Source organism: Gymnogyps californianus, chromosome 17 (genome assembly GCF_018139145.2).
Source record: "Gymnogyps californianus isolate 813 chromosome 17, ASM1813914v2, whole genome shotgun sequence".
NCBI lineage: Eukaryota > Metazoa > Chordata > Aves > Accipitriformes > Cathartidae > Gymnogyps > Gymnogyps californianus.
In genome coordinates, this window is record NC_059487.1 from 6,442,346 (window position 1) to 6,567,226 (window position 124,881).

At 50.2% G+C, this 124,881-nt stretch overlaps 4 protein-coding genes across 4 annotated transcripts; 1 reads left to right on the forward strand and 3 right to left on the reverse strand.

Moving 5' to 3' along the window:
• The first annotated feature begins 6,885 nt into the window (after positions 1-6,885).
• Positions 6,886-60,826, forward strand: RIMS4 (regulating synaptic membrane exocytosis 4). The gene is made up of 6 exons (XM_050907376.1): positions 6,886-6,986; positions 44,074-44,215; positions 57,275-57,387; positions 58,046-58,147; positions 58,403-58,542; positions 60,463-60,826. The coding sequence occupies exons 1-6, from the start codon at positions 6,890-6,892 to the stop codon at positions 60,679-60,681; spliced, it is 813 nt and encodes a 270-aa protein (XP_050763333.1). The 5' UTR covers positions 6,886-6,889; the 3' UTR covers positions 60,682-60,826.
• An 11,936-nt stretch (positions 60,827-72,762) lies between these two features.
• Positions 72,763-77,572, reverse strand: KCNK15 (potassium two pore domain channel subfamily K member 15). The gene is made up of 2 exons (XM_050907345.1): positions 77,290-77,572; positions 72,763-73,898 (listed from the first exon to the last, which is right to left on the reverse strand). The coding sequence occupies exons 1-2, from the start codon at positions 77,570-77,572 to the stop codon at positions 72,985-72,987; spliced, it is 1,197 nt and encodes a 398-aa protein (XP_050763302.1). The 3' UTR covers positions 72,763-72,984.
• Positions 77,573-91,125: 13,553 nt separating this feature from the next.
• LOC127023114 (P2Y purinoceptor 1-like) lies at positions 91,126-92,181 on the reverse strand. The gene has a single exon (XM_050907036.1). It carries the CDS (start codon positions 92,179-92,181, stop codon positions 91,126-91,128), a length of 1,056 nt encoding a protein of 351 aa, XP_050762993.1.
• A 4,414-nt stretch (positions 92,182-96,595) lies between these two features.
• Positions 96,596-102,338, reverse strand: CCN5 (cellular communication network factor 5). Its single transcript, XM_050907369.1, has 5 exons — positions 102,279-102,338; positions 99,600-99,816; positions 98,727-98,978; positions 98,331-98,524; positions 96,596-97,785 (listed from the first exon to the last, which is right to left on the reverse strand). The coding sequence occupies exons 1-5, from the start codon at positions 102,336-102,338 to the stop codon at positions 97,762-97,764; spliced, it is 747 nt and encodes a 248-aa protein (XP_050763326.1). The 3' UTR covers positions 96,596-97,761.
• Between the last annotated feature and the right edge of the window lie 22,543 nt (positions 102,339-124,881).

Below are 124,881 nucleotides of genomic sequence, written 5' to 3' on the forward strand. Positions count from 1 at the left end.
GTGTGTGTGCACAGGGGAATCAGGTGGAGACACAGTCCTTTTAATGTCAGTGAGAGAAGTAAGCCTGAATCTTTCTAAGCATGGCCTGGGATGGGTGCCATACTATTGCTATGTAATTTGGCTGGATAATTCTGATCCATCTTAATTCTCCAGCCATCATTACTTTGCTTGGTTATCATTCATACATTTCTATATGCTAGTTTGCTTGGAGGAAGGAGGCTGGAAATTTACAGCTAGAGAGGATGAGTCTATATTTTTGGAATTGGAGCTAAATTACCCACCAGTTGAAGCATTATTGTGTTTTACAATAATTGCTGATTAAAATTCAAATGCACTAAATTCCACCTGTCATTCCCAGCATCGCCTCCGCTTGTGACAATGCCAACGACATGAGCGGGTATGAATGAAAGGACTGAAGGAAGTGGTTTGTCTGCACAATTCCTTGCTTTCATTCTGCCACAATCTGCCCACCTCCCTCTCCCAAACCCTCGGGATATTTTCCACAAAATGTCTGCTCTACAGGATGCTTTGTAGAATGAAGACACCGTGGTTCAGGTTTTCAAAAGCAGCCTCTTCGTCTTCATACCCATGCAGGAGAGATACCCACCTGCCTGAGCTGCAGCCCTCTATCATTTGTGGCCAGTCAACCTGCTGCTTTAATACACAGATGCTTATGACTATTGATCAAGTTTCCAGGTGGGCTTTTCTCTTATGAAGCTTTTTAGAGGAGCTAGATGGGCTGTTCATGTACATGAGCTCCTACTTAGTGTCTCATTTTTGCTCCTGGCCGTAGGATGTGCCCCAAGTCCATTTCTCTAGCTCTCTTGAACTTGCCTGTGGCTGCAAAATTTCTTTTGACTGATTAAACTCCCCAGTCCTTTCCTTCTCCTCTTGTGCCTCCTCCGGTTCAGCATTTTTGGCCTCCTTCTTGCTTTTGCTCTTCCATCGTCTTTTTCCCAGGTCTCTCAAGCTTTTCCTCACTGTGCCTAGCATTTCCCAGCCTGGAGAGCTGGGGAATAGCACAGCCCCTGGGGAGGTGGTGTGTTTATGATAAATCAGGGAAGTGGATAAGCAAATACCTGCTCTTAACAGCATTTTCTACATGCAGGTGTTTCCTCTTCCCTTTTGCTTGTGGCTGAATATTGCAACAGACAACACACGTCTGCAAATTACTGCTGCCCTGCACTTCATCAGTCTGGGTCCACAATTTAGTAATCAGACAAGAATCAGCCCGATTTAACATCCATTTACCCATCCTGGTTGTCTGAACCGAAAAAAAACCCAACCAAACCCCCAACATTTTGGAAGGCACAGTGAAGCAGAAGTCAGTCTGCTGAGTTATACCCCATGGCAGTGCCCAACCCATTCCCACACTCCTGCTCCCAGGGGTTGGAAGCCACTGAATGGGCTGAACCCATCCAGATTTAGTAAATGCCAACAGAAAAAACAGCGTGCGGCATGTGCCGTGAAGCCTTGAGTTCTCTTAACTCTTGGGAACAGGCTGGCTAGACAAATGTGAGAAGAAAGCAGGGCTAGCAAGGGACCCAAGGCTGACGGCTCAGCATCTCATTACTCATCCTCTCGGCTCTGTCTCACTAGTGGTTTAGCACCTTTGCAGGCTTGTTTTTTATAGCTAAAGAGGGAGAGAGAGATGTGACTCTAAGATAACAGGATATTAGGAGAGAAGGGTGGAAGAACAGCAAGACTGAAAACAAATCTCCTTCTAGATGGGGTTTCGGGTTTAAATAAGTGCAGTGTATTTTGAACTACACTGTGCACACAGCATAGCGTTCTGGCTAGCTCTTTAGGGCAGCACTTGCTACGCCACAGCAGGGCATGTATGTGGTTGGGCTATCCATGAACCAGAGCAATCCTGGCTTGCCTGGATCCCAAGCAGCAAAGGATGTTGTAAAAGCCCGTCTGGCTTACAATGTAATTTTGCTAAGGTTAGAATATTGCTTGTATTAGTGAAAAGCAAAAGGTAGTCTTGAGATTAAGGCAGGAAATCTGCATTCAATTCCTAGCTCCAACAGACACTTTCCTTATGTGGTTTTGGGCAAGCCAAGTAAAACTCCCATGCTTCGTACCCTGAACTTGTATAAGAAAAATTAGCCTTCTGTTCTTTGTCTTGACTACTTGGACAGTGAGCACTTGGGGAAGAGAAAGGCTTTCACTCTGTGTTTACACTGTGCCTGGTTCTTCAGGGCATCAGTCTGCAATATTCCGTCAACGCAAGTAACAAGAAATAATAAATAAGTTAAAATGCGTATTGTTATACAAGTGTACAACAACCAAGCCCAGTGAAACTGTGGTACTTGGTGTAGTTGAGCACGTGAGCCAGTATCTCTCAGCATCATCCCGTATTGATGCAATGCCACAAGACGGGAGGTGGCAATGCCAGGCCATTCTGCGGTGTTTATTCACTGGTTATGTGTATCCATGCTCAGCACATCTCACCTCCTGCCCTCCAGCCTGCCCAGAAAGACCAAGAGGAACTCAAATCAAGTAAGGGAATCAATTAAAGCCCTGGAGAGCAGGGATGATCAGGTTTGCATTTGCTTTTGGGAGCTGGAAAACATCGCGTACTACCAACAATGAACTGCCTGGCTCCAGCATCAGCTTCGCCCTGGGGAAGGAAGGGAGATGTCTCCTCCCTGAGACAGGGAGGAGCTCAACTCTCCTTACCCTTAGGGATGCTGTATTTACACTGAGTAGATTTATGCACGAGATGTGTTCTCACTAGCAGGGTTTGTTTCTCCGCTGCATTTGAGCTCCCAGCACGTGGACTTTTTTGAGCAAGCAGTGGGCAGACAGGGCAGAGAGAACAATATACACAAACCAGGGAGTTTGGTTTCATTTCCAAACAGGCATACACAGAACCGTAGGGGAGTACAAGAGGGAGAGGGCAGCATATCCTCTCACTCCAGTATATAAAAACTAACTTCCTAGGCTGACCCAGACACCTAAGACTGAAGGCAAAAATATAAGCTATGTGACTAGTGGGAAGAGAAAGAGCCAGCAGGAAAAATCTATCAGTGATTTCCATGGTTCAATCAGTCAGAGCCTACTTCACTGGGGAAACAATCAATTAACCACTTCCACTACAGCAGCCACAGACGTGCTATTCTGGAGGTAGTAAATCTTTGAGTTTATTTGTTCTTGGTTGCACTCTCAGCTTATTTAGAACATCACAGGCATCTTCCTCCTTGCTTATCCTCACTTCTCTAAGTTTCTCCCAAGGATCTTTCTGTCCGTAATGATCAGTGAAGAAGAACACTTATGGACTAACAGTTTCCAGCTTCACTGCAAATCCTTATTTCCCTTAAACAGGCAGCCAAAACAAACTGTTTCCTCCAGGCATCTGGAGGGCATTACGCCTTTAACTGTCCATCTGATTTCCAGCTGTCAATGCATTTTGTCTCACTTTAAGGCAGATGGTTTTGCTTTAGGATGTTTTGGCCCAACCAGTAATCAAAGAGCCCTGCAGTACACGAATTAGGCAGGTCCCTACCCTGAGGAGCAAAATGTAGCAGGCAAATGAGAGGCAGATGACACCAAAGCTAAGGGATGATGCTGAGAGCACTCAGCCCAAGCCCCTCTGTAGCAGAAGGGTGCAGGAAAGGACTCGAGCATGGCCTGTCCCACAGGTACGGTAAAGAGGGAGGTGTGAGACAGCTTGGAAAAAAATGCACAAAAGGAGCATTGAGAAGATGTGACCAAGTGGTGCTGAGAAGCTATGCAGACGCAAGGGGTTCAAACTGCACCTGCAGAAGGAGAGGAAGCTGGCAGATGGATGGAGTATGGAGAAAGACGCACAACAGTGATATGGGTGATGCTGATGGTTTTCCTCAGCACTTCATAGGTAGATCTCAAAGCACACAAAGCAGAAGGGTCTTCAGTCCCGGTGCACCGGTGAAGAAAGCAAAGGACAGAGAAGAGTGTTGGGGATAGAGATCAGCTATCCAAACCACAGGCCTGTGCTGTCCATTAAGCACTGGTACCTCTGCCATCACCATGCTTTCAAGATGTAGTGAAACAAGAGACATTTAGATGACCACAGCGCAAAGCTGAGATTAAATTTCTATTCCCCATTTAAATGTTTCCTCGCATGCTTTAAATAAATAGAAAGCAGCTCTCAGTGCTTCTAGGTAGCTCCTGTGCCTGGGAACCTGGAAGCAGATTTTGATTCACAGATGCCTCTTGCTCCTCCGATCAAATGTGCTGCCAGGACTGGTAGACAGGAGCTGTCTTAACAGCTTTAATGCACTTGGATTTGTCCCTATAGCTGCTGCTAATGCCTTGATTGGTGCTATTGAAATCTCTTCTTAAACATATGGTAATACATTCCTCACTGATGTCCCTGCCTTTCAAAACTCAAACCTGGAGTCATCATTGTCTGTAATAAGTTCATTCTGTTCCTTCTGCTTTACTGCCTGCCCAGCCTAGCTTTGATGAAGGAATTCATGTAAAACTCACTAACTCTAGAGCAAATTTTGATTAGTTTTTGAATTAAAAACCATATTTTCTATTGGGAAGCTCTGCAAACTCAGCTTGGCATCTGATATTCAAATGACCTCTGCTATTCTGGATGCATCCCCAGTAATGAAGACTCTGGATGTCAGGGCTGGGAGTGCACTAATAGGCCTTAATTGCCCAGGCGAGCCTCATCTGGGGCTCCATTCACCCTCTCTGCCAGGAGCTCCATTTAACCTCCAACCCCGGGGATCCTCAGTTCTTGCCTGGGCCATGTTGTAGGTGAGCCTGTCTCAGACTTAGTTCTTGAACTGGTGTTTGGCTTTCCTTGGTTGACCTTGGAGCTGGTGTGTTGATAGGACCCATTGCCATCACCACCCTGCTCTACCTCTTGTGGCACGGGACTGTGCCTGGTCGGTGGGATTGTTCCTGCTCTGTGCTGGGGCTGCTCCTGGCTCCCCTTCCCTGGGAGCAGCCCTGCTCTTGCTGCTTCCTGACACTGGCAGCCACAAACACACTACAGCTCTGGTAGGGTTTTCAGTAGATGGAAGACTCTTAATGGATTGATTTATTAACTGTTTGAGAGAAGAGTACAGGTAATATTATTGGCTATAATTCTTATGTTGCTTACTGTGCATGGAAATAAAACCAAAAGCAGTATTTGTAAGTATGAGGTCTTTAGCTCTATTACCACTTTGAAGCTCAAGTGAGGTTGAGCTGAGTGCCGGGAATGACTGACCCCAGGATGCCCAGTCTGGTCATCTTCTGGTTGCCTGCAGCTGGGCTCCAGCACTGGAGGAGGAAAACACTTTTTCACTTCAGGCTGTTGTCCCACAGCACTCAGCACATCATAGTAGTTTTAGCCACACTTTTTCTTACGGAGATGTTGAGCTCTAACCTGCATTTTTGGAATAGCACAGACAGGCCTGTCACTTCATGTGTTCAGTGGGATGGCATTTGGTTATCATGATGGGTGGACAGACTGAGTGCATGAGGAACAACGTCCTTTGTGCCCTGAGGGGACAGCATCCTTGCTGGGGAGACCAAGTTGCTCTCAGAAAACATGCTCTGTCTCATCCCATCCCAGGTTTTGGTGCACTGAATAAACGAGGATATGCTGGGTTTCCTTCCCCAAAGCAGGAATGGGTGATACTGTGATGTCTATGCCATAGACGACACCTGCGGACAGCTGGTACTTTCGAGCCAGTAATTCTCCATAAGGCTTGTCAGAAAAGAAATACAAGAAGCTAGCCTTTGGGAAGGATCTCAAATTCACTCTCTTCTTGGAGCACCCCAAGTTCCCACCAGCACCTAGCCAACAGTGTGCTGCAGAACTGGTTTGTGTGCTGAGCCAGAACAGGCAGCAGCCTTCAAATTGAATTTAACCCTCCAATCAACCACCAAGGAAAACCTCTTGGTTTATATGCTTTCTGCCTGGGAGCGTGTATACTTCCAGCGAGTGGCTTTTGGTTTGGGTGTTTTTTTTTTTTTTTTTTTTTTTTGGTGCCTTAAGAGAGTTACCTGGGGAAAGAAGACTGTTCTGCTGGTGGGTGGTGATGACAATGACCCTTGGGATGCAGGTGGAGGAAAGGGGAGAAAGTTTAATGCATGGAATTAAATGCTAACGTGGCCTGGCTGCGAACAGCCTTCTCTGAGGAGACAGAGGGCCTTCCGATCTGCGCAACGGCTGAAACATCCCTTCAGAAGCAGGAGGGATGGATCTCCCCATTGCTGCCGGCCTGCAGGCTCCCCGGGAGTCTGAGGACCTCCTTACCCCGCGTCTGCCTCAGGGGAGCAGCTGCCCCCCGAGATGACTGTTTGTGGGGCTGGGGAGCCGGACAGCTCCTTAAATTACACCAGTGCCGTTTACCTCCCCGCCCCCCCCCGGCCTTTTTGCAAGAAACCTCCCGCAAATCTCAGGATTATTTCTGGGGACACACACGGGGCCAGGGGGGGCGTGAGGAGCCGCCGGGCCCCGTGCAGGGCGCGGGAAGGCCCGTCCCGCTTCCCCGGGGCCTCCTCCGCCTCCGCGGCCCCCCTCAGGAAGATGGCCGCGGGGGCGAGGAGCCCCCCGGCCACCCCTCCGCCCCCCTCCCGCCGCCGGGCCCCGCCGCGGCCCGGCCCGGCCCGTCCGTCCCTCCCCTCCGGGCGGCGATTGGCGGCGGCGCTGCCGGGCGTGAGGCGGGGCGGCGGGGCGGGGCGGCGCCCAGAGCGCCGGGCGGCAGCAGGTGGCTCCGCTCCGCACCGCGCCGCTCCGCGCTCCCGCCTCGCCTCGCCCCGCCGCCTCACCGCGGCCCCCGCCGCAGCCAAGACGCCGCGGGCCGTGCTCCGAGTGAAGAATGGGGCGGCGAAGCTGGCCAAGCCGCCGGCGGCGGCGGGCGAGGCCCCCGGCGGCGCCCCCGGACCCGGGCTCTTCATGGAGCGGTCGCAGAGCCGCCTCAGCCTCTCCGCCTCCTTCGAGGCCCTGGCCATCTACTTCCCCTGCATGAACAGCTTCGACGAGGAGGACGCGGGTACGGGGGGGGCGGTGGGGCTGCGGCCAGGCCGGTGGGTCTCGGTCGGGAGTGGGGCTGGGGGCGCGTGGCGGTAGGGGTGTAGAAGGGGGGGCGGGGGTGTGCGTGGGGTGGGGAGGGCGCCCAAAGCGGGGGGAGACCCGGGGGTGTCGGTGGGGCCGGGGGCAGGGTGTGGGGCCGGTTTCCTCTGTGTGTGTGTCCACCCACGGGTGCCGTGGGAGCGGGGGGGGGGGCGGCGTGGCGGGTGTGGGCAGGAGAGGGTGGGTTTGCAGTGTGTCGGTGCTAGCCCCGACCCTGCCGTGGGTTTGGGGTGTAAGGGGTCCCCCCCCTCTGCTGCCCGGCGGGTTTTCAGCGTGGGGTTTGTGTGCAGCAGGGTGCCCAGGGCTGGGGTGCTGAAGGGTTTGTGCAGGGAAGCGCGTACCTCCGGAGATTAAAGGAGAGAATTTATGCATGACGATGAAACACGCTCCCGCTTCTAATCGATAGCAAAACCAGGGTATTTGCAAATGGAGCAGCTTATGCTCCAGTCCTCCTCCTGTGCCGAGCTGTGTAAGGTGGTGAAGGGCAGCGCTCGGGGAGAATGCATCCGTTCTTCTGGATGTTGTGTCCAGTCTGCCCCTGATTTATACACGATCAACTCTCAGGCTAATTATTCTGAGGGGTCATTAGCACCGTACACCGTGCTGCTTTTGGAGAGGGGAATAAAAGGGATTCTGTTTAAATGAAGGCAAGGTAGATCACAAAACACATACAAAAATCTTTCAGAATGGATGCAGTGATTTTTGCCTGCTTCGTAAAGACCTTTCTGGCCTCAAAGAGTTGGCAGTGGTCATAAAATAAGACCAAGGTTTAAAAAGAGGGCAATTGGTAAGGAAAAGTAGGAAAGAAATTGGGTTGAATGGGAAAGGAAGGATGCTGGGTGCTGGAGAAGGTGCTGGGAGTAGAGGGCAGCACAGCGGCTGTGTGGGTAGGGAGGACATACGAGGGAGAGGATGGAGAGCAGTGTATAAGCACTTTATCCGTTCCCAGCGGCTCATTTATAAACGACGGATGTTTTTCGCAGTACACAATGTACCAGAGACTGAACCTATAAGTGAATCTTCTGAGCGGCAAATAATGAAAGTTGGTAACTAAGGCGTATTTTAACACTGACTGTCATGGTTGCATCCCTCAAAATGCCAGCATGCTCCTTTGTCTAGCGGCTCATCCCAAGATGTGCAGATGCCAGCAGGAATACATGGGCAAGTCAGCCAGCTAGCTGCTACACCTGCAACGTTGTTGTTTTTAAAGGAGTTGACGTAAGAATAAATTCATCATCTGTGTGATTAACCTAGGATTGTCATCGGCATCATGCAGGGGTGTCAGGCAGAGGATTGTATCCTCCAACGGATGTATTTTTTTAAATTTTGTTCTCAAAATTATGCTGATGATTTATTTGCACTTCATATTTGGTTCGAATACCGTGGAACGTACATGGCAATAACGGGAGCTTTGGGGAGTCTCGGCGCTGTTGCTTCAGAAATGATTGATAGCGAGACACGCTCGAGTACGAGAACCTGACACAGTGCCTTGAACAGTGTTTCATTCCCTGGTGTCCGACCCCTCTTGCTCTGAGCAGGGTGACAGTTTAAGTGAATGCTTCCTCTTCCAATGCTTAGAAAAATGGTTTTGCAGTAAATTGTATTTATTCACACTTACTGAATGCTCATGCATGAATGTTAATAGGCTGCTCTTAATACAACACAAGTACTTGTCTCTGAATTAAATAAATCTACAATTAAGACCTCATTCTCCAGCAGCTTATTAGTGGATCTCGCCCGCCTGAGTTAGTCTCGTTAGTAAAGCTGCTTGGGGTAACATTCAGTACAGTGGGGACATTGCAGTATTGCTCCTGTATTTTGTGCCTATGAGTGTGTATTCAGACACGTATGAGCAAACAGCAAGAAAGAATGTGTGCTGCTTTGTATTTTTTGCATTAAAACTACAGGAGTATAATTTGCTCGAGAAAATAAATGTCATGAAAGAGAAATGATAAAAGAAATGCTGAAATTGTGCCAGACAAGATTCTGTATTATTCATACCCATGCACGCTTCTGAAATTGAGAGAGATTCTGACCAGTTTGGGTTGCAGTGTGATTTCTGTCAAAAAAATAGATCTTGATAGCTCATTCAGGGAGATGAATACTGCACTTGGCAAGACGTTCTCCATAGGAGATGGCAGAAAAAAAAAAAAAATTGATCCCATGAGCATTGACAAAGTAAACAATCCTATTTCAAACAGACACATCATCCATTTTGTCTGAAGCTGAGAACCACATCTTTAAGAGAATAGTCATCCTACGGAAAAAGGAGAGGAGCTGATAAAATGGCCAAGCTTAAAGGAAGCTTGAAGTTTTCCTCTGAAAAGGGAAAACAGCCTAATGAGAGCTCAAATCTACAAACAAGAAGAATTCTTGAGGTGTTTCATTTAAGTTACTACGGGTGGGTCATATTAAAGGAGTGTAAAAGGAAATTTGCGGGAGTGCCTATGCTGAGAGCCATGGTGACGTGGGAACATAGCTAGGCACATCTCGCCAATGCTAACGATACCTCTGGGTTCCAGTATTTCCCACTTTTAGTCTTGAAACATGGCTCTGCTTTTGAAAAATGCTTTTACTTACAGAATACTTCCTTTCCTGCCATGGCCCTTTTGTTCTTCTTTGCTGTCCACCTTCTGGACGTTAGGTGAGAAGACTATTCTCATCTTCCTCGACTATTCTCATCTTCCTCAACTCTTCTGCCTGCCACACCACCAGTGTGTCTGGACTGAGTTCTCAGCAAAGAAGTGGATGCAGATGATACCTGCTTATATCTTAGTGCGCAGAAGCAGGCAGCCAGCGTAGGCAGGGTAGCAATAGGACTTGGAGCAAGAAGCTGGATCCTCTGAATGTTCCCAGAGCATGAGGGTGATTGAGTTTCAGATGTGTCCTATCTCTCCAAAGAGGTGGATGCAGACTTGCACTCCTATGTTGTAATACCTTTTCATTCCTCAGCTGCGTATACAAAGAGGATGCTCTGAGCAAACACTGAGCTCTGTTCACCAGTAAGCTGCAGTGGGCCTTTGAAATAACAGAAGTTACTGTCTGTGCTCAGTAGCGTAAGGACTCTAGGTTAATAACTCTTTTGATCTCGGCACGGTAATGTTGCTGTCCTTCCTGCTGGCTGAGTGCCACTATCTTCGATCCATTGAGGTCCCCAGCAATGTCAGTGACGTTAAGGATTTTGAAACTGCAGTTATTATCATCATAATTGTTGGTTTAACTTATGCAAATGTCTGTCCTGAGCTCTGATAATTTTTCAGTTATGGAGTAGTAGGCTAAAAAGAGGTAAAAATAATTCCTGCACTCTTTGTGTGCGCATTTCTAGAAATGTGAGCCTTAAACTGGTGCCTATTTCTAACAGTCTTAGCTGTCCTGAGGATCTGCAATATGCTTGGTCTTGGTCTTGGCTGGAATCAGCCATTTGGTATGCTGGTATTCGTGTGGCGACATGTTGGAAGGGACCAAACTGCCAAGGAGCAAGTGCATGTGCATTAATAATAGGGTGTTGAGGATCCATGATGACTGTGGGGACCTGCTTTGTAGGCAGCCTGTGAGTCCTGGGTGCAGTTCGCAGTTAGAAGTGCAGGATTGTGGAAGGGGGGTGTATGAAATCCACCTTTGACAGTGGCCTTAGCACAGCCCTGCCCAGGCCAGGATGAGGGATGTCCTTAAGGTTAAAGGGGTGTGTTTACTGGCATGGAGGCGAACCAGTTTGCTCCGTGTACGGAGCATGGAGTTTGGAAAACTGGCTAAAGCAGAACAGAAAGTGAGGTTTTGGTAGAGAGCAACAGCAACTGATTTGGAGCTGCACATGCAAAACCCAGTGAGCTTTGGGCAGGAGAGAGGAGGTGGTTTTAGTAGCAGGGACAGTCAGTGTAATGGTGGTGGATCTGCTGGGAGTCAGGGAGCCGGAAGCAGTCCTCGGCTCTGAAGACATGAGAGCTTCCAGACGAGGACCCTGTGTACTGCAGAGGTCAAGGACTACACCTAAAGAAACGAAGGTAGGGAAATGCCAAAAATCACTAAAGGGGATGGGGTTTCCTTAAGCAACTGTGCCTGAACTGCAGGATCCAGGAGCACTTCTCAGGCCTGGGTGTGTGCTCCAGCTGTGCTGTGGCTTAAGTGGGTGAGATGCAGTAATGCACCAGCTTCTTTCCCTTTCATCATATGTCCTGGTTTCCTTGGGAAGGACACCCGCTTGCACTGGCAGAAGGCATCTGAGGCATACCCTGGCAGGGACACAGATTTGAATGTTTGGGAGATTGTAGCCATGGGTCATATTGCAAATGCAGCTACCCTGAAGTCCAGATACAACTTGAGCATCTGCACAAGGGGAAACGCATGTTTTCCTTGCAGGCATCTTGTACCCGTCAACGTGTGAAGAGCAGAGGGGCTTTGATCAGGAAGCAGGGGAAGGTACAGAATAGCTGCGAGGGATGTGTAAGCGTCCCACAGGTCAGGACCCCGGCACAGGGACTGTCCAGCTTGGCAGACCTCTGCCCTGGCTACGAGACACCAGAATCAAATCATGTCTCAGCCAGCTGGAACCAAGTGTCTGGCAGAGAGAAAATGGTTTCCAAAGTCAAAATGTCTCCTAGATACTGACGGTAAGCCTTCCTCGTGTCAGCTGCTCGTTCAGAAAAGAGTTGAGTTAGAGATAAAATTCAGCCTAGGCTGCTGCTTTCACACGCTATCAAGTACTGGCAGATGCACTGTGTTACGATCAATTGCTTTGAAGAGAAGCTATGTGAAATATTAATTTAATGGATTGATAAAAACATTTAAAATGGGGTGGAAGAATGTGCTATGGACATGTAGTTTAGTTCAGAATACTCTCTTGTCTGGGTTTTATCTGTTGAACTTCTCTATAATTTTAAACATTAAAGCATCACAAAGTTATTAAATAGAGAGAGCCCCAGGTGTGTTTTCACGTTGCCATGGATACTTCTCACTTGCAGCACTGTATTGGATTGGGGTACCTTTGATTTTTAAAGAAAATTATGATTCAAGTCTTTTAACCAGTCCATTTGTATATATTTTTAATGTATGTGTATCAAGTGTGTGAAGTCCTTTTGGTGTTTAGTCTGTTTTTGCTTCATCCGAAGTTACCTTTGAAGTTTTGTAAGCCTCTAACCAGTTTTGTTAGTTGTTTGTTAGGTAGGTAGCCATGTTCACATGGCAAACATATAAGGGACAAGGGAAATAATTCACACATCTGGAATGTTAACTATTTTTCTTATTAATCTTTTACAAATGAAATGATAGGTCATTCCTGTAACCCTGCAAAGACAGACTGTAGGGCTCATCTGGCAATACATTACCCCAGGGATGCTGCAGGACAAATCTGAATCAGTCTTGGAATATACAAGTATGGAGAGAGTTTGCTTGTGGCTTAATCCCTGCTGCACGCCTAGCGAGCTCTCTTGGCTGGTGTAGGAGGCAGGAGAAGCCATGGCTTTTCCCTCTTCTTGCACAGTAAGCGGTGTATCCTTGGCCGTAGCTTATCCTAGTGATGGTAAGAAATGCTTCTCTCCCTGCTGGGCACATTCTAGCTCTAGGTAAGCAGATGTTTATTTCATAAATGGATTAAAATGAAATAAAAAATGAGAACAATTTTAGAAGGGCTGCTGTCAAATCAGTCTTTCATCGGAGGAAAGTGTATGAAACAGACCAACAGCCTAGAAGAAGATGCTGTGGATAATACTTGCAGAGGTTGGTGATCTCACACCCAGTCATGAGTTAATCCAGATCATAAATGCAACAACTGACTCTTACACAGCGGATGCGCCTAGTTGGGGCAGAGCTGAACAAGCCGTGCTGTTCCTTACATCCCCTGTGCACTAAAGGCAACTTTCTGCTTTCTGGATCTGATGCCTGCGTATGTGATGGGTAGACTGCAATTACAGAGGATGGGTTTTGTCTTCTCCTGTGGCCGTGCGAGACCAGAGCAGAGCAGGAGCCCTGCGAATGAGTCAGCACTAGGAACAAGTGATTCGAAACCTCGTCCTCATTTGTGTTGCTCTTGGTGTTGTGGCCACGCGCGAGAGCCGTAGTCCTCAGCCAAGTTCATGCTATGCCTGTAGAAATGCAAAGCAAAATGACAGTCTCTGTCCCAAAGAGCTTTGCAGTCTGTGGCAAAACCCAACAGATGGGTACGGTTAGACAGACGGGAGAGCGCAGGGGAAGGGCGATGTGGTGTTGGTGAGCGCTCAGCATGGCGGGCAGCATTCCCGGGGCACCAGCTGCCGCCCGCTCCCGTCTCCCATGGGGCACCCTGGCAGAGTTGTCCAGCATGCCCCAACCTGGAGCATCCACCTGTGCCTCATGCTGGTGCTGGCTGTAGGCTGAGGAATTGTTTTAAACAATGATCTAGGATGGGGGAGAAGAGACGTAGCGGCTAGCCCTGGGATCTCAAGCATTGTGCCACGATGTGCTGCGTAGGCATTTCCTTGGTGGTCATCTGGGTGTGGATTTACAGGGGAGAGGGGACGTGGGTGAGGTCGTGGGCCTCCTGACGGTGACACTGTGCTGTCCCCTTAGCACTGCTGATTGCAGCACACACTTGCAGTCATGGGAAAGCACAATATTGTCTCCTTCCCTCGAAGGTGACTGCATCTGGCCTGACGTACATTATAGGCGTTCGGAGGATGATGTTACGTTCGGCCATGTGTGCAGGACTTGTAGAGGGCTGGTTATAGGTGACCCCTGCCAGCCACAGGGGAAGGATATCTCTTTCTCTTATTTTGCTGTCAATTGACTTCCAAATAGAAGAGTCTGTCCCTGGAAAGCTTTCTGTCTAGGAGAGACTGTTTCCTTACTGCTTCTATTTTATGTGAAGTTAATTCTAATGCAACATTTATTAATTCAAAAGCACTCTGTTCTCCAGGCTAAAAAAATTATCTTTACTCTGTCAGATTCCTACATCAGGACAAGTTGTGAAATGCTGTAACTACTTTGCTTCAACATTTCTGTTTGACAGGATGTATGTATCTGCTTTGTGTAGGGAAGAATTAAGTTTGATTGGAGTAGTTGTTTTGAGGAATAATTTATCTGTGCAATTATTTTCTGAAGCACTATCTGCTCATATTTGAGTGCCTTCAGTTAGATTAGAAATGTGAACATTTTAATTTAGGAAACGGTCTGCAAGTTGCTAATATGTTTTAGCAGGGCAGTGAGACGTGGCTCATGCAGGCTTCTCAGCCCTGCGATCTTCTCCTCTTCCCCAGACATGTGTTGTGAAGCACCGTTAGCATAGTTGAATAAGGATTTCTGGTCTTCTGCAGAACTGTTCAATGCAATTTGAATATCTGTCTATCCAAATGATGTTCCTTTGAGGTTTGGTTTTATTTTCTGGGAGAGGGTGTGAAAACCATGCTATACTGTATGGGAACATGTGTCATGATAGGGATCCTGCAACACAAATGATGCCTCAGTAAGTGCCATTGCTTAAATCATCTGCTGATGACATGCACAAATTAGGTATGCTCTGCTTTTGCTTTCAAACTGTGCTTGCCTTGGGATCTGCATTTAAGTTATATCTTTGGCTTTGCTTTTGCAAAACAGCACGCATGTAAAGGCTGGGAAGCCCTGGTGCAGCCTAATTTCATGTAGGAATACAGCAAAGCTCAGCAACCCTATCTTTTAACCAAATCCAGCCACAGTTAAATCACTGTGGCGGATAATGTTTCAGGTTCATGCCATTAGAGTGTTGTATCACCTTTGTCCAATACACAAAGAACTCGTACAGCCTTGCAGAAGCCAGTCTAAAATGTTTGAGTGCTCAACAATTTGGAGAGTACAGTGTGTACAGAGATAAATGTCACGTCTCTCAAAACTGTTTTATGACTAAGAGGAACTCGTGTTAATATCTGTGTGTCCTTATGAATGTAGAGGTAGAAGGGGTCCTGAGGAGTCACTTGTGTCTGCTCCGCAAGTAACTAACCTATTCCTCATTAGAAGGACAATTTACCCTAAAATTTAGCTTAAATCTCCATGGAAATTAAGCGGATTACTATTGTCTTGCTCCCAGCAACATGGGAAACAATTGATCACTGCTGTCTTCAGAGCAACTCTTCACATTGCAAAACTGTTCTTCCCCATGCCGATAATCCCAAGCCAGGAAATGGCCGTAATCACAACCGTCGCTGCCTGACATCCCTCTCCCTCCTTTTGCTTTTTGGACCAAAGAAGTCTGATTGAATTTTTTGCATAGAGCAGTTTTCCAAGCGTCATGTTGGCCTTGTTGCTGGACTTGGGATCTTGCAGGAGGAGCAGTGTGGACAGTGCTCTGGCTGCTGTCTGGCTCCTAGCAGGAAGGAATAACTGTCTCCCACACTTCGTGTGCAATATTTCTATAAATACACATAGTGCTTTGCAAGAGTGTCCCCACTCCTGACTCACATTCGGGATATGATCCATGCCACTTCCCAGGTCATTCTCTGCAGGACTGCTCCCTGGCTACTCATTCCCTTTCTGGCATTTGTGCATTTAATTTTTTCAACGTTCTGAAGTTGCTACTTTTTACATGTGCCTTTATTGAATTTCCTTGTATTGATTTGGAGGGTGAGCTATTTTATCCCATCAGTATCAGTCTGAATTCTGTATCTGTTGTTTAGCAAGACCCATGCTGCTGTGATGTTTATGGGATTGGGAGGTGGGGTAGATGGCTGTGATAAGGTGCTTTATTCTCCAGGCTCCAGGAATACTGCACCATTTTGTGGATGATTTTGGCAGCTGGAGGAGATCGTCTGTAACTGAGGATCCATGGGTGAAGCGCAGCATCCTTGAAGACCTTTGAAGAAGTGCATCTGGAGTGGCCTGTTTTTTCAGGCACCTTCTCATCGCCTCATTTTGCAATGCTCGGTTCAAGAGACTGTTGAGGTGTCATTCACAGTTAGTAGCTAGAATCGAGATAATTGTGGTTAATGGTACTTCACATTGGTGACAGATCTGATTTAAGAGGTTATAGTCTCCCTCCCCCAAGGAACATGTGATTGTGTCCCTCTCTGGAGTTGACCATCCTCTTAGGTGCAACAGCCTAGCTGTTGGTGGGGTCAGACCTGCAGAATGACCCACCTTGGCAAGGAAATGGCAGCGTCACCAGTAGACAGGAGTGTGTGGGCACAGCCTGCCCCTCGCTCAGCTCCATGGGCAGTATGGATGAGGCTCACGTTCCCCAGTGGTGACAGTTCCCCAGTGGTGACAGTTCCCCAGTGGTGACAGTTCCCCAGTGGTGTGGGACTTTTGCCAGCTGCCCACCAGCAGTATGCGCATTTACAGTTAGCAGGGAATGTATCCTGCCACATGGAAGGAAAACATGTTAATTGTGTTGCAGCCAAGATGTCTAAGAAGATTAAGATTTTTTTTTTTTGTTGGAAATCCGGCTCCCTGTTTAGCACTTCTCAGCGTCCTGGAAGGATTGTGTGGGTGGGTGTTTTTTTCTTTTGTTTTTACTATTTACCTTTCCTTTCTTGTATTTGATGCATGATATCACAGCACTAGTGAAAAGTTAGGAAAATTTGATTCAAGATTTTAAGGTTGCTGCTTTATATCCATATTGGGGTTTTAATCAGATTGTCAGGAAAATAAATGAGAAGGCTTTTCCTCTTTCCAGTGCCTATTAGACTTCCAGCTGTTGTAGTCGGTTCACTTCTGGGTGGCGGTATCATGACAAATCAGACCCAGTAGCTTTTTTGGTCTCTTACGTTCAGTTCATGCTGCCGTCCCTATGGCTGAAGCCCTGGTACCTGCCATGAAATCTCACCAGTGGCCCATGGGATTAGAGCAATTGCTCTGCAGCAGCTCTACAGAGCCCTTTCACCTTTATAGTAGTTTTAATTAAATTTATGATAAAGGTAGATAGTGGTCCAGACTAACTTTTGAGGCTTGTCAGTATTCTGTGTTCCCCCAAAACCAGAAGAAATTGCAGTCACAACCCAGTGTTACATTTCGATGGTGATTTTGGTACATTTGTCAAAAACCCATACATTTTTGTGTGGGTTGATCCCCGTACATCTGCATTTATGAATCACATAGACCACAGCTGCATCCCCTCCAGATTTGGGATTTTTGTTTCAATGTAAGTAGACAGGAAAAGGTTAGGTAGTACTTCTTGATGTGCCTTGAGATAAAAGCAAGCTTTCTGCAATGAACATAGTTTTGACAAGAGTCTGTGCTTGTTTTAAATATTAAATATGCAAAGCTGGGCATTTTCAAAAAAGCCTGGGAGTTTTGATCTCTAGTATTGAAAGTGAATGGGATTTGGGGCTGTACCTGCCTTCAGCAGTTCAGAAAATCTCCCCGCAGCCCTGCAAGCGTGGGGTGAGACTCTGCCGCTCTGGTCATGCAAAGCCAGCTCGAGCAGAGGAGCAGACTCTCCCTTGGATTCTGCAATTCAGATAAGTTGATGAAGGAACATTGGAAACGCTGGTCTGGAAAGCAGGGCAAGCAATGCTGAAAGTAGGCGTGCAGGCCAGTGCTCAGCCTGGCAGACAGTGCATATTAGATCAGAGTGATTTATGGAACTGTTTCTGTTAAAAGCTTCCTCGTGCACTTTAGAAAGCGGAGCTGCCAGATTGGTCAAAATCCAATACCCAGACAGTTTGAATTGGCTGCCAGCTGCAGTAATAACCGTGGCGAAACTTAACAGCCGTTTCATGCAGGCTTTGCAGGCTGCCACATCGTTGCTGCTTCTCAGAAAACAGACAGTGTCAAAATGTTACGTGGTATGAGGACATTTCCATGGTAACGTTAGCATCCCATGACACCCATTTTCGTGCTGCGGTGTCAGTGCATGCTGTCATCGTTGTACTTTCTTCCTCCATCTGAGGCCTTTAGGAATGCCGTGGTACTGATCATATGGATTTCTTCAGTGACTGCTCGTAGTTACGGGGCTGAGAGTGGAAGAGATGCTCTCTGTGGGCTTTCGGGTGTCTTAAATAAGGCAAGTATTCATTCTTTTAGCATAGCAACTCTCACATAATTCAGCTTAAAAGCACCTGGGTTTGCTTTCTGCTGCACTAAAAAAGCAGCTTTCCCTCTGTGATCAGACAGCTCACTGCAATAGCTGTTTCGTAGCCGGCATCAGAGGCACCCGCACTACTATCGCGCAGCTTTTTGTCAGGCGGCTCCGAGATCGCTCAATTCGTGAAGACACTACAGTCTTGTTTCGGGTCTGATCCTTTCAGCCTGGAGAAGGCTTATTGCTGATGTCTATCTGCAGCCTGACAGCGGTCTGCTCCCTCCTCCCCTTCCTTTGCAGGAGCCATCAGCTGCTCCGGACACTGCTGACCATGGGGCTGGTTTTGAACTGCAGCCTGAGGTCTTTGGGTAGAGTTTCATCCATGGCTAGTTCCTGGCTTTATTTGTGTCTCAATCAATAGTTTTGGTCTGCCTATAAATATTTCAGTTCCTGCTGCTACCTCTGCAGTAACAACGTCCCGTTAGGATTTTCAGTATTCCCCCTGTGGTTTTTTTTTCCCTTTTCTTTCTGTATTTCCACCAGGTGATGTATTCCAAAATTAGCATCATGGGTTTTTTTTCACTGTGCAGGCAACACATGTTTATTGGCTCTTTTCCCTTAACATAGAGAAAGCTGTTCTCAATATTTTATTGATAAGCTAAAGTGTTGGCAAGAAATAATAAAGGTAAAGATGTTTTCTGTATGGCAGCCCATGGACCTTCTACCAGCGCACATTTTTCACTTCTGCTTGGTACTTTGCAAGAGCAGTAGAAGGATCTTGGTTTGGTTGTTGTGTGTGCATAGGTTCTGAAAATTGCACGGGTAAAGAGACAGTCATTTAACTAATGATTTGCCTATCCAATATGTATAAGCTATGGATGTGCAATATAGGTATGTGGGTGCACAGCAAGGTTATTTCTCACACAATGGTGCTGTAGCATAAAGGGATCATGTATGATAAAACCCAGTGCTTGTGATTGTAACATCTGGTCTAAAGTATTTCACTTGAAGGGACTGAGAGGATAAATGTGAGACTTGAGAAAGTACAGGTTGAGACTAGGGGAAGGAGCAGAACTTGACTTTCAATCATATCTGTTCCTTAGGACCCACTTCTGGACTGTTTCACAACAATAATTCTCAGCTTTCCTGTTTTGCCCAGGGCTCCGCTTTGAGTCATGCCAGAGTCCCAAGTTATCTTTCTATAAGCTTGCTTTTCATCTGTTTCCACTGAATTCCTAGCTTCTGCCTAGTAACAGGAGTAGGTTGTTCCCGTGACCTATCTGCTCTGTGTCTGCAGAAACACTCTTATTGCTCCTGGACAGGAGGCAGCTACTATGTCCTAAACTCAGTTTTTCCCAAGACCCAACCCAAGCCAAGTGCCTCTAAACCTGGCATTGTGTCGGCCCTATTTCAATATTTTTCTATTTCTGTCTCAGTACTGCCTGGCTTACCTACTAGAGAGCTCTATGAAATATTGCATGGTCGGTTGAGGCAAAATTTGGCTTGCTTCTCTAGGAATAATACCAGGCAAATTACCCACAGTCCATTTTAGTTGGTGAATTTGACTCTCTGTATTCACAGTCTGTTCACTGCAGCCAACTGCTGCAGAGAGACAGCAAGCTTGTAGGACAGATTGACTGTGAAAATCAGGAAGTCTTACTTCAGGCCATAATTTTGTTTAATTTCCTGAAATCTAGAAAACTGTTTATTTCCTGAAACACCTTTCCCCTAGAGCCCTATGACTGGATTTCCAAAGATCACCTGTACAGGGTACTAGCTGCATGAAAAGGTGCAAGGTCCTGCACATGGGTCAGGGCAATCCCAAGCACAAATACAGGCTGGGCAGAGAATGGATTGAGAGCAGGCCCTGAGGAGAAAGACTTGGGGGTGTTGGTTGATGAGAAGCTCAACGTGACCTGGCAACGTGCATTTGCAGCCCAGAAAGCCAACCGTATCCTGGGCTGCATCAAAAGAAGCGTGACCAGCAGGTCAAGGGAGGTGATCCTCCCCCTCTACTCTGTTCTCATGAGACCCCACCTGGAGTCCTGCGTTCAGCTTTGGGGCCCTCAACATAACAAGGACATGGAGCTGTTGGAATGAGTCCAGAGGAGGGCCACGAAGATGATCAGAGGGCTGGAGCACCTCTCCTATGAAGACAGGCTGACAGAGTTGGGGTTGTTCAGCCTGGAGAAGAGAAGGCTCTGGGGAGACCTTACAGCAGGCTTCCAGTACCTAAAGGGGGCCTCCAAGAAAGCCAGAGAGGGACTTTTTACAAGGGCATGTAGTGATAGGCCAAGGGGTAATGGCTTTAAACTGAAAGGGGGTAGATATAGATTAGATGTAAGGAAGAAATTCTTCACTGTGAGGGTGGTGAGGCACTGGAACAGGTTGCCCAGAGAAGTTGTGGATGCCCCCTCCCTGGAAGTGTTCAAGGCCAGGCTGGATGGGGCTTTGAGCAACCTGGTCTAGTGGAAGGTGTCCCTGTCCATGGCAGGGGGGTTGGAACTAGATGATCTTTAAGGTCCCTTCGAACCCAAACCATTCTATGATTCTATGAAAAATGTTGGGGGGGGAAGGGGGGGTGGAGTGAATCCTGAAGCGGTGACAACATGATGACCTGAAAATGTTTCACTGATGAAAATATTCATTAATAATTTCCCAGGCTTCTGTCAGTTTTGTTAAGAATGTGCTTTTATGTTCAAGTTGACCAATACAAAAGTGTTCTGCAAGTGTCAGTAATGCAGATTAAAGCACCATTTGGCCTCTGATATTCAGTAAATGGTTTGGAAACTGGATTTTGCCTGCTCTAATGCTAAACTACTATGTCAGGAAGGATTCTCAGCCTTTTATTTCAGTTTGTAAGGGGGGGGGGGAAGCTTAACATCTTGATATGAGTACATCTTATAAGGTTTAGACATTGTAAAAGATTTAGTGACGTGCTCTCTTAAGCTCTTATAGTCATCACATTTGAGAGGAAATTGCAGTCAAAAGTGAACATTTTAAAACTTGCTGATCTAAGTGGTCTAATAGTCGACCTGTTTTTCCCCTTAATATTCCTGTACTTATCTCTTCAGACCTGCAGGTGTTCAGTCCACTAAGGCTACAGTGCACAAAGGGGAAAAGAGCTGCAAAACTAGGACAGACTTGGATTATATTTAACAATGTTCTATTTCAACTTGACAACCAGCTATCGAACACCTACAAGTTTGCAACTGTGATTCACTCGGAAGCTGACATAACTGATGTCACGTTGTATTAATAGCTACAGAATTGTAACTGCTTTTAGCAATGAGATTCATTAACAGCCTCTACAAACACACTGACAATCAGTTGAAAACCTGAAAATATTAGGTGTATATAAAAATGGATTATGCCATAAAGGAACTTCCCTGTGCTGCCAAATGTGTTTACAGCAAGTTCTTGCGGGTGTTATGCATAATGATTCCTCTTCATCACTTTCAGTAGGTCTTACTGATAGCAAAAGGTATTTGAGGACTGATCCACGCTCTAAATTAATTAGGAGCTGCTGATCTAATGGGGTTTCACGACGTGAGTGTATTTGGGAGTTACTATGTCCACAGCGTTTTTCTTGGCAAGTGAAAGCTGTCCAACCAGTTCCTGTACAGTGCTGATGTTGTTTTGGGAGGTGTTTGGTCCTTCACTTGTTTCAGTTGAACATTTTGGCTTCAACGGGAAGTGTTGTTGTGACAAGCCATGCCTAGACAGTACTCTCCGAGCTATACTAAGTGCATTGAGCTCAGCTCCCCTTTGAGCTTTGCGCGCTTTCCTCGGTGTGGGCTGCTAGCTACCTCTGAGGACACTGGCGTGGAGGAGGTGGAAGTGTTCATTGCTTCCTACCATCTTCTTTGAAGATACTGAAGTAGTAGCTAGCGATGGTGGCATATAACTGGTCCTCACCGGCCTCTGTTAACTGTCCTCTGGGGTGGATGAGTCAGTTACTCTTGAAGGCTCTTAGTAAAGCCATCTCTGCATTACCTACATGCGGTTTTAAGGTTTGCATCACTGGCATGATAGGTCAAGACGTTATTGTGGAAGTGAAATGAAAACTGAGATTCAAGAGAGGAGGTGTTCAGGATGGTGTTGGCTCGATGTTGAGTTGTGTAGTTAGACTTGTCGCTGCGAGTAAATCTGTGGACGTGTACATTTGGGCTGAGAATTCTAATGCTCTGGGTACCTCTGAGAGCTAGCCAATCGCTCCTTACAGCAATCAGTCGTCTACTTCCCTCGGTTCCCTCTTTCCCTTCTTTCTCTTATATACATCACAGTGCCACTTCTCTTCCTTTTGGCCATGAATAATTCAATTGTGTTTAAGCTTTCAGGTGATGTCTGCTCTGTCTCATTCATCTATCACCCATTTTTGGCGTCTGTCATTTGGATGTGACTTTGCTTTTGCTGACCTGCAACTCTTAGGCTGGCGTCATGTGCTGGCTTTTGGAGATGGAGAGTCTGCTGAGACCGGCAGGAGTGGCTGGCTTAGGACGCAGCAAAATTGCAAGTAACAGTCGTTTGAAAATAGTACTGTCTGGCAAGGGAGCAAAATTCCTTATTTTGAGAACATGGAAATCCTAGGCATTTTTTCCCCTTTCTCATTGTTCTTTTCTACAAGATTAGAAACCTTGTTTTCAAGTGCACCACCAACTGGTCATTCACTCTTCCTCCCCTAGAGTTATAAGTAGCCGTCCAGATAATTAAGTACAGTTGATCATCTTCCATTAACACTGTTTATATTTTAAATGTCGCAATAGCAAACCATTCATTGGGCATATAACACAGCAAGTGATCAAACCACCTCTGGCTCAACGTGTCTGTGCTGAAACAGCCTATGACAGTGAAGGAGTGTAATTAGCAGGACACATAGAATGGGATTGAAAAAAGATGTGAAAATAATCAGAAGGATTTGAAAAGGATTAGGAGAGTAAATGACAAACCAGTAGTTAAATGGTGCATGATTAATGACTGTAGAAGTAAAAGGTTGACTAAATATTGTGACTCTGTAATGGCTGCCCCAAAGTAATAGAAAATAGTTTGTTTGGAAGACTCCAGAAGTGGATTTATATCGACACATACGGTGACTCCGGGTTTAGACCTGTTTCTTGGACTTGGCTTAGGTCAAGGTGAGCATCCCCTGAGATGCTTTCCTGGTTGACTTGATGACCTGAGATTCATCTTCCATCTTTAATGTTAATGATCTGCATCAAAATACCAGTCACCCCACTGAAATGCTGTGAGAGAATTTATTCCTCTTCTGGACCTTGGTACAGGTGGGAGTATCAAAACTGACTGGAGTCACATAGGTAATTGGTGGCTCCTTGTCTGGTATTAAAGGAAATTGTATCTGTACTGGAACTCTTTTTCTTAGTGCTACAAAACTGGTTTGTGTATGCAAAAAGAATCTGAAGAAGGTGCAACTTCCACAGTGCTTAGAGGAGTAAGCGGAGTTGCTCTCGGTAATGTGGAGTTGCTGGGTGTCACTCTTTGTCTTAATACTGACTTTGTCATGTCTTTTATATAATGCTTGATCTGGGACTGGATTTTATTTCTGGTTTCTTATCACTGCATCTGAAATTCTAATTTTCAGGGAGGTACTGAACTCCTCCATGTGTTTAGTAAATATATGGTTGAGGACTTAGAACAAACTCTGGATTTTCTCTTTTCTGTAGTATCTGTGTGTCTGCTGTTTTAGGATCAGTGTTTGTATTGTTCCTAGCGATGCTTTGCCTTCAGTCTGGGCCTACAGCCATTCTCAGGTCTGCTCTCTTGCGTCTTAAAGGAAACAAAATTGTGTATTAATGTGTTTTAAAGTTCAAGATTTGTCTCAAACCGATAAAAGCCAACAGAAGTGAAAGTGCCATCCTAATATTGAGGTGCTTTGACCAAAGATTTGTGATTGACATGATTTTTCCATTGGGAGCACTGAAGCAGAGCTGCAGGATAGGGAAATTTTGAATGCAACTGAGTGCATGGTTTTGGCTATTGTGAAGAACCTTTGCTGTTAATATTGCTGTATGGAGCCCCAGTGAAATTATTCTGTAATGTTTGATTTGTGGTGTGTGTGCTTCCCAGAGGGTAGGGAGCTATGGAGGGCATCTGCTGTCTGTTCCTTGCTGCAAAGGACACAGCCCAGTTTCTCTGGGGTTTTTTTGGTTGTTGTTTGTTTTGTTTTTTAAACAAAATCTCATTACTGTCAAAAGTAACATTTTTTGTGTTACTGCTTATTTTTGACAACAGAGTTGGACATAAGTAATGGTATGTAATTGTTACAAGTTTCTTATGTCTTTAGCAGGAGCACACTCCACTTCTGTTTCCCTGCAGAAAATTTGCAGGTGAGAAATTCCCCCCCAGTTTCTTTGGGGCTTTTGTGCTGTGTTGGGAGAAAAGAGAAAAACTTTTCAAATAGGTGAATCTGACTGTAAAATCACAGAAACTGGAATAATGTGTGAGTGGGAAGGGAACAGATTTAGGACTCTAAACTGTTTTTGACTCATTTTTGGAAGTCTGCATTTCAAATGGCGCTCCTCCCCGCCGTTTAAGGACTGTTGCAGGCATAGCTGAACTAATTACGCCTCTCCTTCTCAGACATCATCCACGGCCTATTTGGATGCGCAGGCTGCAATTTGGGCATAGCTGGTGCATCTGTCCTCACCAGTCACCTGGCTCTTGCTTCTTGTGGCAGATAAGAGGCTGAACTGTAACAGGCGTTTCCTTTGGTGGGGACATTAATTCGAATCTCCTTTCTGTCCATGGGTACTAGTTTTCATGAATTTTTGGGAATACACTACCTCTGAAACCTGACCTCTCTGTCCAGTGTAGTTCAAAGGTTCAGAAGTTATGGAGGATGGAAAAAGAGGAGAGACAAGTCTTGTTTCCAGAGGCAGCTCTGTTGAAAAGGTAATCTCTGCTCTGCAGAGAGAGTAACTACTGCTCCTGGGTTGTGTGCTTAGAGTGAGGGTCAGATTTGCAAAGGTATTTAGACACCTAAAGAGCCCCCAGAGCTTTAAAGAGTGCTTCACGAGCCAGTTCCCACCGATGCAGTATCTATGTTGTCAAGAGGCTAAACATCTTTAAGAATTTGGCCTTTAACTGCAAGTGATGAGAGGCTGGGGGATGTCGTTTTGGGTGCAGGCAGCCAGTGCACACCTTCCTGCAGGGACTGAGGGACTGTAGGCAGGTTGAGCCCTCCTCGCTCACCGTGGTGGGAATCCTGCAAAGTCTTCCAGAGGCTGTGGACCTCGGAGATCTCCAGACCTTTCACAGAGTCAGAGGCCTGGGGCGTGAAGTGCAAATAATCGGAAGCTGCAGTAAATAATTAGCTCTCAATAAAATGTCTGCAGTGACTTTCATCTTGTCAGTGAAGTCGTTATTAGAGGTGTGTATTAGGAATCTGTTAATCTTCGAAGATAAAACCATCTATATAAAATGTATCAGTATGAAATGTATTCTGTCGCTGTGGGACAAATGACTGTATGAGAAATGGATTTATATTATACACTGCTTTATAATTGGGATCTTTGAATATAGTTCTGTGTTTGTTGGGCACAATGTGGAAGAAAAAAGATTTTATTTAATGCAACTGCTGTTTTATTTATAATGCTTTCAATAGGAAAATCTTTCCATTGTAGTATAACAGTCTGTGCAGGGTGCTTTTGATTTTAGCAGGTAGGGTTTAGAAGAGTTCAGTTCTCTCCTGGATACATATGCCTGTGCTGCATTGCAGTGGGAGTTAATGGGAATAGCCAGCTGTGAAAGGAGAAGAATAGATCCCAAGGACTAGATCGTATATAAGAAATTTCAGCTGGCTCTTATGCAGGGCTAGCCATATAAATTGAGTTTGGATGGAAAAGAGGTCAGTAAATGGGTTACTGTCATCTGCCCATCATCTGCTGGGCATCAGGGGTTAATCAGCAAGTGATGTCCAGAAGACCAGTGAGAGTCCTCCAGGGAGACTTGTGAATTATTACTAGTTTTATCTTCCCATGTCCTGGCTTATCTACAGAGGAGGTCACACGGTGTTAGAGGTGGGCTTTTGCTCCGCATTTTGAGAACATTTACTGCTGATCTGGGATGTTATAGGAAGTGGACAGCATAAAGTGAAAACGAGCTGATAGGACCACAGATCTACCGTATCAGGAGGAGGAGCTCCAGCCTCCTGAGCTGAAACCAAGTGTTAAGGCTACACTTAGAAAGTAGAGAAATGCCACAAATGCCCTACTGTGGCCGGGTGCCAGGGCAGTGACACCACCGCCTTTGCAAGAACAGGGTGATACAGCTCTGCAGCCACTTCATGCTAGCCCAGCGTGGCCCACTGCTTCGTGCTCCAGGGATGGATCCACCTCTTGGCTCCAGTGGAGTGAAGCTGGGGAAATGGTTGTATAAAAGTATCCAAAGTCATTGCAAAGGGATAGTACTTCATTGAGAAGATTGCTGCCATTGCTTGCCGTGTTTTAATGAAGAGATGAGATGGTGTTTCCTCTTTGAGGTTTCCGCCGGACTGGCAGTCTATAGTGTGTCAGTAAAACTGTTCCAAGAGAAACCAGGCTCCATGTTCAGTAGCTCCCAGCTTACAGAGTTTAATTTTGTCTCTGAGCACTAAATTGCTTTGAGTTCAATAATTGATCTCCCTCCAACTGCTTTATTGTCACTTGATTTATTAATGGGTTGGCTCGGACAGCTGTCCTAATGCTTTATCACAGCAAAACAAAACCAAGGGTTGCGCTAAGCACAGATTGCAAACTCTTGCACGTATTGTGGGAACAATACACCGTTTCCCTGTAGCTGGCCCCGGAGGGACAGTGTGATTAGTAGATTGGGTGTGCGAGAACTGTAGCTCCTAAACTCTAACCTTATTTTGTCCATCAATATCCCTTCCCAACACTCATCCTCTCTCTGTCTTGCTGTAGAAGAACTTCAGATTGTACTTTCTCTTTTTTTAGAAGTGGATTGTGATGCTTAATTAGATAATGTTTGTAGAGCAGCGTACAAAACCTGCCAAGGGTTACTGTCCTCCTTGGTATTATTAGAGCTGGAGGAAGACTGCCAGAACGTATTGATTACTTGGTAAAAATAAACCCTTCAAACTTCTTTGGTCTTTATTCATTACTGCGTTTTATCTCTGCATCCTGCAAACATTTCAGAGGGTGGATTTGTTTGCCGAAAGATCAAAACAAAATGTTGACAACTACTTGTGCCAATTTGTAGCCTCCTGTGTGGGCGACATCAGAGGAATTTGTGCAGTGCTCTGGAAAGTCTTCCTAGGCTTTAAATGCACTTGGATCCTGGAACTGTTGTTTGAGCAAAGCATCCAAGTGGCTAGGTAGGGATAGCACATCGAGTATCAAAAATAAGGAGAGAATCTCTTTGGGACTTGTGAAACTGTATTGTGTATAGAAGCTTGTATATACTTCCTAAAGTTGACATTTGGATTTATTTAGTGAAGTTTGTTGATTAGTTGATTACAAGCTGAGTCTTGCAATTTATAGTGGGTGCTGTTGAGAGAACTGCGGCTGACTGGTGGGAAGGGCTTGCTGCCTTCTGTGTTTTCTAGTTCATCTCACAGTGATGGTTTACAGCTTCTCGTATACCTCACTGTGGAAAACAAAATGTCACACTTTGAATTCATTAAGCAGCTGTGCAAAGGAGGGGGGACTGTTGAAAGGGAAAGCTGTTTTATACAACAGTAAAATACAGGGGGGAAAGTCACATATCTGCAGCAGAAAATACATGAAAAAGACAAATGTTGTGTAACATTCAGAAGGGCCAAGTCATGCTTGGTAAAGTGAAATCTCTAAGGAGAAGGGATACAACAGGAGGACACTTTGAGAAGGAGTATGGCTTACAGGATACCAGAAGGATGTACTAGTCATTCATGGATCCAGAGGACTAAAATTTAGTAGTGACTTCAAAATCAAGTGTGGCCTTATGGTTTACTCTGAAATGTGCATTCAGAGCAGAAGCGAAACATAACGTCTTTCTCCAAATTAGGCCAAGGACAAAGCACAGACCTCCAAACATCTGCACGTGTTATGACCTAGAAACTGCTTCAGCAGGGAGACTAAAGCCAGGCTTCGGTGGAGACTGCAAAGTGCTTTCTGTGCATGTGTCAGACTCGCAAATGGATTCGCTTTGGTTATCACAAGTCCCCTGTGTGTTCATTTCCAACCATTAAGCTTCTTTGAATTAATATTTGGGTAAATGGGAAGTTTTTAAGCAAATAATGATGACTGCACTTAGTGAGGGTCATCCGGCAGTGTAAGAACCGACCTGTCATGGAGTGAAGGGCACATCTCGTCAAAGCTGTGCATTAGTGCTTGAAGGTCCTGTGCTGGCCTGGCATGGCACCCTGCTTGCTCAGGAATAGGGTACCTTCTGAGTGTGCTGACCAATGTTACTCTTTGGTAATCTTGAACAAGTACCAGCTGGTTTTCTTTTAAAACTTGGGACAATTCATGAGCAAAGGAAGGGCGAGAACCATCAGCAGATGCTATAAACTCATTTCCCAGTGCTAGTTGCTTAGATTTCTTCTAGAAGTAACTAAGGTGTGAGCAAGTCTTCTGGCTGCCTGCTGCATAAAGTATGGGTGAAACATGTTAAAAAAAAAAAAAAAAAAGCTGCGTAGGTACGTTACTGGTGAAAGGGAGGAACGGTGCCAGTGCCAAGAAGTGGCAAAGAGGTTTCTTTTATTATTGAAATGTGTCATAACCTATCAGTAAGTTAGGGACAGAAGAAGAGCTGTGGGACAGTAAAGACCTAACGGTACAATTAATGTTCTTTCAATGGAGCTGTTTGTAAGTAGTTGCCTGTTTGAGGAAACCACTGAATATAGGTTTTAATGCTGGTGCTGCTAGGTAAGTTCTCATGTGGGCATTGCAGCAGCATCCCTGATGGTCCAAGCACGGGTGGAGTTAGACATGAGCATGTTGAGTGAGAGGGGAGGAGCGGATGCTCTTTGGGTGAGAAGGGGTCTGCACTGGTGGGCTGGGCACAGATGGAGCAGGGAGACCATGCAGGACATCCATTAAACCTATTGCACAAGCTACAGAGGAGGGAAACTTGGAAGCAGCTTAGGAAGTGAATGAGAGGCTACTGCAGTCTGAGGACTGTGATCTCACTTCTCTGTGTTGTGGCAAAATGGAAGGAATAAGAGGTTTTCGTGTCTGCAAAGTCTGGAGATAGTCAGGAAGATAGTAAGAGAGTCTGACACCATGGAGGAAACCCATGAGGGAGATGAATGCTGGGATAAGGCATCAGCCTGACCTCCTGATCACCAGCAGTACATGTTTACCACCATCCATGTGTAATGCACAGCTAAACGGGAGATGGTGAAACCTGAAAGCAGAAGCATGACTTCTTCCCAGAGAACCCCACTTCTGCCAGCTGTGAGTTTGGCCTCTCTTATGAGTGCCCACCTCGTAACCCAGCGAGTAGTAGCTGCCCAGATTTATTGGGCTGCTTCTTCAGGATGCTGGCCCAGCCTCCACTGACTCGTGGCGTAGGGACTTCCTCTGCTCCTGACTTTTTTTGCTCATTAATTTTGTCCAGTTGCCTTTTGAACCCTTGTTAGTGTCCAACAGCACCACAAAGTCCTGCAGCAAGGAGATACCCACTCCTTGGCAGGGAGCAGTGTCCGCTGCCCCTCTCGCCTCATTAGGATGTCTTCTCAATTGGTGGCATGATGAGTTCTTGGCTGTGGGTTGCCACAGAGCTGTCGTGGGGCAGACCCTAATTTTGGCACATTATGCTGGTTTAATGACAGTAATAGAAAGTCAGTTTATAGGCAAGAACAAATTGCCTTTTTATATGGGAGGAGGATAATTCCTCCCATGTGTTACATTATTAAATTTGTAATCTTCATTTCTAATGCTTTTCAAAAGTGAATATTAACAGAATCTAAAATACAGATCTTAAATTTATAAGCTGCATTTTTTTTTCCCCCAAACTCCTCAAGTTCTATCATTTGTCTTTTAAAGGTGAACTTCAGCAAGGTTTTTGGGTTTTTTTTTTAACTTAATAAATTAAAATCCCTTAGTCGCTACCTATCTCTGGACAAGCTTAAAGGCTCCAAAGATACTTACATTTTAAATAGCAATAATGGATATCTATTTCCATCTTTGCTGAGCGGTGAGTTCTGAGTTCAGGCTTATTGCCTAGTGATAAAAGACACCAGAGAGAAAAAAATGACACATTTTTGTATGCCATTTGCTAGCGAGGAGGCTGTTGTGATGCTCTTTTTTGTTGCCAAGGAAACGGAGCCCTGAACTCCGCAGGCAGGAGGAGGAGGAAAGGACTTTATTTCACTCCTGAGCTTGCTTTGTAATTTTGACTCGTGATCGGGGACTGTGAAATGGGTTGGCACTGAGGGTCTCTCTCTGAAGTTCACTTTCAAAGTTGTGTGTCTTACCTCCTTACGTTTGTTTCCATGTTGAAATAAATGTGAAGGCTGGAGCCTGATGGCACAGCTCCACCCTCGTACTGATAACGTGGGGTAGGTGGCTGTACGCACGCAGGTCACTAGCGCAGTTATTGTACGTAGCGGAGTGAAACAGAGCACTCTGAGTGCAGTTGGTGATGGAAAGGGATTGTACTTCTGTGACCTTGCCAGTACCATCTTGAGAAATCCCAAGGCCTCCTTATGTCAGCCCAGTCTTTAAGTATGAGAACAGAAATGTAAAAGTTAACTGCAGGTATAAGAAGGAAGCAAGTTATGCAGATGCAGGTGCTTCGTGAGGAAGGTTAATGCACAGTGTCCTCTTCTGACCTTGTTTCATTACTGTTGGTCAGTCGTTGCCTGCACGTCTTATAAAGAGATTCCCATCAAACTTTTTTTGTTAGTTATGTTAAAACTATTTTTTCACTCCTAGATAAAGATACATACTGCTCTGTAATGCATGTTTGATCTTCCTGAACTGGCTGTGTTGTCTGCAAGACTGATACTAGCTGTATCACAAGTCTGTACTTCCCTTTTATTTCTTCTTCATCTGTTCTCTTTTCTGCTCTCATAGTAGAGAGAGAGAAATCGGCAAGGTGCTCTAAAGTTCATCCTTGCTCCTTCTACAAAATGTATTTAGAAATATTTGGCACAAATCATGGGATTTTGGTGAACTTGCTGCCATGTACATGTCATGGTGTTGTGGATTAACTCCAGCCGGCAACTAAGCACCACACAGCTGCTCGTTCACTCCCCGCCAGTGGGATGGGGAAGAGAATCAGAAGGGTAAAATTGAGAAAACTCGTGGGTTGAGATAAAGACAGTTTAATAGGTAAAGCAAAAGTCGCATGCGCAAGCAAAGCAAACCAAGGAATTCATTCCCCACTTCCCATCGGCAGGCAGGTGTTCAGCCATCTCCAGGAAAGCAGGGCTCCATCATGCGTAACGGTTACTTGGGAAGACAAACACCATCACTCTGAACGTCCCCCCCTTCCTCCTTCTTCTCCCAGCTTTATACGCTGCGCATGACGTCCTATGGTATGGCATATCCCTTTGGTCAGTTGGGGTCAGCTGTCCCGGCTGTGTCCCCTCCCAGCTTCTTGTGCACCCCCAGCCTACTCGCTGGTGGGGTGGGGTGAGGAGCAGAAAAGGCCTTGACTCTGTGTGAGCACTGCTCAGCAATAACGAAAACATCCCTGTGTTATCAACGCTGTTTTCAGCACAAATCCAAAACATAGCCCCATACTAGCTACTATGAAGAAAATTAACTCTGTCCCAACCAAAACCTGCACACATAGGGTGACCATGCTACAGCCAGCCATCCGCTTCTCATGAAGCTGTGCTGGTGCGTGGCTATTTTACACTATGAGCGATTAACACAAATTCCATTCAATACGATATTGAACACTGTAGTGTGTCTCTTCTTGAGAAAGGACTGATTCTTCCTGCATCTAATGGTTGGTAATTGATAAAACTAGATCTTGGTATTGTTCCTAAAACGTGTTAATCTGCTGCATTGATGGTTTTTTTTCTCTAATCTTCAGTAATCTTCACACAGGCATGATATTTTGGTTGGTTTCCCATGTTCTCCAGTATCTTTCAGCAGAGATGAAGATGTTATGTCTATTTTCCAGCTCTGGCCAAAGGGCTGCTTTTCCTCTATTGGAAGCTCAGTACTCTGCTTAGACAAATGGTGAACTGAATTTCCCAATGGACTTCAAATAATTTGGGGTGTTTTTGTATCTGAGCACTGCTTTTGTGCATGCAGAAAACAAATGTAGGAGGCGGTTATGTGTCTGCCATCTTCGTCTGTGGGAGTGTGTATCACTCGGATGAGAGTCTGCATGCATCTCTTCAGGGTTTGGGCTGTGAAAATTTTGCTTGATTTTTTTTTTTTTTTTTTTTTTTCTTAGGAGGCTGCCAGTTAAATTTCAGCGCCTCTGTTTTTGGTATTGGATGGTGTTTTCGATGTTTAACGACTCGACTTGTCACCAGTTGAAGATATTTGTGATGTATGATTGGCAGGGCTGTTTGCTATGAGATGAAACCTAGTGTTTTGACCACTTTAATTTCTTAGTCACCATGAATCACTTTACATCGTAAGGTACTGCTGCTCCTGTCCTGCTTCTGGGCACCGAAGCCTGACCCCCTCTTCCAGCTGTCCAGAGATGCCTGCAGCCAAATTATCATGGTCGTGAAGGGCAGGATGCTCTCCTTTCACTCCACCCAAGCAGAACCAGGCACTTGGGCTGTATTAAAGTCATCCTGGATCCTGAAAAGGGATCCATGCGAGAAAACCAGTGTGAGTGTAGTGGATCTGTTTCCAAGAGCAGAGCTCTCATTCGCAGGTTGGAAAAGTCGGTGAGCAAGTTGGGCTGCTGCTGTCCTAGATCCTCTCTCTGCCTGCCAGAAAGCACTGGTCTCTTCCCCAGGCTTTTGGGAAACACAGCCACCCTCCGTGCTCACTGCTTCAGCATTGCAGGCATGCTACAAGCGGAGGTCTTCGTACTATTCTTAGTACAACTTGGGAAGAAGATGGTTCCCTTTAGTGCACCTGTGGTGGGATGCAGTAGTTGCCCGGCACAATGGGCACTGCACCGCCGTGGACCTCTCAAAGGATGTCTCTGCGTGAGTCAAAGCAATGTGTAGAATTAGAGGGGAAAAATGTGCAGGCTTGCTTCCTTCCTTTTAGCATTTGCTACAGGTATTACATGAAAGCACCTTTGGTGAAGCCTGACACAGATAGTTGTGTCACCTGTTGAAATTGCCTGGAATTGTTTGACTTCATCTCCCCCTCTCTGCTTCCACAGTGGATAAAATAATTGCTTCCAAATGGACGCAAGTTATTAAGCAGTGTGTATAATTAAAGTCAACTCCTTGTGAATTTGATCATTCATTTCCTTAAGGAAAATATGATGAAGTAATTACAACCCAAGCTAAACACAAATCAAATGCTATTCTAAGCACTATTCTGCACCATGATTCTAGTTTATGAATGACTCCAGGGTTCTGTGGCTTCATGCCTGTTAAAGAAATGTGGCTGTGTTTTTAATTGTGTTTATAACGAATGAACAAAGGTTGCATGACTCATTCACTATGCCAAGACCGTTGCTCGCTCTTTGTCAAGACCACGTGTGTGTGAACACAAAGCCGCTTGCTCCTAAAAGAGCGTCAATGGGACAGAAGAAAAGGGAAAAATCTTGTTAATAAATCTGGCCTTGTCAGCTCTTTCCCCATTAATTTTGTCTGTACCAAAACTAAACTTTACCTGCTTTAGCTGTGAATTTGAGGGAGGCAATTATTTCTTCAATACTTAAGCCAGAGCCCTGTGCTCACCCTCTCCCCTCTCTCCATCATTCTTATGTAGCACATACTTTCCAGTTTCAGCCAAATCTGGTAGAGAAATGGAAGATATGCAGACTCTACAAATGCTGTGAAAAGATGGCTCTGGGTAGAAAGACCCAAACTAGTGCCCCCAGAAGAACAAGCCTGATATATAATCTCAGCTTAAAAGTAATGTTCTGAGTGAAAGCAAAACACTGGAGCTGAGCATTATAAATCCCCTGGATGGAAAGGTGTGTCAGCTCCTCTGAGAAGCTTCGGTGGCTTCAGTAGGCTCGTGACTCTTCTGCAACAGGAAAACACAGCTTGCAAACAGGCTGCTTAAGTTATTTTGCCCACTGCTTTCTTCCCAAGAGTTACTGAGTGAAGAGCAGGACGCTGGGCCCTTCCAGGAGGTATAGTTAGCGAGCAGGCAGGTTCAGCGGGCTCAGGAAGGGCAGAACAGCCTCGTGCAAAGCTTCCTGGCTTAGCGAAGCGTAGGCAGGGCAGCTCTTTCGTCTCATGCCATCCTTCTCTTACAGTGGCGCTTTCTAGCTGCTTTATTTTTTGTGAAGTCACCTCATTTTTGTGATCCTCTTCTAAATTGAGTGGTTTTCTGCAGCTCAGGCTTATTCATGTTTCAGATCCTGGACTTAAGCAAGATCCTCAGAGTTATTAATGGTGTGAGATGGACAGCAGAATTAGGACAGAGTGCTCTGGTTCAACTCACTTGTAATTAAGTAGAGATCCTGACCTGGCCTTCATAACTTATGTTGGTCAGCTGGAGGACTTCCAGCCCCAGGGATGCAAATTGGCTCCACCTCTGGTCCTCCTTGTGAAATAACAAGAAGAAAGCCCTGGGATGGCCCTGGCAGACAAACTAGCCACCCACCTTTCAGCTTTTCATGTTTTCCTGATGCCCAGATCTTCATAGTTGGCAAAGTTTTAAGAGTTTTGAACTGAGAACATTTTGTCTTAAAGCACTGCTGGTTGTTGGTACTATGTCTGACATTTCCCCCGGCTTTCTAGGGAATAAATGTTACAACATAGTAGTTTAAATAAAATCAGTTATTTATTGTTATTAATTGCCTGTGGCTGTGCCAAATGTACCTGTTCTCTGAGCACATCAGCTAAACTTTCCTCAACTTGTCATATACTCAGATAGCAGACCCCCAGGGCCTCCCAGGTGGGAAATGTCAAAGAGGGGGAGTTAAACTCTCAGTGAGGCTTAAACCACACAAATCGAAAAATTGGAAAGATTGGATCCCCTCATTGCTGTGCAATCAGAATGTGCATGTGTATATATATACGTGGTTTATTGCATTATAAATATCATAGTAAGAATTTTTTTTTTAAGTCGTCAGCCCTTGCCCAAGCACAAAAGAAGCAGAAGATGGAGAAAGGCCTGGGACGTGTCTGTCACAGACATGCAGCTCTTCCAGGGACGACTGGTGCAGCATCATCGGTCCTGTGCTTGTCTGTCCCTAGAGACCTGGGCCTGAAGAGAGGGCAGCGTTCGGATTTCATTGCTAGGCTGCTGAAGAAATATTACAGCAGCGAATTTTCTGTATGCATATGGACATTTCATTTAATCACTCTCCTGCAAAGCATGGCAGATTGGGGGAAGAGAAGGGGGCAGCGTGTTCCATTTTCTTATAAAAATAAAAATGCAGAAGCAGCCATCAGTGAAGCTATTTGGATCCTGCTGCTGCAAACAAAATAGAGACATGGAAAGAATTCTGAAGAGCTGGACCTAGCTGCAAAGTAGTTCCAATGAAATAGTCTGAAAGAAACGAACATTTTTGTTAGTGTTATGGTACTGTAACTTTTTTATGGTGAAAAGCTAAACAATTTTTTATGGTAGTCAAGAAATCTGTTTAAAAGTCATTGACGGTGAAATATATATGTTTACCTTTTGGTTTGCTAGCTTTCTCTCTCTTGTTAGTGAAGGAAAAAATCTCAAAGTAATTTTTGTGGCTATGTGTTAGTTGCAGACCTTTAGATATTTTTAAATGAAAATTTTGGCCATTTAATTTTTTTATATAGATGAATTATCAAAAAGGTCAAAATTAAAACTAGTATCATGGGAACTATTTGTTTTTAACCTCAAAAGGAGCAGAAAAAATATATCGCACTTTTCTAGTTTAAAATATGAGAATGAATCTCGCAAAGATAGGAAGCAAAATCAATGGTTTACCAGTGCTCCACCCAACCTACAAGAGGTGATAAACATCTTACTGGGGGTGGAGACCTGCTTAAATACAGACATAGCTGGATTTAAAACAAACTGCAACTCAGACCAGCTTGGAGGAGAAAACACGTGCTGCTTTAAAGAGGCTGAGGAGTTGGGGGTCTGGGCTGGGTTGCAGGGCCGTTAGGAACTACAGGCAGGCCTAAGAACCTATGTGTGGGTTTTGGTGCTTCCCTTACCCACACCGCTGGGGTAGGAGAGGTATAGGGGGCAAAATGCTCTTCTCCCAGGTTTGTCTCCTTGGGGTGGTGGGAGGGAAGGACAGGCTGTGCAGGGGAGCGTCAGATCTGTGTTCTGTGTTTAGCATTTATAGGAAGGAAGAGGAAGAAGGTTAGCTTTGTCCTGCCTAAATTAAGCTACTGTTAGGCTTGAAAAATAGGGCTGTTGCTTTATGAAGACTCGCAGAGCTCCCGTGCCGTGCACAGCTATGTAATGAGTCGCCCTTCTGCGGGCCAGAGAAAGTTTTCTGTTGTGCATCTCAGGCTCAGTGGGTAAAGAAGGGAAGATAGGTTCTGAGGCTGCTGCCAGGTGCCTACTTAATAAAAATAACCCTGTGGATGACTTTTGGTCCTCTTTTAATGGTGAGGAGGAAGAAAAAAAAAAAATTTGTGTTCAGGGGGAAGTTGGTTTGGTGTGCACGCATCTGGGCATGGGTGTGACCACTGCCTGTCGGTGTGGGTGAGGAAAGGCAGGGTTGAATGCTAGGATGAGAGAAAGCTTTTTTTGTGGTAAAATACCATAGTGGCCCAGGAGCAGTGGGACGTGTTGGTGACTATGCTACGGGTAGGAGTTCGGAGGAGGTGTCTTGCTGGCATCTCTGTAGGTTGCTTGTGCAGGTAGGATGTCCTGGCCCTGCTCTGTGTTTAGCTGGGGTCTGTAGCTGTCACAGCAATACAAATAGTTGCTGATTTTACTATTTTCTGGCTCTCACAAGAAGAGTTGACTGACCTTTCCCAGCCCTGTGGATGTACTTAATCTGCACAGATTAAGAATTAACATGTTGAAATTTTTTTTTCCCCATCCCATAGAAGATTTTCTGCTTAATTTGGAAAGAAAGGGTGTGATTTTATTAGTGTCTGAAACTAGGACAAGGGGAACAAAGCAAACAGCCTGATTAGTGCCCCTGCTTATCCCCAGCCATTTTCCGTCGTTTCTGGTGGATTACTCAGGCTGTGATGATAGTCTGGCATGTTCTGGAGCACAGTACAAACTGCCTCTCTTTAGGTGCTCATAATTCACACTCCATTAGGATGTCAATGTAGGGAATACTTGGCAGGATGTCAGAGCTTGCCAGGCATGATGAGATTGAGTTCATCTTGTTAAACTGCATTCTGAAGTGACAATCCAGTATTTTTATTCCCCCCCCAGCAGTAGCATCCCCTTAGGAGAGCAGCATGGCTTGCTCTGAACACAGATACTGATGTAAAAGGGCCTGCGATGCCCACCTTGACAGCCGCTCTGCTCAGCATGTGCCAGGCTGTCGCAGGTGTTGGATATTCATGCAAGGCTGTGGGAAGACTTTTCTTTTTTCCCTTTGAAGCCGAACAATGGAATTCTTTTATTCATCTCAGAATTGATTCATGGCGCATGAATCTTAATCTGTAGGGATTCAGCATCTGACTAAACAGAAAACAATCGTTTATTTTTAAACCCATTAGGAACAACAATGCAGTGACAAAGTTTGAAGTGGAGAAGCTAACATGTCAGCTCTTTTCTCAGAGTGTTTGAAAATAAGAAGTGGGTAAAATGGTCAGCACTTCAGCAGTCTCACAGGGCACTGAGCTGAGACTCCCACTGCTGCTTTTTATCCACAGACATGCTGAAGACCAGTTGTTGGAGTTGGGGACCTTCTTCCTAATTTCAGCAGGTGATAATATCCAGATGGGTGCTCGGTGTTTTCCCTTCTTCATTTTCAGCCCCAAATTGACATGCATCATTTTTTCTCTGGGGCAGATCTTCATGGAGAAGAAAGCAAGAATCAACTCTGTTTTTGACCTTAAGAGTGAAGCTTGTGGCTGTGGGAAGTGAGAGGGCTTGCGAGACCACATTTGAGCCAAGGATAGAGCAGGCAGATTTGGCGTAAACTGCTGCATAGCTTGGGGCATATCTCCTTTGCAGGCAGTCAGGTCCTGCCCCATCTGGCCACGTGCGCCTGGTACCCCTGCATGCTGACTGCAGATGCACTCTGCTGTCACAGACATTCATCCCCCTCATCTCAGTTCATCTCTGCTTGTACATGATCTGCAGCATGCCCTGAAGGGTGCGTTGACTCTGTCAGATGGGTTTTTCTCTGTTTCCCTGCTGCGTTTGTCAATTCTCCATGCTTCGTAAGTGCTGGTTGGGAGCAAAGCAGGTGTGCTTTGCTGAGGAAAAAGCAACTTTCCTCACTTGCTGAGGAACCCAGGTGTGAAGCCTGAGAGCAGAGTGTGCCCAGGTCGATATCCTGCAGCATGTATGGATGCAAATTGATGCGTGCTGCTTGGCTTGAATAAGAAAAGCAATAGAAATGCAGTCTCTTCACTCAGGCTTGGACTAGTCTTTCCTGGAAAATACAAAAGAGCTTTTCAGTAGGAACAAATGCAACCTGAAAGCAAGCGTCCAACTGATTTCCCTGCCTTTCCACCTTGCACCCCAGGGTGAAGTTTGGGAAGGAAAAAAGCTAACCAGGCTGTTTTGCCGGACCCTTGGTGTGTATTGGGTGGCCTGTGTTGGTGCTGCCTGGCCATGTGCTTTGGGTACCAACATGTTCTGTGCTTGGAAGCAGTTGGTTAATTTAGGAGCAAAGCTGATTGAGTTGAAATTCGGTCAATTTCTAATCTCAGGGTTAAATCAATATCAATTAATTCTAAAGTATGGGAGGGTCCATAGCACACGCATCATTTCTCTCTGGTTTCTCTCTGTGTTGGTAGCATCCAGCAAACTGAGTGAACATAGAGGAGAAAATTGAAAACAAAAAGGAAAAGAGAAGGAAGGTACCAAGTACCTGGGTGGGGGAAAAGGAAGCGACAAGAGAGGAGGTAGTGTAAGTATAACAGTGAAAGGGGCACGCTCTGTCTCTCAGAACATCAACTCAATAAACGTCTATCGTAGAGTAATTCTGTGTAGGAGTAATAATTATGTGATCATGACCTTGTGATGAGCTATTGCAGAACTCGCATAGATTTTTCAAGACTTGATGGCCTCTGAGCATGGAGAGACCTGTCAGTAGTAGAGAGGAAGGGGTTCGAAGAGTTGTGTGTTAGACAGACGTAGAAGAGGACGTCAGAAATGGTGACTCTTTCCTTGGGGGAGAGAAGAGGACAATGCCACTCTTATTTTTCCCACCCCCAAGGTTTAAGGCAACTACAGTTCTTGGTGGCAGTCAGTTCTGCCACAGGAGTGGCATCATCCTTGAGAAGAGCTGCCTCTCGATGCGGTTGACAGCTGAAAATATATTTAAGAAAGGGAACTCTCCAAAGGATGCTCTGTGCTATGCAGGGCACCTGCACGGTCACCTTACTCCTCTTCGTCCATTACTGGGTTGTCTGGAGGGAACTTGTGGTTAGTTGGTCTGATGTCACTCACAGACAGAATTAGGGGAAACATGATAAGGGATCCAATTAGTAAAGAACAAAATGATGGAATATAATTAATACCAGTCAAGAAGGATTTAGGGAAAATGGGTCTTGTCAGATTTTTTTTTTTTTTTTCTCCAAGTTTTAGTAGAAGCAGGTATCTGGGTAAATGTGATAAGTACGTAAGGGTTTTGTCCTAGAACAGCATGACCCTAAAAAATGTGATAGTGATAAATAGATTAAAAACTTACTTCACATTTCAAAAAGCAGTTGTCAAGGAAAAGCCTCAAAGGCAGGAGGCTCTTTTGAAGGCCTGGTGCTATGCAGTGTTTTCATTTGATTTGGAGCAAGCATGAGTTTAAACGTCACTAAATTCACAGGCGATATGCACATAGAAGGATAGTAAATAGTATTGAGGGTGGGAGAGTTGTATAGCGCTGTCTGGACTTTTTGCTCTCTCTCCAAAGAAATGTGTTTTCTTACATATTTCTTAATATAATGTTCTACAAGGTCATACCAGCAGGACAGGCAGGGACTGCACAGTGTCCAGGCAAGGTGAGATGCTATACCAAGAGCTTGCTGTGGTCTTGGGAGATGCAAGCAGAAGCAGTGAAGATGAGAGTACAAGCTGATTTTTACCTCTATACATGTTTTTGCACTAAAATGCAGGCTCCAGTTCTGCTGTGCATGTTCTCAAAAGGGCATTTAAAACCTGGGGAGGTCATTAAAAAGATTCAAGAGCGGGAGAAAAAAATGCCAGAGCGTGAGAAACATAAAGAGCTCAGTCTCTTTAACTTCTCAAAAAAGACTGAGAGATGACTTGATTGCACTGCAGAAGAGTCTTTATAGCGAGAACACAAAGCAGCCCTCGCGGTGGAGAAGGGCATTTAAAAAACTGATGGGTGAAAGCTGAAACCAGACAAACTGAAGTCACATCTCTAAATGTCAGGTAGTAAAATAAACTGCACAGGCAAATGGCAGATTCTTCATCTCTCGATATCTTCAAATCCAGAGTGGATAGCTTTTTGGAAGATATTCTTTAGCCAAACGTAAATCGTTTGGCTGAACAGAGCAAAATCTAAGTGCCTGTCAACACAGAGAACTTGGCAAAGTGTCTGCTGGTCCCTTCTGATTCTTGGCATCTGTGAGGTGCTGTGTATCTTCATCCTGGATATTTGAGCAAAAAATTTCTTTTTCCCAAGGTCATTCTGAAGCAGAACCTGCTCTTCAGCTGCATGTTGCACTGCAGGCTTGACTGGCTGCTTAACCTTTGTCGTTTACTGCTTAATTGGAAAAGGTGCAGGGAATAAATCTGGTGACACTGCAGAAAACATCGATACTACTCTTACTTGTTCCAGATACCGCTAACAATTAAATTAAGACAAATGGTTTTGCCAGGCAACACCCACATAGACACATATTGTTTACCTTCTTGATTTGCAAAGGTGTTGAAGCACAAGATTTCAGGTAAGGGAGGAGGCACAGCCCCTATGCGATTCTCCACACTGACCAGAGAAGGTTGCTAGTAGGTGACTATTGCTTGTGAAATGTTTTCGGTCCGCAGGCAAGCAGTGCAGCTTTGTCCATATTTATTTCCTTTCTGCACTGACCCTTTCCAGGTGTGCTACTCCTGATCTGCCCTTCTCTCCCAACTGAGGGGGTTAAAACACTGTATTTTTGTTACATGCTGACTACAGGTAAAGTTTGACTATAGGGTTTATGTGGGTAGTTTAGGAACCTCTATCCCATTTCTGATGGCATCTCTGGTGCTTATGCTGATCTCTTATCCTGTTTCAGTTTTGACTGTCTGCAGTGGTGTGGGAGCTTGCCTTTTTGGCACAACAGGTTACTCCCCTTCTGTTCAAGGGAAACTTCTGGCAAAAAGAGACTGGAGGGGAAAAAGGCTGGAGAAACCTTTCTCCAGAATAATGGGAGATAGTTTGTGAGATGCAGGAGTCGCTGTGCATCTCTGTCTGGAAGAGGAGGGAGGAACGAAAGATTCTTGCAATCTATTCCTGTCTCCTCGTTTTCCAGAGTTTCTCCATTATAATCTTTTTCTTTTTTTTTTCTTTTTTTTTTTTTAATAAGAATATCCATGTATCATAGCTGTAAAAGCAATCAGGAATACTAGAAAACCACCCACTCATAGAAAGCCAGCAGTGCAAAGCTGTGCATGTGGTGCTGCAGCTGAACTTGCCCCGTGCCAGCTGAATCATCTCCGGTACAGTGCTCTGGTACTGCCCATCTTCCATGGTGCTGCCTTGCCTTGTCTTTGGGCCCTTTGCTTTATGTCATTAGCTTTGAATCAGGAGATGGCTAACAGAAAGCAGCAAGCACCTTGGGTAGCTCTAAAGCTTTGCTCTGTCCCAAGCCTCTCGTTTGTTGCAGGATGTGGATGCATAGCCTTGTAAGTATGAATGTCTCCAGGCATGTCTCATTAGATTAGGGAAATAAGAGATTTTTTAAACAGATGTTGCATAGTTGGGCAACGAGGCATTTTTAATTTGTTTCCTACATTTATATCATTTGCTGCTTTGTGGTTGCCTACCAAGGCTCTCGTAAGGACTAACCTAAAAGGCGCAGAAGGATGAGTGAGAGTGCACATGTGAAGGAGGGATGGGCATTGATGGATGTAGATGACTAAAAGATTGTTTGTGGCGGTGAATGCGAGGCAAATTAAATGAACCATCAAGTCTGCCCGCAAGGCTGTGGGATGCTCTCTGAAAGGAACCTACAAACCCCATCAGAGAATCCAGCAAGCTGTACAAGGCTCGTAGAAGGTGCATCAAAGGGAACTGTTCTGCAGTGGTTGGGGAGATAGGTAAGGCCATTTCATGAGGCTTTGCTTTTATTGATGCTTATATTGTTATTCTTGCCTGAAGGTTTGGATTTTGAAAGCACATTGAAAATATGTTTTACGTTTGTGTAACTTCCTGATTTATACAATGTACTTCATACATTGCTCTAGGCACACAAACAATATGAACTGTAGTTAATGTTAACCTAGAACATGCATATTCTATCCTCTTAGCCCATAGGGACATGCATACACATGCTGCACCATATGTGGGGACGGCAGCTGGTACAGAGCCCTGGGGCCAACACGTTTACCTATTTGGAAATCTCAGAGGAGAAGGGACTTTATAGCTGTATTTATAGCAGAATTTTTGTCTTTTCATTTCAGTGTAGGTATAATTTGAGAAGTAGGATAGGAAGCATTTCTGGTATCTTACTGATTTTTTTTTTTTTTTTAAGTGCCTGTTCACACCAAGGTCTAAAGAAAAGTATTTTAGGTGAAGCAGCTTGCTACACAGGTAACAACTTTCTGCGTATTTTAGACAGGTTCTTACAGATAGCCTCATATTTCCAAAGTAGTTGGGAAAGACTAGTTTTCTTTAATATTTGGGGATCCTGAGTTCTCTAGATTCAGTAGCTGGGTCATTTCTTCTCCAGGGGTGGTACTCAAAAAGCTGGTGGGTTTCTGAGAGCAGTGTGGGTCAGAGATTTGTTACCTGCATTCAGGTTAATGGATGGGCATCTTTAAAGGATTTAGATAATTCTGCTTTGTTCAGAAAACTTGTAGTGGATGTGTTTCAGGATGAGTGCTGTATGTGGGATGAAATCTGGAGCTTCCTAACACCAGCTAAAGCAATTAATAGTAATGGTATTCATTACATATTCATTACATAACATGGTTTGTTCTGAGAAACAGACTGCTAGAGATGGAGGATGAAAATAGTAGCTGTTAATTTCAGAGGGCTGAGCCTCTGAAGACTGCACCCAGGAGGAACCAGAACCTACTTAATTCCCTTTGCGCTGTGGCCGAGGGCGTGTATGAAGGGGAATAGTCCTCTCTGGGGTTTTCCACTGCTGGTGCCTCTCCAGGTGCCACCAGGGAATGTTTTGGCCGTGCCCACCTCTGCCCCTGTGGCCCGTCTGGGAGGGCTCCTGCCTTCACAGCACCTCTGGTGCTGCCTGGCCTTTTCCTCCCCTCTGCTCCCTTGATGCTCACCAGGAGCTGCAGCTCTTTGCTGCTCCGCACAAGCTGAGGCAGCAACATGGGATTTAGGAAACATTTCGAGGCATGGTCAGGCTGTACACCTCAGCTCTGCCCGTGCTCACTGCTGCTGTGTTCCCAAACTGGGTAGCTCCACGTATAGCCAGCTTGTGTGCCTGGGGGCACCTGTGCGCCGTGCATAATTAATTGGTACAAATGGTTGGAGTAGGTAGGGTGGTACATATGTTTTGAGTTTCTGCTGGGCCCTAGCTTGCTGGAGCACTGGTTTTGTTCCAAAGATGACTGGGAGCTGCTGATGAAGTAGGGCTGAGTAACAAAACGCTGCATGAGTGCGAAGTGTTGCCTGGCTGCCAGATGCCAGGCTGATCTTCTGAAAGACCTTCTCTGCTTCTCCTTGGCTCTGTCGTTGTGAAAGGCTGTGTTAGCAATAGCTGACTGCCTTTTCTCCCTTTTGTTCCCAGATGGGGATGGTCGGAGACTCAAAGGAGCCATCCAAAGGAGCACAGAAACTGGGCTGGCTGTTGAAATGCCCAGCCGGACCGTCCGTCAAGCCAGCCATGAGTCCATTGAGGACAGCATGAACAGCTATGGATCAGAGGGAAAGTAAGTCATTGAAAGGGAGCCGGGTAATCACTTGTGGGATGCTCTGTTCTTCTTCTTATACCTATTAATTTTCCTCCAGCATGATAGATGATATGTTTTTCTGACTTTCCTATGCTGCAGGTGTACTGCCCATTCAATTAGAGTAGAGCGGATCTCTCTGCCTGCATAGCTGGCACATACTTTAGCTGTTTATATACTTTTTTTAGTGTCCTCATTATTCTGAGCTGAAGCAGATACCCATTACTTTTAACTGCTTTGCCTTTAGAAGAATAATTCAGGGTGAATAGCTGAGGCTCATTACTGGTAATAAATTATAAGCCAGTAGTTTTTAATGTTGCACAATAGTTGTCCATCTCCCCTGTTTCAAAATAGCCTTTTGGGTTGGGGGGGGGGGGAGTGCCAAGGTGATGAAAAGGATACAAGTAGCAAAATAATCATTCTGATATGAAAATAGATATTTAGAAGCCTGTGTATACTTTCGGTAGCAAACTTTCTTTTGTTTCATCTGAGTTAGTGTCGTAAAAGAATGTATTTTAGAAACGGTTTTTGACCTGAAGAAAGTTATAACACACTTTGTTGCGTTTAGGCTTTATACCAGAATGCAAAGCAGGGGATCCTTAGGCCAGAACTCTGGGGGCTGACTTGTCTCCAATTCTGGGTTTTGTATTTCCATTATTTGAAGCCATATATGGAGATTATAATAATTTTATTAAGATGACCATTCATGGGAATCTCTGGAGGCAAAAAAACTCCAGTATTTAAAAAAGGAGGCAATATAGATCAGATTCCGTGCTTCTAGGTATGAGGCCAAAATGTTTGTATACCTAAAACGTGTTCTGTTTAAGCCAAGTACCACACTTGGCATCGCTCTGTACACTCTCTCTAGTCCTACGTGATATTCCAAGTACACTGTACAGCTAAAATGCTGAGATAGTCCAAAGACGCTCTCAATTAATGTGATTCTGGTGTTAAATAAGTAACAGGCTGTAAATTAAGAGAGACTTTCTTTAGCTTTAGAAGTAGGCTAATCCTGGAAAGACATCATAGATCTGTGCTGAAGGTTGGAAATAGTAATGAGGCACAGGCTGCGATAGCAATCTTGTCACTCCAAAGCTGTGATGTACCTTATCGCTTCTGTGAGCTGCTGTCTCCAGGGAAATATTCCTGCTACACCAGCACAGTCCTGTGGCTTGGAGTTCTGCCTCCGCTACGAGATGCAGAGGATTAGTGATTAAGTTCAGTCCCTTGGCAATGTGGGGCAAGAATCTGCTTTCATGCAGAGTAGAATTCTTTCCTTTTTATATTTACATAGCTTACCCTCCTGGGAAGGGGTATAATTCTCTGAAAGGTCTGTGTCCTATCATTGCATATGCTGGCTGCTTTGATTGGGCTTTCCTGGAGAGAGAATATTTCTGCCAACAAAATATTGCACCCATACAAGTGCTGTTTTACCCTGAAGGCAGGCAGCATGTAGCTATCAGCTCAACAAAGACAGAAAAATTCTCTCTTGCAATCCAAATGTCTTTATTAGAACCAGTCTAACATTTGGTATTCCAGCCTCGAACACTGCCCGAACATCCTCGCCAGCCCCTCTGCCAGGGATGGGGTGGTTTCTCCTCTTATTTCTCTGAAGAGTGTGATTAAGCGGTTCCTGGACGCTTTGTTCCTAGGTGGAATAATTGATCTCTTCTGGAAAGCCAGTGGGAATTGCAGCTATCTATCTGAGCCACAAGTGATAAGTAAACAGGGCTGAGAGTACAAAGAGCTGAGGGCTCTATTCTCTTGAAACATGGTGGGAGGGGAGTTTCTCTGCTTTCTTCTCCTGCAGCAAAGAAAGGAATTGTTTGGGGAATAGCTGTGAGGGACAGAAATGTATTCTCCTAAATCAGATTTCTCTTGACCTCTCTCGTTCGCTGTAGCTGTGTTCACAGGGAGGCAAAATGAAGATTCATATGACTGTGTTAGCTGTGGCAAGTTTATTTTCTTTTTAATGCTGGGTTTCTGACTGATGCAGATACTCGTAGGTCAGAGGCAGTTTTCAGCAGTGACTGTCAAAGACCCGGTTTTCAGCAAGACAAGGTTGCCCTAATTCTTCCTACCCATGCATCTCTTAGGTGTGTTCACACAGGGAAGAAAATGGATTCAAAACCTCATCTTCCAAGAGGGCTTGTTTCTCACCTTCCATATGTTTTTATAATCCTTTTCAATTTAAGAACTAAAAGGACAACTTCCAAACGTGGCACACTGAAATGATCAAAGATTTGGTGAAACTTTGCTGCAGAAGGCCTAAATACCTGCTCTCAGTCATACAAATGTGCTTTTAAAAAGTGATGCTGATTGACTGCTTTCATGTTTGTTGCGGCGAGCTGGCTGCAGCTAGCTACAGCTGCTCTGTGCCAGTGCTAAGTATCGCAGTCGAAGAATTTTCTGTAGTGTGTGATTTTGAGTAATGCTGCTTTTCGTGAGAATACCAGAGTGCATGAAATCCAGTTGCTTTTTATGGACACACTTATTATGTAGGGATATACTTCTCCTCAGATATGCTAGGCCCTCCTTCAACAAAATATTCCCTTTAGGATTTTACCTGAAGATGAAGTACACTGAAGATTAGCTGGTCTAAAAGATGCGTCTCCTGGAATTTAAGCTCATACAGCATGCCAGTAAGTGCTGACCATGTCAACACACTGCTTCATTTAATTTTTTGCTGTACAAAGTCCCCCAACCATATTACCCAGCTTTTATGCTGCACAGTGGTTGTGCACTGGTGTAGGAAATTAATATAATAAACGTTAATGTGAGACTTTATAGAAGGGAAAGGTGATACTTATTCTAAACAAAACTGTTCTCAGTCGTTCACGCTTCTACGTTTCACTCACTTGTGCTCTCACCGCCCCGTGCAGGCGCCAAGCCTCGTGCATCCAGGTGCTGTAGCCAGGCTTGGTTTTGTGCTGCAGGGAGGACCAGGGACACCATCTGTCAAGCCCCCGCTATGTCTCCTGAGTTGTTCTTCACAACAGACTGGCTCTTGGACTGTTTTTTTTACACTTTCTAGGACTTACCTGTTGTTATGGAGTGATCTTTCACCTTGGGGTCTTGCTCTTTTTGATCTCCGTAGATCTTAAGCAGTGCTGCTAACTTCTTGTTTCCTTGTTTGGGGGATCTTTATGGCTACAGTCTGCCTTCAGACAGGCTATGGAAGTGATGTGCTCTCTAACCTTGTTGTCCTCCTCCTGTCATTGGAGGACAGGTCTGCTGCTGACAGGTTGGTTGTGCTTTTGCACACACAGATGTTTCCGTTCATAATTCATCCAGACCAATTTTAGCGCTGGTTACAAGTCTCTACAGCAGTGAGTATTTTCTTATATGTATGTACTTAAAAATCTGCATGAGAGGACAGTTACCCACTGTAGCAGGTGCCTACCAGGTAGTCTCAGGACACCAAGATTACTGCAAGGATAAAATTCTGAATATAGGAATAACTCACTGTCCTGGTTTCTGCTGGGACAGAGTTAACTCTCTTCTTAGTAGCTGGTACAGTGCTGTGTTTTGGATTTAGTGTAAGAATGATGTTGATAACACTCTGATGTTTTAGTTGTTGCTAAGTAGTGCTTATCTTAAGCCAAGGACTTCAGTTCCCATGCTCTGCCAGCAAGCAGGTGTGCAAGAAGCTGGGAGGGAGCATAGCCGGGGCAGCTGACCTGAACCCCTGAGACTCAACAGAGATCTCCAGCTCCATCCTGGCTCTTGCACGACTTACATCTTGTTTTGGCTGGGTTTTGCTGCAGCTGCACAAGGCCATGTACAACATTCAGAAAGCAATAGGTTCTGGACTTGTGTGTAACTTATTCCTGCCAACCACTTTTCTTTCTGAAAATGGAGCAGAAAGACAAAAATGGACCTGGAACAAAAGACTGCTAGCTGCCATAGTCCCTAGTAAGTGGTACTCATCGGCTTTTTTTGTTCTTGCTGGCTACTGCTGAGATCATTAAGTTATGGAGAGCTAATGTGATTTTTAGCTTAGAAAAGCACAGCAGGTGATGACTAGCAAAGACTTAGAGGATTGTTCTTGTATTATCTGAGATGAGTCTGCCTGTCCAGCAAGGAAGCAACTTGTTGTTAGCCATATCATCTCTCTTTTCCCACCGTGAGGGCAGCACCAGCCTGAGACCTACCTGAAGCCACCGTTGTGACGAGGGCTGGAGGTACAACACAGCCTGGCACGTGTGCCGCCAGCACGGGCACCTCGCACCTCTCAGCTTTGTTCCGTCTTGTGCTGTTTCTGCAAGCTACGGCTTGTACCAGTTCTCCCATCTGTGAACCAATGCCAGGACTTAGGCTAGGAGAGCTACCTGCCCTTCTCTGCTTCGCTGTGGAGCAATAACTAAAAGGAAGCTGGAGAAAATACTGGCCTGGCTTGTGACCATATGGCCATGTGAAAATTCACTTTCCTTCACCAAAAATTATCAACTGGATTCCTAAACGCACCATTCAGGAGATTCATGTCATAGCTATTCACTGAATGTCTCTTTTTTGGTATCCAAAGCCAGGGCACTTCTAGACTCCTTTATAGCCAATTATCTTTAGGGCTCTCCTTTTATCCAGGTCCTTTTGAAAAATGTAATGAAATGTGTTGTTAATACAGTTCAGGCTATAAGAAATCAAGGCTTTTAGAGATGGAAACTGGGAAAGGCATGGAGATTGTTTCTGTAATACGCCAAGAAATTAGTCAGCCTGTTCAGCAACAGCACATCCTTTTGTGCTGTTAAGCTTGACCAGCATGGCTTGGAAAGGATGCGACCTTGAGAGCTGTAGCTACAGCGGTAAATACAGTGAATCCGACATTCAGCAACCTCTTGGGAACAGGCAAAATTGCTCTCTGAAGGCAGGTAGCTATCTTTTATTCAATGCGTCTGAGATGACTAGTGATTGCTAAAAACGGAGCTAGCCTGGTAAGATGGGGAAGGGAATGGGGGAGGTCTTTGTACATAATTCACTGCATAGTTTTTATAGCTCCGTTTAGGTGGAAGAAGTCATATAGCAGAAGGAATGGATACACGAGCGGAGTACAGTGTGTTACAGCACATAAGACAGCACGTCACAGTGCTAAAAATGTTAGAGGAAGTGGAGTGGCCAGGAGAGCAGCAGAGCTTGTTGAGAGGCAGAGACAGAGAGATTGCCTGGCAGAGGAGAGGTGTGCCGTCAGTGGGGTTAGGTTGGGTTTGGGTCCTGCAGGGATAGATGCTCATAGAAAACCTTTCCAGCCAAAGTGAAGGCATCTGCAGCATTCACATCAAATTTGACAGGGTAAGGGGCTGTGTGCCCAGTCCCCTGACAATGTCGTCAGATGCCTATTGCATTAATAATTCTGCATGTGCACCATAAATAGTTTAAAGATAAGGGCAGTGGACGTTAAATTAACCAGTTGTGCCTTCCTCCTTCGCTGATAGATATCTACTTGGCTTCTGCATGTAAGATGCAGTTTGAAAGACCGTAACATGCAGTATGGATGAGTGTGATTGTTATACCGTACGTTCCCGCTCCCTGAAATTGGAGTTCTGATGGGTTTTTTTTATGCTCAAATAAAATAACTGTCACATATGTTACCAGTCTCAGAGGAGACTTCCCCCCTTCCCCTTTCGTCTGGATGAAGGCAGTATGTGTTGCTGTCCCTGGTTTTTAAAGACAGAGCTGGAGAACTTAGCTATGTGTTAGATGTAGACATATAGCAAATTTTTTAGTTCAGCTGTGCGAGTCAAACCATTCAATTGCATGGCTGTCTTTAGGCAACTTGCTTATTAATTGCAACTTTGTGCCCTAAGAGGACAAAAAAAAAGTATTTTAGAAAATATTTATGAGAACAGAACAATAATTTCTGAACCCTGGGCCCAAACACATCCCATCTACATAGTAGACACAGTGGAGTGCCTCTTTAAGGGTTATTGCTTCTGAAGGCTTCAGTTGATGGCAGATAGGCAGTTGTGTGGATAGTGTGAATAAATCTGTGAAAAGCACAAGACAAAATGTTATCTTCTGAAAATAGCTGTTCTCTGGGTGTGCCAGGGGGTGACTGCATTGAAGCTATCCGGCTTCACCACTGCCCCACCTGGCTGAACCCACAGCAGTGGAGCAGTGCAGCTCTGCAGAAGTCAAGATGTGCAAGTGTAGTAGAGAGGCAGTAATGGGGATTTGGTCCAAGGGGGGTGACACACAGTCTTCTCAGAATACCCCTCCTCTTGACAGAGCTCCTTGACAAAAGGGTGTTACACCCAGCCTGTGAAGGGAGCTGGAGATGAATACCTCATTCTGCATTTCTTCTGCACAGACATAGCAGCCAGTGTGTGGCCATTACAAGTTGGTACAATCGAGACCAGTTCCAAAGTCTCATAAGATAGAATTAAGAAGTGCTGTATCAAGGGCAAAAGAAAGGAAATATGCTGGTCTGTGCTTCGAACTGATAACTCACGAACAGTGTTGAGGACTGATGTGTGACAAGGAAGGACTGGAAAAAGATTTGGAAGGAAAAAGTAAAGCAAAGCACAGGAATAAATTCTCTAGGGAGGGATTTTAAGAACAGGTTAGACAAGCAGCTATCACGAATGATGTAAATAAAGCTGCTCTGGCCTTGGGACCTGGGTGTGGTCTGGGTGACCTGTGGAGATGCCTTCTTACGATATTTCCTGCGAGTTTTGCAAGGTTTTGACAAGCTGATTCTGCAGACGCCTGCAGCAGCATAATGGTATACCTGGCATACAGAGTCCCAGAAGCAATTTAAAAATAGATTTAGAAAAGAGGTCAGACAAACTCTGCATGGACAGGAAAAGAAATTAATGATACATTTTCCCTAAATGTGTCTGTGCTGTTACACGCTCTGCCTGCTAATGCACAGCGAATGATGGGTGGGGGTGCGGAAGAGGCTGAGCAGAGCCACATATGCAGTATGAGCGGGGTCAGCACAGGTGCTCTGAATTTTCTTTATACCATTTTATATTGAAATCAGCATTGTCCATCTAGGCATTCAGTTTATAAGCAACTTTGAAAAGCTAGTTCTCCATCCGAATATACATGAAGAGCAGCAGCCTTGCTGTGAAGGAGCCAACTGCATGATGGTTTGCGTGTGGAGAGGAAGGGCATAGATCTTTGCAATGGGTAGGTCAGGAAATGCTGCTACCTTGAAAGAGCAGAGAAGCAAGCAGCTGGCAAAGAGCCTTTAAGCCACTCTTAAATTACACTACAGAGGACAGATTTCATATGCCCTGACCTACAGCGTGCAACGCAGGAGCACAGTCTTCAGAGGCTGCTGCACAGATTTCCTAAATAATCAGGATTATGAATGTTGTGTTTAAAAGAAGAACATCTAGGCAATCTCAGCCCCAGTTTGAGCACATGCTTCGTAAGATTAAGTGAACACACAGTTTTATTCTGCATATAAACATGTCACAAAAGAAATAAATTGTTTATGCAGTCACCTTTTTCATAAAGTTGGGAATGGTAATTAGGAACATGTTCTGCATGGGGATTGCATGCGGGCATTGCTTGCAACTGCCTGGAGCTGCTCAGGGCTCTGCCTGCCAGCCGTAGCCTCGCAGGCCAGTGTCTGCGTGGTCTTGTCTCCCTCTCGCGGGTGTCCAAACGACTGCAACAAGAGCAGTTGTCCCCTGCTGTCCCAAGGGGTGTCCGTGCTGCCATGCCTTCAGCATGGTGTGGAGGCATCTATCCTAGCTGGCTGCGGTGCCAGGGACAGCTTGGGCTTAGAAATGGCTGTTTTATCCATGTGTCTGAAATGGGGTTTGCAGCCTGTGCTGAGCCTTGGGGTGAAGCTGGTACCTGTGCAAACAAAATTAATGTTCGTGTGGGTTTCTGCTGATGCTACTTCACATTGGTGGGCTCAGAGACCCCAGGATCAGTAGCCTCCAGAGTGTTGTCCTGCTGCTGCCCCTGCTCTGCCTCCTTAACTACAGCCGAGGGCCATGTTCTGTGTGTCCTCCAGCAAAATGTCCTTCATTTGTCCTTAACACCCCAGAGGTGTTACTGACCTCCCTGTGCTCTCTCCGTGCCTTCAGGTCAGTAACAGAGTCACATTCAACTTAAAACCAATTCCACAGCAAAACCCATAATCTTTAACTTCATTAAAATCCTTCTCATTCAGCTGTGGCAAAGCAGAGCCCATGAATCATGATTAGTGAAAGCAGAGGGCCAGAGAAGAGATAATTAATTTTCTCTTTCCTGTTCAAAAGGCTGCGCTGCCCTCGCTCAGTGGAGGATTTGTGCCCTTTAGACAAAAAGGCTGACAAGTGTCACCTGTTAATCTTCTCTGTGTGTGGCTGTTTGTCAGCACGAGATGGTCCTGCTGCAGCCCTGGTCCCCAGGGCCCTGCTGGTTATGACAGTTGCTATTTGCAAGTCAGCTGCGAAATGCTCTCTCTTTATTCCTCCAGCTATTTTTAGCACTTCTTTTTAGATTGCAATAAAAAAAAGACATCTTGTATTGGTGATAACCAGGTTGTAGCCATTTCTCCCCTTAAGGGAGAGGCATGTTTGGCGATGGGAGGGGAAGGGCTTTCCAGGGTCGCTCCAGTGTGTGTGAAACCCATCTGCTGGCTGTCACCCAAGGTGGAGCCGCCACTGCCATGTGCGGTGTATCCCTTCGGGAGCACATCTCCCTGCCAGCACATCCAGCGTGTGGTGGTTCAGCTGGAGAGCTGGTTGCTGAATCAAGGGCAGGTGAGAAACGGCTGGGTTTCTTCAGAGGTCAGGCAGGAAAAGTCTGCTGAGCGTGCGGCAGAGTGGCAGGGGAGGGCCCTTGGGAGCACCAGGGCTGTGTTTAGAGACCTGAAGGAAGTCACGGTGGTCCCTGGAGCTCTTTTCCTCCCTGCTTCAGCTGCAGGAAAAGCAAGTGAGTGAATGGGGAAGGTCTGTCCCACCAATCTTAAACCACACCGTACACTGCTCCCTCACCTCGGCATCCCAGCTTCTCTCTGAGCACTTGACAGACAGAGCTCACTGAGCTGGATTTGAGCATCCTAAATTTAGCCGATGCAGCTAAATGGTTCCTGCTGTTTTTAATTCACATTCATACTAAATTTCTGCAGTTTTATTTTCCCCTTCCCTCTCCTCTCAAGGGAGAAGCAATGGCTTTCTTGGAGGTAGCTTATGATTTTTCCAGACAGAAATTGTTTCCATTCCAGGGTTATTGGCAATACTCAAATATATGTCCAGGAATCGGTCAAAGCCAAGGAGCCTGATTTAGAGCTGCTGCTTCTAATGTCTAATAAAGCAGCACTGCAAAAGGTCAGCCTCTGTGCAATGTAGCAGCCAGTCCCACCAGCTAATGGCATAATCTATTAAAGAATTAATTCCCTACATCTTCCCTTCCCGGCAAATATAACAACAATGGGGAACATTAACTGTCTAACCTAATATTGAGTTTTATATAGTGCTAGTAAACCTATTAACTGAGGCTGTTATCCAAACTGCCAGAGTCTTGACCTTGGCCTTTGTTTTTAAGTGGACTTTTGCCATTGCTCTTGAGATCAGCCTCGGTGCTACAAAGCAGCAGCGGCTTCATTCAAGCAGTGGCTCAACTGCTCTCCTTGTGCGGGTCCATGCTTGCGGCACAGCCCTGGTGTCCCTGCAGCAACGTGCTGCCTTCTCGCTGTAAGTTGCACTGAGGAGAGTTCATTGTTTCGAGGTCATCCCAAGCCCTCTGACTTCTGAATCTGTGTGGAGATAACGGCAACATTTGCTTTGCTGTAAACACTTCCAGTTGCTGTTGGTTCACCTTTAGCCCAACAGCTCTTGTTCTTGTGCTTTTTAACACTGTTCTTCATGCTTTCCTGCTATTTTGCTTCACATTGGAATATCATTGATGTAGGCTGCGGCATCGGCTGCTCCATTAGCAGGTGCTTTTATTTGCTCCTGAGCTGCCCCAGCTTCTGGGCAGAGCCTTTGGGCGCAGTGTTGCCCAAAGGAGGGGTGAGCTGGTGTGCGAGAGCACGGGTAGTTTCTCTCCACGCACGTGTCAAGAGCAGACAAATATTTGGCATCAGCATTCAACGTGGTTCTCTCCCCAGCAGGTAAGGGGAAGTGGTCTTCTGTGGCAGGTTTCTTGAATCATTTTGAGTATTCCAGGGCCAGAGGGGTGTCTCTTCTTCGCTGTCCTGCAGCGAGTGGAGTTTCTGTGGGTGGTCTTCTCCCAGCTGTGTGTCCACACTGCAGTAACATGGCTGGACTTCGCCTCGGAGAGGGATCGCTCCGAGAGCTGGTTCTGGGTGTGCTGTCGGCTCTCACAGCGCTAGGCTTTGCTCAGTCCTGGGCTTCCCCTCCGCTGTCCTCATCCTCGTCATCTTGTTAATGAGCCCAAGCATCTGTTTTGAGCACAGCAGTGAACATTTCCCTGAATGGTTGTGAGTTGTCTCGCTGGGTTGTTATTTACGTGCTCGTTCAGGTCACATACTCCCCAGGGTAGGAGTGAGACCTGAGCTCGGCCCATTTATCTTCCATGAGTTGAGGAGAATAAAGAAAACATTTACCTTCTGGCTGATGGTCCATTCATCTCCTGCTGAATCTTATGTCTTTCTCTGTCAGGTCTCCTTTTTCTTGAACTATTTTGGGTTCTCTTAAGCACTAGTTTTCATCCTTTTTTGACTCTGTGGGCAGCTCAAAACGCCTGAGCCAGCAGGCTCAAGGAGTCTCACTGGTCCTCGTGTGCACCAGGACTCACTTCTTCCCTCCTTGTATGGGCAAATCATGAGCCTGATAAAGCCCGTCTGGCTCCGGGCTCCCCCTTCCCCTGCTTTCCCCATCACATGTCCCTGTCCCTGCAGATTTACCAGCCCTGGGGATGTCTCTGTCTGTGCACAGTCTGTCCTCGGGAGCCTGGATACAAATCCAGCATCTCTGCCCCGGTCCTGTGCTTGGGGCGCTGCTGCCCGGAGAGGGCTGCCCCATCGAGGCCGGCAGATGCCAGCTGGGTGATGGGGCAGGACTTGCGTACCCGCAGGGAGCAGAGTGTGGCCCCGTGCTGCCTCTGCCCCGGGATGGACGGTGGCACTGGGGATGTGCCTTGCGCCTCTGAGGAGTTGGTGACACTGAAAACTGAGAAAAATCTTAAGCCTTCTCTGCAATTAATGCTGATTATAAATCCTGCTGTTTCTGTTGTATCTCAAAATATCACCCGGAGTGTTTGTGCAAACAGTGGATGCAGGGTGAAAAAACACTGAACTGGGGAAGATCCACCCCGTGCAGAGCCCCTCCCAAGCCTGTCTTCCAGGATGCCCAGACACCCTCCTCCCTCATCCCTTTTCACAAAGGTGACATTTGTAAAGAGCTCAAGGGCAGATTTTTCCATGCTGATGGCTCAGCAGCTCCCTGTGTAGCAGCGATAACCAGGTTTCTCAAAGAGTCAGGTCAGCTTGGGGGGTGCAGCGCTCCGTGGAAAAGTCTGGCCATTTAATTCGGTGCCCGCATCACAGTGAGCTGAGTCAGCCCGTGAACCTGTCACAAGGACACGTGCTAGTGACACGTCCTCTTCAGTCCCATGCATGGCGAGATGCTGAGGTGTGTGTGCTGGCTTCCTCGTTCCTTGTCTGACTAAATAAATATTGCCATGGGGCTGAGACCAGGTCTGCAAATAGCTAATGAGAGCTGAAATCCCAACCTGAAATTTACACTCTTCTGGCTGAATGGGGTTTAAAAAAAAATTCTTTTTTAAAATGTCTTTTAAATGTAACTGGCTTGCAGGGGGGAATCAATGAGTCTTTGTGGCTGACTCAGGCTGCATGAGAGCCTGCAGTCCCCAGCCCGCCCACAGGCAGGGTTCCTCTCTGGCTTCACTTGTACCGAACATGCGGCCTCCTCACAGCATCCTTTCTAAGAAATGAATTTGGGGCAGCAGGGAGCTGTATCATTACGTGGGTAATTGTCCCCCTCCAAGGACATGTGGAAAAGTGCAGGAGGTTTGTAATTGTGCCTGACCTCGGCGTGCGGCAGCTTCCCCGGAAGCAGAGTATAAAACCCAGGGCGGTAGTGTGGGTACCCCAGCACGAAGCTCCTGACATGTGTTTTGGCAACTGTGTCATGGTTTGGCAGATGCCTGCAGGACAAATGTACGTGTCGAATGGTGGCCTCAAGCCTCCTCCTTACCATTCGCAGCAAGTTTTCCCACAACCTCTGAAACAGCTGTGTAAATCAGGGTACAACTGGGTAAATCTTGGTTTGTGTCAGTGTACCACAGGGCTTGACCCTTTTGCATTGCTTCACCCGTGTGCAGTGCAGTGACCAGCACCCTGTAGCCATGCCGTAGACCAGCCTCAGGTGCCTGGTGAATAGATGTGGAGGCTGTGTCCCCCTGACAGCTTTTGTTTTGCTGCAGTGACTGTGGCAGAGGCATTACTGGTGTTTGAGGGTGTTGCCCCTTTAGCCTCGCACCAGTGTTCAGGTCCTTTTCATGATCGCTTCAGGCCTGGTTGTAGAAGCAGGTATGAAAACCACACAGTGGATGTGATGGATGCTTCTGGTGTTGAGCAGTAGGAAATGGGGCCCTCTGGTCAAGAAGGAGATTCATTGCTCTGTGTGCACGTGATAAATAAATAGGGAATTGAGTCCCAAGGGGATTGATGCTAGCACCCCTCATCTCACTTTTTAACTGCTGCTCTAGATGCATTATTTCCTCCCCAGAAATGAGGATTGGGAAGGGACAGCTACCAACAGAGATCATATAAGCTATGCTAAGAAGCTGCTTAGAATATAATGCTATCTGGAAGAGGTGACAGGCTGCATATGAGCCTGAGATGGCGGAGATTTTTCTTTCAGACAATTAGTTATAGTTAAACAAGTGTTAACCAACTGGTAACTGCAACCATTACTGGTTTTTTTGGTATGAGGAAAGGGATTTTAAATGGATTCCATGTAACTAAACTGCCTGGAAATCAGTGAGCTTTGCAAGGCAAAAAGGCTTCTGTAGATGTCATTCATTTCAAAGATATATTAAATCTGGTTCTTTAGTTACTGGGTTGCTTTAAAATGCAAATTAACCACTTGCCAAAATCAATTTCTTTTGCAGCTTGAATTTCAGCGGAGTCCATCTGGCATCTGCTGGGCAGTTTAGTGACTTCCTGGGGAGCATGGGCCCTGCACAATTTGTTGGGCGTCAGACCTTGGCCACCACCTCAATGGGTAAGGAACACGAAGATGTTAGGTGGCTTTAATTTAATCTTGAACAGACCACTCCTACAAGCCACCTAATAACATGTCCAGCATCTGCTGCTCTACCACTCCCCAGCTCTGTTTCTCTGTTAAATCAAGTAAGCTTGGCTGAAAGGTTTTGCTGATTGCTGCGAATGCAGCATTGGTAGGAGAGCACCAGCTTCATGCTTTCCTCCGTCAGATCTGAAAGGCATAGACTAAGTAAAGCACAGCTAAAATCCTGAAAATGCATCCTGTGCATCTTTGTGTTTTTCTTGCTCTCTAAGGCCCACCGGGCTCTGTAAAGATATTCTTATGGTCCACTGTAATTGCATTTTCTAAAGCAGCCTGCAATTCTAGGTGCTTCAGTTTGGGAGAGATGAGAGGCTAGCTGCCACTGAAGAGTATGAGTCTGAGTCACCAAAGCCATGTTAGAGGCCTGACACTAGAGATTGCTTTTGAAAACGTGGGCTTGAACCACTGTAGAGCTGCTCCAGAGTAACGCAGGAAGAGATCAGGCACTCAGGGCCTACAGTTTGTTACAGCTTGTAGCAGGCGTGACATGGAGATTGGGGTTTTTTTAACATTTTAGTAGCCCATAGATGTATTGTTTTGAAAGTCTTCTATCTATTTTAACATTTTGGTTTAGGGGATGTGGAAATTGGCTTGCAAGAGCGAAATGGGCAGCTAGAAGTGGATATCATTCAGGCTCGAGGACTGACACCAAAACCCGGCTCCAAAACACTGCCAGGTAGTATGCTTTGACCTCCTAAAGTAATTCACTGAGCCCCAGCCTCCTGCGATGCTTGTGAATAGGAAAAAATGTAATTCCGCTTGGCTTCTGCAGGAATAAGCAGTCTGTATGTGGTATTGGAAATAAGGCTGGTTGAGCAAATCTTTTCACTGCTGTAAATGCCTTCTTTAGAAATACCTGAGACATGGCACTCTGTCTTTTCTAAAGTGAGCATGAAGATTTTTCATATTTGACCATATTTATTTTTTCCAGCTGCTTACATCAAAGCTTACCTGCTAGAGAATGGCGTGTGCATTGCGAAAAAGAAGACAAAAGTGGCTCGCAAATCATTAGACCCTTTGTACAATCAGGTGTTACTGTTTGCTGAGAGCCCCCAGGGCAAAGTATTACAGGTAAGATGAGCAAGTCTCAGGTCTGCCCATCTCTCTCTTCCACCTCTGCTGGAAGATATTAAGTCTGGCAAGGGATCTGGATAATTAACATAGATCGGAAAAAGCCAATGTTTTTGTTGAACCAAATGCACTCAATCTGAATGTAACAAATGGAAAGGAAAACCTTTTTTTCATACTCAAACTGATGATTATTTGACACCCTGCTAGGTAACATGAGTGCCTACCAGGAAAAGGTTGATTTTTATTTTTTCAGTCCTTTTTTTCCTGCCCAGTTAGGAGATAGGTAGTACCTATAGATGCGAAACAATCTTGCAGCATAGATTGTCTTCTGTGTTTATACATATTCAGAGCACTCTGCTTTGGCTATCACCCAATCACATATGCTACCTTTTTCTACCTCTTTTCTTCTACTGCCATGCTTATGTTTTCAATTCTGCACCTATGTTTCCAGAGCAAAGAGTGATTTGCATTGTTAAGTCGTACCTAAATCATTTCCATCCAATAAAGCCTGGCTAAAATCCACTGGTAATACTGATGTAATTAATCCATGAGTTTCTATTGCTTACCTCCACTGGCATATGAATTGCCAGCTAACCTGCTGCATCCTTCTCATTAGTGAACTCTTCCTCATTTACCTTGATTAGAAGCATTTTCCCCTGTTGCAACGAGACTGCACATTTTTGACTGAAATGGGGTGGGACCTGGCTTGATCCGCTCTTGCCTTGCATGGGTTTCCTTACCTGCTGCCTTGCTGCCAGGAAAGGCACTTATTCCAAGAGAATAAAATGAGGAGCTTGGCTCTCTGCCAGCAGCCGTGCCACCAAACCAACTTTCTGCAGTGGCTTGCTCCATCTCGTGCTAACCTAGAGTGTTAATTTTTGTCTTTTAATTGACATTCGTTGTCTCTCCTACCTCATTTTACAGAAAATTGTAATGTTCTGGCTATTCGGAGCCTAGGGAAAGAAGCTGTCAGGATTAGCCAGAGATCACTAGTCACCATCATAACCCATCGTACTCATCCTCTCCTCTTCAGAACGTGGACTCACTCTGGAGTCAGTCGTCACCTTTGTCTTGAGCCACATAGGGCCGCTTGGTCACGTGCAGACCTCCAGCATGCCTAAGCCCATGACCCTCACTACATCTGTTGTTCCACCCACTGGTCTCCATCGTGTCGTAAGTGTGATTCAGCTTTCCCTGCTCGTCTGCCAGCTCTCTCTCATTAGACCTTCCTCTGCGTCTGCAAGCCTTTCTCGGCAGTCTGTTCTGCTTCCCCTGCATGCCACTCCATGTGTGCCCCTTGCGTCACTGGTCCCGCTTGCCAGCGCTCGGCTCCTGCCCTTTCTCCAGGTGAGTAGCCGTGCCTCGTCTCCATCTGCCCTGTGTCACGAGCTCCGAGTGCAGAAGTTAAGACCTGTTCTTTTCCTCAAACTGTTGGCTTTTGACCCAAGCTATTGCCCACCTTTTTTCTGTTGGTTTATTTTTCCAGATCAGGAGCCCTTCCTGCCCTTTTCCCCTGAGCCACCTTTTGTTGTGTCCAAGGCCCGTTACTGTGCCAGGACCAGGTTTTACCTGCAGGTGTTGGAGCTGCAGCTCCGGGGATACTTTGTGCATGTGCTGTCCCTGCCCAGCAGGTAGAACAGCAGAATGGTGACTCATCCACATGCGCATTCATCTCTTTTCTATGGGGGAAAAAAAGTCTGATAACATTAGGATTTATAAAACTGTGCTTAAAAAAAAATGTAAAATCATCAGCCGGAGCGTCACGCCACATGTTGGTAGTGTAAACCTTTCTGCTCTTCTCGGGCTGTAGTAAAGCCCTGGGAAGTTGGATGAGTAGAAAGAAGGATTGGTAAGACTTGTGCTTCCCAAGCAAGTGTGCAAGTTGGAGGATTGACTGTGCTCCCCCCTCTTGTTCCTAAGGTGATAGTCTGGGGAAACTATGGACGCATGGAGCGCAAGCACTTCATGGGAGTTGCCAGGGTCCTCCTGGAAGAACTGGATTTGTCAACTTTAGCAATCGGCTGGTACAAGCTCTTCCCAACCTCCTCGATGGTAGATCCCACTACAGGCCCGCTCCTGCGTCAGTCCTCACAGCTTTCCCTGGAGAGCACAGTGGGACCCTGCTGTGACAGGTCTTAGAGAGTAAGGAAGGGGGAACTGCTTTTGTTTTTTAAACATGCTGTCAAGGTTTTGTTTGCTGGAACTCTGACCTCAAGCGCAATGCATGTTCAATCAGTTCTTGTGGAGCTGGAAGAGGAGGATAAACCAGTGACCTTAGACAGAAGACGAGGGGGAGGGTGCTGTGCCCTCTCCGTCCGAGGAGGAGGTGCCGTGGGGCATGAGTCCTAGTTGTCAAATTAGACATACACCTCTTGTTTCACTTCTCTCGCTGTCATTCTTGGACCCTTGTTTCAGATCAGTATTAACCCTGGAAAGTTGCAGCATTTGAAAGAATTTGGGGGGACTAAGGAAGGAATTTTTCTTAACTGTGTGTCTTAGAAATTTCTAATACAGATTCTTTCACGAGAAAGTACCTGAAAACTTCAGAGGCCAATATCTGACCTAAAAAGAGCCGGGGCAGAAAGTTTAAGAGGAAGCATTAGGTTTTTTATAAGGTCTTTCTTCTTGAAAGGAAGAAAAAGAAAGAAACCTGCAACTCTTTCTTTAGAATCAGTTCCCTATCACTGAGTCATGTTAACTGTAACACTATCGTTGCTGTGTTTTCAAACTGTGCCAAATTACCAGCAAGTGTCTTTACTGCATTACTGCATTACTTGTCTAACACTGCTGATGAAGCATACTTGGTAGGAGAATAAGTAGTGCCTACTTAGACCAGACAGTTTGAACAGAGTTTGAGTTTAGCAGGCTAATTAACTGTAATTTTGCTCAGAAAAAAAAACAGTAGAAGTGGGAGCTGAACATCAGACTTGCAGCTTGAGATATGTTTTGTATTGTCAGATACAACCTTCTGCAATTTACTGACTCCCTTACTTGTTGCTGTGCATCCTTCAGTCACGATGTCTTCTATCTCCTGCTTTTCTTCCATCTCCTTTGTACTGGTACATATCTGCTGGAGATGCTGCCCTTCCTGTTGTGCTATGGACTGACCTGAAACAGGACTGTTTTATTCTGCCACGGGAGAGGAGATTGAGGTTTCTGGGGGTGCAGAAGAAAGAAACCTCAGTTTGTCATCTGACAAGAAGGTGCTGGAGAGCATGTAACCTTCCTTGTGGAGAGAAAGGTGCTTTAGGCAGTCTCGGTAGTACACAAACATTGTCAAGTGTCCTGCAAGAGGAGGTACAATCCCCAAAGTATGGAGAGGTAGTGGGTGAGGAATCTGAAGACGCAGTGGTCACAGCATGTATATTTTGTTAATTAAAGTGCAACACTAACTGTAAACAAGTCTTGTAGATTAAGCCAGTAAAGCACATTCTCTGAGCTGCTGAGCTACAGCAGCTGTTGTCAGCAGTCAGTGCTGGAGTAAGTGCGCTAGATCCTTCAGACAATTAAAAACTTATTATCCAAAATCAAAGAGAATCTCCAAAGATTTTCTGTTGATAGACCTGTTCTGGCTAGGTTTTGGTTTAGTTCCTAATGAGGATTTGATGACTGCTGTCTCAGAACAAGCTTTTGGAGATATTTCACTTCGTGATTTAAAAGCGAAGGTCCCATGTCACGTTTAGGAATGAGCAGATTCTTGACCTGTCATAGAGGCATACTGAACATTTATTTCTGCATGTGGACCTCAGCTTTGTTAGAATAAAAGCATGAGTGTTGAGTGGATGGTAAAAGCAGTTGCTTTTGGTCCTAGCTTGTCTATGGCATTTTAAATTATTTTGAGATAAATTACAGGATAGATGCAAAAATAATAGGCCTTACAATAATCTCTGTAAAAAATCATATAATATAAAGGAGAGGGAATGAGGATAAGGGACATAGAATGAATAGTTTTTTGAGTCTTCAGTGGCAAAAGCCTCAACATTTCAGATAAATCTCTTAATTTCCTTGATCAAATATGTCTCTGGCCTCTCACTAATTATTTTTTCTAATCGTATTAGACAATTTCTATATATTAGCTGAAGAAAGTTTGTTGCATGCTGGTCAAACTATGTTGTGGCTCTCTCTTTTAATTTCATTTGTTAAAAAAAGCACATTTACTGTAATTCAAGTCAACATCTTTTCCTCTTGGTATGTAGTGAGTACTAGGCAATATTGTACAATATGTGTATGAACTAGAATAGATTAGGTAGATTTAGTGGTTTGTAGCACTGGATCTTTTAATAAATATGTCTTTAAAAGGACCGTGGGGAGCTCCAGGTACATGCCAGGCCTGGCAGCTGAGTAACAGGGCTTCTGTCTTAAGTTATGCCGAAAACTTTATATTGGTACTTAGTTTGGACATTATCTACCAGTAATAGCTCGTTAATCATGGTTTTCCTGTGTCCAGTAAGATGAATACAACATTTTTGCAGTCTTTAATGGGGAGTAGGAGACTATATACACCAAAAATATTCCCCCAGAAAACTTTTTTTAATGACTGTCTGTTGAAAAGCTCAGTTCCTGTATGCCTGGCAAATGTGATGTGTCTCTGTATCCTACCCCTCCAAAAGCTCTGCAAGCTCAATGATGATCAGTTTAGTTACAATAGGACTACTTAACACTGAGGACTATCTTCCGTATGTTTTTAATCATGCTAAAAGGTCACTGTCAGGGTAAAAAAAAAAAAAAAAAAGTTACAGTTCTACTTGTGTTATTTTTGTTAATGTCTCAGATTCTGAAATTTGGAGGCAGTTTTAACAGTCTGCTCCGTCCTGTTTTCTTCTGCATTTTTTACGTGGTTGATTGTAGTCCAGTGGTTCTTGCTTTTGTTTCTACCCACTTCCAAGTTCCGTTTCTCCCCAGTAAGCGAACGTTGCAACCCCTGGCTGCCACGCACAGCAGTCACGCGAACTGGCAAGTGCAGATGATCTTCCTTCGTAACGCAGACTCGCAGGAGCCCTTCTGAAAGTGCCCACGGGGTGCAGAGTGAGGCCAGGAGAGTTGCATGGTACCCTACAGTCTAAATTCTTGCTTCACTCATGCCCGTGATTCCTGCACTGACCATGGTGTATTATAGTTAAAAAAGAAGTCTTCTAGCTATCCATCAATTTAAAGACTCCCAGTAGAGCATCCAAGGCGAGTCTCAGGCTTGGAATAGCTTATTTTTATAAAGCCTAACCTTTTTTTTTCCCCCCAAATTTAACTTGCCAGTTTTGTGTCTAAGGCGATGTGATATGACAGGTGGGATCACCAGTGTGGTCGTGTAAAAAGTAGCAGTTTGCTAGAGTGATGAGCCGCTGAAAACTAAACTTTGGTCCCCTTTGCAAGTCCTGACTGAGTTTTTTCCTGCGTCTGAGTTTAGCTGTTAGTTATAGTCAGGGAGGGGGAGAGAGAGGAAGAGCAGGAGACTTTAAAAAAAAAAAAAAAAAAAAAAAAAAGACATTGTAGTATTTTTGGTCTGTGAGTGATGATGAGGGATGAGACTGAGGAGAGAGAAATACCTGCCCAGCTCAGGGCTGATTCCCTGTTCCTTGTGCTTGAAATACTACATTTTAATAGTAATGGGAGGATTGCTTGCCAAAAAAAAATGGAGAGCTGGTCCCTAAATGTTAGCTGCGTTACTGTTACCATGGAAAATGAAGAAATCCTGATGCTGAGAGCATCCCTGACACCAGAATGCTCTCTCCCCAGTGGGAATCCCCTGCACACAGGGAGAGCAGCCTCACGCGCAGCTTTGTCCTCTTTGTGGTCCTGAGCAAAAAGCAGCCGTGACTGTGGTCGGTCCTGGTTTGTTCAGGCAAAAAATGTGATATTTTCCCAGTCTCCTGGTGTTGCTTTCCCTTTGCCCCAACACAGCAGGGATGCCACAGAGCCAAGGCAAGGTCCTCACTCTGCAGTTCAATCCATGGGTCCTCATCCTGCAGCCGAAGCCGCGTGGGCAGGCTGGAGCATCCCTTTTGCACTGCGCGTGGGCGTTTGTGTCCACGGCAGGGTAAGGGCCAGGTGACTTTATTGTTTAGCCAAGTACATACCCACTTCTTGGCCATGGATTGTTTCAAAGGACATTGCAGAATTATTTGCTTTGAATGAAAATATGTATTTATTGTTTCTAGCTGCCGGATCCTTTATCAATGTACTGTTCTAATTTTGCAGGTCTTCTGGAGTATGAATATCACAAGTTCCTGTAAAGGAGCTATTTTTAAGATGTTGAGGCAGTTAACAGAATCTCAACTTAAGCATGTTTAGTAATGTTTAGACAGCAAGACAACTTTTTTATGAAACTCATTTTAAGTTAGTTTATTACATGCTGTTGGTAATATTTTAAAACAGGAAAAATATTTTTCTTTAAAGACAAAATGATGTATGTTTTTTAACAGATAACATAATTTAGTGTTTTCAGAAATGTTTAATGTTCTTGGTATGAAGTTTACTCATTCTTTTGATTTCTATGTTCCTTGTTATATTTTATCAACTTTTTTCCAAAAGAAAAGAGGCATATGTAAATAAACACCAGAAAAGAGTCCTATAAGAAATTCTGTTCAAACTGGCCATAAAATTATTAGTAAATATTTGTTATCGTTCATTAACTCTCAGCTACTATTCAAGCCTTTGTTGAAAGAATTGATGTTGTATTTTCAAGATGAGAACTACTTAGCTAGTTTTGTCATAATCCTGTACTCTGTATAAAAATCTTTTTATAAAGAAAGTCTAATAGGCTAACAAGCAATAATATATTCCATTTGGTGTGCACAGATTGTGACTTGCAGGCTGTAGTACATATTGTTGATACAGTTTATAATTGTCTTCAATCTCAATGACATCACTTTTGAAAAAGATCCATATTAACTTTGATTGTAAAAAACGAAGACGGGGCTGTTGCCTTGTGAGATACATTCATCCTATAGACTTCTCTGTGAGTATATGTGCCCATCGACATGACATCTCTCTTAGGTGAAGAACGAAACAGCTGTAGGTGACTTCATACTACAGAGGTAGAAAAATAGTTTCAATATAAACTTCATGACTGTTTCAATCTCCCTGTTTTTCTTAGGCTATCTAGTATTTGTAACTCAATGAGAATGGTTCCCACTGCCACTGTAGCCCTGATAAAGCAAAAAAACCTTTGCACTCTGGGGCCACATGAGTTCTGCCTGACAGCTGCCTATTTTCCTCGAGATACCAGGGGCAAGCTAAAGGGAGGGTTTTTTCAGAGCAGCAGATTGAGCTGCTCTTCTTTAAAGGCTTTGTGGGTTATTTTGTCCACTTCGTAGGTGGTATTTGTCCATTTTGTTAGAAAATTCCACCCAAGGCAGAGAGATTGCACCTTCGCAGAGGATCACAGGGGACTAACGTGTAAAACAGGAACAGGCTGTTCTGTGCCATTCTTCAGAAGTTAGCTGATGCTGGGCTCATCTAAAAATTTTTCCAAAGTGGCAGGATCAGAATATTGGATTTTAAGTCAGCTCTATCGTTGATGCAGTGTGTAAAATAAAACAGCTTCAAAACAGCATCCCAGTTCATTGCCTGTGGATTTCTCGCAGCATTTCCCATAGGAAAAATCTTCATGTTGTTCTCAAGATTGCCAGTCCGTTGGCCATGCAGGCAGCAGGTCACTGGCCCAGTGATGCTGGGAGCCCCGATGAATGATGAAATAATTCATGGGTTTTTTGTGAAATGCTTTGAGAAGAAAAAGAGCGTGTAAATGCAAAGTGCCGTCAGTAGAGAAGTCTAGGGCATATTGAGACCTGGAGTGAGCATCTAAAATGAAATTGCAGCTGCCAAATTTAAGCCAAACATTTAGAAGAGAGGATGATCAGTGAAAGCCTTTTCATGTTTACCCCAGTGCACACCTGCCAAGGCGTGTATGTTTGTGGATGTCCATATGTGTGCGTCTGTACAAATGTATACAGGCACACAGCGCAGAGTAACGCTTTGGAAAATGCCAGGTTCCCTTAGGGAGGCGAAATCTCTCTGAAGGGGCTGGCTGGTTGTGCAATCAGTGTCTCATTCCCTTGTATGAGCCCTTTGCCCATGCAAGACCCAGCAGCCGAGTCTGTGGGACACTCGTGAAACCCGGCATGGCAGAGCCCCAGAGCTGTGCTCCTGCTGCACCCTGCATGTATCTGACGGTCTGCCTGGCTTTCTGGCGTGTGTCTGTGAACGTGGTAATTCCCCGGGGAGTTTGCAAGTGATTAGATATTCTCAAAATGTGGCTAACAAGTCCTAAACTCACACTGCCAGACTCCTCTCTGCTCAGTGACCAAGGTCCCAGTGACCAAGCAGCCGCACGTCCATCCCTAGCCCCAGCCGCTCACCCACGACAGCAGCATCAGACTCGTTCCTGGGGAACCTCAGGCTCTTCTCATGGTCTAGACACCCTTCTGCCCTCCCTTCCCTGTGGTGGCTGCTCTCATCCTGGTGGAGGAGAGGAACCGGGGAGTGTTTCTTGTAGCATTTGGTTCTTTGCACTTTAGCAGCTGAAACTGAGAAGGAGCCAGCACCAGCCCTTTACAGAGCACCAGCAAACAGAGGCTACGACCTAATGATTTTCCCTTCATGACTTTCCAGTAGCTAAAATGGCAACCAAAGCTATATTGTTAAACCCCACTCTGCCAGGTCAGTAGACAGCCTTTGCATTTACACTGCACGCTGGGCACCTCATGTGGGCTTGAGACCCCTATGCGTGGGAAGGAAAGGGCTTTGTCTTGCAGAGAGGCCGTGTGGGCACACGCAGCGCATGGGCAGCAGCGAGCTCTGCTCGCTGAGTGGTGACGGGGGCAGAAGCAACCTGAGGGAAGAATCGAGGCACACCGTCTGCTGAAGCCATGCCCACAAGCTTTCCAGGAGCTAGGTTTTTGTAGTTGCTTGGGCGCCACGGATTGGGATAGCTGCCCACCGGGGCTCCAGATCCCCCTAAACACCAGCCTGGAACTTTAAATCCTGCAGCAGTTTTTTCTTTGGGGCTGCTGCTCCTTACCCAGTGCTGCTCGCTGGTCTCTGCTTTGGTGATTCCATCTCCTTGACCTGGAGCTGGTTTTGGCTTTGTTTGGAGCAAGGAAGAGTGAGGTTTGGAGAGTGAATCCAAGGCATGTTCCCCCAGCCTCACCGTGCTGGGCTTGCCTTCCTCTGGTGAGCTACGGGCTGCTCCCTGCGCCGGGTGGAAGCGGCATCCTGGGGATGCGGTGCCTCACCTGAGACCCCCTTGCGCAGCACTGCCATGGCCTGCCACCCACCTGGGGTGCCAGTGTCCTGCCCATGTTTTGTGGCAGTCGTGAATTCAGACCACGGGGGGTCCTTCCTTTCCCATCCTTGGGAGGAGCTAGGGGTCTTCTGCAGGGGTTCCGCAGCCCACGCAGGCGTGATGTGCCATACAGATGGCCAGAAGAAGGCAGGGGCAGGGAGGGAGCTGCCTCTGTGCTGGCCAGGGAGAAGAGGAGCTCCCAGCGAGCTTTCCTCCAGGTTCCCTTTGCTTTCCCCTGCACCCGCTGCTCCCTACATGGGTTCTCCCTTCCCTCTCGATACGAGGCCTTATTCCAACCCGAGGGGACTGAGGCTGCCCGCAGCATCTCTTTGCACTGAAGCATCCATCCCACGCTGCCCGCGGGGAGCCCCGAGGCGGTGCTGCAGAGCTGGCCTCTGCCCGGGGATGGAGCCACCAGCCCCAGCACATCCATGCTCTCGCCTCCCCAGCGCCAGCGTGCCGGCACTCTGCCTTGTACCCCCGCTGCCCAGGGGCCTGGCCATGGTAGGGAACTCTGCTTGCATGGGGTTAAACCTTTTTACTTCATTAATTGCTCCACAAAAACCGACAGCTTTGCAGGGGCACTGCATGGTTGCTACCTCTACTCTTGCCTTTCTGTAGGAGTGGGGGCAGCTGATCTGCTCTTTTTGCCCTCTGTAACCCTCTCCAAAACTTTTTGGAGGTTTTTAACATCATCCGGTGAGATGTAATCTCTGTGGAGCCAGAGGGAACACAGGCAATGGAGCCGGGCAGCCTGCTTGCCACCGTGGCGAGGTGTGTGGGCTGCCTTGGGTGGAAGGTGGGACGCCGTCCCGGCAGCACCGGTGGGACGCCGGCTGCTTGTCCATAGTCAGGAGAGGATCTGCTATACTTTTTTCCTGTCTAGGTTTTATTCAGACAATATGTAATGATTGAGTGATTTACAATTCAGTGTTAAGCTAATGAAAACGTTGATAATGGTGATAATAAAACCTTTTTTTTTCCTACAGTGTGTTGGAGTTTTTTTGTGGAGTGTCTTTGCCCTCTCTGTTGCCACCACCATTATCTTCAACCTAAGATTTCAGCTGGCCCATCCCTTCTTGTGCCTATAGGGAATGAGAGCAGCTCAGCCTGGTGTGTCCCAGGCTCCTTCCCAGTGCTCTCCGTGGAAGGGCCCTCTCTGAATCAACCCCAGCTTCCAACCTGTATTTCCCTGTGCCATTTCCAGATGTAATTTGGCCGTGGGCATCTCCAGGCACAGAGCTAAGCTTGCTCTCAGCTTGTACTCTGCTCACTACCCCAATCAGAAGCCTTCTGCTTCTGTTTTCTTCCCAAGAAAGACCCTTCATGGTCAACACTGGCCATTCAAGGTTGATTTTGAAACCCTGGAGGCGAAGATGCTGCTGGCAGAAAAAACTACCCCTGGCCCAGGCTGTTGGGAATACTGAGAGTCAGTGTGGGTGCAGGGGGAGCCTGGGGACCCTTGGGGAAGGAGACCCATGGGTGTTACTGGGTGCGCAGCTACTGCCTGGTCCTGGATGGCCTTGAGCTGCGAGCCCTCGGGTGGGGAGCGTTTGGGGGGCTCTGGTGTGACTCCTGCTGCGGGGGTCTGTGGGAGGACGTGGCGAGAACACGCAGCATTCCCCGGGGAGCCGCTGCAAGCCCTTTTCCCATGGTAATTACAAGGCATTGCAAAGTCCCAGTTCACTGAGAATTTCTTAAAGGTTTTTCTCATGCCTCCAAACCCCTCTGCAGGTCATCAGGGCAGGACTGAGGGGCAGGGCAGCTGCCCACCCAGCCACCCACCCGCCCCAGCTACAGCCCCGGAGGAGCAGTGGTGGGGGAGGGAGGAAGAGGATGATTCCTCCAGCGGTGCAAGTGTCTGGAAGGTCGGGGCAGCCCAGCCCAGCACGGCACCTGGGGATGAACAGCATCTCCCACCCTTAGACCATCACCAGCTTCCACAAGCAGGATGGGGCTCAGGCAGTCACTAAGCAACTAAGCTCCCCAGCAGCGCTGCCTAGCAGCTTGGGCTGCACAAAAGCAGCAATAAACCCGAGCAGGTGCCCTGCTTTCTGCACCATCAGCTCATTACCAGCTCCATCCTCTGCCCCAGACAGGCTCCATAGTGCAGACAGCACGCCACCAGCCCCGGTGCCTCTGCCGGGCTTTGCCTTTGCATAGTTGCATAGCGGGCTCTGCGGCACGAGCACGGAGCCACCGAGCACTGGCAGCACCGCACTGAATTCAGAGGGAGAGTGCAAGGCTAGCTCAGCCTCCGGGTTGTGGTTGTTACCCTGCTTCCAGCTCCAGAAGAGGGAGATTTCACCAGGGTGATGCCATGCGGCTCTGAATTGTGCAGGAATTAAAGAGCTGCTTCCTTCCACGAGGGCGGCTGGAGGGTGAGAGGTGCCGCCTCCATCCTGGCCGCTCGGAGGGTGTCCCAGGTTCAATACAGAAAGGGCAGGAGATCTCTGTCCGCTGCACAGCTCTGACAGCAAGGCACCACAGCACACCTAAGCCTTGGGCTGACAGCCTTGGTGAGGGGAGATGGGACACAGCAACAAAGGGGCTGAGCTGGTGGGATCAGCATGAAATGACACCGCTGAGAAGCCAATGAAAGCCTCATTTTTAAGCCTGTTTTATACGCTCACAGCTTGCTTTCTCCCCGCCTCCTCCCCCTTTCTATTTAAACCAAGGCTCACACAGCTGGTCCAGGTTTGGGGCCACTGGTGCAAAGCCCTGCAGCTGCTGAGCACCTGGGGGGAACAGCAGCCAGGGCATTGTGGTGGTGGGAGGCTCTCCACCCCCCTGCCTGCAAGATGCCACGCACCCCGAAGGGTCCTGGGGAGCATCCACGCGAAGGTCTCGCAAACCAGCCCCTCGTGGCAGCCCAGCAGCGCCTGCACCATCCTCCCTGTGTGCCCCAGGCTGCGCAGCCCAGGACTGTGCTCCTGGCTCTGTCACTGTCCCTTCCCTGCCCGCACGTGGGACGCGGTGATGGGCTGAGGCTGGGAAGGGCCGAGCATCTTGCATGAGAGTCCTGCTGCCCAGGGGCATGAAGGATGGACCTACTGTGGCCATGTCGCACCCCGAGAGTGGGTGTAAAGTCCTACCTCTGCCTCCAGTGGGGTGGAGAACCTGGCAGGGAGCAGGCAGCCATGCCAGACAGCATTCCCCAAATAAAGGCACCAGGCGAGGAACCCCCCTCACCTACCCAGGCAGCGCAGCAGCCCCACTGCAGACCTGTCCTGCCAGCCCCAGCAATCAGAGCTCCTGCTCATCCCTGTACTTGCCTGCTTGGGCATCACCTGTCTCGAAGCCCAAATCCCTGCCATTTTAGAGACTGGAACCGAAAAGTCCCAGTTGTAACAAGCCTGCACAGATTTGAGGTGACATCAAAGCCCAAAGCTGCCTCCAGGGAAGCCCAAGCACCAGCGAAGGTTGGAAGCATGAAGGTTGCTGGCCAAGGCGGGTGGAGGAGCCCAGGGCATCCCTGTGCAGGGGGCAAAGACACCATCCCACAATGGGCAACGAGACCCAGCTGCTTCCCAGCTCTGAGACAGCCACTCCGCCCCCCTCCTCCCTCCAATGCCCAAACATCCCAGCAAACATCCACAGGGATAATATCCCTGGATATAAACACTGCCCACACCCCCCTGGCAGGGGAGCCAGCCCTGGCGTACCCCTGCAGCCGGGGAGAGCTGGGGTTTGGGGCTCAGACACATCTCTCTGCTCCCCCTCGTAACAAATAACCAACCACCACCAGCTAGATTCACCTTTTATTAAACTGCCCAGGACAAAAAGAGGAGAGAGAAAAGCCTGCCCCGAGGTCTTCCCAATGCTGGCGCTCTGCATGCCTTCCCCACCAGGAAAAGGGGATTTTCCTCTGGGAAAACCCCCTCAGAGGGTATTTTAGGTAGAACTAAGAGTGGAAATGTCTGTTTATTGGGGGGAAAAAAGTGAAACGGAGCTGCTGCTGCTGTCAGAGCCCAGTCCTGTTTTGTTGCAGACGAGGCAGAATGGACGTGGGCCATGTCGGGGGGCACCAGCTTGAAGCGGCCTCCCAGGTGGGGCTGTGCGGGTACCGCATCCCGCCTGGGGACGCACGCCGAGATGGGATCACCCCGCCTCTGATAACCCCAGCAGCAATGAGCGCAAACCTATGGGCTTGTGGGGACTGGGAGGAGGCGAGGAGCAGGCACGCATGCTGGGCTGCCGGCTGGAGGAAAGGTGGTGCAGGAAAGGGGGATTTTAGCTAATGATCTCATCAGGGCCAAACCCTTTGCAGGTGCCTCTGTACGGTTCAGGGAGGCTCTCCCTGGGGCTGTGCCCTTAGCACAGTCTGGGCTCATGACAGAGGAGGCTATGGCTGGGCTGGACGGGTTCAGCTTCCCCTGAGAACGGGACGCAGCATCCCACCAGCCAGCTCAGCCTGGAGGACCTACCAGTAGCGAGGTAAGGTGTGCTGGTGGGTAAGTGGGTGAGTGTATGGACCTCCAGCTTCCAACAGTATTGAGCCAGCCACAAGCCTGAGCTTAGACCTGGAGGGCTGGTCATGGGAGATGCAGTGCCACGAAGCTGTCCCCATGTGCCAAGCAGCAGGACTGCAGCCCCGTCCCCTCCTGCCCCCCTCTCCCTGCCCACCCACCAGCTGCAAACCTGCTGCGTGGCACCGACTTACCTGCACCCGGTGTCAGGGGATGACTTAAAGATCCCCAGCCCTGCGGGGCTCACTAACACGGGCTTTGCTTTTGATATGTTCTCAGCAAGTGCAATCCAGCCCATGTAGCAAGAGGCATGTGCTGGCAGCAGCCACGGCCAAGGTCAGGCAGGGTGGGAGGGCAGCAGTGCCTCAGTTTGGGGAGCAGGGAGGTGGGAAAGCAAACCTACAGCTTGCTGGACTTCACATCGGGGGCCTCTTGCCAGACCCAAATGCTTGAACCTACTTGGGAGGAAAAAGCAAATTAAAACTAACAATATGTCATTCAGTGCCTGCAAAAAGGAATGATTATTTCTCAACAGGGTTTAAAGGCTCCTGCTGGACCCTCCGTGGGGCTGGCTGCCAGCTGAAAGGGGAGAGGAACAGAAGAAATGAGAGCAGTAAGAAGGGCCTGACATCTCTGTTCTTAATTTATCATCATAGTAAGACTCGAGCGCTGAGTACAGCTCGGCACGTGCTCCTAGATGGATTTCCTCCGCAGCCGGGGGTGTTGCCGGCAGCGAGGGCTGTTGGATGATAAAGTGCTCCCCGGGGAAGAGCCGGTCTGACCCCGTGTGCTCAGGGAGACCTCGTCAATTTTGTAGGAAATGGAGTTGTAATACACGGGGTTGGTGTGGCAGCTCAGGGTCTCGGGGTGGGAGGGCACCGGGCTGCCGCACAGCTGAGGTCTGTAGCACAGGCACGTGCAGAAGGAGGGGACTGCGGCTGCCGAGTTGGCCGACTGGCGCCGCTGCCTCTCCGCGTCCTCCTGGATCAGCGGGATGAGGTTCATCTGGCTCGTCCTGTCCTCCACGGGGAGAAAAATGGCATTGCTGCTTCGGCTGTCCTCTTTTGGCTTGAGGTGGATGTTGTTCCGGGCTCTCCTCAGGGAGGCTCGCTCTTCGGCATCCCGCCGCTCGTCCTCCGAGTTCATCGTCAGGAACCGCAGCACCACCAGGTTGAGGAAGGCACCGATGACGGTCAGGCCCACCAGGATGTACATGAAGCTGAAAGCCACATACGGGGGCTTCTTTTGCAAAGCCTCGTTCTTCTGCAGAGCCACAAAGTCTCCAAAGCCAATAGTGGTCAAGGTTATGAAGCAATAATAATAGGCGTGAAAGAAAGTCCAGCCCTCAAAATAAGAGAAGGCTGCTGCGCCGATGCACAGGGTCCCCATGCAGGACAGAAAGCCGACTAGGACCATGTTCTCCATGGAGACATTGGTTGTCCTCATGCCCAGACACTTCTTGATCTTCTTGAGCAGCAGCCGCACAACGGTGTTCATGCGCTCCCCCAGGCTCTGGAACATGACCAGCGTCAGGGGGATGCCCAGGATGGCGTAGAACATACAGAAAACTTTGCCGGCATCCGTGCCTGGGGCGGCGTGCCCATAGCCTGCGAAGGAAAGAGGAAAGGCAGGCGTCAAGCCCTCACTGGGGTTTCCAGCAAGGCTGCCCTGGGACCAAGAGGAGCAGTAGGAGAATGGGGGGAAAACGGAAAATGAATCAGTAGCAGATCTGCAGGCAATGCTAATGGGGCCATGGGATGCCACATCCTTTGGGATGATGGCACATCGCAGTATCATGTGGGCAGAACCTCATTTGGCCTCTAAAGAGAGAAGGTGCCCTCCTGATAGCTCCTGAGCTTGTGTGAGGTCATGGAGGCCAAGAGGAGCCCTAGAGCTCGACTGGGGTCTGCAAACCTTCTGCAGCTCATGAGCAATTTAGAGGCAATGATGCCATGCCAGTGCCGGGTCTGCAGGGTAACCTGAATCCCCACAGCGAGGGAGGACGGAGGCTCTGCAGGATGCTGAGACCCACAGTGCCAGGTCACCCTGCGGGAAGGTACGTGCCCAGCCAGTCCTGTCCACAACTGCCCTTGCAGGGTCATCATCACCTCCCCCTGGCACCCACTCCTGCCCCTCCTGTCCCCTGAGCCCTCCAGTGTCACGTGCATCTTTGACTCTCAGCTATACGATCATTTGCTGTGTGGCCTGTTGGATAGGAGCTGTAGGGCCCCTGCGCTATAGGGGCAGTCCCTGCAGGAGCAGCTAAGTCTGGGAGGACTTCTGCAGAGCAACTTTGGATTTACTCCAGTGTCACTGAGACTCAGACCTAAAGCACTGCCGGACCGTTGGGGAGGAGGGGTTGTGCTGTTTTAAATGCAGGGAAGTATTTATGCCACCGTGGCCCTGTCAGCCCTTGTCCCGGGGACAAGGAGCTCAGGGAGGACAAGGTTCTCCTTGAACGCCTTCTGAGATTTAATTTCCCCACCTTGCTCCAAGTTTCAGAGCTGTGACTCAAGGACACACACAATTACACCATGAGTCGTAATGAGGTATTCACCGCAATCTTCCGGACTTCAGTGATTCTGCGCCCACCTCAATTATATAAGCTTAACAGAAATCGCTGGCCTCTGACCTAAGCGGATGAGTAACTAACTCAGTGCAAGGCAGTCACGCAGCGTGGGGAGTAATGGCATGCAAAGGCATCCAGGCCGCTCTTTCGAGTTTCTATGAGAAACTACTGGGGCTGGAAACTTCCTTTCTGGAGGCGCCTGCAGAACAGCACCGGCTCCTTCCCGCGCTGCTGCGTGGCCTTTTGCAAACAGCTATTTATATTTTCACTTTTTCCAGGTAACCACGTGACTTTTGCATGAAGATGTGCGGGGAAAAAACCCCTTTTTTATTTCTCAGTCTTGTTCAAAGCTGTGACTTGGCTTCACCTCTGTCTCTGCTGCCAGTGGACTTCCAGGACTCTTAGGGAAGCTGTTAGCACGCAGTGATGGGAAGACCAGAGGATGATAACCACATTGTCCCAGGCTCCCGAGCACACCTCCCGCTCCAGGAAACTCCTGCAGTGGGACAGGGCTGGGAGGCTGAGGACAGCGTTATCCTTGACCGTGCTGTGCTCCAAACTGCAAGCAGGCAGGCAGGGGCTGGTTTCTCATTGCTCTGTCTGTTCATAAACCCATGCAATCAAAAATGATAAACTTAATGCCTGCGTGCCACATTTCACAGAATACAGAGCAGATATGAGACTGCAGTGGCAAAAACCCCCCAGTCAGATCCAAGCCTAATAACCAAGTGCAATTATCGGGTCCTAGGCTACAAGATAATACAATGACAGCAATGAGGAGGTAAATATAATGATCCAGAAGAGCAGTAAGTGGAAAAAGAGTTGTACCCTGAGAGACTGCTGAAAGAGCATTTGACTGATGCTTTCAAAATGACAAAGGGAATTAGAAAGAGTAAACACAGCTACATTAACGTTAAAACTGAGATTTGGAGCACAGCCCAATATAAAGAGATGTGACGTGCCAGCATTTTAGAAATATGGCACCTGGGCTGAAATTATTTATCGCGCGGGGTGTGTGATAAGTGTAGCAATTGTTTGTCACAGTCAACAGAAAAATAATGTAAATGAAGCTATAACCTGTCATGAGATGATGGAGATTTTCACTGAAGCCATCCATCCTACCCTCCTGCTGGGGCCTGACAGTAACCATGCCCTGAACCCATCGCTGTTTGCTGGCCACGTGTGTTGCCAGCTGCACAAACCCCACACCACGTCTTGTGGGGGCACACGGAGCCCCCCGGGGCAGGGCCTGCAGGGTACCTGCCCCTCCACCACCTCTTGTCCCCTGGTAACACCGCGCAGTTAATCGCACCAGCCCTTGTCCAGAGGGATGATGCTTTCAGCTACCAGACGTATTTCACCCATCCCAAGCCCCTCAGTAAGGCTGAGCCCCGTCCTACAGAGGAGGAGGTGGCTGCTGGCTGTGGAAGGGCAGGATTCGTCCTCAGGGTTCCTGCCTCCAAAACACGTCTGCTGACTGAAATCCCAGCACGAGCAATGACATGAGCACAGGATCCCAAGCCTGTCTACCCCCACGGGATGCTCAGGGTGCATGGATTAATAAAAGTGGATTAATTAAACAATGCTCAACTCCCATGTGGCTAATCTCACCTAGAACTAAGGCAATCCTCATTCAGTTTAGTTTCATTCTCTTGCAAAATTGAAGTGGGCAAACCAAGGCATTGTGCTCTAGTATGGGTAAGCGTGTCTACATGGGGGTTCAATGTGATTCAATCACCCCCCTCCAAGCTAACTGACACCCATCTCTCTGCAGGTTCCCGTGCAGGCAGAGCGAGGTTCAGCATCTGGTGGCTGTCTTGGCTCCCTGAAGCAGGTCTCGTACAGCCAAACACCCAGAGTTTTGAGCTGGCAAAGAAGCCAACAGTTCTTGCCCAGCTCTTCAGCTTGGCTACAACACTGCACAGGGGACGGAGGCGGCTCCCACCTCTGCCCTCCTACGCCCCCGCCAACTCCTGCAGCTGCCTGCCCCAAAGGTGCCTGCAGAAACTCCGCGTGCTGCCGCCTCCCTGGGACAACGTGCACGTTTCGTGGCCCCAGCCATAGCAGCACCCCGGCATCCCCCAGAACCGGCTGGCCCCCAGCCTGCCCGTGGATTACCTCTCCCACCGCTGGGCACTGGGGGTCCCACAGGGTCAGCTCGGGGAGTGGCCTGAAGAGATGTCCCAGCCTTGCAAGGGCGAGACCTGCCGCCCCGATGCAGGCAACCCCCCCCCCCCCCCTCGGGCCGTCCTGGGGCACCCAGAGGTGGTGGAGGTGTGGGAGGTTGTGGAGGTGCAGAGGTGCGGGGATGGAGGGATACGGGGGCGCAGGGATGCGGGGATGATGGGGTGCAGGGGCGTGGGGATGGAGAGGTGCCGGGACAGGGGGGCGGAGGGGTGCAGGGCGCGGGCCGGGGTGCCAGCACTCACCGATGGTGGTGATGACCGTGATGGCGAAGTAGAAGGAGCCGGCGAACTTCCACTGCCGCCCGGCGCGGTGCGGCTCGGCCTGCAGCACCAGCCGCTCCAGCTCCCGGTAGTCGTCGGCGGAGAAGCGGTACTTCCTCCGCAGCTCCCCGCGCTTCTGCTCCAGCAGCCGCTTGCGGCCGCTCTCCGCCTCCGACTCCAGCGCATCGAAGACGGCGGCGCCCACCAGCAGGTAGGAGAAGATGCAGAGGATGAGCGCGGCCGTGCGCAGGTTCTGCCGCTTCATGGCGAGGGGCGGCCGCGGCGCCTCAGCCCGGGCTCCGCATGGCCCCGCGCCCGCCGCCCCCCGCGGGCCCCGCCGCGCAGCCCCCGCGCCCGCCGCGCCGCCCCCTGCGCGCCCCGCCTGCGCGCCCCGCGCACCGCCCCCTGCGCGCCCCGCGCACCGCGGCCCGCTGCACCGCGTGCCGCCTCCTGCGCGCACCGGGCCCCGGCTCCTCCGGGCGCCGGTACCGGTTCCCGTTCGCACCGAGAGTGGCCCCTGCGTGCCCCGAGCCCAGCACCGGGCCCGAGCCGGCAGCCCCAGGCCGCAGGTGAGCCCTGGCGAGGCCGCGCTTCGCCCCGTGCCGCTGACATTAACAACGGCCCCCTTCCCCGGAGCTGCACCCGGCGGCGGGCTCCCAGGCTGGAGGGGCTTCTTGTGCCGGCGCTCTCGCTGCCTGCCCTGCCCGAAAGCGGGGACCTTTGGGGTTGTGCGGGCGGCCGCTGCTCCCGCAGCCCTGCGGTGCCATCCCCATGCGGGCAGCCCTCGCCTCCGGTAATCCATCGGGCTCAGGGCGGGGAGGTGCCGCTTCACACCCACGGCAGCGAGGAACACGCGGCGGTGCGTGTTAGTTGTGTTATCTCTGCTTTTTCCAGCCCGTCGCCAGAGCGGGTGGTCTGGCCTGCTCTGTCCAGTGCTGGTTTAAGAGAGCGGAAAGGAACAAAATCACCAGGTTCGGTGTTTCTGCTGATTTCTCCGGCGTGTTCATCACGTGCTGCAGGTGCGGGGGGACGCGGGGCCCACCAGCCCTGGGCTGGCGTGGGGGGCGGCGAGCGGAGCCTGCCCACGCTGATGCGCTGTGGACAGCCCAGGTCAGCTCTGAGGTGTGGGGAAATTAGCTGTGGTGGGAGGCAGAGTGAGGTCCTCCCGGCAAAGTGAGGACCCTGTTTCTCATTACTGGTTTCCTGAGCTTTTATGTAACCCTTATGTTTCACTTCTAAAAACAGAAAGATAATTCTCTGAGTTGTATGTTGCAGGAGATAGTATCTCCTTCAAGAAATCAACTCTCCTTCTTTTGACTGGGAATAAAACAAATGAGGAAAACAAACCAAAGAGCAGGCTTACATCCCTCTTCATCCATCTCACTTCTCTCTCTGGAGAGGGCAAGATGCTTAGGGCTTTAATTGCAGCAAAGGAGGTTTGAATTGGATATAAGAAAAACTTTTTAACCATGAAGACAGTGAAACACCGGAACAGATTGCTTGGGGAGATTGTGGCAGCCCCGTCACCAGAGGAGTTTAAAAATAAGATAAGCAGATGTCTGGATGTCTGCTGAAAGTGCTCTGGGTACAGATGATGCTCTCCTGGAGCAGGGGATGACTTGATGCCCTCCTGGAGCCCCTTCCAGCCCTGTCCTCTGCATTTCCACGGCCAGCACGAGGGACACGGTGCCCTTTCCCGCTGTAATCGTGAACTCTTTTTCACCCTGGACACTTGCCACTTCCCTCCTCCTTGCCGAGCCTCCGTGCCAGCACCATTAGTGAAAGTTGTTATTGAAGAAAAAATACAGGCTCCGGCATCCATCACCAGCAGCACAAGCTGTCGGTGGATTGCTGTTCGACATCGTAGCGCTTGCAGCCTCCTAAATCACACGGCAAAGCCTCCGCTGGAGGAATGTGTCTGGTTTATGTTCTCTGTGGTGTCGTTTGCAGCCCTGCTAATGGGGCCTGGGATGCTGTCAAACTTCCAGACCCAGAGCAATGTGGGGGCCGCCTGCTCGAGAAAATATGCTTCACCTGCTGCCGTCCAGCTGCTGGTAACTTTTTCCACTGGTCAGCAATGACATCCCACCTTGAAGACAGGACACAGTGCTGCTAATTGAGCTCCTGTTGGTTCCATTACAGAGGAAGGAGTTCTTACAGTGATCGCATCACCGTGTGCCTATCACACACCTTTTAGGAGGGGTTTGGGGCCTCCAGTGCCTTGCAGGTCAAATTCTGGGTCCCCAGGTAATATTTGGAGCATTAAGCTGATGCTGTAGCATGTTATCCAAAGCCAGCTGCTCTGTGCAGATGCTGGGCCAGCATGCCAGTGCAGGTTCAAGCATGCAAAACCTTGGGAGATGCTCTCCAGCCACGGGTGAAGATAGGCACAAGCTACTTGCACAGTTTCCTTTAGCAGCAGCAGCAGCATCAATCCTAGATGGTCATGGACTACGTAAATCCTCCACAGTTTGTTTCCAAACATGTGCCTGCGATGACAGCCAGCAGTGCTTGGGCAGAGATGGTGCAGCATGGCCTTCTCAAAGCACTGCCTACATAGGGAGGGGGTCTGTGGCTCACCCTCCCTGTGGCTGGGGCCATTTGGGGCAGGAGGGGCCATCTTCACCCCCGCAGTATGAACAGCTCTCAGTGCTTCCTCGGGGCAGTTTCTGCTAGCCCTGTTCTCTTTGAGTCTTGACTTGGTTGGCTCCAAAGTCTTCTGCTGACCCCAGAAGAAATCCTCACCTGGCAGTGTCTTGTGGCACAGGTCTTTCCTCAGCACAGCCTTTCCCTGCTATGTGGGGAGTTCTAGAGATTCGGGCAAATCCTTTTTCTGGAAACGGGGATGCCATCGATGGAGCAGAGTTGGAAGAGGCTCTCATTCAGCAACGGGCACAATGAAATGGCTGCTGATCACTCCCACGGGGGCTTGGGACATCGCTGGTTTCTCCTTTTGGGGTTTGCTTTGACCTCACGCAGGTCACAGGCTCCTGTGGAATAAATGCTGCTCCGAAGGAACGAGGGTAACAGGATCCATCTCCTAATAAGAAATCCCCCAGTAACAAACCCAGCGGTGATGAAACCAGGACTGTGTGGCAGTAACGCACGCAGCGCTGTGTTCTGAATGGGGTCGTAGGCTTCATAATTAAGATAGTGCCAAAATCAGCCTGCTCTGTGGCTCACGCATTTCTTTTTCCTGCATGCAGTGAGCATGGGGTCATGAGCGAGACCAAACTGTGTCACATCGCTGTTGTGCAGGGCAGTCCCTCCTGAGGAGGAGGAAAGTTTCATGCTTTCCCACTGGGAAGCTCCCTCAGTTCAACCTTTGTCTTTCCCCCGACTTCATTGCGCTTGAGAAAGGTCAGGCTGGAGCCGCAGGATCAGGCCAGGCAAGATAATGTATTTTATCATTGATTTCCAGCGAGAAGTTGCGTTATGAGATTAAATGTCTCATTTTTATTGCATGGGGAGGCAGAGAGAAAGCAAGAGCTCTGAAAATAAAATAGAAGTCAAAGTGATGTGTTTCTCTTGGAAGGTGCTTGTGACTGGGAACGAACGTACCTTGTTTGTTCCGTCCTTTGGAGGCGAACTTTGAGAAGCTGCTTCCTTCCGAGGTTGGTAAACAAAGCCAAACCTCATCTGTGTTTAAACCAGTGCCTAATTAATGTGTTTAATTGGCCCGCATCTACTAATTCCAGGCTGGCGGGGAATTTATTAAAAAGCTTTTCTAGTTTTAATGGATTGAAATAAGCAAAGCTGCTTAACTGTCTCAGACGAAAGATGCTAAATGGAAGTGGCAGTGTGGGTCTGTTTGAGTCGGTCCCACAGCCCGACGTACGTGGAGAGAGGTGGGAGCATCCCTCCAGCTTCGCTCAAGCTGCTTCGGGCATCAGCGCTGCCTCGGTCTGCGCAGACAGCTCCTGGTCCCCGAGCAAAGGGGTCAACGTTAGCGGGACGCGCGGTACCGGCTGCTGTCGCACCTCCGGCTGCGCTGCCCACCTACCCACGGGTGCCAGCCAGGGCCGAGGACAGGCTCTGGCAGGCGTCAGCCCCCTCCCCGGGTTTTGGCTGCGAGGTGCTCCAGCTCTCTGGGGACTTGGGGACCATCCTGGCGTGCTCTGCTTCTTTTGGTTATTTTTAAAGACCAAATAGATGTTTTCTTTTGCCTTAGTAAAAGCATCAGCTATTCTGGCTTTAATGCCATTTAATACCAAGATTACAGCCTTGCAATGCCACAGGATATTTTTAAAGCAATGGATTAGCTAATTTCTAAAAAGGATTAGATACCGAGATATGAATAACAACCAGCTGCAGCTGCCCAGATGAGAGTGGGACTCCAAGCACTGCTCGGCTGTCCCAGACCAGGCGGCACTGTGAGCCGGGCACAGGGAGCGATCCCTCCTCTCCGCACGAGGGGTCACGGCGATGTCCTCTTCTGCGGACACAGAGTCCCTGACCAGATCTAGGCTGGATGTAGCAGTGTTTGCTTCTGCCCCATGACTCCATAAATCTTCCTGTAAAATATCCTCCTGCTAGCCAGAGCTAGCTTGTCTCTGTCCTGCAGGCCATGCTCAGGGTTCCTGGAGGCTCAGGAACCTCACGGCTTTCTCTCGGCTCTGGGATTTCCCCGCTGCCTCCCTCCCTGACTCTTTGTAGCTCGGACAGCTACAGGCGCTTTACTCTGCATTGTAATGTGGAAGCTCAGCAAGGGAATTAATGAAGCATTGGATATAAACTGGTTGAAAATGCAGATTGCCTCTGCGTGGTCACCATGGATGTGGCTTGCAGGTTTCAAACCCCAGGGCAGGTGGACACAGCTCCATGTATGACTGTCTTCAACCGCCTTGCCTAGTACCAGCCGTGCTAAACCTCAGCCATGCCTCCTCCTGATACCCACAGCCCATTAGTGAGCCTTCCCCAATTACCCTTCCTACCCAAAACGGGTCCTGCAAGGGGCTGCACAGCCCCATCCTCCCCACCCCTGCTCCCCCCGGGGCCTGATCTGCCAGTGATTGTACACGAAGCAGATCTGGGCTGGAAATGCTGACAGTGCTCTTGACAGTTTATGGTCACAAACTCTATTTTCAGCCTAATAAGTTTTTTATACGCTTGGAAAGCTGTCAGTTGAACATCAGCCAGGCACAAAGTACCTGCCATAAAGTGCCTGGACCACAACCAAACGGGAAAGGTGCAGCTCTGCTGTAGCAAGTTCTTGATCTCAGCCACTTTAGTTGGTTCATTGTTTTGGTTTGAGGATCTTGGCTTTAATAATAAAATAATAAGATAAAATAATAATGCCCCTGCTTAAAAATTTGTGGAAATATTTGCTGAGAGCCTGTAAATCAGAGCTGGCAACCAGTTTGGATTGGGGCTCGGCGGCGGGAGGCTCTGCGGTGCTGCTGCCGGTGCCGGGGTGGGCTGGTCCCTGCGAGGAGCCACTGAGCCCCAGTGACAAAGGAGAGAGGCTTTGGGAACGTGTCTGGAGAAGGGTCCCGCTCCCTGGGAAGGCTATCTGGAGATGAGCTGCCACGGCCACGACCACAGACTCACCATAGAAACACGGCCACGTCAAACCCTTGGCCAAATGGAGAGCAGGGCCTGATCCTGAGCACGCCTCTGCTCCCACCGTGACAGTGTCGCGATGCTATAAATGACTTCCCTGCATCACAGCCCACGGGGTTGCCAGGAAGGTCAAGGGTGGGGGGCCAAAGGGTCTGGGAATGAATTGCAAATATGCGAGGCTCTTTTGGAGGGTGCTCCGGTGACAGCTTCGCCCCTGTCCTGCAAGGCAGCCCCTGCCACGGTGGGGACGGGAAAGGTCCTGAACTGCTGTAGGGTTCTTGTGAGACACCCCTGGGTGAGCGATGGGCTCTGGCATGCACTGCGGCCCCTGCCGGGAGCCCTGTGGGTGGCTTCAGTGCCAAAGGTGTCTGCCCGCATGGTTGGTTCATTAACCAGGTCCCCGGGTCCCATGGCACCCACCTTGCCACAGGGGAACGGCAGGGCAGTGGGTCCCACTGCAGGGCACCGTGGGCTGGCTGGGGCAGGAGGCAGCTGCTGCCAGCTCCCGGCTCCGGCAGCACGTGTGGCGTGCCTGCCTGGGTGTGCTTGAGGGAGGAACGGTGGTGGCTCCCGTCCCACCGGCGAGCTGAGCCGTGCTCAGGGTGAGATTTGGCCGTGCCAGCAGCCGGGCGGTGACCTCGTGGCACGGGAGCTGCGGCAGTCCTGTCTGCCACCCCGGGACTTTGCTTCCCAGGCAGACAGTTTACACCAAATGGCTCGTTTTAATGCTAAAAATAACCCGGTAGGAAACAAGTTGGCCCCAGCACTTCAACTGGGGAAAAGTGCATTTATTAGTAAAACTCAAGACATCCTTTCCTGTTCTGCCTCTGAAGCTCAGGGAACCGGCGCTGAGATGCTGACTGAGCTTCCCAGCCAGGCACCAACTTATTTCGATAGTGTTTGATTCCACCAAGATGCATTTTTCTTTCCCTGCTAGCAATGCTCCACAGGCTGGTTCCAGCCGCCAGACTCCACTGGCCAGAAGCAGCTCTGGCTTTGGGGCCACAAGCGATTTCCCAGCCGAGGGAGCTGTGAATTGCCCTGTCAAAATGCTCCCAGCTGCGCCATGCCTGAGAGCACAGCAGGTTCCCGGTGGGGAATGAATATAACAAAATGAAAATATTTGTTTTCCTCTTGCGGTGAAAGCACCGTGTTGGGGACATATTTCTTCCTCCACCTCAAAATTGCAGATTTTACTAAGTCTTGTTTATATGCAGAGATTTTCCAGCTGCTTCTCTCCAGGCTTTTCTCTGGAAGGATTAATTGGGGAGATGAGACACATCCTCTCTGAATTGCAAATGCAAAGATGTTCCTGTGTGCGCCTGGCCCAGCTGTTTGTCCCCTGCTCCAGCCCTGGCTCTTTCTTTCCAGCCGTGCTCAGGGGCTGTGCGGTGTCCCTGGGGCAGAGCAAATGGCGGCACAGGAATCACAGCTGTTCCAGGCATGAGGACGCCAGATCCGCCATGAATCAGTTATAGGGAATCAAATTAACACTAGGCTTTTCTGGAGGCAGGCAAACCACCTGAGCTAAATGGGAAAATAAACCAGAGGCTTCTCTGGGTTCTGAAATACTTAGCTTGTTTGAGTGTCTCTTGGGGTGGGAGCTGAGGCGCTGAGCACTGACAGGAGACGATGCTCGTCTGGGTATCCCCCCAGGGCACCGCCACACAGGGTCAAGCGACAGACTCAGAGCATGGCCATTTTTGGGTTTTTGGCTTGGGAACCGCATGTGAATGGTCCTCTTTATGTAGGAAGATTGAGAGCTGCGAGCTGTCCCCCAGCCTGGGATTTGCAGGTGCTGATATGACTGCAAGTCCATCGCTCATCCCTGTGCTGTGCCTTTGGGAGAGGATGCTGCCCCGTACTCCCAGGCTGAGCCTGCTTCTCGGGTTCATCCATGAACCACCCTCTGCTCCTCACCCATGCGGCACTGGAAAGGAAAATAAACCCTCCTCTTGCCTTCCCTGCTGCTGGGTTTGCTCCCATTGGGGCTAACCAGAGCTACTGGCAGTAAATCTGGGGATGAGGAGTTATGAAATAGAGAGCTGGCAAGGAGGGGGAAGAGGCACTGACCCACCCAGAGACTGGTTCCTCCACCACCAGTTGTGGCCACAAAATCCAGCCATGGAGAGAATGGCTCATGCTTATCCCTGTGGACAGGTGGGTTAAACCACAGACTTCTCCCTAATATTTCAGCTCATGGGGGCCCTCTCCTTCGCTGTGCACGTTGTGCTGGTGGTGTCTCTGTTCTGCAGCTCACCCTGGGGCAAACCTCCCAGAGCTCTTCCCCACCTCCCAGCTCAGTGCAGTGGGATAGTGGCTATGGTGATGGGACTGTTGTTTCTGCTTTGCACACAGAAAGATGCTTTCCCCCAGCAGCCCTGGGGAGGCTGCAGCATCTCCTGCTGGGGATTGCAGACCCGCTGGGGTCTTGGACAGCCCCAGGCACCCGGATGAGCTGTACCCCAAGGGCTCTCTACATCCCCGGCTCCTCTGGGCTCTCAGCATGGCACTGTGTTGCCATCCCAGCATTGCACACTCTTTTATAGGGAGGTTTTTGCCTCCACAACCAAATAACGCTTCATTCAGTCAGTGCCTGGCTCTTGGCATCACCACCAACAAACCTACCCCTGAGCTCTCCCCTGTGCCAGCAGCTTCCCATTGCCATGGGACCTCCTCACCCTAAACAGCCTGGACTGGAGGCACAGCGGTGCTGCAGGGCGGTCTGGGCTGGTAAGAGCTGACTGGGAGCTGTGGTGTGCAATTCTCCCCCACCTCTGCTGAGCGGCACCTCCGCATCAGAGCAAAGGCAGCAAGGACGGAGTTAATCTGTCTCCTGTCCTTGGAAGTCCTCTGCACAGCATGGAAGCAGCCTCTCCAAGGAGGAGCTGTGGTGCTACTGAGAAGCCTGGGAGCTTTCTGATTCTCCTTAGGGTAAACTTTTTGCCCATGAGCCCAAACAAGCAGAAGAATTTCACGCTGGCTGGGCTGCGCCCTGGCACGAAGGGCTCTTTAGGGAGCCGGATCCGACCTGAGCATCTCCCGGTCGGGGCAGAGCGGAGGTGTTGGGCGAAATTCAAACTATAGTCTCCTCCCAGGTTGCTGAGAAGGCAGCGCAGGTCGTGGTGCACAGAGCAGCTCCCGGGGGTTTCTCGCTGCCCTGCTCTCTGTGCTGACCCCGGCCTTGAGCAATGAGCAGCACTGATGGGAAGGGACGTGGAGCGCTTGCTGCTGGGGGATATTTAGAGGTATGGTCTGAAAAATGGCACATCTCTATTAAGCCTGGGCTCACCAAGTCCTCCAGGACAAATCCCTGCCTGCAGGGTGCAGCCGCAGTCGCTCTGTAACGCACATACAAATGCGTGTTACAGCTGCAAGCTGCGCAGCGCCGCTGCCACCGAGCTGCAAGTGCATTCCTTAGCTCTCGCTCTCCCCAGGTCCCACGCTACACAGCATCACCTATTTATAACTGCATGCACTGCAGGAATAATATTAGACTGATGGCCTCACACAGTCACGCTAAATGTTATTCTATTTATGTGATTTGCTCTTCTTCACAAGCTGTTGGTCTCCCAGATGCCAAATCACTCTGCACAGCATAGACAAAGACTCAGACTTTTCTGTTTTATTAAAATCTTCACCAATGGCACCCAGTCCCAGGTATATTTACCATTTTTTCCCAGGTCACCTGGAGTAATTGCATCTACTATTCCTTCCCCAGTCTGATCGATATCCTTGGTAAATAAGATAACCTGTCAGGCCTGTTGTCCCTGTAGCCAAAGGTACTTTAGCAATGAAATTGTTTTGCTGAAGAAATAAATGCCTCTCGCTGAATCTGAGGATGCTGTGACCTTTCATTAGTGACCTGAGTGACTCATCCCTTTTTGTGTGCGCACTGCAGCCTCCCACCACGCCGTAAAAGATGCACCACAAAGTCCCGCTGCCTGGTGCCCGGCGTAACAGGGAGCCGAGACCTGCGGGAGCCTCCTGCTCACGCTGCTTCTCCTCCAGCTTTGCACGTGATCTTCACACCTCTGCCTGGGCCTGGGGGCTCCTGCGTTATGGAGATGCCCTGTTTGCACGGCAGCGACCCCGTGCACCATCTCAGTCCCGCAGCGATGTCCCTGGCCCCCCCAGCCCTTGTCCGAGCAGCAGCTCCTGCTCCCCCAGGCTGTGGAAGTCTGACACAAATGCATAAGCCCATGTTTTCAGCACAGGGCAGCCTACCCACGCTTATTTAGCACACAGGGCTTTACTGGCCATACTAACCCCCCTGACGTGAGGTGGGCAGCTCGGTCAGAGCCAGATTTCAGCCAGAGGCCATGTATCACACACCGTGAACTCTGTATTCACTGGTGGGGGCAAATCCTCCTACTCCAGCAGGCTAATGTCTTGTACCTCTGCAGCCGGCAGCTGTTAAACAAGGCCTGGCAATCATTTTGCTGAACTCAAGGAGTCTCTGCGGCTCCCGCAGCACTCACTCACTGCTCACTCCCGCTCCCCACTGCTTGCACACGGGAGCCTCTCGCCCCCTCGCTTTGCTGGGTGCCTCTGGAAACAAAGACCCTGGAAACATGACTTTTTTAGTCTCTTTTTAGAAATCTGTGCAAAGTGAAATAAAGACTTAAACAGACTTGAGTCCTATGCATTTAGCTGCTGCTGCTAGCGATATTTTCTTCTTGTAAAGTGTTTTGCATGCCAAGAAAAACAGTTTTGCATTTTAGGGAAAGAAAGTGGTTGTACATCTGTGCATCTGTATGTGTGCCTGTTAATTCTGCCTGAATGGCTTCCCTGGGCTGTCAGCTCAAAAGTTCTCTTTAACATAACAAATCTTGACTGTGTGTGCAACAAATCCTCAACCAAGAGGGGTTTATTTAATGAAGCAAGAAATGTTGCCAAATTTCCAGGCTTGATCCTGATCCCATTAATGTCAGCAGGAGAATTCCCACCATGTTTGGTTTGTTGGTTGGGTCTAATCTGGGTAAGGGAGTTAAAAATCTGTGTTTGGGTTGGATTTGCAGACAAGTTCATTGCTCCACCACTGTGCCAGAGAATCTGTGGGAAAAGCAGACGGTACAGGTGGGATTCCTCTCACCTGATTTTAGGCATCTTCAAGTCCAGCAACAGATAGCCAAGGGAGGGAAAGAGGAACATTCAGATCATCTTAAGCCAGGAGCCCAAAAGAGGTGAAATTAATTTATTTCTTCCTGCAGAGCCATCTCACCCCATGAGGATGTGCAGCTCGTGTAAAGGAACCTGACAGCGCTGGAAGGTCTCTGTAGCAGAGGGGAAAGGACCTGGCTCAAAGCCAGCCCCTGAGCGGGTGGGTGCCGGCCCAGGCGCTGCTGCAGGTCTTCTGCTCAGGTCTTCTCCCTGCGCTTGTGCCAGCCAGGAACCGAGGCTGATGCCTGGTTCAGGATGCAACCACGGCACAGCAACTCCAGTGGGCACTGCCCCCCTCCTGCCAGCAGCGAATGCTTGTGCATGGCCCTGCCAACGGCTGGCAGCGCTGCTGGGAGAAGGGGAAGGAGGAATATGGCAGCTCCCCACCTTCCCTGTCCCCTCACCCACTGCCAAAACACGTGCTACGTCCTCACCTCCCCGTGCCATGAGTGGGGGCTGGCACAGAGCAAGAGCTGCCCGTGCTGGTTGCTCCAGGGGCAATCCCACCCCTCTGCTCCCAGGTGATAAAGAGCACTGGGGAGGTTTTGTGGGGTCAGTGGTGCCCACGTGTTTTGAGCGGGTCCCCAGCGGTGACCATGCACCTGCAGTGTCCCGCAGAGAGCAGCGGCTGCTCTTTGCGAGGGAAGGAGCCTCCCTTGACAGCAAGGGCTGGAGGAAGGAGGGCTGCTTTGCTGCTCCATCACCAGCTGCAAAAGCCGGCCATGCCGGGTCTTGTGCCAGCGGCTGGCCCTTAATTACACACACAGCTAATAAAGGGAAGGAGCTCATCCCTGCAATTGACAGGAGGAAGCAGCATTGTCTGAGAATCAAGGGGACTGCAAAGCACGAGATACAAAAAACCCCCCCCATATCTCAGGGGCATCGGCCCAACACACAGATCCTTAATGGCTTTTGCTGATTTGACAGATGCAGGACGCAGAAAAATGAGCAGATTTATGGCTGCAACTGTCCCTGGGGCTCAGAGATCCTTCTCAGGATACAGATCTTTAAATCATCATTAACAATGACACGAGGGGGCACTGGAGAAGACAGAGTTGGGCACAGTGATGCAGGGGGTGAGAGCAAAGTTTGCTGGCACTTCCTATGCAGTGCTCCCTCCCCAGGGGTGCAGTAATGCTTTATGTCAATCCATCACACACGAAGTGGGTGCAGTGATGGGCTGCTGCAGCTGTCATGGGCTGTGGGGAGCCGAGGCCGGTTCTGTGGGGAGCTTTAGCATCTTGGATGGGATCCATGTGTGAACACGGAAGAGCTGGACAGCTTTTGGAGGCATGGGTATATTTTCAGAAAGGGAGGAGAAGAGTTCAGAGCTCTGGAGAAGCCCAGATCCGGGGAGTGTGTGCAAGCAGCAGAGGCCAGACCCGCTCCTAACGTCCCAAAGATCTTCCCTACTGCAGAGACAGAAGAACATCTCATTTGGGAATTTAAGCTTTGCCTTTTGGTTTCCTCTGGATGAGGTGGGAGCTGAAAGTTTCAGGGCTTTGCCGGACCCATGCCTGGTGCTGAGCAGACTCTGGGGACCTACCTTAGTGCATGCCTGGCCCAGCACTGCTCTCCGCCGGCTGCCTGCAGTCTCGCCGCGCTCCCGGCAGCTCCCCATCTGCAGAGCCCTGGGAAACTCGTCACCGCTCCCTGCAGCAGGCGGGCCCCTGCTCCAGCCCGCAGGCCAGCTGGCTCCTGTGTTCCTATAAAGCTTTAAAAGAAGCCAGATGACTCATGACTGAAAGCATTATGTGTTTATTTGCACTTTAGACATATTAACTCCATCTGAAAGCCAGCCGTGGCTCCCTCCACGCAGCAGCAAAGACGGGTCTGTGCGAGGATGACCGTGATAAATATCGGGCTTTGGTCCAAAGAGCACAGCGTCCATGGGTCGGCACTTTCCCAGAACGGGCTGATTTTAACTCACAATCCACTTCCTTCAGCCGAGCTGCAAGATCTGCTGTTGCAAATCACGTTGCTCCTTTCACAAGGACTGAAACGTTCAAGCTGTTCATGGTGGGGAATACCAACAGCAAAAACCAAAATGCTGCTCGGGAGGCTCTGCTCCCCCTGAATCAGAGATCCCCATGGCCCACCCCGGCGACGACAGACAGAGTGCCCTCGCATCGAATCTTGCCTTCACAAGCCTTCAAACCAGTGTTGCTTCTCTTTTTTTGCATGTCTAATTTTTAATAGACATGTCTAATCCCCTCGCAAGGCTGGATGCAAGCATAAGAGGCAGCCACCCACCTGAAGATTTCAAAACTCTCCTGGGATTTGCCTGCTGAAAGCAGTGGTTCAGGCTACTGCAGTCATTCGCCTTGCAAAAAAAACCCCCGACCAACAGCCTCCAGAAACTTTAAAATGCCAATTTGTTGTTGTCTGCTATATGCTCTTCCAAAAGAGAGTGAGTAATGCTAAAATTCTTTTTTCTTCTGTGAAGGAGGTGGGCAGTAGAGTATAACACAGATCCTGAAGCAGCTCAGTCGCCCAGGAACAACTAACCCAGAAACTGGCACAGCTTAGTCGTATATTTAAAGCCTGATATTTTTATGAATATTTCCATTTCCAAAGCACTTCCCCCCTCCTGCAAAAATTCACCCTCTCAGCTGTCCTGCGACGCAGGTAGTTAATTACTGGCGCCTTCTCCTTAGGAGAAGGAGGGAATCCTGTCTCAAACCCACGTCCAGTGGGGGAGAGGGGATGCAGCGGGGGGAACAAGGCATCGCTCACTCACTGAGGAGCTCGATGAGCGGCCAGGGAGCCAGGGGGATGTTAACCAGCTCGGACCGCTGCATTGGAGGCTGGGCTGAGAAATACTTCAGGACTGGAGTAAACGCAATGATCATCTCTTTTCTACAGGCATACTGTAGGCAAAATGGTTGGGTTGAGTAGCTTTGCTCTAAAACCTGGTCCCAGTTCGCTCTCTGATGCCGGCAGTCCTGTCTATCCCTTCTGTGAGACTGGAGCCAGTGATGCTGCGGTCACCGTCTCTCTGCAAAACAGGCATCAAGGTGAGGGGGGCTGCTCCCAAGAAGCGGCCAAGCGCAAACTGAAGTGGTGCATCCTCTGGAGGGGGTGTCGTGTCCCTCAGAGCTCATCAGAAGCCTCCTCCTCACAAAGAATGATGCTCATCGTCTTCTCATCCGCCTGGCAAGAGGTTTTCCTCCTGAAGGTGGACCCCAGGGACTGGCTGGCTCTTTGGTAGATGGTCCTCATACGTGACATGCAGTCTTCGCTGGTCATCACATAGAGCAGGGGGTTGAGGGCGCTGTTGAAGCTGGCCAGGCCCCGGGTCACCTGGTAGGAAAGGTAGATGTTCTTTAAAGCCTGTGTGCAGGACCCTTGCAGCTGCCAGCCTCGAGACAACAAGTTGAGGTTTCTGAAGATGTGGTAGGGGAGGAAGCAGATGGAGAAGAGGACCATCACGAGAATCACCAGTCTGATGCTTCTTCTCCTGAGGCTGAGGTCCACGGTGTCATTCCTGCAGAGCACCACCACCACGTGGCAGTAGCATCCGATGATGATGAGGAACGGGATGACGAACCCAGTCACCGTGACGGCCGCAGTGTACGGCAAGTAAACGCCCAGGTTCTCGTGCCCCGTCGTGTCATGGCACCGCGTCCCCGTGTCGTCCATCTTGCTGAAGGTGAAATCGGGAGCTACCTGCGCGATGACCCACACCCAGACCATTGTGCTGAGCCACACCGAAGAGGTTGCCCCCTGGCACCTGCCCCGTGCCTTCAGCGGGTGCACGATGCCCAGGTAGCGGTGGACGCTGATGCAGGTGAGGAAGCCGATGCTGGCGTAGAGGTTGAGGTGGAAGAGGCCCCGGGTGATCCGGCACCAGCCCTGCCCGAAGAGCCACACTCTGCCCTGCAGGTAGTAGCTGACGAGGAAGGGCAGCGTGCTGACGTACAGCAGGTCGGCCAGGCCCAGGTTGCCCACCAGCAGGCCAAGGGGATGGCGGGCGCCCCGCTGGGGCCCGGTGCAGAGGTGGCACAGCCCCAGCCCATTCCCCACCAGCCCCAGGGGGATCACCGCCAGGTAGATGGTGGGCAAGAAGCTCTGGGCGAAGGCGGTGTCCACGGGGCACAGGGCCCCGCTGCCATTGCCGGTCCACGGGGCGAGAGCCTCCACGGCCATCGTGGGCGCTGCGGCAGCCCTGCCGATGGTGGGGTGGCTGCTCCCGGGGCGGTGCTGGCGGCGGCAGTGCTCGGAGGTGCGGGTGCCCGGCGAAGCAGCGCCTGTTGCCTGCGGCAGGGGCGGAGCGGCACCGGCAGCGCCGTGCCAAAGGCCAGCCCCGCAGCACTTCGTTCCCTGGCACAGGCTGCGGCCGCCCTCGCCTCCCCGCTCCTGCCGGGCCCCGGCCGAGGGGTTTGGGGTGCAGAGCTCTCCCCCGGAGGGTGGGGAGGATGTGGCGAGGGTGACCTCAGCGGAGAGCCTTGGGGTCCGGCGGCTTCCGCTGCTCCCTCGGTGCCTGCCGCCAGCCCACTTGAGATATTTTGAGCCGGGCACCAGGGACGCGCAGGACCCCAGCTATTTCGGATGCCGTGTGCGCCTGGAGGGAGCGGGAGGAAGGGAGCAGGGAGGCGGGAGAGGGGCTCTGTCTCGGAGCGGGTGGGAGGTGTCTGATGATGGGGGCCAAGGCTTTCAGCCTGCTTCTGTTCTGTCCCACTCGGGGTGAGGAGAAACCCCCCATCCCTCCAGACCAGGGGCTGGAAGCCTGCACCCCATGAGCTGCCCCTCACTTCCACTCCTGACAGCCTTTCTCCTGGCCCCACTACTCAGACAATGCTGTCCATCCAGAAACGCTGGGAGTGGGGGTAAGGCAGAGACCGGCAGCTCTCCACGGGGCTCATGCTGCCAGCCCCGCTCCAGCAGGCAGCCGGTGCCACAGGCAGAGGTGTGCCAGGCTGCCTGCCCCCAGTGTAGGCAGCAGTAAGCCCTACTCCCTGCCGGACAGCTGCACCTTGCCTACAGCACGCAGCAACGACCTGCTCTTGCTGCCTACTTCTATATCCCTCCCCAAATACAAAAATCGTCTCCCCCCCAGCCCCCTCCTTTGAGCAGTTTTGACCCATGCGGGGAGGAAATGCGAGACAGGCTGTGACCTTCCTCTCGTGCCTTCCCTGTCGCAGGGGATGTCATGCAGAAGACATCGAGATACTGTGAGGTTGGGGCAAGAGCTAAAAGCAGCAACCCCAAAGAGGACCCCCAAGGAAAGCCAGCCCCTGTTTGCATTGCTGAACAGCTGCTCCTGCATAAATGAGGCCAGAAATAACTTCATCTCGAGGCGCAGGAGTAAACAGGCCAGCAATCAGAAGGGAGAAGGTTTATCCTGGCAAGCCATAGGGAAATGACCTTGGCAAAACAACTTCAGGTGAAGGGCTGGGCCCAGGAAGGGCCAGGGCCACCTGCTTTCCTGGAACTTAACCTGGGGCAGGGGGTGGGAAGAGGCTGATATCTCATCTGCCAGTGGGGAAGGAGCTGGGTGAATCCTGCTGAGCCCTCCTGACTGCACTTCCCTCCTTGGGAGCAGCTGAACATCTCTGCTGGACCATGCTCGGGCACGGCAGGTCGGGGCCAGCATAGGGAAGCCCAAGACGTGGGGTGGTGGTAGCTGCTTGTTGTGAGTATCAGTGTGTTGACTCCAAAAAGTGCTTACTGGAACAGATAAACAATGGGAAAGGCTGTATGTTATTTCCTGTTTACGTGATAAAATCTAGCCACTATGGGTGTGCCCCGAGAGGTGAGGCTTAAAAGCTGTTTCCTTGGGGTGAGGATATGGCTTTTCTGAGGTTTGCAGAGGCTCTGGTGGGTCTGTGCTCCTGGAGGAGCAGCAGCAGAGGAGGGGGTCCATGAGGGTTCACCCCTCAGGAAAGCAGTCCTCCATCCTGCCCCACTCCTGCCCTCCTTTGCCTCCATGCATTTCGGCTGCTCCTGCAGCCTGGGGTTGGTGTGGCACTTGCAGAGCAACTTTATGGAGGCGTGGAAGTGCAGTGAGATGAGAGGAACAAACTGGGAACAGTCCCCTTTGTCCCAGAGCATTGGGGAAACTGAGGCAGAGACAGCAGCTGGCTGGGAGGACTGCCGTAATCATGGGAAGGGTCACAAGCTGCTCTCAGCAGTGTAGGCAAAACTTTCTCTGTCCCCAGAATGAAGGCTTGGGGCTGGGTGCCTCCTGCCATGGGAAAAGAGAATCAGGGCAGGGCATGGGGAGCACTGCCCGGGCCTGGCTGCAGCCCTGTGCCCTCCACATCTCCTGCTCCCTGGACCTGTTGGAGACACGCACGCAGCAGCACGGCTCCTCTCTCATGCCTGCCTTGTGTGTGTTTAAGGTGTTCACTTGACCCATGATTTCACTCGCAACAGAGGTGCTACAGCTGAGCTCTGCCCGAGCATCCCGTCTCAGGATGCTCCCCTCCGGTGCCCAGCACCAGCACACGGCAGCGATGCTGCTGCCAGCGTGCCCAGGGCAGTGCAAGAGCGCAGGGCTGGGATAGCTCCTGTGGGCAGCAAACACGGAACCGGAGTGATGGGCTTTCAGGCAAGCAATTCAAGGCTCTTCACCAACAGCAAAAAAAGGGCCTTGATCTACCTTTTTTTTTTTTTTTTTATTATTGAGCACTGCACTCCTGTGCTCAGGGAGGTATCTGAAAACATTTAGCTTTAATGAGGTGCTCATCCAGCCCTTTCTCACCCAACTCCACGCTTTTAAAAATCACCAGTCATGAGAATGGCTTGGAAAAAAATTCTGATGCATATTGTTTACTCATGCATTACTGCACAGTTTCTCCTTCAGCTGCTGCGTGTGCTGAAATGAGCTGTGATCTGTTGCTCACCGCTGGTTCGGGAATATGGTTGTCAAATCACATGCCATCTATGTGTGCAGATGTGGCAGCATGCCTTGAGGACCGGGGTGAGTTTTCTTCTGTTTTGGGTTTTTTTTTATCTTTACAGGTGACCATAATCATCTGTGGATGGCAGACTATTTATCTACTGCCCCACAAGAGCAGGCAAAGCCCAGGACCCGCTGCGTCAGAGGTTGCAATAAATGTGGTCCTCAAATAACCACGTGTTTCCAGGGTAGCAGGGCTTTAGAGGGAACAGCAAATATTGTGAGACTGGCAATCAAATTGCAAGAGCTAATTTCCCTGAATTCTTAGGGAAAAATAACTCTGATTTATTTGGATTCATTAATTCATTATTTAGATGTTTTCTGCTTAGTGAATCAGGGAGAAATGACATTTTGCAGGAAAAAAAAGAAAATTATAGCAGAGGTGCTTTGAGTCATTTCTGTTTGAGATGAGAATTGCAGGTTGCTGCTTAAAAGGTAACCTTTTGATTTTTACCATCACCCAGAGGTGGCTGGGCAGGATTTGGGAGGGGGTGAGAGCCCTGGCAGCACTCACTGCCGGCAGCTCACCCAGCCTTGGTGGCCGTGTCCCAACATGCTCAAACAAGAACTGGCTTAAAAACCAGGATTTTCAGTACACAGAACATGTCTTATCCATGTCAATCGAGGAACATTGTGGTTTTAAAGTCTACATGAGCCTCATGTCACTGCTTTTTTGGCACGGCCATCACAGAGGTGAAAAAAGTCAAGAAAAGCTGCAGACCAGGCCACGTTCATTCTGCAACTTGCTGCCTGCCAGAGGTTCACCATGTCCCCTGTATCAAACTGACTTAATGACTTGTATTCAGGCAGAGCACCAGCTGATCACAGTAAATAATTCTCTTTGTAAGAAATGTTTTACTGCGTGAGCAGTGAGATTTTTTTTTTTCTTTTTTTCCCCCCAAGAGGTGACTGAAAAGCATCCTTGACTTTAATTCTATTTCCAGCACTTGCAGGGGCCAGGGGAGCGGATGAGCGGCTGCCTTGGCCCTGCTGCCTTTCCTGCTGCTTGTGGGGAGCCTTTCCTCCAGGCAGGAGAGGGGAGCTTCCTCTGCCATTCAGCCTTTTGCCCCTGCACCCCCAAATCTGCCCTGGTATCGCATTGGCCTGGGTCAGGAGGACAGTCAGCTGGTGACGATGGTGGCATGATGCTGGGGAAATCCTGGTCCGGGTTGAGTGGAGGAGGTGTGGGGCTGGCAGGAGGAGGGATGAGTTACAGGGGGAGAATTTGGGCTTTGGTTTTTGGGAGGCTGAGAAGAGGCATGGCCTGGTCTGTGCCTGGGGCTGCAGACCCAGCAGTAATGCAGCCAGCGCCATGCCGTGCTCTCCTGCGCAACCTGGCAGCAAGTGGAGACCCAGGCACCGCTGTCGCCAGGGCTGGTCCCATTGGCAGAGTGGATGGAGCTCATGGGTGGGTAAAAGCAAAGGGGCAGAGTTTAATCCAGGATATAATATACTGTAATAATGTTTTTAGTGCTTTGATTCACATTTTTTTTCTTTTTTCTTTTCTTATTCTAAGCAGCCTGAATTGAGGTGCCTTCAAGCTGCCCCATCCTGGGTCAGGCCTTTCCTGCAGCAGCTGAGCTGGCTGTGAGCAGCAGGGCTCCCGAGAGCTCACCAGAGCCGGGCTCACCCCACACAGACAGGCCCAGACAAGCTCCACACCTAGACGAGCACATCTTTATTTTCAGTTCCAGGAATACACATCTAAACTGTCCATATCTCACCTGGACACGTCACCTAAACTGCTGCTTCTTTCCAGTTGCCCTTCTCTCCCCGCTGTGGAACGCGTGTTCCCTCTGCACACCAGTGCGAGGCCGTTAGAGGGCATTTGGGTTTCATTTTTCAATCACCCAGAAGGATTATCGCTGTGAGAAAGTAAAGGCAGAGCTGCCGAGCAGCTCTCCTGCGCCGACTCTTGCATAGCTGGAGCAGCTCCAGCCCGTCAGGAGACGGCCCCGACTCATCTTTGCGATTTGTTTTCTCTTTTTTCCTGCTTTTCTTTTGGCCTTGGCTCATGGGGTATGTGCTTGGATGGCAGGCGGTATGTCTGGTGCTGCGGAGCAGTGCCTCCTGCGTCTGAGCTCCTCGCTCGCCGAAGCCCTGCCAAACCGCCAGCGCTTTGGGGAGGAGGAGGCCAGGCGGAGCAGGAAGGTTCATGTTTATTCTGGAGAGATGCGGGGAAGGTGAATTAGAGCTGCCATCAGGAGGATGCCTCTGCCCATGCCCAGGAAGGTGGCTGCCGGGTTGCAGGGTGGATATTGTGGGATGGCTGAGCTCGTGCACGGTCGAGCTGCTCAGCCTGGCGCGGCGGTGACTTGTGGTGTGCCGCCCGATGTACCTGCTCCTTCCCCGGGGGGCCAGGGTGTGAGGGTTTCCCCCGGGGACTTGGGCTTCCAGGTGCCGGAGACGGTCTCTCTCACAGCCCCCGCAGAGCAGAGCTGCGTGTGTGACGTGGTGGAGGAGCAGCATCACTTCTCCAAAAGCCCCACCGATCCGGGAAAGGACCAATTCCTGGTTTCTCGGGTGGGTTCACGCTCGGGGCAGGGTTTCCCCATTTCCCATTTCATTCAGCCTAAGAAACTTGGGGATGCTGCCCAGTAACCCTGCCTGGGGCAGCGGGGTGCACAGAGGGGGCAGGTGCTGGGTGACACGAGGATCTTGTTCTCTATTTCCACCCTCCTTTGCAGCTAAAGTCCATCAGTTCTTCCCCAGTTTCCCAAGGGACACATCCTCCATCTCCACCAAAACCACAGTGCTGTGGGCTTGTGCCAGACTCTTTGCCGGGATGAGGCGTCGGCTCCGGGATGCGACCGGGGCAGGCATGGCTACAAACGACCTCCTGTTCCCCTCTGGAAAGGCAGAGCGGAGAGTGATGGGGAGACGGAGTGGAGTGGTGGTGTGTCCCCCATGTCTAGGGAGCAGGGGCATGTGGCACTGCAGGTGCCTGGCCCCTGAAAGCGCCGGCTGCATGCAAGCAAGGCAGTTTTGCACCATGTCTGCACTGGGGCTGCGCCAGGGCAATTAAAGGGGTGGCAGAGCCCTGCCTCTCGGGTGTACCCAGGGAGCCAGGCAGGAGCTGCAAATGCATCTCTGGCCATAGGGGCAGGTCGAGCTCACCTGCATGGCTCAGGGTTATGTGGGATCCACAGTGCTCTTAGATTTAGACATCCAGAGACCCCAAAATTCAGGTCTGTACCTGCCATCGCCTGTTTTTCAAGCAAAGCTTCAGGAGATGGTTTATCTGTCCCTGAGACACGGTCAGCTCATGGCTGAGGAGGGGTGATGGGGTGCCCACAGCTAATCAGGGGTCCCATGGCTCGTGTTGGCCGGCATTTCCCTTTCTCGGTCAAACCTGTTGCCCAGAGGCACCAGCTTCACCGAGGCCCTCACTTACCACCGGGGATGCTGCCGGCAGAGCTGGGCAGGGTCTGGCCATGCAGAGCCGCCTCTGAGTCTCCAGCCTGCAGTAGCGGTTCTGGTTGGAGACGCGGGTAGAAAAGCCCACGCCGCAGGTGGCTGAGCAGGCGCTCCACTCCGTGCCCCACTCCTGGCAGGGGTACGGCAGCAGTGAGGACGCTGCCCTGGGGGCTGGATGAAAAGAGATGAGGGGAAAAAGGGAGGTTGCAGCCAGACGTTGTACAGCATGCCCTGCGGGTGCTGCGGGCATAGCCCTGCATGGCAGAGAAATGTGCAGTGAGCCGTCTCCTGTTGATGTTCACAGGTTGGGGTGAAGGGACCATCCCCAGAGACCTGCGTGGGCATCCCCTCACTGGCATGTCCTGCATCTTACCTGTCCCAGCATCCCGGAGAAGGGGCTGGTGCCGGGCTTCGCAGATCCACTCGGGGCAGCACTTCCCCGGGACCTCCACGCGCCGCGGGTAGGGGCAGTCCGGGGTGGGCAGCCGGACGTCCTCCTGGCAGAGCGGGACGCAGGTGAAGCCCCCGTCCAGGCAGCGGCACTGGAGTTTGCAGCTGGGCTGGAAAACCTCCCCGTCTCGATAGACCCGGCCGTTCACCTTGCAGCCCTCCTCACCATCTTCAACTGCAAGCGACGGGGAGCCCGTTAGGGACAAAGTGACAGAGAGATGTGGATGGTAGAGGCAGCTGCCAGGGGAAACCTTGGGGCAGGCACGAAGGGACTGAACAGGGGGGCAACAGAAGTGACTGAGAGGTGTGTGGGGCAGACATGAGTTTGCAGCAGCGTGTGCATCGCCCAGCCTCCTCCCCTTCTGTACCTCCTCTCCTCATCTCTGTTTTTTCAAAGCAACCAGTTGGTGAGAAACCCACTGCCCTTTGGCTCTGACTCTGCCTTTCAGGGTTTTCAGGCTAGAAAAAGTTTCTCTGAGATTTCTCTGCAGGATCCCCAGGCTCCAGCCCCAGCAGGGTGACTGCAGCATCCCCAGGACCTCCGTGTCCATCCCCACTCAACCCACCCCGAATCCCCAGTCGGTAAACAGCACAAGAGCTGGCTGGAGCTGCAGCACAGCCCCGCGGCCAAGCTGCGTGCATCAGCCTCAATAAAGCTGCTTTCAGAGCCTTAGCCGCTTCCCTGAAGGCGCTGCGGGATGTCTGGCCCTGGCCGGGGCCCTGGCCGGAGCTGGGGTGTGTGCTGGGCTGGGGGCATGGGGCCATCCCCGGGGGGAGCGGGCACCCCTGTGCTCACAGTTGCAGGTGGCTCCTGTCCCCGCGGGCACTGTGCTGTAGTCGCAGACGAGGCCCTGGCTCTGGTCGCAGACGTTGAGGAAGTCGCAGGGCTCTCCCAGGCGCCGGGCGCAGATCTTGCAGCAGCCACAGCCATCCAGGACCAGGGGGGACCCGCGGGGGCAGCGGGGTGGCACCCAGGGGCAGTAGCATGGTCTCCGGCACAGCTGGGCACACACCTGCGGAGGCAAAGCCATCGCTGATTCTGTACAGGTTGTTTTTTTGGCTAACGGCTGCTATTTCACTGGGACAGCCAGGTAACCTCTCAATCATGGGGGCAGATTTTCGGTGGAGGGAGGTTCTGCGAATCCATGGGAATGCAGTGAATCAGCCTGGAAAACTACTGTCCCCTTAAGGCACAGTGTGATGGGCACCTATGGAAAACCAGGGAGAATCAGGGATGCTCAGCACTCTGCAGGACAGGGACTTAAACACACCACTGCTCTGAATACACAGGAGGCGGATGGAGCTACAAGGCGAACGTCCCATGTAGTGGTGGTCATTTAACGGGGCTGGCAGCTCCGGAGGCAGCCGCACGCTGCCATAAGCAGCCCCGTGGGAGGGAGGGAAAGCAGCCTGCCCCCAGGCCTGCCACCGAGGCAGCGGGTTGTGCCCAGCTGGAGATGTGGCTTTGCAGGGGCTTAATGCACATGGTGAGGGCACAGCACCTCACTCCGAATGGTCTTAACAGCTCTCATTCATGCCAAGAAACAGGGCATTGCATCAGCAGTGGGAGAACTGAAGCCAAGCGAACCTCACTGCTGTCCTTCCTGGTCCAGCTGCCTCCTCTGCCTGTCCCCGGCTGCAGCACCCTCTGCCTGGCCTGGCCCACTGGGCGAGGAGCCCTGAGACAGGCACATTTTCGAGGACTGGGAGCTACATTTCCCCTCCTAGCTAGACTGAGTAATCACTTCGGCAGGGCTGTGCACCACAGTCATTTGCCTGCTCAGCCGATTGTTTGCCAGGGATGTGCCTGCAGTTCACCCGGGCAGGTAGGTGTTTATATCCACGGCTCATTCTGCTTGCACAATTACCCTGGCACAAACAGCTTTTGCAGGCAGCGCTTGTGCTCCCGTCCTGTCGTATCTGACAGGGCTGTTGCATATAGAGCCTGAAGCCAAGTGAGTTGGCTCTGCAGTTTGGAAGTGAATTCTTTGCCAGTTCTGGCCTGACAGCACGTGTGAGCCCCACGCAGCAGCTCTGATCTACCCTCCGGCAGCCCTGCTGCTCAGCACCATGCACGCTCTGCTTGCTGCATGGCCAGCACGTGCAGCATAGGCAGCTGTTCAGCAAACATGCAACCAAAAAATTCATCCCTGTGCTGGTCCAGATACTGGTGTGTCTGCTGAGACTGCCAAGAGATCGATGGGTTGAGCTGGACCATGTGGATTTTAGATACCATTTTTCTTTCTCTTTTAGTTTCTCCCAGTAGCATCAGGTCTGACATGACCAGTTAGACAGAGAAGGTAGGTACTGGTGTGCTATCTGTTCCCCATTTGCAGCAGTTCAGATGTTTTTTATGGGGCTGTAGAAATGTCAGTGCCAGCAACTGGAGATAAAATATATCCGAAACAGGCTGGGCAATCTGTGTCTTGTTCTAGTTTTATCAATAAGCAGCATTATTAGTGTGGCAGAAACCAGAGAGCGACTCACAGCAGGGACTGAAGGACTGGCTGTGGTGGCCGGGTTTGGGCTGGAGGCACAAGGGCCCTTGGTAATTCTCCAGACACTCATGAGCGCCTGGGGCAGGACTCGTTTATTCATCACAGCTTACCCAGGCAGCCAAGGGCATTTTTCATCTTTCAAGAGGTTGCTATTACAAATCAATGTTTTAGAAAGATTAGCCAAGCCAACTCCATTAATCCATTTCCCCCTGCTCCTTGTAATTAACTTGTCTTTAGATGACAATGTGGCTCCTATCAGAGATCTTAACTGTCTGGGAAAGGAGTCAAATAGGCACGACGCTGCCATGATGTCCCTGCTTGCAGAAGGTCTGCTTTGGGATTCAAGCAGCAGTTCGAACTTGGAGCTGAGATACTCCAAACTTTTCAACTTTCCTATTCTCTGCACAGGCAACTATTTTCACACAGAGTCCAAGAGAAAAAAAAAAAAAAAGGATCACTATAACAACCCAAATCCTGTCGGAGGCATTGGCTTTGCATGGGCATCCCGGGGAGGGGGGAGAGCTGAGTAACACCGAGGCTGGTGCTCGCTGCTTGGCCCCCTGCCTCGGGAGCCTGGGCAGGGACCAAGGAGTCTGCAGGAGCCGCTACCGCTGAGCTGCTGCTCGCTCGCTCGCTCGCTCGCAGGGACGCATACCACAGCCCCGGGAGAGCTGCAGGGATGGGGGCGAGCAAACAGAGCACGTTGCTGTCATTCCTGTGTGCTCCGTGGACTTGCACAACAGACGCCTTTGGCCCATGGACGTTAAGACCCTGCTGCTTAACTGCAAATGTCTCTCCCAAGCATAGCTCTGCCCCAGTGAGACTGCATAAATACAGCCTGTCTGCCAGCCAGCGTTAGCCACCGGGCTCTGAGCAGGGATGTTGTAACACCCCAGTCCTCCCTGCATCTCACTTTGCAAGAACCGGCTGCTTCCCCAAGTAAGGCTAAAGCTGCCCCAGGGCCCCGTCTCCCTTACCTTGGAGAGGATGCAGAGGAGGGAGAGGAAGAGGAGCTGCTTCTCCAGCTGGAGCCTCATGCTGCTCTTCCCTCCGCCACTTCAGCACATCACCCCCCAGGCAGTTTGGAGGCAGCGGCGTGTTCGCAGGTTTTAAAGCCCCAAGTAGGTCCTGCTGGTGTTTATACTCTCCCTGCTCTGATGTCACTCACAGGCTCCAATATAAACATGAGTAGGTTTGGACAAGCCTCAAGATTTTCTTTTTTTTTTCTTTCTTTTTTTTTCCAGCCTGCATTCCAGCTGCCATTTCCACTCCCCTCAAGGTGAGAACGTGCTGTCCACTGAGACGGCAAGCGAAGGGAAGGGACGCTCTCCCAGGGGGAGCACAGGAGAGGGGCTGGGGAGCCAGGCTGGTGGGGTGAACCGGCTCCTTGCTGCTAGCCACGACCGGGAGGGAAGGTCCATGCCTCTTCCCACTGATCAAGGTCTGCCCAGACAGAGCCAGTGTCTTCCTCCTGGGTTTTGAAGGATTTGGTGGGGCTGTCCCTGCCACCATCTGCTCTGGGACATTGCCACGACTGAGCAGGAGTGGGGGACCCACCCCTATATTTTAAGCTGAGCGCAGTGCATGGCAGGCTGGGGGAGAGGGGTGAGTTGTCCACGCTGTACAGAGCCCTGAAGTCAAGGCCAGGATCCTGTCCCTCCATCGCTGGGGACAGTGTGTGACTTGCTTTTGATTGCCAGCAACTGAGGTTGCAGCAGTTTGCCAGGCAAGCTCTCCAGGCAGTAGAGGTGCACTTCCCTCTCCATTTCTCCGGCACAGCAAGAGCAGGAAAGGGATTTGCTGTGGTGGTGGTGCTGCCACAGCATCCCCGTCCTGCGTGGGGCTGCGGCTGCCTAGGGAGGCTGCTGGGGCGGGGGGGGTTGGATGCACATCGTGTTGCATTGCCCCGGGTACATGATGCAGAGAGGGCTGCAGTCTGGCCCTTGCAGAAGCACTGCTGATTTCCAACCTTGTAAACCTCAATTCAGCTCCTGAAAAATTATGACTGGCTTAAGCGATCATGAGAATTTAAAATCCAATTCAGGGAAGAGGAGCAGGTGCTCAGGATTTGCCTCCCAATGCTTTACTGCTTTTCAGTCTGCCTTTTGCAAGCTTTCCTCGCGGCCGCTGTGTCTGGGCAGTCAAGGCTGGCTCTTTGGAAAGAAAGAACTGAACGTCTCAAGACCTTCAGGAAACTGAGCCCCTTCGCCACATTCCCATTCCCCAGATCTTATCACAAGATGTAAGAAGGGGAATTTGTGAGTCCAGAGCTCAAAGGAAAGGCCTGAGCTCACATAAGGATGCAGGATGCCCTGCAGCTCTCCCCGGCTCCTCTCCTGCACCCCCCTTCCCTGCAGGACGTGATCTGGGGGCTGGGAGCGCTGCTCCTGCCCTGCCCCAAGGGACAGATCCTGGCGGCTGCACACAGACTCTCCGTATCTTGCAGGCATGATAAGAACTGCTGCTATATATCATATATTATGATATATGTCGGCAAACATGCAGGAGGGGCTGGGTGCCGTTTAAGCAGAGCACCAAAATGATGCAAGTAGGAGTGATGCCCCATGCCTCTCTCCACCCTTTTTTCCCTTCCTTTTGCTTTTGCAAAACAGGTCCTCAGTCACCTGAGCAGCAATCTCGACCTCAGCTCCACCACTTGCCATAGCCTGGAAGCCAGGGCACGGAGCAGGGAAGGCAGAGCCCGGCAGGGAGGAGTGCGCAGTCAGAGCTCTCCTGTTACCACCCCAATTCTCTGCTTTGGTTTTGCTTCGTTAGCTGCAATCAGTCTGTTAACGAGGTCATGGCGGCTTGTGGAAATACCAGGCCACCTTCCAAAGGCTGCTGTCACTTATCCCAGCGCTGGAGTCTCCGCTCCTCGTGTTGGAGCCCCAGCTCCCTGCATCACCCAAGCCATGCCCGGAGGTCCAGGGATCTGCACTGGCAACCCTGCCCGTTGCAGGGGAGGCGTGAGGACCGTGCATTGCTCCGTCCTCGCTAGCAGGGGGGTTCAGGCCCTACCGACAGGTCCTCACAAGCCAGAAGGTTCGATACCGAAGGCTGGAGCCACATCTCGTGCTGCTGCTTTCTCCTCCGCTCCCCAGAGCCGGTGCCCTCCCACCAGCTGCCGCGTTTCAGATGCCGCAGCTCAGCCAGACGTCCCGGAGGCGGCGGTGGTGCCTCTATCAGCAACGGCTTGACAGCAGCCAAAGCGCTGATCCAGCCTTGCCACAGGGGGATGGGGAGTTCAATTAATTATTCCAGGCTTGTATTTATTAGGGACTCCTGATTAATGGGCATGACTTCATTTCCCAGTTGCAAATCAGGTGGCAGTGCTGGTAAGGGAAAAAACCTCTCGTCACCCTCAGTGAGCAGCGCTGGGAGCAGCCAACAGCCCCATGCATGAGGCCTCGGGGGGCAGTGGGGCAATCCCTGGGGGGGCTGGGGCTCAGGGTGGCCCAGGGGAGCCCACTGGTGATTAAACCCCCCCCGCCTGCCCTCTCCTGAGTACAGGTTCGGCTCTCTGGGGTGGGAACCCCTTCTTTACCCTCTCCCTCAGCTTGGGACAAGAGGGGACATTGCTTCGCCCTCCCCCCACCTGACATCACTGTGATGTCGCTCCAGTAAGGTGACATCACTGTGATGGTATGACATCACCAGGAAGCCAGCAGAGCTCAGACAGCAACAGAGAGCTACAGCACCGAATCAAGCAGCCAGACAGGGGCCAAACCCACCATCCTGTGCCTGGCCAGCTGCCCATACTGCAGATGGCATTGGCAGTCCCTGGCAGTACCTTGTTGGGTTTTGGGGGTGCCCAGAGGAGCCGGCTGGAGGGGTACCCACAAAGTCTACCATGACTCTGCCTTCCCAAGGAGGCTTTTCCATGGGTGACATGGGCTCAAGCTTCCCTTCTCACGGCTCTCCAGGTCCCACGTGCCTGCCCAGGTCACCGTGCTGGTGGTGCAGGGGCTGCAGGCAGAGCCTGGCAAATTAATACAGCCCTTGTGCAGGTTTTGATTTGCAAAGCCGCACAAGAGCAGCACACTAGCAGTTCATTTTATAAATACTCAGTTATAACCCTTCCCCTCTGGAGCACGTACCCCGTATGTGCTCTGTACCCTACGTGTGATTTCATAGCTAGTAATTAAGTCCATATGTTGTGCTCCGCAGTTTCCATGGTATTATTGTCAGGATTTTTTGGGGGTTGTAATTTTTTTTTTTTTTTGGTCAGTTGTGCAAGAAAATAGTTGATACAAGGATCTGAATACATGTCCTTTGAGTTAGCCGCTGGCAAGCTCTGCTGTTTCTATAGAAATGAAGGAACTCACCCAGTGAATTTACATTTTAGACAGCTGGTTTTTTTCATGTCTGTGTCATTTAACGTGCCATCGTGAATAACAATGCAAAGCTCTCATTTGTGCACCCTGCTCAGATGAAATTGCAGCCATCTGTGATGGATATAGACCATATCTCCCTCCGTCCCTTTCCTTTGCTCGAGACTCTCCCCTTCTTTACACCGTGTGTTGAACACCCTCCCTAGAGCTGGCTGAAGTCAGACCAGGGTCTGGATGTTCATCTCTGCTGGGGAGCACCTTTCTGTTCCTCTTCATATCAACAGTGAAATCATGGGTCTAGGGTGAGCCCAGCTCCATACCTTGGTGGGGAGGACGTTGCCTTTTCTTCTGGGCACTCCTGGCTCAAGTCATTGCTGCAGGGGAGCAGGGCTGTCCATGGAGGGTGGACAGCACTGGTGGGAAAGCTGGACAGACACCCAGCTTGGAAAAGCCAAGAGCCCTGAGCCAAAAAAGAGACATCTCAGGTCTCCCTCAGCTGTTGGACACTTTGGGGTGGCTGCTGGCTGTTTTTCATGAGACTTCTGGAAACACCCCGGCTTTGGGAAACTTTGAAATACCTTCATTTTTGGCAGGATAGGAAAGTTGTTTCCTACCCAGAATGAATCCGGCTCCAGTTTCAAACAGCAAGAGCCGAGAGAGGTGGTGATGGCCATTTCCATGCCTGTCTGGCCATTTTTATTCCCTTTGGTTCTCACACCTTAACTGGAGAGCGGAGCCAGGCTGGGAGGACTGGCCACCCTGAGGGATGAGGGACGGGCCAGGCAATCTTCTACCTTGAGGTCACTGCTTCCACCCCAGACCCGGGCTAGGAGAGACTGAAAGTATTTACCATCTGGGACCTGTCCAAGTGACTTGCGAGAAAAGAATTCAGGGCTGCCGTCCAGTTTCTGATGGTCAGGCAACTACATCAGAAAACCTCGGCTTCATCTGGGACCAGCTGACCCCTCCAAGCTCCCAGCCGCCGTGGCGAGGCCAGCAAGGGAGTGAGCAACGGCCAGGCATTGCCCTCTCCAAAGGAGAAAGGGTCTTTTGGATGGGGAGTGGTGTGTGGTGGGGGGGGACACTTGATCCTTCACCATTTTCCAGGCATTTTTAAGTAGGTTTCATTAGAAAGAAGCACTGATAAATGGGACTCGGTGCTGGTTCTGGTCTCAAAGTTTGACATTGCCAAGAGGAAGGAGCTGAGCGATTACATGGGGAGCAAATGGACTATCACAACCAAGAAAGGGGTTGCTTAGCCAAAACTGTAGCAAGATCTCATCATTCAGACTGAGGGGCTTCTCATTAGTACAGCCCAGCCTTGTGTCAGCTGTTGTGAAAGGACAAAGCTTTTTCTTAATAGACATATCAAACCCTGGGCAGTAATTCTGTGTGATTTTTTTTTTTGCTGCAGTCCAGACAAGAGCAATTCATAATTGTCCCCCTAAGTTAAACATTCAGATAACCCAAAGAATAAGACTTTTGTAAAACAAGGCCTGGAAACTTCAGCCAGATGAGTCCATTATTATTTGGAAAACAGTGTCAGAAATCATCACGTATCAAACATTATGATCCTCTGAGAGTTTATTTTTGGTATCAAACATCATCAAACATAAACTTCTTTCAAAAAATCTCACTAGAAGTTTTGTCTTTCAGACAAGATATAAACCCCTGATCCTGACCTTCTGTGGTTACTGACAGGCCCTTGGTATTTTCCATGGAGCCGCATGGCTAACTCATGTTTCCTGATCAAATTGCTCATTCTTTTTGACTATCTCTGTTTTTCTTGTGGTTTCAGGCTAAAATAGACAGGTTTTTTCCTTCAGTGCTTGTCTTCCTCGAGTGTGCTATGTGTTCTCATGCAGCTGCCATGCCCCTTGCAGCATCAAATAGGCTGCAAATTGAGGCATGCACTAAGGTACAGCCAGTGATGCTTTTAGGTCCCACCAAACTCACCTTGTAATTGCAGCCAGCTCTGCTTTAGAGAGGGAGAGGTTAGGTGATGTCTGTGTTTCCTTCCAGCCCTGTTTCCTGTGACTCTGGGAAGACCTTTGAGGATGCAAGTGCTGCACCCATGCAGCAGCTAGCATTGTGCCTGGGAAGCGGGTGGTGCTGGAGAGGTTTGGGTGACACGGGTTGTGTCTGTTCCCAAATGTCACAGCCCTTCACATCCCCAGAGCTGGCCTTGGCTCACCATCAGCAGGAGCACTGCGAGCCGGAGCAGCTCAGGGCGCTGGTGGATCCAGGGTGCTGGGACTGTGTGCAGGGAAGGGAGGGTGACAGTGTTGGGACAGGACAGTGCTGCGGAGGGGACAGTGACCTGGGGCAAAGATAACCCTCCTCGGCTGGCATATCTCCAGTGGATGCTCTGCACAGCTTCCTTGCAAACTCCTGGCTGTTGCTGGGACCTTCCCAAAGACCTCGTGCAGCAGGCACTTCTTAGCATCCTTGTTGATTGGAAGGAGTCTGGCTCGTGCAGGGAAGGGGCTTTCAGCTTAGACACTGGGCACATAAGCAGGGCTCAGTGTGGTCGGCTGGTCTGGGGAGGACTGAAGAGCTGCCAGTTCACCTGTCTTGCACCAGTGCTTTGTTCACACCCAGCACTTAAAAAACCCAAATGACTGGTCACCACCCAAAACCAGTTGGCAAGAGGACCCGGCGCTACTCCCCAGGGCTCGCGCCAAAGGCTTCGGGGGTAAGTCCTGCTTCGTACCTCCACCCCAGGGAATAAAGCAAGGGCTGGGCTTGCTCTCCATCTCCTGAGCCAGACTAGAAAGGCTGAGGCCAGTGATGCCTCCATGTGCAGAGGGGTCCCAGGACCCCAGCCCTCCCCTGTGCCCCCTCCCGATGCCAGAGACATCTGGAGACATCTCCAAAGCATACACTTCTCATAAACCACCTCCTCTTGTCTACATCCCCAGCCAAGTCAATAAAGACACGACTGAAACCTTTAGTGTGTGTGTGGGATCCAGTTGAGAAAAACAAACCTCTCGGTCTCACTATGGTTATGAAAGCAACGATGTCGCCTGGAAAGTATGTACCAGCGAGCAAAGAGAGCTGCCTGTGTCGAGGGGCGAGCGGGGGAGGTGGGCATCAGCTCAAATATGACTCAAAATCAGGGGAAATTATTTCTGATGAACGTAATTACTTCGGCTCCAGCCCTGATCAATATGAGGAGCTAAAACGCTCATAAACCGGCCGAGAATGCGAACTATGCAGAATGATTTGTAAAAGGTGTTTGGCTGGGCGCGCTCTCGCCCGGCTGTCAGGCTGCCCACGGGGCAGGGTGACCTGCTGCTGTGGGAGGTGGGAGAGCGGCGACTTGCTAATTGCAAACCAGCGGTCCTTAACGAGAATCCGCCACAAAGGAACAGGGAGGCGGCTGCCTCACGCAGGTCCCGAGTCTAATTAAAAGCAACCAGCCTGCTTGGCTGGGCTTCTTTTGTGCTCTGACCTCAAAGCAAGAGCGAGGAGTGGCCCTTTACAGCCAGGCTGGCTTATGCTGGCCCCCACGGTGTGGGGAGGTTTCGGTGGGCTGGAACCAGCACAGCCCGGGCAGGGGCTCTGTGTGGGCACTGGGGGAGGCTGGAGACCTGCAGGACCACAGGGACAGAGCTGGAGGGGACGGTGTCCTCAGACCTCATGCTGGCTGAGCCCCAGCTGTGTCAAGCATGGTGTCATTCCGCACAGGAGAGATGCTTCCTCCTCAAGGGCACGGCTGTGTCTTGGGGAACTGCACCCACAACAGCGGATCAGGAGGAGGAAGCGCAGCCTGGGAGATCCCCTGCAGCAAGTCCCCGCGAAGCTGCTGCCTGCGGCCATCTGGAGGTGGCAGGAATTTCCTCCTGAGAAAACACGCAGAGGCTGGGGGACAGCGTCCTGGGGCATGGGGGTCTCCCGTGACCTGGTGGTTCCCCTGACGTGGTGAGGAAAGGGAAGGAGAAGGGCTGTGACAGTCTCATTTTTGTCCCGCTGTTCCCCAGGGAGACTGGAAAACCCCACCATGAAAGTCTCCCTCCACCCAGGCTTCATCTTGGGAGAGCGTCCCCAGAAACCACAAGGGCAGAGAGGCAGAAATTGGAAAAGACGATGAACAGAGCCCCCGGGCTGGGAGCTACCTGTGCCCTGGCACCGCGGGGCAGGAGGAGATGGAATGGTGAGTGCTTCACCTTCCCACCTGAGTTGCTCTGCAGGCTCTGAGCTGCTGCTGCCCATCAAACAAGGTGATGTCTCCATCTTCTGTGGTGACAGCTCCATCTTTACCTGGCAGAGCGAGGCTGCAAGTTACAGCCACCACCTGATGCTGTTGCACTGCAGCCACCCCACCTCGCTCCCACGAGACACTTGGTCAGCAGTTGCAGGAAAACTCCCCGATTCTTATTTAATGGGACTCCATTGGCTTTCAGCTGTGCAAGCCCTGCCTGCATGGGGTCCCTGCACCCGCAGCCCTCCCAGCCATGGGAAGGGAGACTGTTCTGGAAGTTTTTCCTTTTCTGACTAAAGTTTTTTGATTATTTTCTTAACAAAGGGGGAAAAAAAAGAAAAAAAGAAAAAGAAAGAAAAAAAAGCCTGTCCATGACTCGTGACTCACTGGGATGTGTCAGGTTCTGGATTAGCATCTGCTCGTTCTGGGCTGGTCTCCTTCACCACGGATTGCCTTTTCCGCTTGCATAACTGGTCCAGTTCTGCTTCTGGCACAGAGATCGGCACCTCCCTGGCTCCGACCGCACCACCGGGAATGGCTCCTCCAAGGAGCCTGCTGGTGAGCTCCCTTTGAGAGCTCGGACAGTCCGGGGCAAGAGGAGTCCACCGAGCATCACAGAGCATCGCTGCCCCACCGGCCTGGCCGCAGACCTCCGGGACCATCTGCAGAGACATCTCGGTGAGGCAGGCAGGGCGGTGTTGTGAAAACCATGTGTGCCTTGACAGCAGCCCAGGTCCCTGCAGCCCCAGGTGAAAAATAGCAGGAGCTCCTGCTCGGGGTCACCAGAGCAAGGCTCCCGCCCGCGGCCTTCGCCTCCACCCTGGCAAAAAGCCCAGCAGCTCATGGTGGAGCTGCAGCAGGACTGCCTCCTGCCCTCAGCCATGCTGGGAACTGGGACGGGCTGGGCTGTACTGGGAATTGCAGGGCATCCTTCATGTAGTCCTCAAATCAAGACCCTCTGGGGTTGGGTTTCCACCTGCTGCAGGGCTTTGGGGAGGGAAATATAGAAAGGGAGCATTTGACCGATGGGACTGTCTGCAGCTGGTTGCTCAGGGCTGGCGATGGCAGCCTGACTGTGGCTCGGCTTGTCCCAGGAGCTGCTCCCGGCCAGGCTTCCCTCTCCAGTTTGGAGTTGGCCAGAGCCCCAGAGGAGCATCTCACAAGGCAGCTCCTCTTGTGGACCAAACCCCAGGAAGGGAAACGCAGCCTAGAAGCCCTGGCACTGTGGGCCAGGACAGACGACTGCTCTCCCTGCTCTGGCTGAGCCCAATAAAGGACAACATCTCTTACAGGTACTGCCACGGCAGCAACTTAGAGCGCGGAGAGCAGTGTGTGTGGGGTGCAGCCAGGCTGCTCTTCAGCCCTCGCTAACGGCCCAGGCTGGAGGGGATGTTTTGAGGTGCTTTTGGCTGCCGTGCATGCTGTCCATGCTGCATTTCCAACATTATCTCTGTCTCCTTCCTGGAGCAGGGAGCTCCCCAGGCCACTTGGAGAAATCCTGGTCTCCCCGTGCTGTGATTTTGCTGGAAACCACATCTAGCACAGTATGGTTGGGGTTAGGAGAGCCGTTTCCCCGGCGGCTGGCTGCACTCTCCACCGCCAGAAGCTGACTGCATTCAAACCCCGGTTTTCTTTACATCCCCCGGTCCTGCTGAGATGTGGTCTGCTGCCTGCACAGAGTGGCAGACCGCTCCACTGGCCTGCCATCCAGAAAACATGCTCTGGATCGCCTGTATGAGAATTAAACACAAACACTTTGCAAACCACAGTCCTTGAGTGCAAGGCAATGAGCCGAGAGCTGTCAAAGCGAAGGGGAAGATCCTCCAAGCTGCGCAGGCGAAGCCAAGCCAGCCTGGTACACGCGAGTGGAGAAGCAACAAGTGCAGAGGCTCTGGCTCCAAGGGACATCAGCCACCTTCTACATGCAACCCTGGCTTTGAGATCTCACTTTGCTGCTGCCGCTGTTCACCAGTCCTGTGTGTTATCCCCATCACAGAGGTGGTGCTGGGCATGAGAGGAAACCAGTGGTGCAACCTCTGCTGCAGACCAGGCCCCTTGTCCAGCAGCTTGGCCCAGGGATGCTCTGCTCCGCCCAGGGTCCCCGCAGCAGGGCAGAGCCGTGCCTCCAGCCTCGGCTGCTGCAGCCTCTCTCCCTAAACCTGTGCCCTGACAGCACTGCTGTGCCTTCCCCTGCATTACACTCACCCTCATGCCACCTTTGATGGCACCCAAGGTGCTACAGCTCATGGAGAGGCAGCTTGAAGGTTCTGCAGTGACATGCAGCTTCTGCTTGGACCTGGCCATGTCCTCCACAGCCTGGTTGTCCTCCCTGTCCCCATGCAGGGCCACGGACACCTGCTTTGAGCCGGCTTTCCTCTCCCAGGAGCTTCCCCTCCCTGGGCTGGTCTGCAGGGTGAGAGCCTAGCCTCTCTCCTCCTGCCTCTGAGCCCTGGCCCCTGGAAACATCTGCAAGGAAATAGCTGAAGGTATTGAAAGGGGAGGCAGGAAACGCTCTGAATTTTTTTTTTCCTAGATATAATGACACTAATGTTGTTTGCAGTGTTAAAAATAGAAATCAAGGGAACCTGCCTTTTTCCTGTTTGCTTTCAGCTCTCGCTTTCCTGCCTGTCTCTGCGTTCTGGGGATCTGCGTGAAAATAAACCCAACAAAAAAGATCTCAGCAGTGTGCAAAGCAAAGCCAGATGGGTTTGGCATCGGCTCCAGCTTCCCCAAGCGGGGCCATGCTCCCCTGTGCAGCGCTGGGAGCTTGAGGCTGTGAGCTCCCCATCTCAGGCAGCTGTCCCCGCAGGCTCCATGCTGCGGTGGGACCATGCGCTGACCCAGCCGCTGAGGACCTGGCCACTCTTGCTGGGTGTCTCTGGGAGTGTGGCCGCCCTGCTGCACCCCATGTCCTGGCTCCGGTCACTCTCCTGACTTTCCCAAGCGTCTCAGTGCAGCGAGTCAACTTCGAGCAGCACTGCTGCTTGTTGCAAAACGCTTCCTCCTGCGGCTGACAGTGCTGTGCTCGCGCCCGGGGCTGGATCTGCTGGTGTGCTACTGCAGGAGCCCTGGGCAAAATCCCCCTGTGCCCACGTCTCCTTCCAGAGACGTTTCTCCAGATGCCTGTGGCTAGGCAGGAGCACATCCCTCCACCACGTCCTGCATGTGCCCGTTTCCAGGTCTCCCTCCCAGCCTCCATCGGTGCATTGGGAGGATTTTGCTGCCAGTCTCTCACCAGCTCATTAGAGAGCAATGGCCATGCTCAGCACCTGCGTCACTGAATTCAGAGGCTGATGGATTCAAACTCACTTTGGCGGCACTGAGCCAGATCAGGGCACTCAGAGCTTGAGGGATCAGGATGCGGGAGCCAGCTCCCTGCCCTGTATGGGGAAAAGAAAAACGCCGGAGCACAGCAAACCGGCCAGGGAGACAGTGTCTGAACAGCAACGTGCCTTTCATTCAGGAGGCGATACCGCACCCCGGGTCAGCGCGGCCGCCTGCCTGCTTGCAGGTGTTCAAATGAAAAGCTAGGCGCTCATTTTTCAGCAGAGCAAACCGGGGTGTGCGTGTCTTGGATGGAGGCTGCTGCCTGATTTATTATAGACTGAGCTCTAGGTGCCTCAGGAGAGTAAGTCCTGGCAGAGGATGAGAGGCAGGCGTGTGTACGGATGGATTGCAGTGCACAAAATGCTGCATTGTAGTAAGACTGCCTGGAACGCGCCGAAGGCGGGCGCGGGGAGGATGAATGAGTCCTCCGGCCTGGTTTGCATTCCTCTGCCCTTCCCGTTCCTTTCTCAAGTCGGTGAACGGGGCGGGCGGGCAGCCCTGGGCTCTCAGTCTGTCTTGGAAAGCCACGAGGCAGACAAGCGCCGGCCAGGAGCATGGCTGGCGCTGGCCTGGCAGAGCACATGGAGGGAGCGCGCTGGCAGCGCCGGGTGACCGGCTCCACTGTGCCGCAGGTGCCACCCTCTGTGCAGCATCCCTCAAAAGGCGGATTTTTGCAAGGAGTGGTTTTCCATAGGGTGACAACTTACTGGGTTGACCTCAGGTTGTTCTTTCAAAAGTCTTTGGTTAGCTGGAAATTAGGTGTTTAAAATGTCACCGGACTATCATGAGTCACTGCCTGGGCCACTTTTGTATCACAGAGCCAGTTCTCCTGTGTGTCACTGGAAAGTCCACACTTGAACCTGGCATGACATGATTTTAAACACACCTCCACAAGAAGCTTCCCTGAGTTTCCTTCCCCCCTCCAGCTGCTTTCCTGGCCCTGGCATAGCCCCGGCCCCTGGTAGCCAGCGCACCTCTTCTGCAGCTTTTTGGCTGCCTCTTCCCTGCCAGGCGTGCTTGGTCCCGCTAGCACCCGGTCTCTCTGCTGTCAGCGAATGTTCAGGTCTTTCAGCAGCAGTGTGTCAGCAGTATCCAAAGGGGCCATTGATTTGCAGAGCGTGACAATGTCCTGGGCTGGCGGATCGTGCCCGGCTGCTAAGAGGACACCCCTGCTGATGGGGTTTCATCGGGGGCTCACTGACTGTGCTTTTGGGACCCGTTTGGGCACCAAACCTCTGGTTGGAATAGGATCCCGACCCCACCTGGTGCTGATCAGCAACCTGTCATGGTGTTAACTGGGGCCGAACTGGAACCATTGACAGAGGACAGACGTACAGCCGCGGGGACTGACAGCCCATCCCTGTGAGTTCCTTCCCTGCTTAATGCATTGTACCTGCACAGTCCCTCTGTAAGGCACAGCGAGGTGACTGCCCCTGATTTACAGATGGGAGCTGAACCGCAGAGACTTCCCAGGCTTTCCCCTCTGCCCAGTCCTGCTGCTGACCTGCAAGAGATCCCATCCACAACCGATGTCTTCGGTGCGAATGGGGAATGGGACACAGCCGTGGCATCCGGGCTGACACCAGAGGAGAAAATAGCCCTTTGAAAGGACTTTAGCCATAACTTGTGTTTTCAGATGCTCACCCTCTTTTCCCCAGCCGCGCCTAGCAGAGAAACCGAAGGTCCCCGGGACGTTGGGCAGCGGTTTCACTCGGGGACCACCAGAGGTGGCTGATGTTCCCGCGGAGCATGTGCTCACCTGCTGAATCGGGGCCCATCACCCCTCATCGCCCTGGCTCCGGGAGGGGCTGGAGCCGCGGTCTGGAGCGAGGCAGGCGGTGGCGGTGCCACAGCCCCGAAGCCCCGGGCCCCGCAGCAGCCCCCAGCCCCGCAGCAGCCCCCAGCCCCGCAGCCCCCGGCCCTGCAGCAGCGCCCGGCCCCGCAGCAGCCCCCAGCCCCGCAGCCCCCGGCCCTGCAGCAGCCCCCGGCCCCGCAGCAGCCCCCAGCCCCGCAGCCCCCAGCCCCGCAGCCCCCGGCCCCGCAGCAGCCCCCGGCCCCACAGCAGCCCCCAGCCCCGAAGCCCCCGGCCCCGCAGCAGCCCCCAGCCCCGCAGCCCCCGGCCCCGCAGCCCCCGGCCCCGCAGCAGCCCCCGGCCCCGCAGCCCCCGGCCCCGCAGCCCCCGGCCCCGCAGCCCCGGCCCCGCGGCAGCGCGCGGGCTCTGCCTCCCTCTCGTGGCCGCTCTGCTCCGCCGGGCGCCGGCGAGGGGCCGCACGCCTGGCCCCGCACCTCCCTCTAGCATCCCTGCCCTGGGCTCCCCGCCTGCCCCCCGGCACCCCCGCCCTGCCCCCCGGCACTCCATGCACTGCCCCCCGGCACCCCCCGCCCGGCACCCCGGCGTGCCTCCCCGTGCCTCTTCGCTGGGTGCCCACGCGGGTTTGTCATAACATTGTGCCCGCGGGTGCTGGAGGTGTGAGCAAGGCCAGCAGGTTCGCAGGCAGAGCCTGTTCTTTCTTTGCTCAGCACCGTTCCTGGATATTTACCTTTTGCTTTTAAGCAAGGCTTTTCTACTGCCACTGGGGAAAAACTTTTTATAGCCAGACTTGCATCACGCCTGGGGAATGATTGGAAATGAAGCCAACCTCACTAGAGACAGCTGTCTAAAAATTGAAGCTGTTTTCTTCCCAATAATCTGTTTTCAATTTCTTCTGCAGCCCTTGAAGCCAAGAACTGAACAAAACAAGAGCTCCAGGAGATCCTATAGAATATTAATTGGGTCAGGGCCCTGGATTAGATAAATTAAAGCATCTCCAAAAATTTCCAGCTTGACACAGTGAGGACTGGTTTCTCTTCAAGCATTTTTTGCTTGAGCAGGAGGCTGTGCCCAGTCTGCCCTGGGACTTGCAGCCACCTTTCGCCGGGACAGGAGCCAGGCAGCCCCCTGTATGCCCCAGCAGCACCATCCCTGCTGGAAGCCGGCACTGGGGAGATGGGTGGGAGCACCTGGCTGTTCCCCTTCTCCCTCTGCTTCTTCTACCCTTCTCTCGCCTTTCTCTCTCTTCCTACTATTTATCCTTTTAATAGCACCCAATGCAATAGCCCCTAGCGTTGATATTTCTGCTGGTGGTCTGCAAGCCCAGTTTGAGGAGTGAACATCTCCTGGGACCAGGACCCCACGTGTGAGTGCTGTGACCCTCAGTTTGGGATCAGCCAGACCCTAGCTGGCACTGCAAGGTGGGTAGTCTGGGCATCCTGGGTGGCAACCTTGAGCTGGGACCACGGAGGATAATTTAAGTTACTGCTCTGCTCTCCAGATCCTAAATCTGGGCATGAAAATAGCTCCTGTATCACTCAAAACCACCTACAGGCGGGGTGGAGCAGTAGCAGGGATGGACCAGTGCCAGGACCAAACCCTGCTGTCTGCCAGGTTTAACGGCTCCACGGGTCTCGCTGTGCCCTGGGTGAGGGTGGCAGGGGAGTGGCGGCAATCCCCCAGCTTTGCTTTGCAGGATGTGACACTGCAAGCGTCAGAGCCCTGAGACCACTAATGGGCCTCAATGGCCCTGACCAGCCTCACCTGGCCCCACACCCATGGGCCCAGGAGCTCTATTTAAGCTCAGCCCAGGGCCTCAGGCTCTTCTTGAGCTGTGCTGGAGGAGTGCTGGGCTCCAGTACAGCCGCAGTGGTGCCTGGCCACAGGGCCCTTGGTCCTGACCTCAACCTGCTGACTGTCTTCCTGGCTTGGTGTCAGCCCTGCCCCATCACTATGGACCTGCCTGGTGCTCCTGGACCTGATCCTAACCCTGATGGGCAGACTGACTTCCCGGCTTGACCTGGGACATGCCTCATCACTGTGATATTGCCTTATGATCTGTGCTTTTGGTTGGCACTGGCTGCCACCTCTGGGTCTGTGCTGCTCCCCTTGCTGGCCCTACACCTGGGTTTGGGCACAGATCCAAATGTCTGGCCTGGACTGGGGTGAAGATGAAGGTATGGGACAACGATGGACTCTCTAGCCCTGGTCCACCAGTGCTGCTGAGAAGACTAGGGACCCCCTTCGGCTCTGGGAGCGCTGTGCTACAGGCTGAGCAGGATGGCTTGGTCAGAGCCTGTACAAGTGGAATAACCCAGCATTAAATCCCTGATGTGGTTGGGTTTCGGACGGATGGGATGCCCTTTCCCCCCAGTGCTGAGGGGCCCCACAGGCAGCACCTCCCCACGTGTGACCTGTCCCATGCAGTGGCTGACCAGAGCTGCTCCCATTCCCCTTCCACCAGTCCCACCCTGAATGACTGTGTGATGAAGGGTTGAGAGCTCAGTTAAAACCCCTGAAGAAGTACAAAGCTGATCCTGTGGATCCCTGGGCGGGGGGAAAAAACCAGGCTCCAGAAGGTGGTACCCAGCAGAGAGGTGAGACATGGCATCGGGTTCAGCAGGAGCTGGGAGCTCCCAAATCCCCTTGGGCCCTGCCTGCCCTGGGCAGAGGAGCTGTGCTGTGGGCTGGGGAGGTTGGGGTTTTTCTGCTGTGACAGCATCCTGCTCGTGAGCTGCGGCTGTGATATTAGAAAGAGTCTGAGGGGGGCAATATTATGCTGCTGTTTTCTGCTGCTCAGTCCCAACCAAAGTATCTAAGGTTGGGTTTGGCAAAAGCGTTCTCCCTTTCTTTTTCTTTTTGCCATTGCAGTGAGGATGGGGCGCATGGTACTGACCTGTGGCATCACAGCCCTTCTGAGAAATGCTGTCCTCAGTTCCTCTCTGTCCTTTAGTGGCCCGGGTGGCAGTGTCTGGCCAAGTGCTTGTAATCTAATTACCTGCTTATGCTGGGGGCTGGAGGGCAGCTCAGCCCCCTCAGTGCAACACGTGCAGCTAAAGCCCAGGCATGCAGAGTCTCTTCTGGGGCTGGAGAAGCTTGTTCCTGCTGGTCACAGCTGCCAAGTGTGCATACAACACCCTGACCAGAGGTTTCATTTGGGATCCTTGTTACTCTGCCCCAATGCAGTGACTCTGCAACTTTTAGACAGTACTTGGCCATAGGACAGGGTGTGAAACCTGATCTGGTTTCTTCATGGCTGGAGTGGCCTGTGAGGATGGAAGTCTGCTCCCAACACAGCCCTGGATAACAGGAGGAAGAGCTGGGGAAGCACTGTGGGTTTGGGGCTGCAGAGCTTTGCATACGTGTAAAACAGAACAAGCCTTGGCTCCCTGGGCCCTGCTTTGCAGAGATAAAATCAGCGGTATCAGCCCATGTGTCTCCTGGTCCTTGTTCAAAAAGTGGATTTGAATAGAGACATGTGTTAACCGGCCACAGCTGGGCTTACGTTTAGCCTTGGGAGCTGCATCTGATTGCTCTGCTCAATGACCCCCTCGCTAGAGCAGGGCAGCCTGCTCCATGTGGAATTTCCTCAAGAGAAGTGCAGCAGGAAGGGGTGGGGGGGGGCAGTCGTTCCAGACGGGGCTTGGCACGCTTCCCTCTGCTCCTCCCCGGCAGGTGCCCCTGCGATGGGCTGCGCTGCAGGCTCAGGGTGCTCTGAGCCAGGCCCAGAAGGGCTAGTCCAGCTCTCCAGGAGAGGTCAGGTAGGTCTGAGTGGGGCATCGGAATCACGTTCCAGCCCCAGCCTGGACACCATGCTGCTGCTCCTGCAGAGGTTTTGGTCTGCAGGTGAGCTGTGCCTTTTGAGACGGTGCTAAAAACCTTCGGGAGAAGCACACTGTGCCAGGCTGGGCTGAATCTGGGTGCAAATCTTGGCCTCTGTTGGTGCATGGTGTCTACAAGGACGGCAGTGACCTCAGCAAAGCGAGAAGGGCCTAATCCCCTCTGTCCTCACAGGATGGTTCCTCCTCCTGCAAAATGGCACGGATGGCCTGCCTAACCCCTTAGCTCCTCTGAGCGTTCCCGAGAGGCTTTGCTCAGGGCGACAGAGCTGCGGTGCTGAGTCCCAGCTCTGTTACACCCAGTGCCTTGAATAGAGGATGTGTTTATTTAAGGAACAACATAACAGAGGAACGTGTCCCCACCTCCTTATTGCTGGGAACTGGACTGAGCGGCACTGGGACCTGCTGGAGCATGCCTGGCTTGCATCTCGTTCTCGTCTCTGGGTTTTCCTTTGTGAAAATCAAGGCCAGGGCAGGGAGGGATCGGTGTGTGCCTGGGCTGGTGTCCCCTGGGGCGCAGGCACCGGGAGGGTCTCCTGTCCCACACGGTGGAGGTCTCTGGGCACCGACCCAGGCAGCAGAGCAGGAGGGGGGACCTCTCATCATCCCAACCAGCTACTAGTGGGAAGGTGGCTCCAGTCTTGCAAGTAGCATGAGGTTCAGTAATTCCCTGGCAGCAAAGCCTTCCTTCAGTGCCTGAGGCATCATCCATTGTGGTGAAGGTGGTGGGTTTCTTCCAGTGCTCTTGGCCAGGGAAGCCTTGTACCCACCCACCCTCTTATCTCCTGGCCTCCTCAGGATGATCTTGGCTAATAATGATGTTGGCCTTAACCTGGGAAGAGTCACATCCTAGTGAGGTTTCTGTCTTAGCTGCTGCGGCTGGTTCAGATTTCTCTCAGCTCCTCTTGACAGCACTGGCACAAGAGGGACAGGGCCATAGGGCCATGTCTTTCCACAGGATGGAGTTAGCTCCTTCTCTTTACTCACAGGAGAAATCAAAGGGCAGAAGGGCCCAAGAGGAGAGGAGCTGTCTGCACCTCACCTCCATGGCATGGCAAGGTGAACCCTGCTTCCGTTTGTGGTGATATTACCCTTGGTCTTGAACTTGCATGCTTGATTTTAATACTGTGAAACAGGCTGACAAAGGAGGTAGGGCAGAGGGAAGGGTGCTGCACCCACCAAGGTGAAGCTGCCCCGTGCTGCGGGGACTATGTGCTCCTCTCACCTCTGGGCGCCGGGTCCATCTGCACCCTGTGACCTGAAGAGCTGGGTGGGAGCGGGGCTGCCTTTATCCTTAGATAACCCACAGCTTCCAGGGCGGGCCTTGGAGGTATTTCCAGGTCTGAAACACTGCCAGACCCGCACCACTGCTCTTTTCCACAGCCCAAAGCACTGACACTGTTTTTCTCTGCCTTTTCTCTGCTGTATCACTTTTAAAGCTGTGCTGTACCAATGTCCTGTGGGCTCTGGAGCAGCCCCATTTCCCCATAACTCAATTCAGGCAGCTTCTCTGGTCCAGGAGATGTTCAGAATAGGTTGAAATACATTAGCATGGCCTGATGCTCGGTGTGAATTGGCCCTCCATGTTACAGTCTTAATCCAGTTAGGGGATCAGGGCGGCAGGCTTGCAGCAGCCCACGTGGCTCTGCCGGCAGCTGCATCCTGGGATGTGCCCGTGTGCCCAGGCATCTGTGCTGAGCATGTTGTCATCAGCCAGGTGTGCATTTCTCTGCTGCTCAAAAATGCCCTGAAATGGGAAAATGCAACCTGTTTACAGGATAGCCTCATCTGTACCCGAGGGTAGGTCTCAGGGGGGTTTCCACTGTGGAGGTTGATAGGTCTTTCCATTTTCAGGCTAGTATTGCATTTAGTGGTGCGAGGGTTGTGGTTTCCTTGGCAGCAGCGCCAGGCAGGAGCCCCCACTGAGGTCTGCCCAGCGGCAGCTCTCGGGTGTACCCAGGTAGCCGTCAGCCTTCCGAGGAGTTGCTCGGTGGCACCCTGTGGTTGCCCTAATGTTTTTGGGGCTGCAGTTGCTTGAATATCCTTAGGAAAAGCCCGTCACCCGCTCCCTGCTGATGGAGAGCTGGGGGAAAGCCTGCCTGGGAGCGTGGTGCAATGCAGGACCTGCTTCTGCTTTCGAAGGCCAGTGTTGGGTCTGCTTCCAGCTCCTTTGAGAGCAGAGGGGAAATGAAGTCCCTTCGGGGAGCAGAGTGGCTCCTCAGCTGGGTTTTTGCCTTTCCCGTTGACCGCAGGGTCCCGTGATCCCCAGCAGGAACCAAGCGGGTCACAGCTGAGTTCCCACCAGTGACTCCAGCATGGGGACTGGCGATGGCTCGCCCCAGGGCAGAGGTTTTTCCCTGGCCTGTGGGGAAGCTGCAGAAGTTAAATGGGAAATGCTGAGATAAGTTAGGGCTTTGTCTCAAAAACAAAAATTTTGCAGAAGCAATGAATCTTTGGGCTGAGAGCATCTACTCTTGCAAAAATGACCAGTATAGCAGTATGTCATGTTTATACATGACAGCAGTGTTTATAATATCTTACTGGTACAATTAATTAATCTAAACACTTTTTCCTCCCTTAGCCACTTAGAATGAGCTGTAGTGTGACACTCTTTGGTATCTGGTAAAAAAAACAAACAAAAAACCCCAAACCAAAACAGAGAAGTGTGGGGTTTTTTGGTTTGGTTTTGTTTTGTTTTTATATCTAAGCCCAGCATAAGCACTTTCTTTTTTTTTTTTTTTTTTTTGGAAAGCTGTTTGCAGGTGTTGACAACCCCGACACAGCTGGTATGAACCTTTAGGGGGCAAGAGAAAGGGAGCAGGTTTAAATATAGATCCTGGGAAATAAGCATTGGAATAGCTTCCAAGATCAGTTTTACCCCTACTTTGCTGCCTGGGATTTTCCTAAAAATACAAAATATAAACAATCGACAGCAGAGATCTGAGCCATGGGCAGGCTGTGCAGATGAGCAGTCACTTCCCCCAGAGATGGCCCCGGAGCATCCTCATGCGGTGCCTTGTACTTGGCCAGACCACCCTAAGCATGAGATGTGTCCCTGCCCCTCTTACTGTCCCTGCTAGCCTGTGGTGGCTTCCACACAGGGTAATGCAGCCTGGGGTGCCTCTTGCTTCCCCCAGCCCTGTTAGTGTGTGCTCTGATCCCTCACTTAGCAGCCCTGGGGATGCAGCAGAGCTGGTGTTCCTGCAGCTGCCCAGATGTGCATCCTCCTGCCTGCACGCCTGGGACTGCCTCTTCTGCTTGCAGGGCTCAGGAGAGGCTCCCAACTCGGGGCAGTGACGTGAAGCGAGTGAGCAAAATCACACTGGGGTCCTTCATAACTGTGTTTTCCCCTTGAGTTGTTGTTTGCTTCTTATTCCTAACAGCGAGGCTCTGGGGAGCATCTGTCATGCTGAAGGGAGAGAGGGGTTTGGTCTCTTCTCCACTTCAAAAGCGCCGTTCCTTGAAGCTGAACCCAGCACAGGGCTGTCTGTCTTTACAAGTGACTCAAAGGTATGACCAAAATGGAAGGGAAAGCAAATGAGGTCTGAAGTGTTGGGCTGACACAAATATCCAAGCGAGGGTTTGGGCGGAACAGAGGTCCCTTTCTGTGCCCCTCTGGCTTCCCGGGTGGGAAGTCACCATCAACCATTAAATAACAGACTTGTTCTTCTTGAGCCTTCTGGCTGCAGGGAGATGTGGTGTTCTCTGTAGGAAAACATTCATTTAATATCAACAGCACAGCAGTTATCGCAACCACCTGATTAAGCTAGTGGTAAAGATGGATAAAGTGGATCAGGGTCAGGTCAATTAAAATCAACCCAAGCCTTATTTCTAAGGCTCTGCAACAGTTGCGTGCAATGAATGCGCTATGCAGTCCTGGTGTTGACACTCCTGGAAAGAGCTGAGTCTGCAGCGCACATGTATTTGCTAAGCAGAAAAAAACCCATCAAAAACCCCTTACTGCACCATTCCCAGTCGATGGGGCCAGTTCAGCTCCATTTGCCTCTTTCTGACCTTTGCTAACAACTCTTCTCCTGGCAGAAAATTACCCACATGCTATTTTTTTACCTTGAAATTTCCTTTAATCCCAAATAAAGGCTCTAAGTGACCTCTGTCCTCCCAGTGTAGATGACACACTGAGCAAGGCTGTGTCCACAAAAGACCGTTAGAAAGCACCATGTATTCACACTGGGACCATTTATGCTACAGATGCTTTGAACCAGAAGTCAGACCTCAAATATGTGATGCTGTGGGACATTCTCCAAGCAAAACAGATATTTTTCGAGTGGCTGCTAAAAAAGCCTGTGATGTGGAGGTGATATGGCCCATGTGAGCCAGAGCTCACCTTGCCCAGGGACAGTTTCACACCCAGTTGCTAGTTTGCATGCTCAAGCATTTTATTTCTGCCCAGACCCTCTGTGCACAACCAGGGGAATTTTACCCAAATTCAGCACTTGCAAAGCTTTGGGAGCCTGGAACAATGTCACCCTTTGGTGACACCAGAAATCACAAGTTTTAGTGCAGAAAATACCTGCTGCTTCTTCCTGCTGGTTTCCCATAAGCCTGGTGTAGCGCTGCTCCATCCTGCAGGCTCCCGAAAGCCCTGAGCGATGCCGGCACCGTGCTTGGCAGCTAACAGTTACTTTCCCCTGCCAGTCACTATTTTGTAAAGAATAATTTTGCCAGTTAACTGTGGCTAATGTGCTTTCATCTCTACAGTACGGATGCAGTCAGGGCATCTCTGAAAGGTGGTACTTAATAAAAGAGAACATGTTGATGAACTTTTCTCCCCAGCCAAGCCCTGCGCTTTTCCCACGGGCTCCGCTGCAGTGCACATACCCAAATGACCTTGGGATTCGAGCTGAAAAACTGCTGTTTTCTCAATGCCTACTTGGCTTTGGGGCAGAAATTCCATCACTGCTCTCATGGCAAAGCTGGGGAGGAGTGACAAGGGACGCCGGTGACATTTCCCCGTGGAGCAATGAGTGTGTAGCATGTCTTGCATTCACTAAGCAGTGCCTAGCACCGCTTTGCAGCCCCCACTTTCAGGGCTGCTCGCTCCCCTGGGCTCTTTCATGTCACCTTGCTGGGGTGGCAGAGTGGCTGTGACGGCGCAGGGCTGGAGGAGCGCCCAGCCCTCCCCGTCCCCGCAGGCAGGGCTCCGGCATAGCTAATCCCCTGCTGCCAGCTTCCACAAACAGTGTCCCTCTGGTGTAAACACAGCTGGGGGAAGGAGAAGAGGAAACTTTATTTTCCAACCATTTGTCGTAGCATTCACGCCTACAGCCCCAAGTGCTTTCTCTGCTTACACGCCAGAGCAAGTAGTAATTTTACATTGTAAGTGTATAATTTTACATTTGTAAATTTACATTTACAAAGCAATTTTACATTGATATAGTGATTTTCATCTCCAAGGCTCCCCGCAGACCCGGCCTGTGGTCTGGGGATGGCCTCACCTGGGCAGGTGAACTCCAGTCAGGCAGAACAAAACTGTGGTCCTTGGCTCTGCAGTGATTTTGGAAACACCATCTGCCTGCTCAGCGCCTTCCCTGCAGCTTGGATCTCATCTCACCCAGGGCTGCGCGAGGACCCAAGGGATGTTCCTCAAAGCTCACTCTGGGGAGTGGTTCCACCTTGCAGATTTGCCGTTAGCTAAATGGGTGCCACTTTGTGGGTGCTTCAAGACTGGAGTGGCTGAAAGCTCTGCTTTCTCCAGTATCAGAGAAGCCACACTCGGCAGGGAGGAGCAGGACTTTCTGCCCCACTGTCCCTCAACGACGTGGGCTGCCATGTGCATTGCCTGTGGAAGAGGAAGGCAGGATACAGAGGAGCAGCGTAAAACATGGCCAGGTCACTAAAAATAAGAAATGAAACGCTGAGCGTGAGTTTGCAGGACCTGAAAGCAGGTGTATGATGGACCAAACAAGTCCAAAAAGCCATCGGACGAAACAAGCGAGTCACCGAGCAGCAGCTTTGCGAGCAGGAAAGGGGGTGAGGGATGATCATTCCTAGGCCGAACAATTAAGTCCTTTTTAGGTTAAGAAAATATCGTTGCATTGGCCTGAGACT

Bases quoted from the DNA above. Each gene is read 5' to 3' on its own strand.
- LOC127023114 (XM_050907036.1), bottom strand. From the start codon at position 92,181: ATGGCCGTGGAGGCTCTCGCCCCGTGGACCGGCAATGGCAGCGGGGCC.
- CCN5 (XM_050907369.1), bottom strand. From the start codon at position 102,338: ATGAGGCTCCAGCTGGAGAAGCAGCTCCTCTTCCTCTCCCTCCTCTGC. The intron at 98,525-98,726 runs GTAAGATGCAGG...CTTTTCATCCAG, and splicing joins TCTCCGGGATGCTGGGACAG to CCCCCAGGGCAGCGTCCTCA. The intron at 97,786-98,330 runs GTAAGTGAGGGC...CTGCCTTTCCAG, and splicing joins TGCCGGCAGCATCCCCGGTG to AGGGGAACAGGAGGTCGTTT.
- KCNK15 (XM_050907345.1), bottom strand. From the start codon at position 77,572: ATGAAGCGGCAGAACCTGCGCACGGCCGCGCTCATCCTCTGCATCTTC. The intron at 73,899-77,289 runs GTGAGTGCTGGC...TTTCCTTCGCAG, and splicing joins CACGGTCATCACCACCATCG to GCTATGGGCACGCCGCCCCA.
- RIMS4 (XM_050907376.1), top strand. From the start codon at position 6,890: ATGGAGCGGTCGCAGAGCCGCCTCAGCCTCTCCGCCTCCTTCGAGGCC. The intron at 6,987-44,073 runs GTACGGGGGGGG...TTTTGTTCCCAG, and splicing joins CTTCGACGAGGAGGACGCGG to ATGGGGATGGTCGGAGACTC. The intron at 57,388-58,045 runs GTAAGGAACACG...ATTTTGGTTTAG, and splicing joins CTTGGCCACCACCTCAATGG to GGGATGTGGAAATTGGCTTG.